Raw genomic sequence first — 125807 nt, 5'->3', positions numbered from 1 at the left:
ACTATACATTGTCCCTTCCTAGACCCTGTGTCCTGCACCACTGCAAGGGGGAACCACACCAAATAATCCTGATTAACTTTCATGACCAACACTGGGATCGAACCCAGGACCTCCAGGTTACTGAGCCAAAGTCATACTCACTGATCCACCACGGTTCGCCATTTATATTAGTTAAGACTTCATAAATTTAAGCAATCCCTCCTAGTTTTAAAAATTCCACATACAAATTTTGGCCTGTATTGTGTTCACAATGCTTTAAAAGTTGACCAGGAAGATAACTCCCTTATAAAATGGTTTTTTTTAAAATTTGCCCTATACCCTAATGATTCCAGGATATTTGTCCTCTTATCACAACCGCATGATTACATACATTTGAACGAAAATGGGAGATAACTCAGTACTTTTGGATTTTTCCTTACGATCCAATGAACAATCTCTGCAAATTTGAATAAAACAACTGTCAAAACTGTAGAGTGTTCATCAGAAAATGCTGACATAACAACAGACATCAGTGGGAATAATACAATAATGGGGAACAACTATGTAAATTACGTTATCTTTTTGTTTTATTAAAAAATCATTCTTAGTTTATTATTATTACAATAGTTATTATTACAGCAGTTACATGTTAACAAATCATGGGTTTAATATAATTACATTGTAATTGATAGTATAGTTAATTTAATTAAAGTTTTCAGCAGTTAGGGATCTATATATACAATGCACATTACCTAATATTACTTTACTTGTTTAGTCTGTGTTGCGCGTTTACACAGTCTTTTTAAGATACAAAATAATGAGACATAAGCCTAAACATATTTGCAAGTAAAATGGTAAAAAATACAGTACCCAGCTGGAAATTATACCAAGTTAAAATTTCTAAATGACATATATATAACACCCATACTAAGTCTTAATAGCCTTTTTATCTCTTAAATATAACACTCAAACGTTTTACAAATTTTATACTTTCCTACAGGTAATAAACATAGAGAGAGAGAGGAATGGGGTTTAATGTCCACTCGACACAAACTAGGTCATTTCGGGACTAACACATGGTTCAATTTTATTTCAATAATTCGCTTGCGCGTAGGTGTCTTTAGCTGTGGGAGGAAACCAGAGGACCCGGAGAAAACCCTCGACTCACGAGATTGGACAGGCTACCCTACTCCTTGTCACGTACAAATAGGGAATCAAAATCTCGAGGTAATAAATAATGAACAGTTGAAGAAAATGAAAAATGAAGCCATGTAGGATAAATCAATTGACAGATGTTATAAAGTAGATACAGCTGTGTCTCATGCCCAAGGAACCTAGTGAAACTGGGAACCAAGGAACCTAGTGAAACTGAACCAAGGAACCTAGTGAAACTGAACCAAGGAACCTAGTGAAACTGAACCAAGGAAGCTAGTGAAACTGGGAACCAAGGAAGCTAGTGAAACTGGGAACCAAGGCAAAATGATATACCTGTATGAAATAAAATTTCCTTACATTTAAAAAATAATACATTAACAGTTAACAATTTGTGCTAATAATAATAAATAATTGCCAAGTCACATAAGTATATTTACAATTTATCCATTAAATTAATATTTCACATGGTCAGGACCTGCACTAAATGACGTTGAATTTATTTAAAATTCCAACTAAAAAATTGTTCACTCAACACACAAAGACAGATGATAATGCTTAAAATGTTTTGTCAATTTTAATTTTTCTTAATTTAACCAACACCTAGCTGTGTAACAGGTCCTTGTTTTGGGACCACAAGTAGATGAATATCTCTCTAATAACAATATTGACATGCATGTATAAATTAAAATCATATCACAGTTGTTTTTTCTTAACTTAACAAATATTTCACTTCTAATAAAAACAATGGCATGTCATTTAGTTGAAATAATTTTGCTTTGATTGGAAATTATTGAAGTTCCGCAGAGCAGATTGTCAATCTCATATCTATTCAAAGCTCTTAAGAAATTTGGTTAATTGGATTCTTTACACAACAATAGGCTTTCCACTACCCACATTATTATATTCCGTTTTGTACATTTTTGGTGCTGTCATCGCTGAATTGCTTCCAGGATCTGGTAAAGTATATGGAGTATCAACTGGACAGTAAAAATTATTTTTCATTCTCACGTCTGATGGTCTCGAATACTGATCTTTATAAATTGTTTTTAAACCAGAATGTGGAACAGGAATCAATGCTTTCGGTTGCCGTGGTATTTTCGTTTTAGTTGGGAAAATCAAGGTATCTCTCATTGGTAGTCGGTCCCGTGGAACATTATCCTTAGGTAAAGGGTTTTGTTTCAAACCAAATCCCCAAGTTTTCGGATACTCTTCGCATTCCCAATATGTTGCCACATCTTTCTTTGGGTATTTCTTCAATTCCGCACTTTTGAAGGGACGATGTACCTGATGATTGGTGGAAAGATAAGGGTCTAGTAATGGCAAGACTCCGCAATCACCAACTTTAAATGGACGACCTTTCAATTTATCGTTTGTAGTACTACCTACACCGACCTTGGATGGCCCATCTTTGTGGTGATCTTGTAAAACGAAATTTTGTGGATAATAAACCTCTTCGAAAAAATATTTATCCCGTATTCCTGGCTCGGCACAAAATTTGTCCTGTGTTTCTGTTTTTTGGTTTCCCATCGTCAATGGACGTCTCCAGCCGCCATTGCCTAGTTTTTCTACGTGATCTTTGACATAATTTAGTTTCCAATGACCTGGAGATTTGTAATGAATAGGGTTACTATACGTATTTCCAGGATATTTTCTATCATAAGCTTTACCAGAAGTCGTATCATATCTTCTACACTCGATAACTTCGTCAGGTTTTGCTAAACCCGCCGGCAAAGGTTCGTTGATCAAACTCCGATACTGCGAGTCGGGAAAATAGTATCCCGGACGATATTGATGGCCAACGCCAGTACTAGTTTGGTTCCAATCCTGTCTCCCCTCTTTCCGGATCTCCTCGAAATTCGTCTCCATGTCTAATTATTCAATGTACTGACACAACAGTAAATGGAGAAAATAAACTTACATCGAGGAGAGAATGTTGTTAGTATTCTCGGTGCGTTACTAAGGTAAACATTTAATAACCGGATGTTGATAAAGAAACAAGGGCGGATAATTCCCTGTTATGTTAACATGGGTACAGACCACCATACAAGATAACGTTTTACGTAGAATTATTTCATTCAAACTTGATGAAATTGTTTGTTGGAGTATTAAGAGGAACCCTATGCCTATTTGTTTTTAGGACAAAGTTTAAGCGTAAGCTAAAATAATTACAACAGCTTAGCGCCCCATAGTCTGAAATTCTACTGGAACAGTATAATTCGAATCTAATCGAATTGACCTCATTTTATTATAGGCCAATTGCGTATAAATCTTAAATCACAAACTATTTAGACGACTTGGTCCATGTTAACACTTACCAAATCCATACGTGCATCCGTCGAAGTTAGAAATCATCTAAAAGTAATTCATTTTTCAGACAAAGACAAACATGTAATTTAAAGACAGAAACGTGAGTATATATTTCTCTATATTAATTTACAATAAATAGTATTTTAATGTAAATCATATTACCATTGACTGCTGTGTGTAGCGTATTTGCCAACACTAATGTTATTAGGAAATCGTAAATTAGTATATTACGTCATAGGTGTCATAAATGTTATGAAATGTACCCGGACAGACACATAAAAATATAATATAAAATAAGAAAGGCATTGTTTGACAGAATAAAACAATAGACACTATTCCAACAAAACAAAAATCTTGAAAGGCTGGTTGTAATAAATGAAATAATACAAAAGATACGTTGATAACTTTTGAAAATATTTGTGTAAAAAAAGAAACGATTTATTCGAGGTTTATCAAAAATATTGGTAATACGTTTTGGGTTACACTATTGTTGCTGCGGGGTCAAAGCGAAATGAAATGGAGTTTAACGTTTTGCGTTTCTGCTGCAGACGGACTAAGCAAGGCTGACACACACTATGTAATGTGTATGGACATTTTGCCCAGATAACCGCACTGCGACCTACTCTAATTTCGATTATTATACACATAACCTCGAGTTGTCGTGCCATCCGAACGACTAGACACTTTTACATGCCAGGTTCCCCACTGCAGAAAAAAACGTATCCATTTTTATCCAAATTCGTCCGCAAAGCCCAAGATGATTGCTAAAATTCCTAAAATCAGATCAAATCATCGTACTCAAATTGTCGTAGTTGTAAGGCTTATTTTCGTAATATATGCCAGATACGACATAAATATTTACTCTCCGCCATTGCATAATAGGTTCGGCGCTTTGAGCGGTTTCACGCTGTCAGTGACAACAGAAAACGACCCTAGAAGCCTGTGTAAATTCCTTTAAAAATGTGTAGGCCCAATTTCTCATTTAAATGACCTGTCAATTCTAAATGAGTTTCATATCAGGAAATAAAAACCAAAATAATCTTATAATCACCTGACCTACAAATTCGAAATAAGAGAAGATCGTGGTGCTGCTGTCCGGGCAAAAATTCCTTCTCAGCTCACGGCGTGGCGTATACTCACTTTCATTAGCTCGACTTGTGCAGGACAGTCTTTAGCTCAGACGTTAATGTTGCGTTAAATCCCTTGACTAGAGTTATCGGTAATGAATAACAACATTATTATTCCGTAGAACTGGATGACAAAATGAGCATACACTTTTACTGATGAAATGAATTTGGGTTTTACTTCTTGTCGACACGTTGGGGAGGGTGGCAGGGGGGGGGGGGGCACGGTGGCTCAATGAGTAAAACGTTCGTTCGCTAACCTGGAGAATCCGTGTTTGAGCCTGCATTGGCCGAGAGAGTTCAGTGGTGCAAAACGGACAAGGGACAAGGTATAGTCGTTCAGATGGGACGACAAACGGGGGTCCTGTGTACACATTGGTGTGCAAGTAAAAGACCCCTTGACAGTTGGTATTTCATGTAAGATTAGGCCATAGCGCCACTGTCCGGGCAAAAATTTCCCTCATAACCGTATGTCTGTACAGTCGGAACAGAACAGTAAGACGTTAACCCCCATTTTATTTCATTTCATTTCGACACATTTTAAGACTAACATCCAGTTAAATTTATTTACCTGTGTGGGTGGGGGTAATTGGGTCCGGGAAGCAACATTTCAGTCTGCTCTTTACCAAATAATAACTGTAAACCCTATTTTTTGTGATGTCGAACTGGTGGAATGGGTGTGTTTTATAGATTGTAGTGGAGACGGTCAATAGTTAACGAGAGAGAGAGAGAGAGAGAGAGAGGGAGAGGGAGATGGGGTTTAACGTCTATTCGACACAAACTAGGTAATTTCTGGACTAACATATATTTAGATTTAAATTCAATAGTTCGCTTGCGCTTAGGGTTCTTTAGCATTGGGGGGAAATTCGAAAGACCCGGAGAAACCCAACGAGGTTGGACAGGCGACCCTACTTAACACCTTGTTACGTACAAGCGGTGAATGGAAAATACGCCACTTAACTCAATGACAGACCTTAGGATGCAACGCGCACGCGTTAACCCCCCCCCCCCCACACACACACACACACACCGATATTTAACCAGTTTTGGCCGCTAAGCCTTGGACAAGAGAATGTATACTTCCCTCATCTTTCAAAATTAAATTTTGATAATTAATTGAATTTATGTTCAGTTTAAAAGGGTGACCCAACACAGTATGAGGTGATCCAGCGAGGGTCATTGTCCCGTTATGTATAGAAATCTACTCGCGATCGTCATAATGACTGACAGCCCGTCAATCAAAATAAGTAGGGCGCCACGTCGGTTGCATACTATCATGCTCAGTTTTATGTCTCTCAGAGTAACAATAAAACTACACGTGTCATCTTTGAAGTTTTCTCCACGCCCGACTTGGGTTATGTTTTGGGTTAAAAAATTCATATTTTGGCATGGATTACACCCACTGGCACATTGAAATAAATCAATTATACATGTAGACCCAACATTCCCGAAAACACCCATACGACCCAACATTCCAGTATAACTTCATGCATTCTAAAAATAATATTTTATCAAAATCACTTCGTTCCCACACAAATTCCGACTGATCAGTTCTGACTTTAAGATTGCCTTTTGAAGTTGGGATTGGTTTCTAGTGATTTTACCTCACCATCTTTTTATGTCTTGGACAAATAAAAGTAATGATAATTCACATATTCAATCGATATCGTAATGTAATTTTGCAATTGTATAGTGACTACGGGTCTGGTTTCACGTTGTCATCTATATGCGTCTGTATCCACTAACATCGACATCGGTAGATTATCTTATCTACAACTTTGGTTTTAATGCTCTAAATCAATATAAACTATATCCAAATGATGAGAATGGAGAGAAATTGGGTTTAACGTCCACTCGACACAAACTAGGTCATTTCGGGACTAACATATGGTTTATTTTTTATTTCAATAATTGGCTTGCGCGTAGGGATCTTTAGCAGTGGGAGGAAACCGGAAGACCCGGAGAAAACCCACGAGGTTGGACAGGCGACCCTACTCCTTGTCACGTACAACCGGGGATTCGAAACCACGCCAGTCGACTCAATGACAATCTTTATGATACAGAGCGCGCACGCTAACCATTCAGCCATCCAACCCCCCATGATGAGACTGTGTCGACCTTGTATTTTACACGTTTAAATAACAACATGGTATAAACCAGTCTGTTTCACAGAGTATTATTTCTAATATTTCTGTAAAAGATGACTGCCTTCAACACATGACGTCATATCACGCGGCGTCAATCATTGGCTCAATGGCGCGTGCATGTTTACATAAGACGTTACTGATTCGAGCAGAATGGCGCCTTTTACTCATTTTAATACCCACTTACACTAAAATTTATAAAATAATTTTTACCTACTAATACTTCAAACGTCTTTTTTTATTTTTGTTTCAGAATTAAATTTGTCGGAGGAAAAAAGGTAATATTTGTGGCTCATAAAGTCGCATCGATGTCATCCTTATCAGTGATTGTCGCGGCCTAGTGAATATTCACTGCTGACCAGTGTGAGTATAGACATGTAAGTAGAAAAATATTCGATGAAAATGTCAAATTGTAGGAACAGAAGCAACGCTTGTACTAAGCAGGGTGAATCTCCATTTGGTCTGAAATACATGCCCACCCTAATCTTATCTGAAAGAAAGGACAGAAAGGCCCCGTCAACATAATGCATCCGTAATTTGGATACTATCAAAGTTTATGTTTTTTTTATACAGTCGCGTGTGTAATGTCAAGGGGAACAACTTTCGTGTAGTAAGTAGAGGTGCCAAAAAGAAGCCGCGGGATAATATGATGTTGTCAATTGAAAATTCCGTGTTGTTTTTGGTACTATTTGAGAGAGGAAAAAGTGGCATATTATGTAGAACAGACATCATATGCAAAGTGCAGAGCACTCACGTACTAAAACAATGCATACCAATTAGAATCCAAATAAGAAGGGGGATTATGGTGTTTTGGGAACGAGATTGATTTGTAGCACAATGACAGTGCCTAGTCGTTAAAATAGCACGAAACACTACTGTGGTCCCGTGTACACGTTGGGGTGCACGTAAAAGAACCCTTGACATTTAGAATTCAATTCACTTGCTGCCCGGGCAAAATGTCCCTCATACGATTTTATTTATTGTGTTGTATACATTTTTGTGCCAAATAATTATATCTATATAAAGTAAATAAAGTACGGTAGATAAATACATAAATTTTTTTTTAAAAAATACGTCCAGGTAAAAAATAAGTCACTTTACTTCATTATGATATAGGGGGGGGGGGGTGTGGCTGAATGGTTAGCACGTGCGCGCTGTATCATAAAGTCTGTTATTGGGTCAACTAACGTTTTATCGATTTCCCGGTCGTACGTGACAAGGAGTAGGGTCGCCTGTCCAACCTCGTGGGTTTTCTATGGATCCTTCGGTTTCCTCCCACTGCTAAAGACCCCTACGCTCAAGCGAATTATGGAAATAAAATTGAACCATATGTTAGTCCCGAAATGACCTAGTCTGTGTCGACTGGACGTTAACCCCCATCTCTCTCTCTCTCTCTCTCTCTCGCATTATGATATACTAGTTGTCTGCCCTCTATAAGCGTCTTCAGATACAAACACATACAATGATCAAGATATGCCCCCTATTCTCTATTGGTACAAGGGTCCCAATGACATTTTCAGCCACTGGGGGTCACACGCAAGTTTATTCCGGTCCTGAATAGACAGCTGTACCGCCTGTACCGGACTAATTTGGTACGCTAGAATAAGGATTCTGAATTCATTAATTTTATTCTGACCTATCCTTAAATATCTAACATTAAGACAAGTTACGACATTTCTCATTTTCTGCTTTTTTTCGCTTTTTTGTGTCTAAAATGATGGGACAGTCTGTGTAGCCTGAAGCTATCCAACCGACCAGCTTATGATTTATATGTGCAAATATTAAACATGTAGATATCCTAATTATAGTTTAATTTGTGTGTTTGTCAGTAACATACATTTGTATGGTGGCTGAATGATATAAGCCGAGAACCCGACATCACGACATTTTAACCAATTTCACCCGACACCATGACATTAAAAAGGTCGTATTGTCGCCGTAAAAATGTTGTGCTCTGGCGACAGGAAGAATCCACGCTGCAAAATCCCAGGGACCAGTGCACGTAATATTGAGAGGAATATGGCCGATAACTCCACACCACGACAACCCGATATCTCGACACTACGAGAACCCGAAAGCTAGACAACACGACAACCCGACACCACGACATTTTAACCCGACAATACGACATTTTCAATCGACACCACGACATTAAAAATGTCACAATGTCGGGTAAAAATGTCGTATTGTCGCGTAAAAATTGTCGTATTGTCGGGTTAAGATGTCGTAATGTCATGATGTCATGATGTCGAGTTGTCGTGATGTCGGGTTAAAATGTCGTGTTGTCTGGTCATAGGGCGACAATATGAAATCACAACATGATACCAGTCAGCCACCATACATTTGTCACGAGATATAAAATAATAAAACTGGTCTCCAACACGCATTCGCAACCACAACACAATATTATAATATTAATGAAGGGGGCCACACTACCCGCAAACAAAAGCGAAAAGACAAACCTGCGGACCATGCACAAACTACACAGACATTGTAAGCAACAAACAACAAATCTCAAATATAGTGAATGGATCCGGGGACCAGTCGTAGTTGTCAACTGCGCCGTATTCATAAATTGAGTAACATGTACGGTACCTGTGCGGTACATATAAATTTGGAGTTCGTCATTCGTGTGGGTTATATACGGGTTTATCCAGACACAAAGAGGAGCCGTGGTGGCCCAGTGCGTGAAGCACTGGCTCACTAACCAGGAGATCCGGAGTTCGATCCTGGTTCTGGTCAAGAAAGTTCACAAGGAATTTCCAGCGTAATTTCGCCTTAAATTGTTCCAATGGCATATATGGTAATTGAACTGGAATATACAGGTCACAGTTATATGGAAACGCCGCTCATTAATAAGCAGTAATTGTATTCCATAGAATTGTGACCTGTATAATATAGTTTCCCCTTGTCAGTGGTGCAGGGTGGAGGGCCTAGTGTCTAGTCGTTTGGATGGTATGTAAAAACCGGGGCCCTAGTAGGCTGTAGCGCCGCTGTCTGGGCACAATTTCTCCCATAGCACACTGTATGGCGTATACCCGTCTTCATTAGCCCATAGTTCTATAATTAGCCCAATCGGTGTAGAAAAGCAGGACGTTAAACAGGGCTTCAGAAATGGTTCTGAAAGCCTTGAGATGGGTTCCTGTTGAACACGTGTCTTAAACCCGTCAATGTCTTTTAGAAGACTGTTATTTTGACACCCCCACACCTTGTACGTAGTAAACAGGACATGTAATCAATTTAAATAACATTTTAAAAAAAACTCTAATTTATGTAATGTCAAATAGTGTAAACAGTAAAAAAAAATAGTTAAAAAAACCCTGATTTAATTACTTTATGTCAAATAATGACATTTCCTTACGAGATTACAAACACCATAGCTGTCGAGAAATTTATTCTCGCCGAGAGAAATAATCCTGCACACGTGCGAGCAGGATATTCTGCATATCAAAAACTATTTGTCATCGCTCTGCGCATTCTGCACCCAAAGTACTATATACTTTGAGAAAAGAAATAGGGAATTACACTGGAAAATCCAAGGGAACTTTCTCGAACGAAACAGGGTTCACTTCACACACTGGGCCACCGCGGCAATTCCAACAGTCAAAGGTTCTTTTGTTTATCCACGCCCTGTGTCATACACACAAAGACTAAATAAACATTTCCAAGTCCATTAAATATGTAAATGGAAGTCGAAGACAATATAATTCTTCACATTTTCAAAGTATAACTTAGTGTTTTCCACTAAAATCGACTACATAGGAATTAAAATGTCGGTCAATGAGCTTCGTGTCTGTTCCCATGTTCAGCTAATTGTAGACAGACGGCGTAAGTTTCGTATTGTAATAGTATGGATGTTTTAAACTAACTTTATTTTGGAGGGAATTGTTCTATTGTTTTTTATCACCTAATAACACATTCTACAATAGACAGGCTGTCTTATACTATCTCATCACTATCATATTAACGGTTACAGTGAATCAGTTACAGTACAACTAGTGGGTGGGTCGTGGGGCGAAGAACTAAACAAATGTTATGTCAACTCTTACAAAACAGGCAGAAATGACAGATTATGTCCCATTTCTTATCTTCTCGTTCACGAGAATTTGCTCCCATTTGCCATGACAATGACTAAAATTTTCGGGCCCAGTCCAAAACAATTAGAAGTTTTTTTCGCGCCCTAGATTTGCCCCTCCATTCTCCGCTTCTAGATCCGCTACTGACAATAGATATGGCTTGTGTGATAACTTTCAGAATCTACTGAGCGATACCTCCTATCGTTTTATATGAAATAAATTCTATGCTAAAGAATTATATTTATTTATTTGTGTGTAAGAAAGGGTTGGGTGATACATAAAATCTCCTACTCGTTTTTTATATCAAAAAATATCAACACTCGTCGATAAATTAAAAAAAAACTCGACAAAACCACGTTCTTATTACATTATCGACCTGTGTTGATATTTTTTTATATTAAAAAATTCTCGAATGAGGTTCTCTCTTTCATAGCTAGCTTCATTATATAAATTTTAATGATATTGACTATTCAATATTTCATGACTAGCAGCATTTTATATTTTATGACTAGACTAAAAATAAAAGACGACAGCCCATTTGCGGCAATTCTCTAGAACAAGAGCCATATATGGAAAACTTGATGTTCTAAAATCGTAAGGGGATCACGTGGCTAAGTGGGTAAGACGCTGGCTCGCTAGCCTGGAGGTCGGGTGTTCGATCCCTGCATTGGCCGAGAAAGTTCATCCAGATTTTCCGGCGACCCCCCCCCCCCCCCCTTGTCAGTGATGCAGGACGGAGGGCCTGACAAGGACGACTGTCTAGTCCTTCGGATGAGACGAAAAACCGAGGTCCCGTGTATACATTGGATTGCACGTAAAAGACCCCTTGGCAGTTGGAATTCGATATAAGAGAAGGCGATAGTGCCGCTGCCCGGGCAAAAATTTCCCTCATAGCACACTGTATGGCGTATGCCCGTCTTCATTAGCCCAGTTTAGGAGCAGAACAGTAGGACGTTAAACCCATTTCATTTCTAAAATTGTAAAACAGCTCACCTAAAAAGAATCTAGGTAAATGAATATGGCTTATGTTTAAAGACAATACATATTAATCTTATTGTTGTGTTGACGTTGTTTTTAACCAAAACCCAATTCTAATGTAATTTATATATTTCTGTCTAAATTAGACATTAGTTATTGTGTTAACTGTAGGTGCTATTTTACATAGATCTGACAGGACAAATAAACAACAATTCCAAACTTAAGAGTTTTCTCTTGTTGAGTAAAGATAGATAGAAAACGTGTGACGTATTTTAATAGATCTCCCTTTGGCCATTATCTAGACGAACCTAAATGATGCAACCCAAATGATGTGACGTGGTGAGCACGCGACGTTAAATAGGAAATTACGTCAAGTAAACTTATGGACATGTCATCTAATGCCTAGGTCCCACTGGGCATTTTTTGCCTCGGGGATGTACTACCGATGGAAATTGATGAGCCTCGGGAGGCGTCGGGAACAGGATCCCCGGCATCCCAGAGAAGTTTCTGGGGTGTGGCGAGCCTAGTGAAACCTTCGGAGGCCCGTGAAAAAATTTCCCCGATGTGTTCCCGAAAACAACAGGTCGGGAAGGCATACCCGGAGTAGTCCAGGTCCACAGGGAAGCTCCGGCGATGCTTCCCCGGAACTTCCGCGAAATATTTTCCCCCGAAGCGTATTTAAATCGGGAAAGCCTTTCGGACAAAACTGTTTCGCGGAAGCTCCTAGAAGGCATTCCCAGAGTTCCCGTGTGGATCTGGAATGCTCCGGGGTGCCCCGGGAAAACATTTGGAAAATATTTCAATGCAAGCATTGAAATTTTTCGCAGTTCCTCCTAGGCCTCCCGCTGATTCTACATGGATCCACATGTTCCCGTTTAACACCACTGTCGGAGATACCTTACCGAAGCCAAAAATGTCGAAATCAAAATAGTCGACAGGCATAAAGAGGGCAAAGATGAGAAATGAATTGACGTGTCAAGAAATAATTCAGTTGTGATTTATGGTCACTGGTTTCACTAGTAGTTCGCTTGTACTTACAAAAATTTGTGACATTTTTTTTTCATATTCAGGCTAAGTTCAGTTTTTAAGTTATATAATTCTGGATATAGACCGTGGGTTGAGTGGATGAATCGTTCGGCGCGTGCAAGTTAGATCCCAACGTCTGTCATTGAGTCAAGAGGTGTGGTTTCGATTCCCCGCTTGTACGTGACAAGGAGCGGGGCCGCCTGTCCAACCTCGTGGGTTTTCCCCCGGTCCTTCAATTGAACCATACGTTAGTCCTGAAATGACCTAGTTTGTGTCGAGTGGACGTTACCCCCCCCCCCTACCTATATCACAAGCAGTATTATTATGCAGGATTGTCCGGGGTCGATACCGTGGGGGTAAGCGAGACAAGTTACTCGGGATATTCCAGTGTTGTTTCCCCTTGTTGGAATTCGACAAAGAGTAGACGGAAAGTTGCTGTCCGAGCAAACTTTCCCAAATTCCACACTGGATGGAGAATGACTGTCTTCATTATCACGTTTGGTGCAGAAAGATAGGACGTTAAACCCTTTTTCATTTTTTTGATACGACACATTAGAACACGAACATTTATTTCAATTTATTTATGTACATTTATAAGCTGGATGATTACTGTAATATGCGATAAAGTTAAAGTGGGGATAGCAAATCGTTGATCTTTTGTTTTGGATGGTAGGACTTTTGGCAAGGCAGTGCTAAAATTAGACTATCATTTCATTTATATACATTTATGAGCTGGATGATTAAATATGCGATAAGGTTGAAGTGGGGATAGCAAATCTGGACACGTCAGCCTATCGTTGATCTATTGTTATGGATGCTAGGCCTTTTGGCAAGGCAGCGCTAAAGTTAGACAATCGAAAATCTAGATTCGGTCGATGGAGCACAAATCGTTTGACGGCATTTTCCATGACTGACAACACAAAGACATCGATTAAAGACAATAAAGCGAAACGAAATAGTAATAATACACGTAAAGTGGCTCTCACACTCTGCCGTGTAGGCCTACCGTGTGCCACCGTGCGCGAAAATGTCTGCGGACGGTGGAGAACGCCGAGGGCACACGGTGGTTCGTTATCAAAGCGGGCAACACGTTAATAGGACGTTGGCGCTTATTTACACCCGGTGGGACCCGGCGAAAGTTTTGGGCATGTTCAAAACTTTGGCCGGCTGGCACCGGCCACAAGTAAGCGGCAAGAGGGCGGTGTTGAACGGTATGAATACGTTATGAAAACGGTCACACTGTATGAACACGTTCACAACACGCTCATAAACCGTTACAGGGTTGTAAGCGGGTTGTGAACGTGTCATGATCGTATTGATACCGGGGACTCGCTCACAGGACGCTCCGAGCGGTGAGGGGACGCTAAGTGACTGGTATGTGGCTGCTACAAACCCGGTGCACACGTTCGAGACCCGGTATGGGCCCGGTATGGAAACGGCCGAAATTTTCAACAAAAGTCAATCTGAGCGGTGAAGACGGAAGAAGCACGTTCAACACCCGGTATGCGCCCGGTGAGAACGGTCAGAAGATGGCAACGAAACGGTGAAAAGATTAATTTTTTTTGCGGCCGGGGACAAGTTCGCTCAAAACCCAACGTTCTGCCAACGTTCTGGGCTCTGTTTTTTTTAATAGCCCGGCAGGTGGACGGTAGGCCTACACGGCAGAGTGTGAGAGCGCCATTATAAGGACCGTATAAAGTCAATGCCTTGGTGTAATGGATGGGGTGGGGAGTGTTTTTACCGACTTGCCATGATGAACCCCAACTTAACTGTCCAGATTATCGATTTATAGTCGGAGCCGCGGTGGCTTAGTGCTGATCCGGGGTTTTCTTCGTGCCCCCCCCCCCCCCCATCCCCTTGTCAGTGGTGCTGGACGAAGGACCTGACAAAGGACAGCGTAAAGTCGTTCGGATGGGACGAAAAACCGAGGTCCCACGTATACATTGGAGTGCACGTAAAAGAACCTTTCGCAGTTAGAATTCGATAGAAGAGTATGCCTTAGCGCCTTGCATGGCGTTTGTTTGTCTTCCGTAGGCTATGTCCGTCTTCAGTAGCCTAGTCGGGGCAGAATAGTAAGGCGTTAAACCCCATTTATAGCCATATTGTCTGCAAAAACGGGCAACTGTAAAATCGTTCGGATCGAACGATAAGAGGGTCAATAATGTAACCACTGTATTTACAAAACAAAAACATCTGTTTCAGTATGTTAAATAAACTGAGGTCTTGGCGACACTTTATTTGAATATATAAAGTATGAATTATATAGTAGATAATGTGACAATAACATAGATATATGTGGAAGATAAACAAGAGACAACTATTTACAGTGTAAGTTAGAAAGTCCCATCGAGTAGAAAGACTTATAACGTTTCTTAATGAAAACATGCACGAAATTCCTCCTAAAACCAAGCAAGTCTCATCGAAGTAGAAAGACTTATAACGTTTCTTATCGAAAACATGCACGAGATTCTTTCTAAAGCGAAGTGAACAATATTTCGTTTGCCGATTAGCTGGTACGAAGAAAAGCGTAGCACGTCATTAATCAATAGAATATTACATTATTCAATGAAATATATAATAACAATAACCATAATAATAATGCTATATATATATATATATAATTACAAATAATCAATAATTGTTATTACAACTTTAAATAAATACTTTTTATTTTTTTTACAATTACAACTAAATGCATATCGTTTACAGTAACCCGCTTCCTCTATAAAGGCCAACGCACATTTTACGATCTTGGCAAATCAACATCATTCAAGAGAAAGGCAAAATAACATGTGCTGGCCTTAAGGCAATTTAAAACATTTTTTTTTATATTAATTAACTCTTAAACACCGGACATCCTATATCAGCTGACAGACATAAAAATGGGAAACTCGTTCACGATTTTAAAAGTTTTTGAGAGATTTGACTATCCCACTATACATCTGAAAATGGCGGCATCCTGTAATACGAACATGAAATAAACCATGTTTTAGTAAAAATAAACCCGTTTTAGATCTCTAAGATATTTGGAAGACATCAGATTAAAAATTCAGTAAGTTCTAAAATGGAAGAAACTAAGTAAGTTTTAAAATGAATGAAATTAAGTAAGAAACGAAATTAAGTACATTTCAAATGAAAGATTTAAGAAGAGAGAGGAATCGAAGTATATAATGATTTCAATTATACAGTTATATAATTATTCTTGTATTTTTTCTTTCTTTAAAAAATATCCACCTAACCCCCACCCCCACAAAATAGTATCTATATAGACATAATTATTATAACATTTTTACTCCATGCAACTCTCTAATTGTCAGTATGAATTTTGAAGACCTTATGAGAAATAGGATGGGTATTTTTTTTTATTACACTTTTGTGTCAAAATAAGTACACAGGAAAACAAGTACCCACAGGGTTAGGTTATCCGATTACCAAAGGGTCTTCAAAATCGTAGAGTTGGTCAGGTTATGTATTATATTTACTGGTATAATTATAGACATTATTATAAGGTCCATGGAATAATCTATTTACATATATTTACATATAAAACATTTAAAAACAGATATTTAGATTCTTTTGAATAATTATATGTTATTAAGTACCTGGAAATTCGCGTAAATGTATTAAATAATACTGAAGAGCAAGACAGGTAGTCAAAATAAATGCGACCCGAATTACGCTGTAAGATGTACATTTGAAGGCAATAGCCCTTAATCTGATTAAAGTACAGATCTATATTTCTTTTCGATTCTTTATACTTTCGATGGCCTCCACTACATGAAGATCTAACCAGTTGTAGTGGAAGGTTGCGTCAGGGGTCATACGAGTGGCTTTTGACTCGATGACGTTTACCCAATCAACGTTAATGTATCTAGTGGGATACCCACAGTTCCGTACATTTTACGCCACGACAAGTATAATGAACTTTAAAAAAACGAAACGAAATAGGATCTCCGTTTTACTCAGATTGTAATATCCCAAGCTTATAAATTCACACCTACTCAACTACAATTTAATAGCGATTTTAGTGATATTTGATAACAAACTAAATTTTAAACATCCTACCAAACACCATTAAATAATAAAGGTTAGACTGAAACTATAGTTTCTTAACGTAAACCAATTACATACAAATATTTACAAACAACTTATTTGCTGAGAATAAGATTATAAATTAGTAACGTAAGAGTCTTCGGCAGCTTCATCATCTGAGAAGTCACCAAGACCAGAAGATGGTAGGGGAATAATTTTATGTGTTTTGGCTACTGCCACGGCATCTGATAGTTCTACGAACACGTTTTCAAGACCAATCTTCTCGTAAACACCGGCATGTTTCATTGCATCTCGCATAGTAGCGGAACAACCAGCCAAAAACATAGTAATATTAACATGTCCATATTCAACGAACATATGAGAAAGGACGCTAGCGCCAGAAACATCTAAATAGTTAATAGCTGCACAGTCTATAATAACATGATGTGTCTTTCTCAAGGACCGAAGCTTGGCATCAGTAACAACTTCTCCACCATCATCAGGGTCCTCCTCGTCATCAAGAAAAGTGGAATCCATGCTGGAATGACGTCTTCCCATGCGAGACTGTGTGTTATTGTTGACCCCATTCTGTTTAAGAGTATAGCTGTTGGAAGACATTTCTTCGGGGATAGAAAATCCGGGATTATCCATGCTCGAAAATGTGCTCATACCTATTTCAGCATTATTTAATCTGTTCTGTATGCTATCATAAGCAGGACTCTTGACAGGGTCACCTCCTGGCGATGTGGCGATATCATTGTTCAGTTCCCTAGTGATGACGGAATCACGTCTGAATTCGTTATTGTATCCTCCATCTTTCTGCATCTTAGCAACCTTCTTTTCTTTCTTCTTCAAAAGTTTCAACAACTTTCGGGGATTAACAGTCTTTCCATAGACTTGGCTTCGGAAAATTTCAGCATTGGCGAAATACAAAGATGAGTTATATCTGAAAACTTTTACTCCAAGGGTTTCTTGTGAATCGTTGTACTTTTTATGCTCGACAAACACACCATCCTTTGATCGGCCAACTCTGTATCCAGACGCAAATTGGGTCTGGAAGACCACAGAGATGAGGGAGACTCCAACACCGATGCCCAAACCAACATCAATATCCAGAAACACGACAGCGAGGAAAGTGGATAACCAGATGACGAAATCGTACTTGCTGACCTTCCAGTATTTGTAACCAATGGAGATTTGTACGAAAAGTCCCTTAAGGGCGACAGCAATGATTGCGGCAAGAATGGCTTTTGGCAAGGCAGCGAAAAGTGGTGAAATAAATAAGATAATTAGAAGAATCAAAACAGAGGTGACTAACCCGTTGAGCATGGTTTTGGTGTTCATGGCAGATGAAACCATGGATCGTGGTGGAGCGACACTTGATGGGAAGCATTTAAAGAAGCAACTGAGGAAGTTACACATACCATAAGCGATCATCTCTTGGCTGTCATCCACTTCGTAATTGTGTTTCTTAGCGCAGATTTTGGCCATAGCGATGGTGTTTGCAAATATCAAGATGGCAAGAATGAAACAGTCCACCAAGAAATTCGGAGCCTCGTCTACAGGGGGGAGAACGGGAGCAGGAATCGTATTCGGAATAGATCCAACAATATCCACGCCGAAATTTTTGTTAAATTCTCCAAAATAGGCAGCTAATGTTCCGACGATAACGACGATGAGTTCAATTGGGATTGGGATGACGATCTTGTGCTTGAAGCGTTCGTTGATACAGTCTTTAACAATCAGAATCACCACCATCGTTATAACCGCACAGATCAATGCAGTAAAATTGACCTCCGTTATATGCTCGAAGATTCCTTTATAATTCTTGACGATTTTAAATATTCCGCTGTGTCGAGGAACGTTTAGGCCCAACATGGGAGTAACCTGACTAGTGAAGATGTGTACAGCAGCACCGGAGGTAAAGGCAGCGAAGAAAGATTCTGAAAGGTAAGCTGTGATAAATCCGAGCTTCAGAAAGCCCATAGCTATCATCATCAGACCACAGAATAACGTCACAGACATTGCAATGCTTTCCTTATAATCCAGATATTCCGCTACTTCATCAACAGGAATTAAAGTATCAGTTCCATTAAACGTCTGATTCAACACCTCCGGGTGAAGAGCTTGAAACATTTCACCTTGTCTGTCCACGACGGCTGCCGTAAGAATACAAATAACAGCACTCGTACCCATAGAAACATGAGGCGATGTTCCGAACATCATGTAAATGAGTACAGGCCACAGCGACGTGTACAGTCCATTTTCAATTTTGACAGAGGTCAGTTGACCAAATCCCAGGGCTTGTGGTATATGAAGAATACCCACAGTCAATCCTGCTAGAAAATCCACCATCAAATACTCCCGAAGTTTGTAGTAGCGAATGGTCTTGATGAACGGTACATAACTTGTTAGAATCTTCCATGATCGCTTTTTCGAACAGTAGATGTTATCTTTTAATTTACTGAGTCGACTCACTGAGGTTTGGTCGGTATTCAGATGAAGCTCATCGAAGGATGTTTGGGTAAACGGTTGTCGACGAACAGTAATGAGGTTCTCGGAGGCCATCGTCGGTGGACATGAAGACCTGCGGAACTTCTCCGACTTCTCGTCTGAACCGACCTTTCCATTCTGCTGATCTTTGTTACCCATGTCTACCGCCACTTGACAGACGTGTCTCACGCTAGCACTAGCGCAATCACCTGAAAAGATAAGGAAACGTTTATTTAGAACAAATACAAAATTATACATTATTTAAATCATAACGTAGATAATTGTTGGCGGGTGTGGGAGGGAGGGGGGGGGTGTATTTGAATTTTCTATGGTGGTTTGAATAGCGTATAAATATTATAGAGAAGTGCTCAAGATACCCCATCATAAACATGATAATATCCACAAGAATATTAATTTAAGCACTCACAGAAGCCAATGAGCTAAGTCTTGGAGGAACTAACACAAGTGCCTTAATATAATGTCAAATCCTTATATATATACCACCTTCACGCAGTTTGACCTGTTGGGTGCTAGTTGGGCTAACAGGGGGCCCATTGAAACTACTTTAAGGAGATGGATTGATGCTTAAGTAGAAATATGGAGACAGCGATAACAAATATATGATACTACACGGTAAAAGGTAGACTGTTCTAATTCATGTCCACCGTAAAGTAGCATCAACTGGGTCTGAACGGACATGTAGCAATCCGTTGAGATAGGAGATAAAAGATTGGAAGTTTTCTTAAAGAGAATTCAGTAGTTTGAATTCATTTAAAAGTAGACTAGATATGTAATAATATTATTCACAATCTCTCCTGGTCTATAGTGACAGGAGTTGAAAAGCCATTTACATTTCGTGATAGAACAGATTACTTTTTCCAGTGTATTTATAGAGAATAAATATATCCATTGTATTTTATAAATTATTGATTGCAAGATGACGTAAGATGACATCAAGTAGACAGAAGAGTTCTCCATAATACTACTTGATGCTAATATATATCATAATACGATAAGAGCAGTGCAGTATACTTCATAGTACATCTACGTACATCGACGTACATCGTTAATTAAAGTCCTATACTTATTTTACTCATTTTAAAGATGCCAGTCAGTGACATTCTTCTGTTTCCATATATAGTAATCGTTCATTTAGCAACTTTCGGGATATGTAAATCTTTAAATAGTTGTCAAAGTAACGATTGGTAAGAAATGGACAATAAAACATCATAAATCAGTTTTTCTAACGTCGCCATGTTGCCTACGTTCTGCTTACGTACCGAGTCTTAAAATGTGATTAAGCCTTATTTGTTCATGTTAATTTACGAATGCCCCCTGGTGTTATTTTACGTATCCATTAATACTTTAGTGTATAAAATAATGTTAATTTACTAGTTCGACATGCAGAGGACAAAACCTGTCACCGATGATACTATGATGAATGTCCTAATTAGGTTGGGTCACCATAAGATAAAAAAAAAGCTATTTCAAGAACCCGAGTTTTTTTCGTGGCAACGAAGCTCTTTGGGTACTTCACTTCATGTAACTTACACCGTCAGAAATGAAATGAAATGAAATGGGGTTTAACGTCCTACTGTTCTGCTCCTAACCTGGGCTAATGAAGAAGGGCATACGCCATACAGTGTGCTATGAGGGAAATTTTGCCCGGGCAGCGGCACTACGGCCTACTCTTATATCAAATTCCAACTGCCAAGGGATCTTTTACGTGCACGCCAATGATACACCGTCAGAATATGGACTAACGATTAAAGACAGTAACAACTAGGCTACCAGGGAAACCTGTGACCTTTGCCCATAAATCACAACTGAATTATTTCTTGACACACCAATTGTATCTCATCGTGGCCATCTTTAAGTAGGCGGGCCATTTTGATTTCAACATTTTTGTCTTCGGACATGCATCTCCGACAATGGTGTTAGATGACATGTTCATTATCTTGATCACATAACAATCATAAGTTAACTTGATGAAACTTATGTTTATGACGTAATTTGATGTAATGGCCGAAGGGAGATCTATTGAAATACGTCGCACGTTTTCTATCTATCTTTACTCAACAAGAGAAAACTCTTAAGATTGGAATTGTTGTTTATGTGTTCTGTCAGGTCTAAGTAAGATAGCATCTACAGTTTACACAATAACCAATGTGTATTTTAGATAGAAAGATATAAATTACATTAGAATTGGGTTTTGGTTAAAAGCAACGTCAACACAACAATAAAATTAATATGTATTGTCTTTAATAAACATGTCATATTCATTTACCTAGATTCTCTTTAAATGAGACGTTATTACAATTTTAAAACATCAACATTTCCATATATGGCTTTTTCTTTCTGGAGAATTACCGCATGAAATATAAAATGAACACATCTCCCGGGCGTTACGCTAGCCATGGAAAATAAAATAGTCAATATCATATTTTATTGAATGAATACATCTCATGTGTGTGACTCTAGCCATGAAATAGTCAATATCATTTATTGAGTGAATACATCTCATGGGTGTGACGCTAGCCATGGAATACAGAATAGTCAATATCACTCATTGCTCAGTGTATGAACATATCTAAATATAGAATAGTCAATATCATTTATAATATGAATACATCTCCCGGGTGTGACGCTATCCATGAAATATACAATAGTCAATTCAATATTACGTAATATTTTAATGGTGTTTTTTCATTATAGTTATTTAAAGCTTGATATCTGTTGGGGGTTTTTTTTTTTAAAAATTATCTGTGGTTTCTTCTATCAAGTTTTAGATATAACTGTACTTAAATAATGCCTTTTGTGCAGTTAAATTGTTTATTTTTATATAAAAATTAGTAAACTTCTATTGTTTAGCCTGTAGTGTAGGCTTGAAACTATACCCCAAAAGAGTACTAAAATCTAAATTTGGACAACTTATTTGGGACATAAAATCGCACATGTTTTTTTATGCGCTGATGTATATTACTCAAATAGATTTAGTAATAAAATAAAGGGCATGAGTTTATAAAGGTTTTTTTTTTATATGGTTCACTATTTGATAAACAGCTATTTTTTGGGGGCGAAACTTACATTCCTATATGTTTGAATATCAATCGATCTCTTTTCACTCCATATTTCTAATATTTGGTAACCATACCCAGTTCATACATCAGGCAATCAGTTTTATAATAGGATTTGCCATAAAATTAAATAGTCCTGTTCGAATTCTTTTTTTCTTTTTCAACTATTAGAGCGAAAATTGCTTCCTAATATTTTGGTGAAAAAAATACCCAGCTATTGCTGTTTACAAGAAATACATGACATACTAAAGTCGTACACAACTTTAATAGATGTGTGAATTATCGGCGAGTTGAAATTATAACCATGCCTTTAGAATTAGCATATATATTATTTGTAACCGAATAATAAAAGGGGACAAAATGATTTTCTTTTTTTTTTTTTTTTTTTTTTTTGTGTAGGCAATGTCAAATACACATATGCATGTTCAAAATAAATATGGTTTAGTATTTACACTACCATAATAAAGCTATTAAATGCATTTTGAAATAAATTAGCCATATGATTATGATCGAACTAAAATTGTGGAAGACTACTAGTGAAACCTGTGACCATAAATCACAAGTGAATTAAATCTTGACACGTCAATTTGTATCTCATATTAACACTCGTTAAGCAGATGGGCCATTTTGATTTCGACATTTTTGTCTTCGGGGATGTACCGCCGACATGTTCATAATCTTGATCACATAACAATCATAAGTTTACTTGATGAAACTTATGTTTGTGACGTAATCTGACGTAATTTCCTTTCAGCGTCGCGTGCGCATCACGTCACGATGCTGCAACAAATGGATTGCATCATTTAGATGCATCTAGATAATGGTCAAAGGGAGATCTATTGAAATACGTCACACGTTTTCTATCTATCTTTACTCAACAAGAGAAAACTCTTAAGTTTGGAATTGTTTATTTGTTCTGTCAGATTTAAGTAAGATGGCGCCTACAGTTTACACAATAACTAATGTCTAATTTATACAGAAAGATATAAATTACATTAGAATTGGGTTTTGGTTAAAAGCAACGTCAATAAGATTAATATGTATTGATTTTTTAAAAAAAAAAAAAACAAAACATGCCATATTCATTTAACTAGTTTCTTATTCAATTAACTAACTACAATTTTAAAACATCAAAATTTCCATATATGGCTTTTGTTTCTGGAGAATTACCTCAATTTGGCTGACTAATTGTCAAACGTAGTTCTTGTTTTAGCCTAGCCATGAAATATAAAATAGTCAATATCATTTATTGAATGGATACATCTCATGGGTGTGACGCTTGTCATGGAATACAGAAAAGTCAATATCACTTATTGCTTTGTGTATGAACATACAGAATAGTCAATATCATATATTGAATGAATACATCTCATGGGTGTGACGCTTATCGTGGAATATAGAATAGTCAATATAAAATATATTTAAAACTTGATATTTGTTGGGGGGTTTTTTAAACAATTATCTGTGGTTTCTTCTGTAAAATTAAGATATCATTGTACTTAAATAATGCCTTTCGTGCTATTTTAATGTTTATTTTTATATTAAAATAAATTACTAAACTTCTATTGTTTTGCTTGTAGTGTAGACATGAAATTATATTTGGACAATTAATTTGGGAGATTAAATTCGCACATGTCCTTCTGCGCTCATGTATAGTACTGAAATAGATTAAGTAACAAAACCGAGGGCATGCCATTAACAAATGTTGTGTTTTTTTATGTGGGTCACTATTAAATAAACAGCTATTTCGATTCATTTTTTATTTATATATTTTTGCGAAACTTACATCTCTATTTATTTTTCTTTTCGCAAATATCCACTACCCAAATGCAATATCAAAGTTTAGTTTTCAACTACCATAATAAATCTATTTAATCTATGCAATATCAAAAGAAAAAGACTTTCGTATTTAACTACCCTAATAAATCTATTTTTATGTGGGTCATTATTAAATAAACAGCTATTTCGATTCATTTTTTATTTATATATTTTTGCGAAACTTACATCTCTATTTATTTTTCTTTTCGCAAATATCCACTACCCAAATGCAATATCAAAGTTTAGTTTTCAACTACCATAATAAATCTATTTAATCTATGCAATATCAAAAGAAAAAGACTTTCGTATTTAACTACCCTAATAAATCTATTAAATCTATTTTGAAACAAAATAATGAAATGAAAAAGATGATGAGAAACTGAAAGTAAACTGGACAAGTTGAAAAAAAACCCAAGTACAGTCGGAAGTTTCATTCATTACAAGACCCCGCAATATCTCATCCATCATGGGGTGGGGTGGGGGTAACAGGTGCGCGTTGAAAATTTTCTTCAAATTACTTTATTCTGAGCGGCGTTATAACTGTTTGACATATATTGTATATAATCGCAGCAACGTTACTGGTTAATTAAGACCCAGCCTAGCTTCCCCATTTTTAAATTAAATCATTAAATAGCGATCGTATTTAAATCGGTTTACATCTGCGCCATCCGATACTCTAGAGAGTTGATTCTGGGCTTGCCATGTGGATAAATTATAATTTAATAATTTATATAACATTTGAAGCCTAAAAACAACTTTAATGGACAGATTTAGCTCTTACATAATGCATCTTTAAGTTTATTTACTATTTGATAAATGATGGGTCACAAACCAGGATCTCCGTTACCGCCTTAATAGACAAGTTTCTGTGATCCATGACATATCAAAGTCTTAGAACCGGTTATATAAATTTGTGTATCTTCTTGTATAAGGATGATGTTTTTAATAACGATTTCCTGTTATTTAAGAATTTAAAGAGAACAGAACACAGAAAATCACTTCAAAACTATATACATCCTGAACACAATATTTTAAAACAAACGACTTTCGCCTTTAAAAAAAAGCCCGAAGATTTTAAATCCATATAAAGCAAAGTCGAAGATTTTGTTATTAGAAACGCTTAAATCTTCCTTGCCAAGTCTTATTCATACAATATTCTTGGCATTACACTTCATTGATTTGTCTTCCTATCTAATTTGAATTCCTTTATCCGCATTTCTGCTTACATCGATGAAAAGACATTGATTGACTTACATGTTGTACCCACATTTTGTTCAATATATTTTCAGATAAAGTCACCGTAAATTGATTTTTATTCAACGACCATTGGAAATCTCCAAAGCGCGGTGTCCTTAAATAATGATAATCGAGGCTAGGCCTAAAATTCAATCGCTAATATCTCGGTTCAGAGTGGAGCAATTTGACTGAAATGTTCAGCATATTCCCTTTACATTATCCTATTATAATGAGAGCTGTCAACTCTTTACCTGATCTTCCATAATAACCCTTTAATAAAACTTTTTAAAGATTTGTAAAAACAGGTTTTACTTTAAGTATTAAACACTACTTGGACGCATTTGGTGCAAAGACTGTAAGGCGCCAACGAATTATAATTTAAAGTTGATCGAAAAACTGGATATTTTCAGCCACCACGTTTAAGACTTTAAGTTGAATAGTTTTAAGAGTTCGAAATTTTTGTCAAATACTAATACACTGGCCCTTAAGCTTACGATAATAAAAAAAATAGTTTTAAAAAAATATTTACCTGTAAATTACGTATAGAGATTCCGTGTCGTTGGAAAGATTATAATAATCCTGGGTGTTGTTCCCAGGTAAAGTAAACCTGGGGTGCGAAAGCAGAATGACACTGGATGTGTTTAACACGGTCTTTTATATGACTATTGTCTTTATTTTAATACCATCTCATTAATCAAAAACATAGTCGGTTACGTGAAACCATTTCTCGCATCACTGATCTTATCATAACTCCGCCCCTTTTCTTTATTTTTGCATACACGATCTTGTGTTACGCGTTTCTATTGATAATTCATATTTCATGTAAGCCAGCTGTCAATCAAACCATTCTTGTACTTTTACTCTAAGTAATGACAGGCGTCATGCATCAGTGGGTGTATGGTTATGTCATTTACATTTATTCCGAATTTCCACTGTATTAAGACTTTAATACACGTGGCTATATATTTACAAAATACTATTGACAAATTTAAACATTTTTGAATCCTCTGTGTTCCCTATCCCTGTCCCTTGTAACCTAATGCACTGCAAATAATAGAAGTAACAACGAGTGTCGTGTACATAACAGCGTATACTTAAACGCCGTATAATACATTTGATATTTTGTCATGGTTTCACATCTATGTACACTTGCTTATAGCTATGCCTATTTAATATTTAAATGAACTGAAAGGAAATGGGGTTTAACGTCCTATTGTTTTGCACCGACTGGGCTAATGAAGACGATCGATACATTATGAAAACTTCGGTATTCTAATACACGTTTACGCGTTTGGTTTTTAAAATGTCAACCCGGGATCGGTTGTAAAATTTACACGATTTCTTCACGTGTTCAAAGACTCATTTTGAATCCGCTATGGTCCCCAGTCATCATCTCTTTAATCTAACAGTAATAATATACAGTAAAAAAAATGTTTTGTGTTTTGTTATTAAATTGACAACACGGATCTGATTTCAAAACTAAACTATGTCTTTAAAGACTACTTGGGAATCCTCTATGTTCCCAATAACCCTCTCTTTAATATGATGTATTCACATTGATCTAGTCCACCACCCGTGTTTACGAGTATGTGTCATCTATTTGTAGCCCAAACTGGCGCTTCGTTTTTTTTTCATATTCAATTTTTTTTTGTTATCTTTTCTAAATATAATTTACACAACATAAAATGGACATTACTCATAACAATTAAAAAGGGTGAAATTATGTTAACAATCCCAAATCCTTCCCCATAAATACCATAAATAGATTTTCTGGCTCTGACATGTTAAATGTTACCAAATATATTGTATGAATGACTTAGATGTCGACTGATTTTAAAAGCTGTGATATTGGGTTGGGTGTACCCTAAATATGGCTTTTGCACAATACTTTGGTCATTTGAGACTAATATAAATTTATATGGTCTGGCTTGTGAAGTTTTTGTCGACCTAATTTTCTCTGAATTCTATCTGCTGTGGGGTCTTTTACATGCGTGCCAGTGTGTACTTTTGGATCTTCTTAGCAGTCAACACAAACTAGACTACATCGTTACTAACACATCTCAAAAGTTCGCTTGCGCAGAGCGGTCTTTAGCAGCGGTGCTGGGGTGGAAGGAGACCCGGAGAAAAAACATGTGGCTGGACGGGCAAGCCTACAATCATTCGCATGCGCGGAGGGGTCTTCGGCAGTGCAGGGGGTGGGGTAGAGGGGGAACAGAGGAACCAGAGAAAGGCCACGAGGCTGGACGGGCTATCCCACGCCTTGTCACGTACACTTGGGAGCGAAGCAACGTCACGTGACTCAATGACACACCTTAGGATCTAAACCGTACATGTTAGCCCCTCCCCCCCCGCCCGAACCCCTATTCCCAATGTGTCAAATCGAAAACTTCAAAGTCGAAAAAAACAAAATTGTCGCCTGATAGTAAAGACGCGAGTAGTTTATTTTGTTGATATCTTTATGTCAAAACAGATATGTAAATTTATCGAATGAAATACAATAAAACCACAAAGAAGCTTCAGTTTTATTTTTAGTGAATAAGATCAACTCTGAATGATTGATTGTTTTTTGACTGTCTGAACACTAGAAATATGTCACGGTAATATTGATGTTGTTAAAGCTATACATAATTTGTCGAGAAAGTTTTGAGGTCGCCGTTTGACAATTGATGTCTTTCTGTATCCGCGCAGTAGATCAAATTATTGGCCACATTGACTACTGTCATTTTTCCTGTCATAGTGTGCCGATCTATCATTAAATAGGACTAAAGGCGGTTTATTGACAAATTTCATAAGATATATGAACGTGTCTATGTTGTGTCAAGCTAACAATAGTACATTAATGATAATGTCATAAATGATAGGGGTCATATCGTTTAGTGTTCTATTTTAGGATTTGGAGGTCTGGTAGTATCGATCTCCGCGTCTACGTCAGTCTATATACAAATCCTACCACTTATCACCGCTTTAGTGCTATGAAAACTTAAGTTAATTTTAACCAGATCAACTCCGTCTCGAATATTCCCGTGGTTTCGTCCAGTTGCGGCTATGAACGGTTAGTTTCGGTCACAAACGAATTGTCCACAAGAGAGGGCGATTAGAAGAATGGATTTAATGAGCCGAGTCGTTTTCAGTCCGCAATCTAGTTGTTCACACCAACATCGTCTCCAAAATTGTAAGTAATTTCAGGTGATGTTTCTTTTTTAGTCATGTATAACTAGTCGCATTTACAAATTGCAAGTGTGTACTCAGTATCTAGACTGGAAAACATATTAGATATACACACCCGCTTCAGGTGGCAGGCGCGGATCCAGAGGGGTGGGGTGGGCCAAATGACGATAGAGACCATGTATTTCTCAAAAAATTTCAAGCCGAGGGGGGTAGGATACATTTTCTCAGAACCTAGCAAACCCCCTCCTGCAAAAATTCCTGGATCCGCTCCTGGGTGGGAAGGGAGTGGAGTGGTGACTCTACACAAATTTTTGTCTGTTCGAGGCTAACGTTAATTAGGGTATTACTTAATTTCAATAAGTCGTTAACGCAGTCATGGGTCTTTGGCCACTGTCAGAAATGAAATGACATTTGACTTCCTACTTTTCTACACCTTCCGGGTGAATGAAGACAGGCATACGCCATGAAGTATGACATGCGGGAAACTTCATTAGCCCTACCGGTCCCGAAAAGTAGGAGGTTCATTCCCCCGTTCATTGGTTAAAACTTCTGCAAATGATACTCTGTTGTCAGAAGAATCGACCTCAATAAGTTGACTTTCGAAATAATAGTAGGCTTCAGCGACGCTATCTGGGCAAAAGTTCCCTTATATCTATAATAGTACATTATAGCGTTAAACCTTAATCCCGATTTCATTTAATTAGCAATAACGCCCCAGTAGCTACACTATACGGTTCTTTGATAATATACATTATTTATATTATAATTATTAAACTCTTTATATAATTATAGTTTTAAACATTATATAATTATAGTTTTAAACATTATATAATTATAATTTTAAACATTATAAATTATAATTTTAAGCATTATATATAATTTTGTAACTAATTTCGTTGTGGAGATGAATATATAGAAGCTCTGACTTGTTTTTATATTTTGATAATACAGGTTTACTTGTAATTTATAAATTTGTAAGTAATATCCGTAATTATATGGTATCTTTATATTATGTATATATATAATGAATAGGTAGTGTAAAAACAAAAAGACGTAAACAAATTAATTACACTGTTGGCAAAATGTTTCGTCAGGTGTTTTTTTTTTCCAGTACAAAGTTTATTAAAACAATGTGGATATACGTCTTGCTATCCTTCTGTATTATGTTTATATATTCTGATGAAATGAAATAGAGTTTAACGTCCTACTGTTCTGCTCCTAACCTGGGCTAATGAATTTATTAGAAATAAATCTGATATCACTTAACTAAGAGTTCGCTAAGCTAAAACTGTGATAATTCAAATATATAGGGAGGGTCTGGCAAAGATAGCTGTCTTATATCGAATTCGAACTGTCAAGGGGTCTTTTACGTGCACGTAAATGTGTACACAGGACCTCTATTTTTCGTAACATTCGAACTACTAGGGCATCACGTGGTTAAGTGGGTAGGACGCTGGCTCGCTAGCCTGGAGGTCGGGTGTTCGATCCCTGCATTGGCCGAGAAAGTTCTACCCGATTTTCTGGCGTGTTTTCCCCTTGTCAGCGATACAAGATGGAGGGCCTGACAGGGACAGCTGTCTAGATGTTCGGATGGCACGAAAAGCCGAGGTCCCGTGTACACATTGGCGTGTACCTAAAAGATCCCTTGGCAGTTGGAATTCGATATAGGAGTAAGCCGTAGTGCCACTTTCCCGGCGAAATTTTCCTCATAGCACCTTGTATGACGGACGTATGCCCGTCTTGATTAGCCCAGTTCGGAGCAGAACAGTAGGACGTTAAATCGAATTCATTTCATTTAAAAAAATATATAGTTTTAGAAAAGGAATCATCTGTACCAGATTCATGTCATGGTAAAATTTTAATGTCGTAGTATTTGCGTTATGAAGACGAACTTAATCATATGAAATCTTTTCTTGACGGATGGCCTGACAAGGACGAGAGAGAGAGAAATGGGGTTTAACGTCCACTCGACACAAACTATGTCATTTCGGGACTAACATATGGTTTAATTTTATTTCAATAATTCGCTTGCGCGTAGGGGTCTTTAGCAGTGAGAGGAAACCGGAGGACCCGGAGAAAACTCACGAGGTTGGACAGGCGACCCTACTCCTTGTCACGTACAACCGGGGATCGAAACCACGCCAGTTGACTCAATGACAGGCTTTTTATGATACACCGCGCACGTGCTAACCATTCAGCCACCCAACCCCCTAATGGCGTACCAACCGCTGCAGAAAGATAGATCCCTGCTTTACGAAGAGTACTCTTTTTACATACACATACACACACTAGACCGTTCATACTTTTATAGAATGGTCCATTTCCTTCTAAACTTAAACGTATAATCAAAACTAAATAGGACACCCAGACGTGCAGCAGCGGTTAAGTAAGCATGTTGTCCGTTTTGACTACATTATGGTCGTTTTGACTACATTATGGTCGTTTTGACAACATTATGGTCGTTTTGACTTATATTTTGGCCGCTATGTCCAATATGTTGGTCGTCATGACAACATTATGGCCGCTATGACAATATTTTGGCCATGGTGAATTGTGGCCGATTTGACCAACGTTAATTGTCGTCGTCATGGTTTATGGCCATTATGACCACATCCCATGAGCTTTACAAAATTGTTGTCTCTAAAAACTGAATAAAATTTCATACCTTTTGTAGGACTTTTACAATCAACAACATATTGTATGACCATATTAGGAAAGTTTGACTCTCAACACCAACTGACTTGAATCTTGAATAACTATTCTTGTCTAGTGTTTATCGTGATCTGCAAATTTCAACTTGGTCTCAAGAAAACAGCCTGATTTTAGTAAAGTTTGACTCTTGAACTGACTTGAATCTTGAATGACTGTAGTGGTCTAGCGTTTTTCGCGATCTGCAATTGTCAACTTGGTCAGAACCAGTGTCTCTAAACAGCGATGAAAACAAACCGTTGTTAAATACTATGTTTCGGGATATTGTTTATGTTGTAGTTCATGCGTTACTTGTTTCGTTTAGGGTTTGTACATATTGCTTTCTAGTACGCAAAGTGCATTTTCTTGTCCAAAAATCCTGTTGGAAACAATAAACAAGAGATGTCTTCCTTCTGTAGTATGTCTATTGTTACATTCAACTCCGTCAGACGATAACTGGATATTTTGTATCGAGGGATGATATACCCAAACCTGTGACGATATGTTATTCAAACAAAGTCAACAACAACAACACGAAGAAACCCAGCACTATTCACGTGCAAAAACTATATCCTTGAATAATGAACTACAATGTTAAACAACCGTTTGTGTACGATTCACAACACTCTCTGTCAGTTTCAAAAATGAAGCAATAAATTCACATACACATATTTATATTTTATAGTAGGACTAGAAATTAGCGTATAATTAAATTGGTAAATGACGAACGCTTGGGTGTCTTGGTTAAAGGTGTGAATCCCTCGAAAATTTATGAAAGAACTATCACTCAAACAACCCGAAGCGTGGTTTTAGATAACAAAGTGAACAATTAATCAAGAAGTGATGACTAATTCTTAACGAACCTTCTTGTGTGAGATCACTTAACACAATTTGTATTTCAATTAAGACAGTTCGATTTATTTGATACTGGGCTTAGTTAGTGTCAGAATGGATTCATTTGCTGCGCTTTGGTCCAATTGTTTTTAGATGAAATTACAGAGTAATGTATTGTTACAGAAGTGTTTTAATGGCCGGGTTGATATAGCGCATAGTAATAACAATAATTCAACAATGGACAGGAATTTAAAGCATTTGCTCTCGCGGTTTCAATTGGTGCCCGGTTTTGCTAGGTATCTAATCCGTGCTTTGTTCCCTGATTTCTTTTGTATAATGGAACCTATTTTATAAAAGCCAAAACACGTTTTATTATGAACTTTCACTTTTCATCCATTGTCTATACGCAACAACAACACAACCGTTGACTATCAGTATAAATCTGTTGGGGGGGGGGGGGTATTGTCTATATCACCCTTAGTGGATGTGAACGTAAAACTCCAGGAAAGAACGAACGAATGAACGTACATATTTTTATTTTCATTTATAATGAGGTCTACTAATTAAAGTACAAAGAGCACTTTCCTTTCATTATGTGTTACTGCCATTTTCCCTGCGAAAATATTATGGCTAAGGCCGTATTTTTTGGCATCTAAGAAATGAGGTTTAAAGTCCTATCAATAAAATTAAGGTACCAAACCAAAGGGGCGCCGAGTCGAACCACAACTGCTATTATCGGTAAATATTCAATTAGCGAATTACATGTATGATATGACCTTAAGGATATCACACCTCCATTGTGGGTGACCAGATTACAGACCACATTACAGACCACATACAATCTGTGCCGATAAATTTAGGTATAGATTTTAGCGCTTCCTTGTGAAAATACGGCGTTGCGTAATAATAATTATTACGCAACGCCGTATTTTTACAAGGAAGCGCTAAAATTTACAATTATTGTAAACAACAGGTTTCACACTTGCAATCGTGGGAATGTTTGTACAACAGACAAAAAGTCGGAATACTTATGCCGCTATTGATCCAATCAAGGGCCATTATTTCATTTCTACCGCTCACAATTTTATAAATTAAATTCCAATTGAGGTAAATTATCGATATAGAGCACTGGACGCAGTGGCGTGAATAGGTCTAGTGATGCCCTTTGTTAAGCCTTTGTTTATCTTCCCACAATTTGTGCATAGAAACTGGTCGTTTTGAGAAAATAGAGTGTGCAAAAAGAATTTGTAAATTATGTAATTTGAAAAAAATAGAAGATGAATACCATCATATTATTATATATCCATATTTATATGATTATAGGAAAAAATATATAAAATCTTACTATTTTCTTAACCCGAATCTTTTTAAAATTTTTCATTTATTATCGGTACAAAATATCAAAGAACTGAATAATCTAGGCTTATATCTTTCTCTTACCGATAAAAAACGTAATGAATACATTTGGTTTCTTTCAAAATAGAATTATACCATAATATATAATTTGTTTAGATTTATAAGATTTATGTGGAGTCATTACACAGTTTTAAATAAAGTTCAATTTTATTTATATCTTTCACTTTCCGACCACAAACGAAATGTGTATTTTAGGTCTTTGTCAATAACAATACTAAACAATAACTGTATATATTTGTATATTATATTTATTTATTGTATTTTTTATTACATTGTATCTGATAAGTCGTATAAAGAATTGAATAAAGTGTAAAGTTTGTATGTCCCAACTCCTCAACTATAGGGCCTAATACTAAAACATATGTGGGGTTGGATGGCTGAATGGTTAGCAAGTGCGCGCTGTATCATAAAGTCTGTCATTGAGTCAACTGGCGTGGTTTCAAATCCACGGGTGTACGTGACAAGAAGTAGGGTCGCCTGTCCAACCTCGTGTGTTTTCTCCGGGTCGTCCGGTTTCCTCCCACTGCTAAAGACCCCTACGCGCAAGCGAATTATTGAAATAAAATTAAACCATATGTTAGTCCGAAATGACCTAGGTTGTGTCGAGTGGACGTTAAACCCCATTTCTCTCCCTCTCTCTCGCTAAAACATTTGAGAAAAGAAGATATTTTTCAAGTAGGCCTATGTAAAAACAGATTAAATAATCTCTGATTGACATTTAGCGATTGAGCAGTTAACAGTTTTAAATATTAAAAAAAAAAAAACATAGTCAATGTCAGTCGTTGATTAGATATCTCTACGATACGGATGCCCAGGGTATTTTTTTATCGAAAACAATCGCTGATTTATACCCATATAGCACGACTTGTCGACAAGTAGTGTTTTTCTTATCATTCAAGTTAACGGTGATAGTTTTAAATATTAAAAAAAACATAATTAATTTCACTCTTTGATTAAGTTCCCCCTGAATCGGATGCCCGGTGCGGATGCCCGGGGGTCGTCGTCCCTCTCTGCACGCCATTGATAATTGGACGGCTTGATGATGAAAAACTAATTGCTATGGGAAAAACACGTATATTACATAATGTTGTAACTGGTTATCAAATTTCTAGATGAAATCGGTTACCTGTAACGTGACATCGCCGATTCCTTCGCGATGTTCATCAATTGATTGTTAGATATATTGTAAAACATTATTTTTCGTAGAACATGATAGTGTATGGTGGTAGATATATATCGTAATTTTTTTTAGGTAATGATATTGCACAAACAAAGCAATATGTACGTTAAAAACAACTGCTGGTGTATATGTGTTTTTGTTTTAATTCTAGCCAGTTACTTAATGCCATAATTATGTTTGCCATAATAAGTATGTGTTTTTGTTTTAATTCTAACCAGTTACTAATTGCCACTTAAATATTATGATATTGTACGGTGGTAGATAAATTATAAACATTTTTTTTAGAACAAGATGTTTTAGAATATTGTAATATGGTAGACCATATTATATTGATCCCGTATAGTTAAGAGAGAGAGAGATATTGGGTTTAACGTCCACTCGACACAAACTAGGTCATTTCGAGACTAACACATGATTCAATTTTATTTCAATAATTCGCTTGCGCGTAGGGGTCTTTAGCAGTGGGAGGAAACCGGAGGACCCGGAGAAAACCCACGAGGTTGGACAGGCGACCCTACTTCTTGTCACTTACAACCGGGGATTCGAAACCCCACCAGTTGACTCAATGGCAGACCGTATGATACAGCGCAGCGCGCACGTGCTAACCATTCGCCCCCCCCCCCCCGCGTATAGTTAAGAGAATAAACCATAAACTAGTTTTTGTTTAAAACTGTTGGATACCTATTGGGGGTAGTTGACTCACCTTGATGCTGCGTATCTAAATTATTAGGAGTGGGTTATTCAGGGATGAATATGAATACCCAATCGCTTGAATGACACCTTATTGCTAATTGCTGAACATCCCTGCTTTTGCTTCATATTCGGCAGGTTGGGGGATGGGGTGTCAACGTATCATAATGGTCTGTCACGGGGTAGGGTCGCCTGTCCCATCTTCGTGGGTTTCCTCAGCGTCCCCCAGTCCCCCCCCCCCCATTGCTAAAGGCTCCTACGCATAAGCGAATCATTGAAATAAAATTGAAAAATATGTTAGTTCAGAAATGAACTGGGTCGTGTTGAGTGCACGTTAAATCCCATTTCTCTCTCTCTCTCTTTTCAAGATGTGGTTGCGTGAAGCTATAGACGGCTCATCTTTCATTTGTATTGGTGATTGGGTAACTGTATACATTCATGGTTTGGATTCATATATTTACCCATGGCCCGCTTTCATACGGGCTACGAATACCACGAAATGAAATGAAATGAAATGAATGGGTTTAACGTCCTACTGTTCTGCTCCTATACTGCGCTAATGAAGACGGGCATACGCCAAACCGTGTGCTATGAGGGAAATTTTGCCCGGGCAGCGTTACTATCGCCTACTCTTATATCGAATTTTAACTGCCAAGGGATCTTTTACGTGCATTCAAATGTATACACGGGAACTCGGTTTTTCGTCTCACCCGAAGGACTAGACAGCTGTCCTTGTCAGTCCCTTTCGTTCTACACCACTGACAAGGGGAAACCACTTCGGAAAATCCCGATGAACTTTCTCGGCCAATGCAGGAATCGAACACCCGACCTCCAGGCTAGCGAGCCAGCGTCTTACCCACCTAGCCACCGTGGCACCTGAATGCCACGAAGCGTAGATGGTTTCTTGAAGTTCGTAAGTGATTCTTATTTGATCTTATACACAATCGTATGGTTCGTAGCAGTCCGTAGTTCGACCACGATAGTATTTGACAAACAACTTTGTCAAAAACTTTCGTAACTCATTCGTATCTGACTCGCTAGTACAATTCCTAAATGTTACTTTCATTTCGTACCTTTATCGTAACTGACTCGCTAGTACAATTCCGGATTCTTTCAGTTCGTACCTTTATCGTAACCCTCTCTATACCTTGACATTCGGCATATTTTTCACCCCATTACCCACGAATCATCGTAACTCGTTCGTCACTATTCGTAACTGCTTCGTGGCTACCCCCGATTCTCTACGATCTTTTTGATTTCTTTGCCGAATCGCAACGAATTACGATTAATTTTGATTCGCCACTATTCGGGGAGATTCGTGGCAAGCAGTCGTAGCCCACGTGAAAGCGGGCCACAAGGGCAGACAATATTTTATGATTTAATTTAAATCAGAATAATGAAGTAAACGTATTTGTTTGTTTTTTTTAACTGGATGAATTTGTATACATTTATTATCTCCCGTAAACATAAAAGTAATTGTACTTTATCTACTTTAAGTTATTTTGTTATTGTTTACGAATCCGGGTAAAGGTGCAACATCATTAAACCGAGATGCTGTACAAACTAGTAGAACAAGAAAACTGACGAGGGATTCGTGGGCAAACAATGAAGTCGATTGCCGTGAACTTGTGTGGAATATACAATGGTGTGAATAACTGTAACGAAGAAAGCGAAATGATTAATTCCAGTACCCAAATTCTTTAAGAAACATCTCTTTCAATACAAATTGATGAAGAGATTCTTCTACAACTGGATTTTTTAATTAACAATTATCTCAGCAACGATCATGGAATCGATAACGGAACGCTACAGGGCTCGATAATTAGTCCCATCTTGTTCAATATTATAGTAAATGACATAAAAATGTACCCCCGAATGAGATTCTTTTTGGCGATTCAACTTCCACAATATTGGGTATTTGTAAAGGATCAAAAACCCGTCAGATAACAACGATAAGATACTTTAATAAAGCCGTTTAGATTCAATTATAAATTGGTACAGTGTTTGTAAAACTACTCCATTTTCAACCAGATTAAGATCGAGATAATCACTAAGTGATGTGTGAATATTGTTATAAGGCAATCTGCGGAATTCCTTTATCATATACCCCAAATAATTTCTCGAGAACAAAAGCTCCCAAACTTGGCGATGTCGATTTCGTCATTTTCAGACCTAAATCACTCACCGTTTACTTAAGAAATGACCGTTTATTATCGTAGGATCAATAAACTGGACACCGTACTTACGAATCCAATATAGATGATTTTCGATTCAAGAAAACGTGAATGCTTCATAGTTCTTTATATTTGACCCAAAATGAATAAAGATAATATGATAAGATCTAACAGTAGCGTAAGAATGATTGTCACCTGTCCACAATTTCAGGTGATGAATTAGGTTGTCAACGACAACAACACAATAGGGTATTCTTTTACTTAACATATTTTTTAAACCTGTTAGGTGTATACATATAGAAGATTGAGGATGGTTTGTACCGAAAGATGCAATTTTAAACTGATTTCTGCAGTGCAAGTGTGGACTGGATGCTAATCATATTAACTCACATTGAGACTCTCTATACCAATTCTCCTTTTTAAAACTTTAAGAAATCGGTTATAAAAAAATAAATTATATTCTGTTCCAATTTGCACAGAAACTGCCAAAATAAGCAGATAGATATTCATAAACAAACTTATAATATATTGCAATACAAAGTGTGACTTCAGGACGTGTTTTATAGCCCGATATACGATATATATGGTCTCTTTTATTTACCCAACACCATTTAACCCGTGATCGTCAATTCTTTACACATTACGATATAACACGCGATCGTCAACTCTTTAACCAACACGATATAACACGCGATCGTCAATTCTTTACCCAACACGATATAACATGCGATCTTCAAAACTTTACCAAGCATGATATAACACACGATCGTCAGTTACCCAACACGATATAACATGCAGTCGTATGTTTTTTACCCAATACGATATAACACCCGGTCGTCAACTCTTTACCCAACACGATATAACATGCGATCGTCAACTCCTTACTCAACACGATATAACACACGATCGTCAGTTCTTTACCCAACACGATATAACACGCAGTCGTCAGTTCTTTACCCAACACGATATACCACGCGATTGTCAATTCTTTACCCAACATGAACTAACACGCGATCGTCAACTCTTTACCCATCACGTGATCGTCAATTCTTTAATCCAACACGATCTATCAAAACAAAAACAATGGGAATTGGTCAAAGATTATGGATATTTATTAATTACTTAGTAAATAAAACTGAATTGTTAATGTGTACATCAACTGGACACGTGTGTCTGGTTATTTCTTTAAAGGGCTAACCTGGAGTGATGTTAACCTACAATCGTCAGACAACTGGACAGCTTCAAAACCAGCGATCTTGACAGATTCCTATTTGGTACCGTCGAATGGACGTTAAACCTCTCTCTCTCTCTCTCTCTCTCTCTCTCTCTCTTTCTCTCTCTCCTATTTGGTACCCACAATGGGAAGTTTAAGATGGGTTCAAGGACCAATAGTACCCACAAGTTACTGATAACCGAAGGGCCGCGTTAGTTGAACAGTAGGGGCTCTGTGTAGATGGACAAATTTCATAAAAGTCGGGTGAAATCAATCGGTTTTCTTGAATAAAAGCCTTTTATCATAGCAAGCCCCGAGTTTGTTTGAACTTAGATTTTTTTTTTTGAATCTCGACTAGAATTTGAAGTATGTTCACCCAATTGCCAATGTATCATAATGCAAACTAAGTAAAACCCGCTACATGTATAATTAATTATAATATCAATAAAGTTATATGTCACGTATTCTCCTGAGTACATCAATAAAGTTATATGTCACGTATTCTTCTGAGTACAAGGGTTTGTAATTTGTTGAGAGGCGAGTAGATGTGTATTTTTATTTTTCAAATAAAGAAGGTGAAGAAATAAGTTAATACAAAAAACTGATGTAAATTCCAGTATAGGGTATAATGTATATTTAGACAATAATAGTAGTATTAACTCACAGCTAAGCATTACTATTGTATTTGAATTAACAATTTGTGATCGGATACATTGCACAATGTTATTTAAAGATACATTATGAGAGATTAGATAAAGAGCCGACAGTTCTCACTATAATAATTAAAAACTAGATAATGTAAAGGGAATTTGCTGAAAATTTTAGTCAAATTGATCCACTCTGAACCGAGATTTTAGTGATTCAATTTTCGGCCTAGCCTCGATCATCATTACTAAAGTCGGTACGATAAAAAAAAACATGGTCTCAATTATCCATTTCGTCATTAAATCATGAATAGAAGTCGAACAGCAAATCGGAACATAATCCAATAAACATCGCAGACTAGCGATGACACTGAGAGTTGATTATGGTCTGTATCAATTAATTAATATCTAATTAATAATTAAGATAAAAATTTCAGGCCTAAAGAAAGACCCGCAATAGACAGATTTAGCTCTTGCATAATGTATGTTTAATATCTAATTTCTCTTTTTTTTAAATAGAATACAATCTGATTAAAACACAGATCCTATTTCGATTCGTATATTATAATTTAAAATTTCGTTTTACTTGTCTTCACTACCCTAGAATCTGGAAGAGTTGTTATATAAGCCGCGTTTTGGTTAATGTAAGGGTGCGATATCAATTCTGTTGAAGCAGACGTTAAAGCACCACCAATAATGTAAGGGATTAGCCAATAAAGCGGTCTGTTACGGCGACACCGAACTGTGGGTGTACCACTACAGTACAAACGTCAACGCTGGTTAATATTAATCTACGTCTGACGTCATAGGGTCAAAAGCCGTTCGCATGACTTCTGATGCGACCTATCACTAAAACCGGTCAGATCTTCATGTAGTGTAGGCTATCGAAAGTATAAAATAACGAAACGAAATATAGCTCAGGGGCCTGTTTCACGAAATTTTAACTAAAGATAAAATCCATATTTTAGTAGATACTTCAATTTTGATTGGCTAAGCACCAAAATCAATCTAATATTATCCAATCAAATTACAAAAATTTGGATTTTATCTTAGTTAAAATTTCGTGAAACAGGCCCCTGTATTTTAATCAGATTGAATAGAATATACATATTCCTCGAAACAGTCTCGGAGATGCCTCACAGTGGTAAAATTACAGAACGTGCTGATAACAACACAATGGGTGGAAGGCGATGATTATTTATGCCAACAGAAATACAAAACTAAATGGGTCGCGAACAGCATTTCAGAATTAAGAAATTAATAGACAAAGCAAGATCTTCATATATTTAAAGTCATGTCATTTTTAATTAGCAAGCAGTGAATTACATAAAATAAACTCCTCTAGTATAGCACAAATCAATTTGTGCAGAAAACGCCATACCAGTCTGTTGAAGACCGATTGTTGGACTGAAAGGGCGGCCGCCCAAAAATGAATTGCTTGATGTGGACTATACTCTTTTTTATTGGGGGGGGGGGCGAATGGTTAGCACGTGCGCGCTGTATCATACGGTCTGTGATTGAGTCAACTGGCGGGGTATCGATTCCCCGGTTGTACGTGACAAGAAGTAGGGTCGCCTGTCTAACCTCGTGGGTTTTCTCCGGGTCCTCCGGCTACCTCCCACTGCTAAAGACCCGTACGCTCAAGCGAATTATTCAAATAAAACTGAGCCGAAATGACCTAGTTTGTATCGAGTGGACGTTAAACCCCATCTCTCTCTCTCTCTCTCTCTCTCTCTCTACCCGTGTAATATTTATTGGTGTATTCCCATGAAGGCACAGTTACCGACCATGAACAAAATTAATCCTTCCCCTGAAGGCGCAGATGTCGACTTGTTGGCTTTTGTTTGAAGAGAGGCATGTTGTTTTTAGGACACAATTAACAGTGTTAAAGATTTTAATCGTTTTTTATCCCTAAAAACTGGATTCCCACTAATACGCAGAAAATTGACATGCGCCTTCCTGAGAATAAACCGTATGATTTACAGTAAATATATAACTGATTTAGAGATAATTGTGCATGCTCGGATTAAAGTACCTGTAATCACACCCACTAATCCTTTTATGTGTGAAATAGCTTTATTTAACGTCCACTTCCACCGAGGTGATATCGCAGACAAGAAATAAGCTAATGGCTTAGTTTTAATCCCTTAAATTTCAATTTTCAACTCAGCAACAAGAAATACGAGGTTTTATGAATTTTAGACCCATTCCGTCACTATCTACGACTTTATGCGAAGTAATCGGGCTTTAACCTAAAATGTCCAGGGTTCCATTCTCGATGAGGGTGTACACGTAAAAGATCCTTTGACAGCTGGAATTCGATATAAGAGTAGGCAAAATTTCCCTCATAGCACACTGTATATATAGCGTTTGCCCGCCTTCGTTAGCTTAGTGGGAGCAGAACAGTGGGAAGTTAAACCCCATTTCATTTCATTTCCAGACCAACTAAAAATATTTTCGGATTTGTCTACTGGTTACGCTGCAATTTGAATTGTGTACGTTTCGTTTCGCATAACAATTAACCCAGATACTTCATTTTATGTCCTCCAGGCTCAAAAACACTCTCACTGTAATAAAATGGAGTCAACCGAGTTGTTAAAGACATTATATTATAGGCGAGGAGTCGGCCATTACATGACATGTTAGCTAAAGTGACATTTGATAAAAAGAAGACATATTAATTACTATGGCGCTGAACCTGGCACAAAATTAATTGTAGGGATTAATATTTTTAATTTTAAAATGTTTTGAAATATTTTGCATTTTTTAAGGGTCTGTGACTGCGAGAATTGGGAGCGACGATGGCTCTGGAGATTCGGGGTTAGAGAAAAAGGTCCAGCGTGGCTGAAAATGAAATGAATGAAATGGGGTTTCACGTCCTACTTTTCTGCACCGATTGGGCTAATGAAGACAACCAGCGTGGTTAAGTATGTCGACTGTATATACTTTATTTCATTTCCTTGTTCTATTTTGAAACTGGATTGTGATATTCTTATTGGTTGAAATAATTTTTGTTAAACAACAAGCATCTGTTTATAAACTACATGTGTATTATAAGTCAAATTAACTCTACCCTCGTAATGACTTCATTAGATGTTTACAACATAATAAACGATAACGAAATATAATTATGTACAGTAAATTCTAATTTAATTTGATCTGGCTTATCATCATATTTTCTACAATGCGGGATGAGGAAAGGTGGGGGCGTTGGATTAAGGATTAATTATGTTATGCAGAATTAATTTGACAAGCTATGTTATTGTTGTAGATCACATACGATCGATATAATGATATATAATATTACACTTTGTATATTGCTCAGTGAGTGTAAGAAGGGAATGTTTAAAAAAATGATGGGTCTATTTTGGAACAAGAATGTTATTCTAATCTATTTTCAACAATTTTAGCAGTTGTGTTGTGATGAATTATACCTTCCATTATAAATGTCATTTAAGGATATAATCTTAGTAAATGATTTTGTTTCACATCCACAGGAAATTAAAGATACATTATGGAAGATTAGATAAAGAGCTGGTAGTACTCACTACAATAGTTAAAAACTAGATAATGCAAAGGGAATATGCTGAAAATTTCAGTCAAATTGCTTCACTCTAAGCCGGGAAAACATTTTAAAATCACTGTAGCCTCGATTGTCATTATTACCACTGTCACGATAATTATCCACTTTTGCGGTTAGTGATCAATGGACGTTGAACAGCAGATCGGATTCAAATCCAATGAAAATCGGACACATAAGATGGCATCGAGAGTTCATTGTGGTCTTTTGATGTTAATAAATGTCTAATTAATAGTTTATATAACATTTCGGGCATAGAGAAAGGCCTGCCATAGGTAAATTTACCTCATGCATAATGTATGTTTAATGTAAGGACTCTATATATATTTTTAGGGCTATGTAGTCGGTTGCAAACTACAATATAATTGCAAAGGTTGACTGTCTGAAAGAAATATCATTCCAAATATGGTTCAGTTCCATTGAGTATGTAAAAAGATGTGACGAATTCAAAATTCCACCGATCTATCTATGCTGTTCCATGTGTAACAAATCTTTATTTGTCTCCGTGAATCAAATTGAAGGGTCTGTTTTAAAGCCGACGGAATCCAACCCGGGATATTATCTTTAGCGTTGGTATTTTGATTCCGTTTTCTTAATATAAATAGTAGATTTGTGTACACATTGGCGTGGATTCAGCGGGAATAAATTTGATCTTTTCCGAAATAGTCAAATCACACATGGTTATTTTAACAACCGCGGTGCAGCTACACTAAACCACCAATCTGTGAACTTTTTGAGAATTTTCATTCCTACCATATCTTTGTAAATACTAAGATTCCAGTCATATTGTAGTTTGCAAAGGATTTAAAATCTCTCAAATATCTTCCAGCAGTTTTAGTTTATTTTAGATAAATAAACGAAAACCTATGTTATTTATACTCAGTGACTTTTCAAATTCGTAAGTATTTAATATAAGCAAGAGATAGTTTATGCCCAAGGAAGGTCGTTTTTTATTTCATCTCTGACAGTTGTTGATGAATTGAAGAACATAAATTGTATAAGCTACCGAGAACAAATTTCCTAAAGGAAACATTTTAACAATAAAAGATTAAACAAAACTAAAGAACAATGAAATATCCACTCTTTTCATTTTTATTGTCCGGTATTCTAGATTTGTTCGTTTCAGCACATTAAAGGAGCCCTCCGCTGTTCTACGTTTTGTACATTTCAGCACGTTAAAGGAGTTCCCCCACCCTCAATGTTCTTGGTATTTTGTTCACTTAAGCCTGTTAAAGGTGCCCTTCGCTATTCCAGGTTTAGTTAATTTCAACATGTTAAAGGAGACCCCACTGTTCTCGATTTTGTTCGTTCCAGCACGTTAAAGGAACCCTGGGCTGTCCTACTTTTTGTTCATTTCAGCACGTTTAAGGTGCCCCTCCCCTCACTCCATGCTGTAGGTTTTGTCATTTTGTGTGTCCTGTAAAATCTGGAACTGTGATTTTAAACACGAGGAGCGTTTTGATTCAGAACAAAATAAAATGTTGAAATTTACTTCATCAGATGTTATTTAATTCAGCTATGAATTCAGCACAGCATAAAGAATTAAGAGAGGGTATCAAACGAGGACCCAGTATTCAAAAATTAAGAAAGACCCTCCACCCAACACTCATCAATGTATAATCCATATTGCTTAATTTTTGTCAGTGTATTTTTATGTCAATCAAATAATATTTAAAACTTATTAAAAGGGGGGTGGCCAGGCCACTGAGGTTACGGCTACAGCGGTTAAGAAATGAAATGGGGTTTAACGTCCTACTGTTCTGCTCCGACTGGGATAATGAAGACGGCCATACGCCATACAGTGTGCTATGATGGAAATTTTGACCGGACAGCGGCGCTAAGGCCTATTCTTATTTCGAATTCCAACTATCATGGGATCTTTTACGTGTACGCCAAAATGGGACCTCGGTTTTTCGTCCCATGCGAATGATTACACGCTGCACCTCCCATTGCTATGCCAGTTTTGATACGATCTCAGTATAATGTTAACAAAAAAAGTTCATCTCAGACTTACCATTTATACATTTAGCTTTAGGGCATGATTTCATGAGAAAACGTCCTGTTTTTAAAGACAGGAGTGGCAGCCACCTATTTTGTTTTGACTATATTTAGTAGGTTTCATGTCGAGATGTCAGTTGCCTGTCGTGACAGGGTCAGTCCAGGTTAAGTTAGGGGAATATTATACGAGGTACATGGGTAAATTTATGTAGACAATATAGAATATTTAAATAAATTATAAGCGGTTGACAGGCGTGAGGCAAATGACTTAGTTTTTTCATTTCTTTTATTGCACAACTAAGCGTTTATTATGCACCTCAGAAGGAGTAATGGAGTCGTTTGCCGGCGTCGTAAAATTTATACCCTACCAATAAAATTGTTTAAAAATAGTTAACATTAAAATTTAGTACATTCAAACTTTACCAATTTATCTTCTAAGTATGGAGTAAGATCATCATGATTTCATGCATAATAAATTGTCTCAATGGCGTTTAGTAATTCAACTGGAATAAACAGATCACAATTCTATGAAATAAAATTACTCGACACAAACTAGGTCATTTCGGGACTAACATAATTATGGTTCAATTTCATTTCTAAATTCGCTTGGGTCTTTAGCAGTGGAAGGAAATCGGGGGATCCGGAGAAAAACCGCGAGGTTGGACAGGCGACCCTACTCCTTGTCACGTACAAGCGGGGAATTGAAACCACGCCACTTCACTCACTGACAGATCTTATGATGCAACGCGCACGCCTTAATCATTCGCCCACGCCCACACTCATTGGTTGATAAAGACTTGTGTAGTCTAGTCGATGCGTCGCGCAGTAATAAGCAGTAAATGTGTCCTATGATTCCCTGGATATTAATGTGGTAACAAACCAATACCAGACGATGAGATTTTTTTCTACTGCTTGGGTTTGTTTTGTGTTAATCCACTTATTCGTAGGAGGTGTGGCGCCGGGGTATGGGGTTGGGTGGGACTGCGGTGTGCTTTGTGGTTACAGATCAGATGATCTCTATTTCTTACCAACGATATCGATCTTCGATTCCTATTAAACATAATAGAAGTTGTGTCAAATGTCTTACACCCAAAGGTGGGACTGCGAGTGGTCTAAGTCGTGCGCTTTAGATCATAAGGTCAGTTATTGAATCAAGTGGCGTGGTTTCCATTCCCAGATTGTACATGAGAAGGCAACCTGATTAAAACACAGATCCTATTTCGTTTCGTTTTTTATAGTTCAAAATTTCGTTTTACATGTCTTCACTACACTAGGATCTGGAAGACTTGTTATATTACCGACGTTTTGGTTGAAGTGAGGGATTAGCCAATGAAACGGTCTGGTACATTGACCCCATTTCTCTTGATCTAAAAGATCCCTTGTCAGTTGGAATTCGATATAAGAGTAGGTACAGCGCCGCTGTCCGGGCAAAATTTCCCTTATAGCATACTATATGGCGTATGCCCATCTTCATTTGCCCAATTCGGAGCAGAATAGTAACACGTTAAACCCCATTCCATTTCATTTTATCTCTTACACCTGGAAGCTATAAATATCCTTGATCAAAGGGAGGTAACTACAATATCCAAACGTAAACAAAATGGTCTGAAATTGCTTTTCATTTAGACTTCCACGGCCTTGTAGAAATAATTTTTGTAATCAACCTTCGTCATTAACGTTTAGTTTTGTAGAAAAAAGAATTGACGGTCTATGGGTACCATAGCATAAGTGGTGGATATTCCAGCTTCATTTAGAACAGTGTTTTCCGAGGGGTCCGTGAAATATAGGCCCTAGATTCGAGTTATTTTTACGTGTTGATATTGCGGTTATTACCAGTACTACCTATCTTGGAGAACACTAGCAATGAAAAATAAATTCTACCTCTGTCAAAACATTTGCTGTCATTTAATAGATTTCCGAAGCACGAGACATTAGTTTATAGCAAGGTCAGGGAAATACAAGTTGGAACCCGTCTTCATTAGCCCAGTTCGGAGCAAAACAGTAGGACGTTAAACCCCATTTCATTTCATTTACAAGTTGGAAAATAGATGATGACCAGACGAAACGAGATTCGACTATTTTCAGAATTTCATAGTATTATATTTGTATTGTCGTACAAGGAGAAGGTCGGTATTTTCTTGAGTGACAAACTTTGGTGTCAATGTTATCAATAATAATTATTCATCGGGACTTTCCAGCGTGGTTCCTTCTTGTCGGTGTTACAGGACCGAGGGCCTGGCAATTGGCAACGTATAGTCTTTCGAATAGTCTATAGTCACGATACCGAATCGTGTACACATTGGCGTGCACGTTAAAGATCCCTTGGCAGTTGGAATTCGATATAAGAGTAGGCCGTAGCGCCGCTGTCCGGACAAAATTCCCGTTCAAAAGTAAAGTTAATGTTTTATCAGATTTCGAGCACTTTATCTTGCCCATTAGATTATATTGTGCCAAGCAGAGTGGCTGCAGACAAAATGTTTTAATCCATAGTCTATTCAGTACACATTTGCGGCATTCAATTAAAAGAAATGTAAAATTAGTGTTTTATTAGATTTCGAGCACTTTATATTGCCAACTAGATTATATTTTGCCAAGCAGCGTGGCTCCAAACAAAATGTTTTAATCCACAGTTAATTCAGTACACCTTCGCGATATTCAATAAACAGAAAAATAAAATTAGTATTTTATTAAACTTCGGACACTTTATTTTGCCTACTGGATTATATCATAATATTTTTCCCACTTAACCCGTCTGCCCGAAAAGTCAGTTTTCCAAATAGTTTTGAATAATAACATGCAGACAAAATTAAATATAGGGTTACGTTTTACATATGGTAACCATATAAGTAAATAAAATCTTGTGAATTGTGTAATTTAGCAGTTATAAAAATCGAAAGTAATTTTGTATTTGGGATTTTACACTCACGGGGTTTTAGCTCAGATGACTATACACACATTTTTGTTAGACTAACATAATCTGAACCGAGCTTGAAAACCACTGAAGTTACACACCGGGACTCGAACATGGCAATTCTAAAGGTTTTGTGGGGCTATGACGTAAATACATGGAATATTATGAGTTGGATGGTGACGGGGAGAGAGAGAGAGAGAGAGAGAGAGAGAGAGAGAGATGAGGTTTAACGTCCACTCGATACAAACTAGGTCATTTCTGGACTAACATATAATTAAATTTAAATTCAATAGTTCGCTTGCGCTTAGGGTTCTTTAGCATTGGGAGGAAATTAGAAAAACCCGGAGAAACCCAACGAGGTTGGACAGGCGACCCTACTTAACACCTTGTTACGTACAAGCGGTGAATGGAAACTACGCCGCTTGACTCAATGACATCTTCTGATTCAACGCGCACGTGTTAACCATTCGGCGACCACCCAAACCCACTAAATAATAATAGAACAAAATACAATGTTTATTATTAAACTGGCTGGAAGTAACAAAAAAAAAAAACAAAAAAAACCAATAAAAATCATTTTTGTTCTAAATATTACGTTTTGTAACAAATCATTATCAAACAATTTCCGGATTATTACTAAATTGAATGTTTATTACAAAACTGGTTTCTACAGTAGAAACCTTATATGAAGTAAATTTTCATTTTTTGTAAAGACAAGGCATTATTCTCAAAATAAACGTTTATGACAAAACGGTTTTAACACATCTTCATTGTGGATTTATTGTACTTTTTATCCCATACTTTTCATAAATTCTAGCGCAGAAATAAATACAAAAATAGACATTAATTAATGAGTAAAGATTTTCTAAAAGACATTTGTGGTAGACACGGTTGGCGTAATACATATTCAATGTCAGCTGGTCATTCCGCATTTGGAGTCATTTGTCAGGTATATTTTTTAAGGATAAATTATGGGAGATTAGATAAAGAGCGGGGAGTTCTCACTATAATAGTTAAAAACTACATAATGTAAAGGGAATTTGCTGAAAATTCCAGTCAAATTGATCCAGTCTGAACCGAGATTTTACCGATTGAATTTTCGGCCTATCCTCGATCAGCATTACTAAAGTCGGTACGATAAAATACATATTCCCGATTATCCATTTCATGATTAAATCCTGAATGAAAGTTGAGTAGCAAATCTGATCGTAATCCAGTAAATATCGCAGGCTAGCGATGACACCGAGAGTTGATTATGGTCTGGATAAGTTAAAATGAAATGAAATGAAATGGGGTTTAACGTCCTACTGTTCTGCTTCTAAACTGGGTTAATAAAGTCGGGCATACGCCATACAGTGTGCTATGAGGGAAATTTTGCCCGGGCAGCGGCGCTACGGCTTACTCTTATATCGAATTCCAACTGCCAAGGGTTCTTTTACGTGCACGCTAATATGTACACAGGACCTCGGTTTCCGTCCTATCCGAAAGACTAGACAGCTGTCCTTGTCAGGCCCTCCGCCTGCATCACTGACAAGGGGAAACCACGCCGGAAAATCTGGATGAACTTTCTCGGCCAATGCAGGGAGCGAACACCCGGCCTCCAGGCTAGCGAGCCAGCGTCTTACCCACTAAGCCACGTGATTCCCCATGGATAAGTTAATTAATGTCTAATTAATAATTTAGATAATATTTCATCCCTGAAGAAAGACCTGCAATAGGCAGATTTAGCTCTTCCATAATGTATGTTTAATAAGCCTGATGAATTCTGTGTGAAACACCCTTAAAACGACCACCCTTAGATTGTAGGACTCTTTCTATAACACCACTTAAACGTTCCCGTTAATTTCGAGACGTTACATAGTCAGCAGTTTTCGTTGAATATAAGTTTTTGCTTTTATGTTATAAATATTTTATCTATGGAATCCAAGAAAGTTACATTTCAAGCAAGCAACTACTGAATTCAATTTTGTAAAAAAATCCTTATCTGCGAATATTTTGGTAAGTAAACAACTAGTATTTATTGTATATGTGTATTACTATTGTAGTATCTATGAAATGTGAGAGAGGTACATTATAAACAAACAACAATAGATTGAAAATTTAAAAAATCAATTGAATAAAAACCTTACCTTCCAATATTTTGGTTTAATCTAAAATTGTCCAGGTATCCAAGGTGGTTTGAGTCCAGGTAAGATACTGTAGTATACTATTTTTATATACTTTACTCTTGTCATAATATAATTTTATTTTTATTTCCTTTCGTTTAATTGTTATGATTTTGAAACCACGTGCTTACTATGAATATTGTATATTATAATAAAGGTGTAGGAAGGCTATATACAACCTACACTGTTAAACATAAAGTTGTATCACAGAGAATAGAATTAAACGTAACAGAACATCCTCATTGTAAGGATTTCTTTTTGTTTTGAGTTGTTTTTGTTATTTTGTTTTTTGTTATTGAAATGAAATGGGGTTTAACGTCCTACTGCTCTGCACAAACTGGGCTGAAGACGGTTTTTATTTATTTATTTTTTTTTTTGTTTATTTATTTTGAGCTTCTTGTTCTCTTTTTTATTTATTTATTTTTGGTTTTGTAGGGTTTTATTTATGGACTTTGTTTTGTTGTTTGTTATTAGGGATATTAGTGTTTTGTTAAAGAAATCAAGCGGCTTTAAAGATGACGTTAGAGTAGGTGGTGAAGTTTCTAAAAAGGAGGAAATTCGGGTATTGTAGGGAATAATTACTTCATTCCCACAAAAACAATCATCGCAGATTGATTGAAAGTAATTATTGAGATGACGTAATTTGTTTTTTTTTTTTTTGTTTTTTTTTGGTGACAATCGTTCGGATGGGGCGAAAAACCAAAGCCCGGTGTACCCATTGGCGTGCAGGTAAAAGAACCCTTGACAGTCGAAATTCGAATAAGAGTAAGTCGTAACACCGCTGTCCGAGAAAACAATCTCTCATAGCACACTACTTGGCCACACTGACCGAGATTGTTCATAGGGATTTTACAGCGTTCACCCCCCCCCCCCACACACACACACCCCTTATCAGTGATGTAGGACGACGAGATTGGCAAGGGGCAACGTGTAGTCGTTCGGATGGGTCGAAAAACCGAGGTCCCGTGTACACATTGGCATGCACGTAAAAGAACCCTCACGGTTTGAATTCGGGGGAGAACAGTAGGACATTAAACCCCATTTCATTTCATTTTCATTTCATAGCACACTGCATGGAGTATGACTGTCTTCATTAGCCCGGTTGGAACAGAACAGTAGGACGTCAAACCCCTATTTCATTTCATTTGTTAAAATCAACAGTTTATCTTTAATACGTGTAACATGCCGAGTATTACATTGTATAACAATAACTATTATATATATACTGTAAGTGTATATAAGTAAAATACAAGTACTTTGTATTATGTTTTATACATACCGCTATAATATGCTATTTTTACATACAAAACATTGTGTCATATCACTTAGTGGATAGACAATGAGCATTCTTTTATACTACCTTTTATTCATCGTAAATGGAATTGTTTATCTTTTGACGTACATCACAAGGGGTCCTGGTCAACTGGGCTACTTGCTGCCAGTAATAAAAGAAACTGTCATTGCACCAGCTAACACGGCGAGAAGTTCCCACGCAAACACAAAATCAACGTTTTTAGCGTATAGTTGTGGTATTATGACCTACAAATGGGTTACTATATATGTATAAGTTATAATCACTTTATACTGACCAGTCGTTGAATGTTTATAATATGTATTGTTGAGGGTCACGGTGGCTAAATGGGTAAGACGCTGGCTCGCTAGCTTGACGGTCGGGTGTTCGATCCCTGCATTGGCCGAGAAAGTTTATCCAGATGCTGGACGGAAAGCTTGACAAGGACAGCTGTCTAGTCGTTCGGATGTGACGAAAAACCGAGGTCCTGTGTACACATTGGCGTGCACGAAAGAGTAGGCCGTAGAGCCGCTGTCCGGGCAAAATTTCGCTCATAGAACACAGTATGGTGTATGTCCGTCTTCATTAGCCCAGTTCGGAACAGAACAGCAGGACGTTAAACCCCATTTCATGTTATTTCATATACTGACCATTGCTGAATTTTCATATTATGTATATTTATGTGGACGTCAACCTAATCCTGTAGCATCTTGACCATCGCTGTCTTCTTCTTATTGAGCTTATAACGTACGCTTCCCCATAGGGAGATATCGCAAGAGATATAGGTCGTGTCAATCAATGATAATCAGTAATTGAACTAGAAGTGCACAGGACACAAAATTATGGAAGACAACTCCTGTTGATTACTGAGCGACTTTTAGACTTCTCTTTATCTTTAACAAAGTTTTGCTGAGTAATAAACGGTAATTATATTGAAAAGAAGTGTGACCAGGGTATAATATAGTATTGCATTCTGCGAATAAGGCTTCGAAAATCTTGGAGATAGAAACGATAAATTCCTCCAAACACCCTGCCATCCCCAAGGTGAAAAAGGAATGATGAATTTTTTATTTTTGTTTTAAGGTCCCACCTTTTTTCCGCTTCATGACATTTACTGATTTAATTAAAACGCCATTTGTTTTATTTTCTTTATGACTTTGATCGGATCGGATCGGAGACAAACAATTACAGATCAGGCGTGATCATGGTCAAAACACAAGGAGGCAGACCACCATTAAATAGTTCGTCTATTTATAGCAATTCTCTCTCTTCTCCCCTTTTGCATGCCCATTTGTGTTGATTTTTTGGTCTAGAATGGACGAAGAGGGTTTGAATTAACATTTTCTGCCAGGTTTTGGTAAATATTCATGATTTTGAGGCGGAAGGATAAGAGGGTTATCAGGTTAGCTACGGCGATATGTACGGCAACTAGTTACATGTTTTTAGTATGCTTCTTCAAGTTTGTGTATCTCAAAATTTTGGTGGTCAACCTCATACAAATTTTAGTGCAAAGACATGACCATTTGTTCCTCTGTCTGTAGTGAAAAGCATTCAGCCCAACGAAAATTTGGGGAAAAGTTGGAGGTGGGCAAAGAGGCCAGAATTAACATAGAAGTCAATGGGGAAATTAATGGTGGTCTGCCTCCACAACATTATTGTAGTTATCTCCCCTGCCAAAAAAAAATACATTGAATAGTGGGGGGAAAAGTAGAATATTATTTTCAATGAGACACATATTAAGGAGTCAGTTTATACCACCTTTATATATTTTTTCATATATCATATTATGTCCAAAATTATTAGCACAACCGTAAAGCTACACTACTTTGTTTCACAATAAACAATGAAAAGTAAAAGGTATTCCGACACAAACTGATTTTAAAATGCTTTTCGTCCGTCTTGGTCTTATTCATAAATAATCTCATTGCATAGAGATGGACACCATACTGTGGTTTGAATTGGCTATTGTTACCATTGTCTATGGTTATATATATATCGGTAACTAAGAGAAAACGTGTATACACGCGTGTAAATCTGTTGTATATTGGATACAATTTAGGAACAATGAGTTGAAAATTAATTAAATTAATGGCCCATTGTTACTTATTGACTATTATGTCGAGGGACGTATTTTTTAATTAATTGGTTTTCCATTATTATTTTTTTCGTCATGTCATCGACGTTCGTTTTATTAAAGGGAAAATTTGCGATATTGTACGTGTAAGTGTTATGCACATCTAAAAATGTGTCTATTTACAAAAATACCCATTTTAAATGTTATAATCCCGTCGATGGTTGCGTACTCTATCTCGTACTAATAAGTACATTGAGTGAGCCCTGTGGCCCAGTGTCTTAGACGCTGGCTCACTAACAAGAAAATTCCTCGCCGGAATTTTCCAGCGTGGTTTACTCTTGTCAGTGGTGCAGGACAGGGGATCTGGTAAGTAACATTGTATAGTTGTTCGGATGGTACGATGCTGGAATCTCGCTTCCTTGTAACTTTGTAAAATACTTAAAGCGAGGATTTCATATTTTCTAAGAAAGTCAAAACATAATTATTTCTATGTCTTTGCGCTCAATAGGTTATCAACTCACTATTATACGATCATGGGCATTATTTCTCACCCTTAAAAATCATTGAAACAGGAAATAATAACACAATTACCTCCCTTGTTTTCCTACTACCTTCATGGAATAGCTATGTTCAAACGTTTGAATTTGAAGCTGAAAATGATATTTTTGCCAATTTCTCAGCTGGCAATAGTGAATTATAGGATTAATAGGATTATTCTTTAACAAGGTAGGATTGTTTATGGATACCATCTATTTTAAGGCTTTATTTTAATAAATTTTGAAAATATAACTTAAAAATATGAAATTGTAGCTTTAACGGTACTGAACCATTTTCGACTGATATTCCTATTAAAAATTCAACTTTAACAATATTGTAGTTTGCGAGGGATACACAAATTGATCAAATAACTCTGGTGGACTTTAATCGACATATTTCATATTTTGTGAATTTTATTTAAAACCCTGACAATTTTCGTGCTAGGTATGTATGCTCAGAACACGCCATATATATATTTTAAACATACATTATGCAAGAGCTAAATCTGCCTACTACAGGTCTTTCTTTAAGCCTTAAATGTTATTTAAATTATTAATTAGGCATTAATTAACTTACCATTGTTATCCAGCGATATTTAGTGGGTTCGATACGTTTTGTGATGGATGATTTAACGTAAAATGGATAATCGAGATTTTGTTTATTATTGTACCAACGATAGTAATGACTATCGAGGTTAGCCTAAAATTGAATCGCTAATATCTCGGTTCAGAGTGAAGCAATCATACTGAAATTTTCAGCATATTCTGTTTTCATTATCTATTTTTTTAACTATTATAGAACTGTTAGCTCGCTATCTAATCTTACCTAATGTACCTTTAAATGAGTACAGAATCGTAGGACTTTAAATCCTACTTCGTTTCAGTACGACGTACCAGTTCGTAATAAAGTCTATATACAAGCCAGTACAATTTGTCTTCATAGATTAGCTTTTAATCAAACTAATTGTTGAACTCATTAACTTAATATCATCCACAGTCTTCGACACTGCAAACGAGATTTATTGGTCAATCTAAACCATTCATGTAGTTATCTTACCGGGAAAAGATGAGCTTCTGATATCCATTATTTAAGACAAATCGAAAAATTTAAAATTGGCACACGAATCGCGTGCCAGAATGCTTTCGTGCGCCATTTGTAATGATCCGACTCGAAGAACGAGGTTAAACATGCCCTAGAGGAGAATACTACCGGTGTAGGTATACTGGAATACTAGAAAAAACAGACGTCAAACACTGCCATTCAATTTGGACCCTTCGCGTATTTCGCCGAACATATTTGATTAGAAATTACAGGAAAAACAGAAATTCTAAAAACTTTAAGCTCTGGTACTTACAATCTTCTGGAATAATGTCCATTATTTATCCCTCTATGACGTTATTAATTTAGTAGGCAACAAATTTAAGAATTAGAGTTGTCAAACGTTGTACTTGAGATACCGAGATTCAATAAGTTTGTATGGTGTGGTTGGTTATTATAAATAACAATATTGCAGTTTGAAATGTTTTTTTCTTAATAAACAAACATTTTGGTATATAGTTGCATAATAAACAACATTTTTGGTTATATTGTTTCATAATAAACCAAATTTTAGCTAATGGTGTAGTTAATTGTTTTGTGTGACTTATTAAATTTGCTGTGTTTTTTAAGTAACGGTTTTTGTATACTGTACCCCTAAATTCTATTGTTTATCTCATGTTTATGAACGAATTTTGTTTATTTTTAACAGACACGGGTGTATAAATTAAGTCAAAATATAAATACTCTACATGCCAACTCATTCAAATAAATTTCTCTTTTGTTTATATTCCTTGTGTTTTTTTATAATTGGTGAGGGGTAGAGGATGTGGATATCTATTTCTACGTGCTACATCCTGTTTTTAAATGATTACAATTTTGAAGTGCTATTTATGTAATGGTTATATCCACGAGGAGAGTAAAATCTATTTGAGGAAACATGAGCAATAAAGATCCGGTTTATTGAGATTTGGTCATTTTTATATATTTATTGTGCATGTATGCATAATAAACTAGCATTGTATGGCCACTGTATACGGGATCGGGAGTTCAGTCGGTACATTGGGGCCCATGAAACCCCGACGGAGGTGGAGGGCAGGACGGAAATATCCGATGCTCTATTCTTTCTATGCAGGGGTAGGGTTGAAGGGTTAGAAACACTAATTTTGGCATAGTCCTTGGAAAGGTTTGGTAGGAAGAGGCCCAAAATGTGTCTTACTCCTGCATCTGCACCGACTGGGCTAATGAAGACGAGCATGCGCTATACACTGTGATATGAGAGAAAATTTGCACGGACAGCGGCATTACGGCATATTCTTATTACGAATTCCAGCTGTCAAGGATTACGTGCACGCCAATGTGTACACGGGACTTCGGTATTTAGTCCCATCTGAACGAGTATATGCCGCCTATAGATGATGCAAAATGAATATACATGTATTGGAAATTTCATTTAAACTACTTTATTCTGAGCGAAGTAAATTGGACAAGATGTGTGCATTGATTGTTTATTATCTTAACAACGGTACTGGTATATTCGAAACATACACTTGCTCCTCCATGTTTGAATTAAATCATTAAATAGCCGAACCGTTCTAATCTAATTAAAATCTCAAGCATCGAGAGTTGATTACGGTCTTGTCATGTTAATAAATGTCTAATTAATAATTTATATAACATTTAAGGCTTAAAGGAAGACCTACAATAGGCGTATGCCCGTCTTCATTAGCCCAGTTCGGAGCAGAACAGTAGGACGTTAAACCCCATTTCATTTCATTTTCTTGAATAACGTATCTTTAACAGCGGCTTTTTCTGTTTACTCTTCATTGAATTCCAACTACCGGGGGATCTTTCACGTGCACTCCAATATGCACACCAGACATCTGTTCCTAATTGCCAATTCGTCTGTCCTGTACCAACGATAACGGCACGCTGAAAACCCTGATTGAGACCTCCTGGTTAGTGAGCAGCGCCTTATTCATTGAGTCACCGCGGCTCCTCATACAAAAGGGAAAATATTTAACAGCCTTAAGCAGGGCCCGTGAGAGTCGAGGGGGGGGGGGAGGGCTGGTCTACATGCCCAGGGGCCCGGAGGTATGCAGAGTAATGTTTCAATGATTTAGATGAGTTGGTCGTTCTTGCTTTAATAGATCAAAAATAGATAATGCAAAATGAATACATGTATATTGAAAATTTCATTCAAATTACTTTATTCTGAGCAAAGTTATCACTGTTTGTAATTTTGATAAGTTGTGTGTCTTGATTGTGTTTTGACGTAACCATGGTATTGGTTTATTCGAGGCTAAGCCTCACCTTCCCATTTTCAAATCAAATTAATAAAAGGCCGAACCGTTCTAATCTAGTTAAAATCTTGAGTATCCGATGGCATCGAGAGTTTATTATGGTGTTGTCATGTTAATAAATGTCTTATTAATAATTTATATAACATTTAAGGCCCAAAGTAAAATACCTGCAATGGGCAGATTTAGCTCTTGAATAATGCATCTTTAATAAAAAAAAAAAAATACACTGTTACGCTAGTGACGTCAATGGCGACAATGTTTTGTTTGAAGCGAATCTACAATGACAACATTGACCCAAAAGTTAAATATCCGCTGCAACTGTTTGGCGACAAAATATATGCGTTCGATTTTCACTATGCTAGCATAGCTCTCAGAATTTATGCAAATATTCCAGTAACTGTTGCATCCGCTAAGCGATCCTTCAGCAAACTGGTTCACTTAAAGAGCTCCTAATTTTAGCATGTACGTGTAATGTATTTATTTGTTTGTGTTCTATAGAAGGGATATGTTATGAAAATATATATGTCAAATTCGTTTGGCCGTTTAATATGCTCTCAATATTAACTTTTTTTGTTGTTCTGCACATTTGAATTTTAAAACATTTTTTTTAAATTATTAAGAAAAAAGGTAAAGGTGTTGGAAGTAAATCTGAATAAAAAATATTTCCTATTGATGAATGGGTACATAAAATGGTACGCGGGGGTGTAACTAAAATGAGTAAAAGGCGCCAAATCTGCCCCGGTCAATTTGTATTACTAAGTTCGATGTAAACAACACTCGTATTATCAATGCCATATGATGTGACGTCATACGTAGAAATTTGCTGGCGTCTTGTACAGTGTTTAAATAAAGATTTCGCATTACCGCTATAAAACAGTTCGCTTATGGATATTACCGCTATAAAACAGTTCGGTTATGGATATTACCACTATAAAACAGTTCGGTTATGGATATAGGTGCATGTGACTAAAGCTCCATAGATCCAACATGTCTATTTGTCATGGATTCCATTAATACTTACTAGTTGAACATTACTTCAATAGCGGTGGCTCAGTGGGTAAGGCGCTCGTTTACCATACAAGAAATCCCGGGTATACCATACAAGAAATTCCGGGTTCCATCCCGGTGTATTGTCAGTGGCACAGACAGAGCACAACAATGGACAGCGTCTAGTCGTTCGAATACCAAGTATGAGATAAAAATGCGTGATCCGTTATCGAATTCGCTAAATTCCCTAAATAAAACAAAGAAGATATCAGTAAAACGGATCACTTATATAATTGTTTATATATCATTTATTGAAATATTTAACAATACTGTAGTTTTAATTAAATATTATATACGAATTATGACATTATTTTAACAAAAGCTACGCTATATATATAATAAATTGCGAAATAACATTTTATCATCGTATCATCATTGTGACATGTTCAGCATTGTGTCAACTGAAACATGTTTAGCATTGTATCAATTGCGATAAGTTTAGCATTGTATCAATTGTGGTAATATTTCAGACTTTTACAAATGTATATATATTTTTTAACGAAATACTGTTAATATTTGAACATTGATCTTATACACTTCTTATGCTATTGTACACTAATTTTAATATCTTAGCCAAATGTGTTCTGACCTCATGTATAACGAAATACTGTTAATATTTGAAAACAGATCTTATACACGATTCATGCTATTGTACTCTCATTTTAATATTTCTGCCAAATGTGTTCTGATCTCATGTATAATATTTTAAGATATGAAACACTGTTTTAATATTTTACATAGTTATATTTACATTATACACAATGTGGAGAAGTATTAGTTTATATCTAAATGGGTTATAAACAATCTAAAATCTGGAATCCTACAATATATATTGTATATATACATTATTTCGCAATTCGTTTTTTTTTTATATATATACTTTCGAAGTAAAACGAAATTTTGAACCATAACAACGAAATGAAATAGGATATGAATTTGTCAGTGAATTAATGAATTGAAGTTTTTGGTTTGACTAAAAGGGCAATAATAACGAAATTTTGAACCATAACAACGAAATGAAATAGGATATGAATTAGTCCGTGAATTAATGAATTGAAGTTTTTGGTTTGACTAAAAGGGCAATAATAAGAGACACTAGAAAATGATAAATTTAATGTATACATCCCAATTTATCAAAATTCCAAGCCTCGTCCCTCTTAAAGAATCATATTATAGTATACCGGGATGTATGTTGTGCAATTCGTTGAATTCAGATCCTAATCGTTGTATTCTTTCCTATACTGGCGCGTGTATATTTCGGTAGCGAATGTACCTTAATTCCAACACAGTGTCTAATACAAAATGCCAGATCTAACTGGCATTGGGGTTTTCAACGATCTCAGTTTGTCTTTTTGTGTTAAAATACACGAGCTACCCCCCTTTCTATAAATGTACATGTATTGGGTCGTGTGAATGGGAATGGGTAGCGAATTCAACAGCGTCAACAATATCATAGAAAATAAATTCTCTCTTGTAATTGACAAAGAAATCAGATCGTTCTAACGTTTCCAGTGTGTACTTGGGTACCCGAGCTAGCAATATGTCGACACTCACGTGACCAAACTCGGCGACTATCTGCTTCAAAATATTGATACCTGCTATGTCGATGTATGATATCCTGCTACAATCGATAATAAGGAAATGGATTGTCTCTGCTTGATCAACAGAAACAGAGGACGCTTCGTTGTTCTGAGATTCTAATCCACCATTAGCGTTCTTCAAATCTGGTTCGCTGACTGTAACAGAATCGACGAACATTTCTTTTTCAGCTCTGTGGGTCGCAGGATGGAAGACATTCTCGTACAACTGCTTTTTGAATCTTTCGGCATTGGCAAAGAATAATTGAGCATCGAAAGCAAATATTTTTACTCCAGGGACGTCATTGATCGTATTTCGGAATCTCTTGTCTAAATACAAACGTTCTCCGTAAGGTGATCCGACCAAGTATCCAGAACTTAGTTGGTTCTGGATAATCACTGTCAAAATGGATACTCCGATTCCGACAACGATTCCAATGTCCAGATCAACAAACACCGACACTAACAAAGTCAGCAACCAAATCACAAAATCTGGTTTGGAAACTCGCCAAATCTCGGGTAGGTGAGTTACCTGGAGCAAGAGTTCTTTCATGGCAACAACAATCATGGCAGCGAGGACAGCAACGGGTAGTGACACAAAGAGCGGACCAGCGGCTAATAGTACTATCAGAATGAATACCGCAGAAGTTATTCCATTCAACGTAGATTTTGTACCCAATGTGTGGAGAATCATCGTGCGGGGTGGAGCAACACAAGACGGGAAGCACAAGAAGAAGGAACTGACAAAGTTACACATCCCATAAGCTACAAGTTCTTGATTATCATCAACTTCATATTCATTTAGTCTGGCCATTAACTTAGCCATGGCTATGGTTAAAGCAAATGCCAAAATAGCGATCACAAAACTATCCATGCCAACTCGGGGTAGGACTTCAAAGTTGGGTAGTCTTGGTACAGGAATGCCTGTTGGTATACTTCCGACGATTGCTACTCCGAAACGTCCATTTAAATTAGCAAAGTGGGAAATAATTGTCCCAACAACAACAATCAGCAAATCGATAGGAACTGGGAATTTTAGTTTAGCTTTGAATCTTTGGTTGATGCAAATCTTTACTAAAAGCAGAACGATGACGCAAATTACAGCTATAACCAGATCAGCTATGTTTGTTTTGGTTATATTTGTAAATATTTCGATGTAAGTTTTAACGAGTTTCCCAGCTCCTGCATGAGGTAGCACCTTGATGTTCAGCATCTTGCTGACTTGGCTGGTAGCGATGTGTATGGCTGAAGCAGTTGTGAATCCACCGATAAACGAAACGGATAAGTAACTCGTTAGGAATCCCAGACGCATCAATCCCATTGCAAGTAGAATTATCCCCGCTAGAAAGGTTACCGCCATAGCGACTCCAACTTTATATTCGAGAATATCCTGCTCCGTAAGAATATTTACCATGCTACTATTACCTGTAGCACCAGTAGCAGCAAGCGCTCCCGCTTCCCTTTCTACAATCGAAGCAGTTAGAACAGCAAGAACAGCATTAGTCCCAAACGATACATGAGGAGATGTCCCAAAAATCACGTACAACAAAATGGGATAAAAGGTACTGTACAAACCATAAACAGGTTGTAGAGAAGCCAGTAACCCGAATCCAAGTCCTTGTGGAAGATGCATAAATCCTGCAGAAAGACCAGCCAGCACATCTACGAGGATTTTTGTCAACTTGTAATGCCTGAGAACTCCAATTATGGGAAAGTAGTTGAGAAAATGACGACAAATGGATTTTGGTGAACATGAACACGAGCCTTTGATTCTATCCTTGATTCCAATTTCTGGTTCATCTTTCCTGTAAACTCTGTCCAAATCTCTTTGATTATACACCCGCCTTTTAATTTGGACATTGCCACTTCCACTTGCTGACATCTCCATGGTTCCTTTTGCCCCGTAGTGCTGCGACGCTTCGTCGGAAACCTGAAATGGAAATCATTAACCAATCAAATGCAAAACTATTGTCATTTCTGGTGGAAGTATAACTATTGATTCTATGAAGTTATCGAAACTGTCGATTTATTTTTCAACTGTATTATATAATTGCATTTTGGAAAGGGATACCCCGTAGACATTTGAATCTAGTTTGCTTGGATTCGTTTAATTTACAGCTCGCGAACTAGAACCCGGTGTCAAATTGGAACACACGTGAGAGAAATATAGTATGTCAATGGTTTGCTTCTTCGATGTTATTTATTTTTCAGACAATCTTTCCGTTAATTTGAAACTTGGGACTTGGCATATCAGTTACATGACATGTCCAGGAAATTTCGTTTTTTCCTTTGGCCGTTTGGCAGCAGTTAGTGCAGGGGTGGTTCGAACGGTACTTCAAAGGCATTTCTTTGCTGACGAACATTTATAACTTTTATTTATACATTGCTATGAATTAAACTGTAATGTTAAATATTCTACTTTCTGAATACATAAGATCATAATCTCAATGAATTTTATTCAGATTATTCCCTTTATATTCACCGACCTTCGGTTTTAAATAGGTTTATATGAACATATTTAAATGAAAAAGATATCAGTTGTAACCTTCTTTAACAGATATTGTTAAAGGCGTTCAACAAAACTGATCTCAATGCTAATGAATTCACTTCATTTTGCATACGGCACAATGTGGGTTTCATACAGAATGAATGAGTTGGAGCGATCTGTCAAAATGGAACAAGAGAGTTCATAACCCTACCTATTATCATGTGTGATAGTATCTTGGCAAAAATCGAGTCGCAAGTGTTCGATTGAAAGGGTCTTTAATAAAATTGAAAATGCAACGCAACAGTATTCTAGAGCAAATATTATGGTTTCTCTGTTGAATAACTAGTTAATATCGATCGTTATATTTACGTAAAGTTTACGTCATTTTGGTTAGATTTGGGTTGGTGTCCAATAATGGTAAAATTTTATGGTTAAATTTACATTACTTTTATGTCAGAATGGTTACTTTCACGTAAATCAAACGTAAAATTTATGACGGGTTTCTAGTTAATTATTTCGCTTTGAATAGGTCTGGATTAAATCGACATACCAGTGAGTGCACATTCTAACAATTGATAAATATTCAGAATTCAGACATAATAATAACATGTATTATGGTTATAATTCTAACGTTAATCTAACGTAAATTTTACGTCAGGTTTCTAACCGTTAGTTTATGGTTATTAGTTTTCTAACATAAATCTGATATTAGTTTTCTAACGTAACCCCAATGCTAGTTGTGTAGAGTGAAACAAATGTCAGTTTAATGTCATACTAACAATTAAATTACTGTTATTTTTTATCGTTAGTTTTCTAACGTAATACAAATGTTAGATAAATATCAAGATAATAACAATTAAATTACTGTTATTTTTTTTTATCGTTAGTTTTCTAACCATGATCTAAAATTAGTTTTCAAACATACCAGGATTAATCCAATGAATTCATTCCAAAATTCTAAATTTTAGGCATTCTGGAAGGCAACTTGAACAAAATCTGTTAATAATTGCAATCTGTAGAATATTTACAGACAAAAGTGGGCGTGGCACTGCCCCTGTGGGTCAGGGCATACACCAAACTAAATAGTTGTTATCCTTATCGTGTAAGGAATAAATATGCCAAGTTCCAAGATGATCCACAGCCTGAGGACAAAAGACACAAAAACTGGGCGTGACACTGCCTCCGTGGCCAGTTGGACATTGACCAGTATAAATAGGTACAACTCCATGATGGATCATGCCGAAATGGAACAAAATCTGTTAATAATTTCAACCTGTAGAGTATTTACAGACAAAATATTAACAAAAAATGGGTGTGATACCACCCAAGGGGTTAGGATCATGCACCAAAATCAATAACTGCCGTCCTTAGGACACAGAAAAGAAATTGGGCGTGACTCTGGCCTTTGGGCATGCGCCAAAAATAATAGAGGTCATCCTTAGGGTATAGGTAATAAATATGAAAAGTTTTAAAGACGATCCAATAAAGGAGGCAAGCCTCTAACTCAATATCATCCACAGTCTTCGACATTGCAAACAAGACTTATGGATCAATTTAAATCAACATTGATCTTCTGATATCCAATATTTAACACAAAATGACCATTTTAAAATTGGCACACGCATTGTATGCCAGAATGCTTTCGGGTGCCATTTGTAATGAAGCTGATCGATGGCGAGGCTAAAAATATCCCACAGGAGAAAACTACCGGTGTAGACTTGAACAGCCAGATACCAAAGACTATCATTCAATTTGGACTCTTCGCTTAATTCGACAAACATAACTGATTAGAAATTTCAGTAAAAACAGAAAATGTAATTCAGTTTATTTACATTCATATTACATTATTGCATGCATCCGATTTGTGTCCATTTGTCGGTGCCAAAGAAAATATATATAGCTCCTTTAAGAATTGCGGTCTGTAGGCGACACACAGACACACACATAGAAAAAGAAATGAATGAATGACCTACTCTCATTTCGAATTCAAAAAGACTAGACAGTGTCCTTACCCGGCCATCTGTCATACACTAATAACAAGGGTGACTTAATTGACCAACACTGTACAAGAGCTCTTGTATTTGCCCATGAATTTATGAATTTAAACACGCTAATTCATAAGAACCAGGAACTGAAATAGCCTACTGGAATTAGGTAAATTAAATTTTGATTTTATATTTTTGTGTATGAATTCGGTGAATGGAAATGGATGGGTCATAAATGAAATGCCGCACAAAAAAACCCTCTGTGCAGTCCGCAAAAACATTCTCCTTACTATTCTAGACTGTGACTAGAGCAACTTGAAAGTCTTCCAATACATAGTCTTATTTATGTGGTTTTGCTACCGACATCCAATGTGAGAGTCAAAACAAATAATGAAGAAATGTGTCATCAAGAGTCTATATAACCACTGTTTATTACCGGTACACTGATTGTATATGTATTAAGCCTGGTGGACGCTATGCGACGACATGGGTGATTTTGGTCGCCAATGATGAAAAATAAGAAAAATCGCCTAATGTTCTCAAACGGTCTCTAGCTATTTCTCATTGTCAGCGCGCCTGTCCAACCTCGTGGGTTTTCTCCGGGTCCTCCGGTTTCCTCCCACTGCTAAAGACCCCTACGCGCAAGCGAATTATGTAAATAAAATTAAACCATATGTTAGTCCCGAAATGACCTAGTTTGTGTCGAGTGGACGTTAAACCCCATTTCTCTCTCTCTCTCTCATTGTCAGCGACAATTGCAGAGATATGTTTGCTTTAGTTGTCGATTCGTCAGCAACAAGTCGTGTAATGTGCTCACCTCGGTGACAAAATCACGCGACAACCAATGAAATAAAATCATCTATTAAACCAATCATGTTTTTGTTATTTTTATCATGTGAACTAACAACACACACGGTTTCGACGATTTTTTAATGTTAAATGTTGAATTTAAATCATCTGACTTACTGAAATTAAGGCCCTTCCTCCTACACCATTAACTCCGGGATCGGACCCGGACCTCATGGTTTGTTAGCCAGCGCCTTAGACACTGAGCCACTGTCAAAGGAGGTAAACTCCTGAACAGATAATTGTAACTGAATAGCAAAATAATTCCTGCTATTCCAAGTCGTGAGTACGGCAATTTGACCGGATCGGACCCGAAATCATGGTTAAGCCAGCGCTTTAGGTACTGAGCCACTGTCAAAGAGGTAGAGACTCCTGAACGGATGGTTGCAGAACACCGAATATCAAACTAATTCCTGCTATTCCAAGCCATGAGTACAGCAGTTTGAAAGTGGTCCAATATAGCCTCTGTGGATTTGAATCTGAAGTCCAGATATTGGAAGAGGGCAACAATGGAATGTTAAAAAATTCTCGCTTTGTGTCCACGGATCCGCAGTCTTCGGCCACTTTTATTACCGGTAAACTGATTTTAAATGTCTTAAATACTAATCCATGACGGCATGATACTCAGTTTAAAGAAATTACGACTCTGGAAAAACCAACGAAAAATATAATGATCGATTTTAATAAAAGTTTTAAATTTTATGCATCGGTCAATTTTGTGATTTGGATTCCCAGCTTGTCATCAGATCTGTGGATCCTCTGCATGGTTTCCTCCCGCTGCTAAAGATCCCTACGCTAACTGAATAAGAAAAATATGTAAGTCCCAGCCCAAGTTTGTGTCGAGTAGACATTAAACCCCATTTCTCTCTCTTTCAATTTCGATTCCAAACGATTGATGATAAAAATAAAGAATGGTGCAAGAAAGCTGTCACACAATGTTGTGGCTTTAGACATAAAATGTATCGGATTTCGGGCATTTTATTTCGTCAACTAAAGGGTAAAACAAGATTTAAAAATTCCCTCCCTCCAAAATATTATATAATGTTTCTTTATTGCTCATCCCGAAAAATCTTACAACCCATAGGTGATGAGCAGGGCATGTATATACCAACCATGAATTATGTAATGTCTTATAGTTTCTCTACTATAAAGTATTAGTCCGGTCGCCAAACCCAATATTTCGAGTGAACCTGGAAATTTTATACAAAGTTTTTTTTTATGATTGATTTTAGAAGCCTAGGACATGTGTGCACGTAAAATATCACTTGGCATTTGGAATTTAATATAAGAGTAGGCCGTAGGGCCGCTGTCCGGGCAAAACTTCCACTCATAGCAAACTGTATGGCGTAAGCTCATCTTCATTAGCCCAGTAGGGCGCTAAACCCAATTTCATTTTATTTCTTGATTTATCGACCAAGACATTTGACCGGTCAAATAATTCAGTCAATAAATCCAGTAGAATAATCTTTCGGTTATAAACATACATTGTCAGTTTCATCAAAATCGTATAAAAATTGTGACCACTAGAGTGTCCACAACCTTGGAATTATTATGCATATATTTATCAAGTTCAGCATCACAGGAGGCCACCATCGAATAAAGTCCTAGGAAAGTAGCCCGTCCCCCCCACCCCAAATCAAAAGTTTCTTCCGCGCCTGCCACGGAGGCCACAAGAGAATACTGAGCGACTGGTTTTATTGACTGGGATATTTTACTTTTTTCGACTGGATTATTTGACTGTCCACTGGTTATATCAACTGAATTATTTGACTGGATGATTTTTTTAGGTATAGATTTATCTCATATTTCTAGATTTATTTTGATAAAAGGACAAAGGCGAAACGTGAAATACCTTTCATAAAAGGCTTTTGGTTATTACAAAATTTAAACATTACGTCATGCTCCAAATGTATAAATGAATTTATTTATCGTTGATGCTATACACATTCACCCATCGTCTTCTTTATATTATATTATTATTGACGTTACTCAAATATCTATTTTATGTTTAAACATAGGAGCAAAAAACGGTCTGACAATGAATTTTATTTCCGCAAATCAGTTAGGTGTTACATAGTAATAGATGTTAATGCTAGGTTCCCACTATTACGATTCGCGCCAGGAAACTTGTCTGCGACCGTCAAATTTCCAAATTATCTTTAAGGGGGGGGGGGGTCCTACATGGTAATGACGTAGGCTAAATATAACATAAAAATGACGTAAAGTTTACGTTAGATTAACGTCATTTCCTGACGTAAAATTATCGTTAAATTTTTACGTAAATTCTACACCATGATGTTATGTGGGTATAGGGCAAGAGAACATACCTTCTGAAAAGATTTGGTTTCTAACTCTTTTTTTTTTAAAAAAAACCCCGGAAAATAGTTGCTTTTAGCTATGTAGGCTTGACAAACGATACCTCAATACATCTAATACTCATTATCGTCCAATTATTTACATTTTATCGAATAGATATTGTTACTGTGTACAGTATCCAGACGTAACATGATTTATTAACCATACCTAACAAAATGTTTTATTGGAAAGTAATTTGTACAGTCAATTCAATAACGTAGGTGAAAGCAAAAAACCCTGTATACCACCATAAACAAATTGAGTGTCACATTAATATTTATACATCTGGAATGACAGTCATAAGGGTCTATAAATAAATACCGGGGACCGGTACAAAATCAAGGAGATTGGTGCAGACGACCCGGTTGGATGGCTGAATGGTTAACGTGCGCGCGCTGTATCATAACGTCTGTCATTGAGTCGACTGGCGTGGTTTCGAATCCCCGGTTGTACGTGGCAAGGAGTAGGGTCGCCTGTCCAACCTCGTGGGTTTTCTCCGGGTCCTCCGGTTTCCTCCCACTGCTAAAGACCCCTACGCGCAAGCGAATTATTGAAATAAAATTGAATCATGTGTTAGTCCCGAAATGACCTAGTTTGTGTCGAGTGGACGTTAAACCCCATATCTCTCTCTCTCTCTCTCTCTCTCTCTCTCTCTCTCTCTCTCTCCTAATTCTTCTCACCAACATGCCTGGGATGGAAACCACGACAGTCCACTCAATGGCAGACTTTGTGATCTTAAGTGTTCGCGTTAGACCATTTGACCAACCCCCATAAATAAACAAAAAATAAAACAAAAAATACCACTAACTGATTAAATTTCCAAGTTTTCTGATAAATATTTAGAATTTCTTAAAATTATTAAACTTACCCGCTAAGTGTTGTTAATAGACTATTATATGACAATTTATTTAAGTTGTAACGCTAACGTCCTCGTAGCCGACCATTCATACTCCACTTCACTGTTGAATAACTAAAGGCGCAGATTTCTACAACCGATTGTGAATAACCCTCGCTTAATATTCAAGCAAATAATGGCTTGAAAATTAATTTTATAGATGTAAAACATGCTTTCGGCGCTTACCCTGGACTAGACAAATTGAAAATTCTTACAATAGTAAATCTACATATCTCAATGCTTATTTATTTATAAAATTCTGCTAAAACAATACAATGATTACTAATTTGACCTTCTACCTTACTATCAAACTTCTTATATTAATCTTCTTAACAATTAACTTACTACTCTCACGCCAAATAATTTAGTTAAAAGCAGTATACGCTTCAAAGGACCCAAACTCTGGGATTTGTTGCCACCCTTTTTAAAAGCCTTATATAACTTGAATCGTTTCAAGAAAAAACTTCTTTACCTTAAATCTACTTCAAATATCTTATCTTAAAGTATTTGTTGTTTTGGTTTTTTTTGTTTTTTTTTTCTTTTCAATGACATAACTCCTATATCTCTTATCATATGCATTCTGTGTATCTCCGTATTATAAGCATGTGCATGGTGTTACATATTGTATGCTTGGTAAACTCCTGAACAGATAATTGTAACTGAATAGCAAAATAATTCCTGCTATTCCAAGTCGTGAGTACGGCAATTTGACCGGATCGGACCCGAAATCATGGTTAAGCCAGCGCCTTAGGTACTGAGCCACTGTCAAAGAGGTAGAGACTCCTGAACGGATGGTTGCAGAACACCGAATATCAAACTAATTCCTGCTATTCCAAGCCATGAGTACAGCAGTTTGAAAGTGGTCCAATATAGCCTCTGTGGATTTGAAACTGGATCTGAAGTCCAATCTGAAGTCCAGATATTGGAAGAGGGCAACAATGGAATGTTGAAAAATTCTCGCTTAGTGTCCACGGATCCGCAGTCTTCGGCCACTGTTTTTACCGGTAAACTGATTTTAAATGTCTTAAATACTAATCCATGACGGCATGATACTCAGTTTAAAGAAATTACGACTCTGGAAAAACCAACGAAAAATATAATGATCGATTTTAAAAGTTTTAAATTTTATGCATCGGTCAATTTTGTGATTTGGATTCCCAGCTTGTCATCAGATCTGTGGATCCTCTGCATGGTTTCCTCCCGCTGCTAAAGATCCCTACGCTAACTGAATAAGAAAAATATGTAAGTCCCAGCCCAAGTTTGTGTCGAGTAGACATTAAACCCCATTTCTCTCTCTTTCAATTTCGATTCCAAACGATTGATGATAAAAATAAAGAATGGTGCAAGAAAGCTGTCACACAATGTTGTGGCTTTAGACATAAAATGTATCGGATTTCGGGCATTTTATTTCGTCAACTAAAGGGTAAAACAAGATTTACAAATTCCCTCCCTCCAAATATTATATAATGTTTCTTTATTGCTCAGCCCGAAAAATCTTACAACCCATAGGTGATGAGCAGGGCATGTATATGCCAACCATGAATTATGTAATGTCTTATAGTTTCTATACTATAAAGTATTAGTCCGGTCGCCAAACCCAATATTTCGAGTGAACCTGGAAATTTTATACAAAGTTTTTTTTTATGATTGATTTTAGAAACCTAGGACATGTGTGCACGTAAAATATCACTTGGCATTTGGCATTTAATATAAGAGTAGGCCGTAGGGCCGCTGTCCGGGCAAAACTTCCACTCATAGCAAACTGTATGGCGTAAGCTCATCTTCATTAGCCCAGTAGGGCGCTAAACCCAATTTCATTTTATTTCTTGATTTATCGACCAAGACATTTGACCGGTCAAATAATTCAGTCAATAAATCCAGTAGAATAATCTTTCGGTTATAAACATACATTGTCAGTTTCATCAAAATCGTATAAAAATTGTGACCACTAGAGTGTCCACAACCTTGGAATTATTATGCATATATTTATCAAGTTCAGCATCACATGAGGCCACCATCGAATAAAGTCCTAGGAAAGTAGCCCGTCCCCCCCCACCTCAAATCAAAAATTCCTTCCGCGTGTGACACGGAGGCCACAAGAGAATACTGAGCGACTGGTTTTATTGTCTGGGATATTTTACTTTTTTCGACTGGATTATTTGACTGTCCACTGGTTATATCAACTGAAGTATTTGACTGGATGATTTTTTTAGGTATAGATTTATCTCATATTTCTAGATTTATTTTGATAAAAGGACAAAGGCGAAACGTGAAATACCTTTCATAAAAGGCTTTTGGTTATTACAAAATTTAAACATTACGTCATGCTCCAAATGTATAAATGAATTTATTTATCGTTGATGCTATACACATTCACCCATCGGCGTCTTTATATTATATTATTATTGACGTTACTCAAACTCAAATATCTATTTTATGTTTAAACATAGGAGCAAAAAACGGTCTGACAATGAATTTTATTTCCGCAAATCAGTTAGGTGTTACATAGTAATAGATGTTAATGCTAGGTTCCCACTATTACGATTCTCGCCAGGAAATTATCTTTAAGGGGGGGGGGGGGGCCTACATGGTAAGCTCTGCTCTTTCGCCTCTCGCCGAAGACCGGCATCACCATCTGTAACATAACACATTTTTTTGTGGGGGGGGGGGGATGACGTAGGCTAAATATAACATAAAAATGACGTAAAGTTTACGTTAGATTAACGTCATTTCCTGACGTAAAATTATCGTTAAATTTTTACGTAAATTCTACACCATGATGTTATGTGGGTATAGGGCAAGAGAACATACCTTCTGAAAAGATTTGGTTTCTAACTCTTTTTTTTTTAAAAAAAAAAACTCGGAAAATAGTTGCTTTTAGCTATGTAGGCTTGACAAACGATACCTCAATACATCTAATACTCATTATCGTCCAATTATTTACATTTTATCGAATAGATATTGTTACTGTGTACAGTATCCAGACGTAACATGATTTATTAACCATACCTAACAAAATGTTTTATTGGAAAGTAATTCGTACAGTCAATTCAATAACGTAGGTGAAAGCAAAAAACCCTGTATACCACCATAAACAAATTGAGTATCACATTAATATTTATACATCTGGATTGACAGTCATGAGGGTCTATAAAGAAAATATTAAATATAAATATGTTCACCGATAATCCCTGCTGGTGGTTCAATATAATAGCACTCGAGACAGAAAAGAGTGAGCATGCTCCAAAGAGTAACCTACTTGTTTTCGCGGTTCCCATATTATATTATAAAATAAAGTCATATTTGCGAATAGATTGTGCTTGTGAATAAAGTATTAATACACTGTGCGTTATAATTAAACTTGCAATGACAGAAAACAGTAAACATATAAATTTTTATCACAATCTTTAAATCAATCAAATAATACAAACGATCCCTTATTTGTTTATGCCGTTCAATCCAAATTAAGAGAGAAAACAAGAGATAAAATCTACGGACTAATCATTTGGTTGGATTTGACAATTCTGAAAGTAGAGATGGAGCAAAACAAAATAGGACGTTAAACCCCATTTCATTTTATTTCAATAGTAGATTCGTATACTGTATATATTAAAAATACTTATATGGATACTACTTCTGAATTTATTAACATGCTACGTTTCAATACATTGCTTGATAACGATATCTGTATGTGTATCGAAACGTAGCATGTTAATAAATTCAGAAGTAGTATCCATATAAGTGTTTTTAATTTGTGAAATCTGCCTTTATATGTCTTATAAGGATTATTCGTATATATAATGATAAAGAATAGTGATAAGGGTGGGGATGGGGTGTTGATGTTGGTTTTGTCTTACAATAATCTTACAATACTGGTAATTGAAAATAAAAAATAAAATTAATTTACAAAATCCAAAATTAAAAATAGAAATTATTTTTCAAAATTAAAAATACAAATCGGAAATCAAAAAAAAAAAGAAATAGTTCGTTTTGAGCTTCCGTAGCTAAAAATATTTTTTCATGAAGAATGCTCGATCCTTATAAGATTGAAAAAAAAATATACAAAAAAGCTAACTTTCTCAATTTCTAAAATCTATATATATATATATGTCATGTTAGAAAAATTCATGATAATCTATATTTGAACTTATGTAAATAAAAAAATAAATAATTAATATCCACACGACAAAATCAGTCTATTTCGGTTCGGAACTACCATATGGTACAATTTTTATTTCAATATTTCACTGTCGCGAATGTGTCTTTGGCAGTTTGGGGAATCCGGGGACCGGTACAAAATCAAGGAGATTGGTGCAGACGACCCGGTTGGATGGCTGAATGGTTAACGTGCGCGCGCTGTATCATAACGTCTGTCATTGAGTCGACTGGCGTGGTTTCGAATCCCCGGTTGTACGTGGCAAGGAGTAGGGTCGCCTGTCCAACCTCGTGGGTTTTCTCCGGGTCCTCCGGTTTCCTCCCACTGCTAAAGACCCCTACGCGCAAGCGAATTATTGAAATAAAATTGAATCATGTGTTAGTCCCGAAATGACCTAGTTTGTGTCGAGTGGACGTTAAACCCCATCTCTCTCTCTCTCTCTCTCTCTCTCTCTCTCTCTCTCCTAATTCTTGTCACCAACATGCCTGGGATGGAAACCACGACAGTCCACTCAATGGCAGACTTTGTGATCTTAAGTGTTCGCGTTAGACCATTTGACCAACCCCCATAAATAAACAAAAAATAAAACAAAAAATACCACTAACTGATTAAATTTCCAAGTTTTCTGATAAATAATTTGAATTTTTTAAAATTATTAAACTTACCCGCTAAGTGTTGTTAATAGACTATTATATGACAATTTATTTAAGGTGTAACGCTAACGTCCTCGTAGCCGACCATTCATACTCCACTTCACTGTTGAATAACTAAAGGCGCAGATTTCTACAACCGATTGTGAATAACCCTCGCTTAATATTCAAGCAAATAATGGCTTGAAAATTAATTTTATAGATGTAAAACATGCTTTCGGCGCTTACCCTGGACTAGACAAATTGAAAATTCTTACAATAGTAAATCTACATATCTCAATGCTTATTTATTTATAAAATTCTGCTAAAACAATACAATGATTACTTATTTGACCTTTTACCTTACTATCAAACTTCTTATATTAATCTTCTTAACAATTAACTTACTACTCTCACGCCAAATAATTTAGTTAAAAGCAGTATACGCTTCAAAGGACCCAAACTCTGGGATTTGTTGCCACCCTTTTTAAAAGTCTTATATAACTTGAATCGTTTCAAGAAAAAACTTCTTTACCTTAAATCTACTTCAAATATCTTATCTTAAAGTATTTGTTGTTTTGTTTTTTTTTGTTTTTTTTTCTTTTCAATGACATAACTCCTATATCTCTTATCATATGCATTCTGTGTATCTCCGTATTATAAGCATGTGCATGGTGTTACATATTGTATGCTTGGTAAACTCCTGAACAGATAATTGTAATTGAATAGCAAAATAATTCCTGCTATTCCAAGTCGTGAGTACGGCAATTTGACCGGATCGGACCCGAAATCATGGTTAAGCCAGCGCCTTAGGTACTGAGCCACTGTCAAAGAGGTAGAGACTCCTGAACGGATGGTTGCAGAACACCGAATATCAAACTAATTCCTGCTATTCCAAGCCATGAGTACAGCAGTTTGAAAGTGGCCCAATATAGCCTCTGTGGATTTGAAACTGGATATTGGAAGAGGGCAACAATGGAATGTTGAAAAATTCTCGCTTAGTGTCCACGGATCCGCAGTCTTCGGCCACTGTTTTTACCGGTAAACTGATTTTAAATGTCTTAAATACTAATCCATGACGGCATGATACTCAGTTTAAAGAAATTACGACTCTGGAAAAACCAACGAAAAATATAATGATCGATTTTAAAAGTTTTAAATTTTATGCATCGGTCAATTTTGTGATTTGGATTCCCAGCTTGTCATCAGATCTGTGGATCCTCTGCATGGTTTCCTCCCGCTGCTAAAGATCCCTACGCTAACTGAATAAAAAAGATATGTAAGTCCCAGCCCAAGTTTGTGTCGAGTAGACATTAAACCCCATTTCTCTCTCTTTCAATTTCGATTCCAAACGATTGATGATAAAAATAAAGAATGGTGCAAGAAAGCTGTCACACAATGTTGTGGCTTTAGACATAAAATGTATCGGATTTCGGGCATTTTATTTCGTCAACTAAAGGGTAAAACAAGATTTAAAATTCCCTCCCTCCAAAATATTATATAATGTTTCTTTATTGCTCATCCCGAAAAATCTTACAACCCATAGGTGATGAGCAGGGCATGTATATGCCAACCATGAATTATGTAATGTCTTATAGTTTCTCTACTATAAAGTATTAGTCCGGTCGCCAAACCCAATATTTCGAGTGAACCTGGAAATTTTATACAAAGTTTTTTTTTATGATTGATTTTAGAAGCCTAGGACATGTGTACAGAGGCGTGCACGTAAAATATCACTTGGCATTTGGAATTTAATATAAGAGTAGGCCGTAGGGCCGCTGTCCGGGCAAAACTTCCACTCATAGCAAACTGTATGGCGTAAGCTCATCTTCATTAGCCCAGTAGGGCGTTAAACCCAATTTCATTTTATTTCTTGATTTATCGACCAAGACATTTGACCGGTCAAATAATTCAGTCAATAAATCCAGTAGAATAATCTTTCCGTTATAAACATACATTGTCAGTTTCATCAAAATCGTATAAAAATTGTGACCACTAGAGTGTCCACAACCTTGGAATTATTATGCATATATTTATCAAGTTCAGCATCACAGGAGGCCACCATCGAATAAAGTCCTGGGAAAGTAGCCCCCCCCCCACCCCAAATCAAAAATTCCTTCCGCGCCTGACACGGAGGCCACAAGAGAATACTGAGCGACTGGTTTTATTGACTGGGATATTTTACTTTTTTCGACTGGATTATTTGACTGTCCACTGGTTATATCAACTGAAGTATTTGACTGGATGATTTTTTTAGGTATAGATTTATCTCATATTTCTAGATTTATTTTGATAAAAGGACAAAGGCGAAACGTGAAATACCTTTCATAAAAGGCTTTTGGTTATTACAAAATTTAAACATTACGTCATGCTCCAAATGTATAAATGAATTTATTTATCGTTGATGCTATACACATTCACCCATCGTCTTCTTTATATTATATTATTATTGACGTTACTCAAATATCTATTTTATGTTTAAACATAGGGGCAAAAAACGGTCTGACAATGAATTTTATTTCCGCAAATCAGTTAGGTGTTACATAGTAATAGATGTTAATGCTAGGTTCCCACTATTACGATTCGCGCCAGGAAACTTGTCTGCGACCGTAAAATTTCCAAATTATCTTTAAGGGGGGGGGGGGTCCTACATGGTAAGCTCTGCTCCTTCGCCTCTCGCCGAAGACCGGCATCACCATCTTTAACATAACACATTTTTTTGTGGGGGGGGGGGGGGGAATGACGTAGGCTAAATATAACATAAAAATGACGTAAAGTTTACGTTAGATTAACGTCATTTCCTGACGTAAAATTATCGTTAAATTTTTACGTAAATTCTACACCATGATGTTATGTGGGTATAGGGCAAGAGAACATACCTTCTGAAAAGATTTGGTTTCTAACTCTTTTTTTTTAAAAAAAAAACCCGGAAAATAGTTGCTTTTAGCTATGTAGGCTTGACAAACGATACCTCAATACATCTAATTCTCATTATCGTCCAATTATTTACATTTTATCGAATAGATATTGTTACTGTGTACAGTATCCAGACGTAACATGATTTATTAACCATACCTAACAAAATGTTTTATTGGAAAGTAATTCGTACAGTCAATTCAATAACGTAGGTGAAAGCAAAAAAACCTGTATACCACCATAAACAAATTGAGTATCACATTAATATTTATACATCTGGAATGACAGTCATAAGGGTCTATAAAGAAAATATTAAATATAAATATGTTCACCGATAATCCCTGCTGGTGGTTCAATATAATAGCACTCGAGACAGAAAAGAGTGAGCATGCTCCAAAGAGTAACCTACTTGTTTTCGCGGTTCCAATATTATATTATAAAATAAAGTCATATTTGCGAATAGATTGTGCTTGTGAATAAAGTATTAATACACTGTGCGTTATAATTAAACTTGCAATAACAGAAAACAGTAAACATATAAATTTTTAACACAATCTTTAGATCAATCAAATAATACAAACGATCCCTTATTTGTCTATACCGTTCAATCCAAATTAAGAGAGAAAACAAGAGATAAAATCTAAGGACTAATCATTTGGTTGGATTAGACAATTTCTGAAAGTGGAGATGGAGCTAAACAAATATAGGACGTTAAACCCCATTTCATTTTATTTCAATAGTAGATTCGTATACTGTATATATTAAAAATACTTATATGGATACTACTTCTGAATTTATTAACATGCTACGTTTCAATACATTGCTTGATAACGATATCTGTATGTGTATCGAAACGTAGCATGTTAATAAATTCAGAAGTAGTATCCATATAAGTGTTTTTAATTTGTGAAATCTGCCTTTATATGTCTTATAAGGATTATTCGTATATATAATGATAAAGAATAGTGATAAGGGTGGGGATGGGGTGTTGATGTTGGTTTTGTCTTACAATAATCTTACAATACTGGTAATTGAAAATAAAAAATAAAAATTAATTTACAAAATCCAAAATTAAAAATAGAAATTATTTTTCAAAATTAAAAATACAAATCGGAAATCAAAAAAAAAAAAAAGAAATAGTTCGTTTTGAGCTTCCGTAGCTAAAAATATTTTTTTATGAAGAATGCTCGATCCTTGTAAGATTGAAAAAAAATATACAAAAAGCTAACTTTCTCAATTTCTAAAATCTATATATATATATGTCATGTTAGAAAAATTCATGATAATCTATATTTGAACTTATGTAAATAAAAAAATAAATAATTAATATCCACACGACAAAATCAGTCTATTTCGGTTCGGAACTACCATATGGTACAATTTTTATTTCAATATTTCACTGTCGCGAATGTGTCTTTAGCAGTTTGGGGAATCCGGGGACCGGTACAAAATCAAGGAGATTGGTGCAGACGACCCGGTTGGATGGCTGAATGGTTAACGTGCGCGCGCTGTATCATAACGTCTGTCATTGAGTCGACTGGCGTGGTTTCGAATCCCCGGTTGTACGTGGCAAGGAGTAGGGTCGCCTGTCCAACCTCGTGGGTTTTCTCCGGGTCCTCCGGTTTCCTCCCACTGCTAAAGACCCCTACGTGCAAGCGAATTATTGAAATAAAATTGAATCATGTGTTAGTCCCGAAATGACCTAGTTTGTGACGAGTGGACGTTAAACCCCATATCTCTCTCTCTCTCGCTCTCTCCTAATTCTTGTCACCAACATGCCTGGGATGGAAACCACGACAGTCCACTCAATGGCAGACTTTGTGATCTTAAGTGTTCGCGTTAGACCATTTGACCAACCCCCATAAATAAACAAAAAATAAACCAAAAAATACCACTAACTGATTAAATTTCCAAGTTTTCGGATAAATATTTAGAATTTCTTAAAATTATTAAACTTACCCGCTAAGTGTTGTTAATAGACTATTATATGACAATGTATTTAAGGTGTAACGCTAACGTCCTCGTAGCCGACCATTCATACTCCACTTCACTGTTGAATAACTAAAGGCGCAGATTTCTACAACCGATTGTGAATAACCCTCGCTTAATATTCAAGCAAATAATGGCTTGAAAATTAATTTTATAGATGTAAAACATGCTTTCGGCGCTTACCCTGGACTAGACAAATTGAAAATTCTTACAATAGTAAATCTACATATCTCAATGCTTATTTATTTATAAAATTCTGCTAAAACAATACAATGATTACTTATTTGACCTCTTACCTTACTATCAAACTTTTTATATTAATCTTCTTAACAATAAACTTACTACTCTCACGCCAAATAATTTAGTTAAAAGCAGTATACGCTTCAAAGGACCCAAACTCTGGGATTTGTTGCCACCCTTTTTAAAAGCCTTATATAACTTGAATCGTTTCAAGAAAAAACTTCTTTACCTTAAATCTACTTCAAATATCTTATCTTAAAGTATTTGTTGTTTTTTTTTTTGTTTTTTTTTTCTTTTCAATGACATAACTCCTATATCTCTTATCATATGCATTCTGTGTATCTCCGTATTATAAGTATGTGCATGGTGTTACATATTGTATGCTTGGTAATGCATAAATTCAAACTTTTTGTTTTATGACCCGCATATAAATCTTTTGTATATTCCCCCCCCCTCTCTATTGTAAATTACTGTGATGTATTATTTAATTTATCCCGCTGTATCTTTTGTATTATATTTTCTATGAAGGGCAGGGTGTTAGAAATGCTATTATTGCTTAGTTTCGGTCACCCGGAACCTCCTAGCCTTCAAAGTACGCAGGTTCTGGGAACGTTGTCAATATTTGAAGAAAAGTCCATTGCCCGTGCGTAACCGGGAGTTTGGTTTTTTAATGTGGTTGATTATCCAGTATCTTTGGCCAAGTCAAGTAAGAGTTGCGCCCCTTCCCACAATAAATCCCATAATTCTTGCATTAATATAAACAAACATGAATCGTGACGACGAAATAGGATTAATTTAAAACAACATTATATATGACCCATGAAGAGAGAAATTTTACAATAAAAAAATAAGAGTGTTGGATATTGAACTGGCAATATAATCAAATGGATTTTTTTTTTTGAAATGGTATTCTTAAAATAATTTCATGGGCGTCATCATCTCGTTTAAGGACTAGTTACCTCCCTTAGACTTTATCTATGATAATGTAAACGACCGGATAATCTAGCCGATGACCTATTATTCTCAAATGTTGACAATGCATCCAGACTAATATTCGTAGAATATTTTTCTGGATGATAGAGACTAATTATTCCTTTGTCTTTAAAATCCACGAGATTGGGACATAAAAGCCTACTCCTCCTCACACACAGTTCACTCAATGACAGACTTGGTGATCTTAAGTGTACGCGTTAGACCATTTGACCAACACCCATAAATAAACCAAAAATACCACTAACTGATTAAATTTCCAAGTTTTCTGATAAATGTTTAGAATTTCTTAAAATTATTAAACTTACCCGCTAAGGGTTGTTAATAAAATATTATATACACTTCAAAAAAAGTAGGGGATATTCAGAAACAATACAAAACTGCGGAAATGCACTGCTGTTTTTATTAGAGGTAACCAGTGTCACATGAACATAAACAGTTCATATGGGCGGCTTATCTGACGGCCCCATTTCACTCGGAAAGAGATACACCGTCCAAAGTGAAAATGGACGTTTTTGATTTTTGTCTTAATAATGAGTAATTGCTCCACCAATCCTCAGACATTCAGCAATTCGGCATGGCATGCTCCTAATCAATCGTCCAATTACGGTTTAGGGCAATCTGACCCACTCCCCTTGCAGTGCCACGGTCAATTCTTTCAGTGTTGTCGGTTGACGTTGACGTCGACGAACACGTCTCCCGATCAAATTAAACATAACACACTAAAGCAAAGATACGCTAAACAGTAAATCTTGTGCAAGAACCGATAGGAAAGTAAACATGGATAGATAAACCAGCATGCGGCAGTTTTCATCCACACTTCTTTGAAGTGTCAAATTTGACAATGAACCCTTCCCACATGTATGGCGCTATTGCGTGTCGCATGTGTAGGTCAGTTGTTCTGTTGGGGCGGTAAGTTATTCATGTCAAATGTCCATGACTATTTATCATATCGCAACCTGCATAGGTATTTGCATTTCAATATTCCCTACTTTTTTGGAAGAGTATGACAAAACATGAAATTACTTATTTTAGTTGTAACGCTTTCGTCCTCTTAACCGAGCACCCCTACTTCAGTTCGCTGTCGAATAACTAAAGACGCATAATTCTAAAAACGATTATGAATATAGCCTACGCTTAATATTCAAACCAAATCGCATATTTTAGCGTTAAATTTCACCCCGATTGGGTTTCTCCTACACTAAAATGATGTCAGGAATTTATATAGATGCAAACAATAAATATTAATGGCGTATCACTCACTATAAAGGAGAGCATTTAGTATTATGAAGGGACGTTAAATATGCAACGATGCCAGTCAGTTATATAGAGGGATAACACGTGTTTTCCTTTTGCGTTCGTCACTTCCGATTGCTCAAGCATTGATTACGCATCTATCGTAGCAATGATCTCTGTGATAAAATAATATTTGGAACGTGTTTAACCAGTTCTATCGCATATGTGATAATGACTGGCACCAATATTATCCTTTAAATAAATCATTCACAGATTTTACAAAGAAATTATAAAGAAAATTGAAAACAAATATATAGAGATCTTTAAAGGACAGTGTTGGCGTCTACTAACTTTACTTTTGTGGTACAATATGTTAAACATACATTATGCAAGAGTTAAATCTGCCTGTTGCAGGTCTTTCTTTAGGCCTGAAATGTTATCTAAATTATTAATTAGACATTAATTAACCCACCCAGACCATAATCAACTCTTGATGTCATCTAACCTGCGATATTTACTGGAATAGGACCCGATTTGCTGCTAAACTTTCATTCATGATTTAATCATAAAATGGATAATCGAGACTATGTTTCTTTTAATATAGTACCGACTTTAGTAATGATGATCGAGGCTAGGCCGAAATTTCAATCGCTAAATTCTCGGTTCTGAGTGGATCAATTTGACTGAAATTTTCAGCAAATTGCCTTTACATAATCTAGTTTTTAACCATTATAGTGAGAACTGCCAGCTCTTTATCTAATCTCCCATAATGTATCTTTAACATAGAATTCTTTGTTGTGATTGACCCGTGGCAATGATTTGGAGATCCCGGAAGTGACGTAAAAAGGAAAGAGTGGTAACAACTACACGGACGATTTTCAGCTCACTGATAATTCCTGCGAATGCGAAGAGTGATTGTTATATGAGTTTTCGAGAAGATATCAGTTAAAAACAAAACTATTCATAAGAAGAAACAATGATTGCCAGAAAAGCCAAAAAATTGAAAAGGCCGTCAGTGCATCACAAATTTGATCAATTTCGATATTGTAGACCTACAAATAAACGAAATTTATAATACTTTTTTTGTGAAAATAGTAACCATTGCCTCAGGCACATGGATTAGAAAAAGGGATCAGATCGAGAAACATTTTAGATACATTGTCGGGTTGGCAGTTTTCGAATGCAAATGAGATTTTGATTTCTAATTCTTATATTTTTTCAAATCGGGCCACAAGTACATTAGATCACAATTTCTTTGACTAATCCTCCGGGTACTCCGATTTCACCCATTTCTAAAGACCCCTACGCGCAAGCGAATTACTGAAATAAAATTGAACCATATGTTATAGTTAGTCCCGACATGACCTAGTTTGTTTCGAGTGGACTTACCCCCCCCCCCCCCCTCTCTCTCTCTCTCTCTCTCTCTCTCTCTCTCTCTCTCTCTGTGTACTTCTTATCAATAAATGGTTTCGAACTATTGGTCTCCAAAGCACTGAATACCGACGATGTATCTTCATACTCCTCGCAGTGTTTCGTTTAATTATAGCTATTCCCAATGAACACTGCGGTAGTGGAAGCAAATTTCTGTTCCAAATTATGACTGGTCAATAGTCCGATTAACAACCAATAGCTAAATGCGTATCAATATCATTACGGTTTAAACAGAGCTCCAAATTGGACCAAATATGTTTACATAACGTTACGTCATGACTCACGATTTTATTATGCCCAATTAAGCAGTGCATAGCAGAATATTGCAGAAAAAATAATTACGTGACAAACGAGGCTATCAATACGGATACAATGTAAACAATACTTTTTGGAGACGAACAATACTTTCACCGTTTTTAATACCTTCAATCAATGTCCAAAGTTTTAGAGAAGACCCAAGATTAAACGAAAGATTGACATGTTGCTGTACTTGGGATAGATTTGATTGAACGGGAAGAATAGACACACTCTCTCAAAAGCTCAAGTATCAGAAGCCAATCCAACAATGGCCAGAGAGGGATTTCTCGGGCCATTGCTTCACGAATATGGTGTATCTCTCTACTTCAATAACTTTTGCATTCCTGCTGGAATCTTTAAACGTCTCAGCCTTAGCAAAGATCTCTGTGCTAATATCATATTCAAAATGTGGATACTGATGTTTTCCTTCCCTATACACCTTTAGCTATTTTTTACGAAGAAAAGTGTCAGAAAAATAGTCAGATATATAGTCTACGATCTTATTCGAGTCATCTGTAATGTTAATTATTATTTTGAATATGTATTGTATATAGGGAGACACTGCGTTTGGTCCACAATCCCTTTAGCCAGTAATGTGGAACGGGGTGACTGGCTAGGAACAGCACCTGGTCGTTCAGAATTGACAAAACAAAACAGAGGCGACAAGCCGCGGCACGTCAAGCCGAAATAATTCGACAAAATCATGGACCTTATAATGACCATGACAAACTCAAGGCGACGATTGTCGGGTTATTTTGTCGGGTTGCGATTGATTTTGTCGACTTGTCGACTTCGCCTCCACAACCCAACAAGTCGAGAATATGGAATGACCACTAACACCCACCATACATAGTTGTCGTTTCTATCGATTCATGTATTTGTATTCGTTCAAAATAATATTAATATTTCTCATACAAACCAGATCAATCTTTTCCCAATTTCCCCTGTTAGACTGTACTAACAGTGTTTTAGGTAAAACAGTACATATAATTATAGTCTTTTAATCGTCTAGGCCCTGTTGATCAATATCTTAACTAAAGACAAAATCCAAATTTTAGTAGATACCTCAATTTTGATTGGCTAAGCACTAAAATCAATCTAATATTATCCAATCAAATTACTAAAATTTGGATTTTATCTTAGTTAAAATTTCGTGAAACAGGCCCCGGGTTTATTATTTCTGTAACGTGTAGGTATTATATTTATTTTGCTTACCCTAAATTATAAATTTCAGAAACCTTGCTAATTATTCCACGTTATAATTGGTCGTATGTACTTTTAGCTACCCCCTCCTTTGGCGTGCCCAGTGCATAAATGTAATGACACCAAGGATCATATTTCAAAAGACTACCAATGTTTTATTTGTAATTTTGCTGCGCATTTTAGGTAAAACAAACTGGTGTTTTCAATTCAAATATAAAATGCATGGGCACGTAGCACACACAATAACAAAGCAAACACAAATTAAAAACCTTAAAACACAGGACACCAACAAGTAAACACAAAAACACAAACAAATTATCACGAGAACTCCCCATTAAACCAATCCATGCCTTTGTTTGTGAAAATAGTAACCATTGCCTCAGGCACATGGATTAGAAAAAGGGATCAGATCGAGAAACATTTTAGATACATTGTCGGGTTGGCAGTTTTCGAATGCAAATGAGATTCCGATTTCTAATTCTTATATTTTTTCAAATCGGGCCACAAGTACATTAGATCACAATTTCTTTGACTAATCCTCCGGGTACTCCGATTTCACCCATTTCTAAAGACCCCTACGCGCAAGCGAATTAATGAAATAAAATTGAACCATATGTTATTGTTAGTCCCGAAATGACCTAGTTTGTTTCGAGTGGACTTAACCCCCCCCCCCTGCCCTCTCTCTCTCTCTCTCTCTCTCTCTCTCTGTACTTCTTATCAATAGATGGTTTCGAACTATTGGTCTCCAAAGCACTGAATACCGACGGTGTATTTCCATACTCCTCGCAGTGTTTCGTTTAATTATAGCTAATCCCAATGAACACTACGGTAGTGGAAGCAAATTTCTGTTCCAAATTATGACTGGTCAATAGTCCGATTAACAACCAATAGCTAAATGCGTATCAATATCATTACGGTTTAAACAGAGCTCCAAATTGCACCAAATATGTTTACATAACGTTACGTCATGACTCACGATATTTTATTATGCCCAATTAAGCAGTGCATAGCAGAATATTGCAGAAAAAATAATTACGTGACAAACGAGGCTATCAATACTGATACAATGTAAACAATACTTTTTGGAGACGAATAATACTTTCACCGTTTTTAATACCTTCAATCAATGTCCAAAGTTTTAGAGAAGACCCAAGATTAAACGAAAGACTGACATGTTGTTGTACTTGGGATAGATTTGATTGAACGGGAAGAATAGACACACTCTCTCAAAAGCTCAAGTATCAGAAGCCAATCCAACAATGGCCCGAGAGGGATTTCTCGGGCCATTGCTTCACGAATATGGTGTATCTCTCTACTTCAATAACTTTTGCATTCCTGCTGGAATCTTTAAACGTCTCAGCCTTAGCAAAGATCTCTGTGCTAATATCATATTCAAAATGTGGATACTGATGTTTTCCTTCCCTATACACCTTTAGGTATTTTTTACGAAGAAAAGTGTCAGAAAAATAGTCAAATATATAGTCTACGATCTTATTCGAGTCATCTGTAATGTTAATTATTATTTTGAATATGTATTGTATATAGGGAGGCACTGCGTATGGTCCACAATCCCTTTAGCCAGTAATGTGGAACGGGGTGACTGGCTAGGAACAGCACCTGGTCGTTCAGAATTGACAAAACAAAACAGAGGCGACAAGCCGCGGCACGACAAGCCGATATAAGTCGACAAAATCATGGACCTTATAATGACCATGACAAACTCAAGGCGACGATTGTCGGGTTATTTTGTCGGGTTGCGATTGATTCTGTCGACTTGTCGACTTCGCCTCCACAACCCAACAAGTCGAGAATATGGAATGACCACTAATACCCACCCTACATAGTTGTGGTTTCTATCGATTCATGTATTTGTATTCATTCAAAATAATATTAATATTTCTCATACAAACCAGATCAATCTTTTCCCAATTTCCCCTGTTAGACTGTACTAACAGTGTTTTAGGTAAAACAGTACATATAATTATAGTCTTTTAATCGTCTAGGCCCTGTTTATCAATATCTTAACTAAAGACAAAATCCAAATTTTAGTAGATACTTCAATTTTGATTGGCTAAGCACTAAAATCAATCTAATATTATCCAATCAAATTACTAAAATTTGGATTTTATCTTAGTTAAAATTTCGTGAAACAGGCCCAAGGTTTATTATTTCTGTAACGTTGTAGGTATTATATTTATTTTGCTTACCCTAAATTATAAATTTCAGAAACCTTGCTAATTATTCCACGTTATAATTGGTCGTATGTACTTTTAGCTACCCCCTCCTTTGGCGTGCCCAGTGCATAAATGTAATGACACCAAGGATCATATTTCAAAAGACTACCAATGTTTTATTTGTAATTTTGCTGCGCATTTTAGGTAAAACAAACTGGTGTTTTCAATTCAAATATAAAATGCATGGGCACGTAGCACACACAATAACAAAGCAAACACAAATTAAAAACCTTAAAACACAGGACACCAACAAGTAAACACAAAAACACAAACACACAAACAAATTATCACGAGAACTCCCCATTAAACCAACCCATGCCTTTGATACTCTGCAAATGGAAATGAACTGTGGTTTAATGTCCTACTGTTTTGCTCCTACTTGGTTAATGAAGACTGGCATACGCCATGCTGTGTGCTATGCTCTGGCCTACTTTTATTTCAAATTCCGACTGTCAAAGGTTCTTTTAGCTGAACGAAAATGTGTTCACGGGACCTCGGTTTTCCGTCCCATCCGAACGACTATGCGTTGTCCCTTACCAGGCCTTCAGTCCTACACCACTAACAATGAGGAACCACGCCGGAAAATCCCGATTAACTTTCTCGGCCAACGCAGGGATCGAACAAGAGACCTCCAGGTTAGCGAGCCAACGCCCTACCCACCGAGTCAAAATTGCAAAATCATATTGTTTTCATTAGTCGGGATGGAGTAGAGAAGTTGGACGTTAAAGGCCATTGCATTTCCAGTTTATTTTACGGACTTGTAAAATACAATATCGTTATAAGTATATTAAAACCCCAGTAAGATTTATTTCATTTTTAGCCATGTTTTGCCTGTTGATATTAAGGTCGTTAAGAGTAAAACGATACCCCTTTATTTATTAGAAAATGGAGTAAATTGATACAATGAACAAGTGTAGAAATATTTATATGACATAGAACATAGGTGAATAGAACTTTGCACTATTACACTATGCTCTTGTTTTAAACTATTTCTGTACTTTAAAGGAATTGAGACAGAAATGAAAGATGGCTATGTGAAATCAATAAAAAGTAACATGGAATTTAGTATACTAAACTTAGGCTGTCTGTTTACAGTTAGCTCCGCTAGAGAACAGACACTAAGCTAGTCGACCGACATTTTAGGTCCTAAATCGACGATTTTAGTCGAAAACTCTTACTTTTAAGAGGTTTTTATTCTGCTTGCATTTAATGGAATTAAAAGGTTTATTTAGACTTCGTGTGTTTGAAACATGTAAAACGAAATAGAACCACATTACAAAACAGTATACTAATTATTTGATATGGCGGCCATTCAGGACAGAGATCTATTCTTGAGCCTTAAGATATGGAGTAAAATGGGAATTTAGTTGACCAAAACTGAAGTTATTATTTTAATCGGATTAAATCAATTTTGAACCAATATGGGTTTTATAAAACAAATAATGGACATTACCAATACATGTTTTAGTTTTGTTAATCGAGAGACGAGGTGAATCCCAGTATAGGCGGTTTGGGTTCCTTGAAATTCATTTTGCGTACTAAATAAACAAGCCTTCGTAGATGTAGGTAGATAAAAAAGCTATCGTCTAAGACGATGCATTTAAGTTACAGATTGTACAACGCAGTACACCCTTATGGCTGACCCCCTGATCCATTCACTTAGTTTGATATATATGGTTGTTGTTTATTGTGTGTGTGGGGGGGGGGGGGGGGGGGCTCAGTGAGTAGAACGTTCGATCGGACGAAAAACCCGTGTACACAATGACAGGCACGTAAAAGAACCCTTGTCAGTTGGAATTCATAATAAGAGGAGACCATCGCGACGTATTATGTATGGCCATCCTCATTAGCCGAGTAGAACCAGAAGAGTAGGATGTTAAAACCCATTTCATTTTGTTGTTTATTGCTTGCAGTGTTGGGGGAATTGGATGGCCGAATGGTTAGCGCGTGCGCGCCGTATCATAAGGTCTGTCACTGAGTCAACTGGTGTGATTACGATTCCCCGGTTGTACATTACAAGGAGTAGCGTCGCCCGTCCAACCTAGTGGGATTTCCCCGGGTCTTCCGGTTTCCTCCCACTGCGAAAGACCCCTACGCGCATTATTGAAATAAAATTGAACCATATGTTAATCCCGAAATGGCCTAGTTTGTGTCGCGTAGACGTTAAGCTCTCTCTCTCTCTCTCTCTCTCTCTCGCTTGCAGTGTCTGTACGTCTTGTGCGCAGGTTTGTGTTATGAGTGTTGCCCGTGTGTAGTGCGTTTCTTCCGTAGTTACTTTTAAACGGTCTTATTTATTCAAATGGTAATCGTTTAAGTGTAAAGAAGTATAGAATGTAATATATATAAACACGGTTATCAGAATATCATTCTTTTTCTTATCATCAATGAAAGCATTGTTCAATAAATACCACTTAGAATACGAAGGAATAATTTCGCGCATGGGTGAATGCGTTGTAAGTCAAGCACACACACTTTCTTCCACTTTTCGGGCAAACTGTAGTACTTGGGTGGCATTTATATTAGCGATTGAGCACATTAAAACACTTGAAAACTATAAAACACCACTTTATATGAATGACAGAACAGTAGTTGTATTCCATATAAATGGTCGTTGTGTGTTTGCTTGTTCTTTACATTTAGATACTTACTACCTGTCACATGCAGGGGATGGAAGCTCTTTAAAGATGTATTATCTACGATTTATATAAAGAGCTAACCGTTCTTGCTATAATAGTTTTTAAAAAAAGATAACGAAAAATGGATATCGATCTATGGAAAATTTCAATCAAATTACTTTATTCCGAGCGAATTTATGAGTGCTTGAAGATGAGGCGTATACTGTTTATTATCGTAGCAATTGTCAACGTCGATGATCCAGTTTTTATATCTCCCAGGTGTTCTTATCCACGTAAAATGACGGCCGTCCAATGGTCTAGAGGCTTTATTATAGGTTTGTACTTAACAGTATTAAGACGAAGACACGACAAATTAAACTTGCGACATTATCACGTGATTATTGTCGTCAATATCGCTCTATTAGCTATAAGTACAGGGAAATAAAATGGGGTTCAACGTCCTACTGTTCTGCGCTGACTGGGCAAATGAAGACGGTTCGACCGTATATTTTATCTCTTGTTTTCTCTCTTCATTTAGACGGGATAAGTAGGACATAGTGTAAATAGGACTATGGTCAAATCGGGCCTCCATATCTAATAAATTGCAACGAATAAGCAGAAAATGGCCTGCCAAATACATGAAAACACTACAGGTACATGTTACAGCCCATTTACAACAGCAATAAAGAAATCCTTGACATGAATGGGTTCAGTTTAATATAGTTTAACAGGCAGTTAAACAAGGCGAGGGTCTTCACTTTCCGTTGTAAAAAAGGACTGATTGTAAATCAGAACATTATGCATATATGGATCACAACAAAACACTCAAATATTCTTTTTATAACTGCAAGGATAGTTATTTGGTTGGCCTATTTGTAATGCTGATCGTAATGACGTGTTTATGAAAACACTGGAATAAGCACACATATATTTCGGTTCACTTGCTTTTGAATTGCTTTTTCATTATTAAGAAATATTGAATTAAAATTTAAATAACATAAAGCCTAAACCTATCACATCTATTTGTTCAACTCTTCAAATGGTGGTGAATTTAGCGTCTTTAGTTGTTTCTTGTTCTATTGGTGTAAACTAGCACTTACACCCCTGTCAGACCGGGGTGGTGTCCTTACTGTGTTGCTACTGCGTTGCTACGGCGATGGAAATTGGTTTTAGAGCGCGTCAAGGTCGCCATAAGCGTGGTAGAAACGCCAGGTATCGTACTGTGGTCACCGATGATCGCCGAGTCACGGTGTTTGTATTGAGCATGTTCAAAACAAACGCTAAGGTTCTGCGTTAGTTCAACTAACACTTACATCCACAGATAATTATTTAATTATGTAATTTACGTAAAGAATCATAGAGGAAGAGTGTTCTGATAATTTCACTCCGTGGGCATCGAGGAGGAGGGGGGTGGGCAGCATGTAAATTATCACAGTGTGCGCTTAAACGACGACACTACGCGACGACATAGTCGATTTCGGTCGCTAACGACGAAAAATCAAAAACTCGCCCAGTGTGCGCTGCCGATCGCTAGCGACCGATGTCTGACATGTTGTCGCTTCGTCGGCAACGGCTCGTATAAAGTGCTCACCTTGGTGACAAGTTAATCGACAACCAAGGATATAAAATCACCTTTTAAACCAATCATTCTCATGTGACTACGGACAAACGAGGTTCACATAATATTTTCCTGTTGGATGTATAAGTGACTCGGGTAATTTGAATTAGGCTTAACTGACTAACTGAAATTAGGTTTGCAATTCTGGCAAGTGTGTTCACTCCACTTAAACTGCGGCGATATTTATCGCCAAACTAGTAGCTTATGCTGTCGCGTAGTGTGCACGTGCGGCTAGCTTTAATTGAAGTATTCGACGCGCTCACAACAGACATTCAATTAGAGGTGTTACATGACGAGGCACGTATTTTTTGTGATCGCCAAAGTCGTCGTGTAGTGTGCTTAAATTGGGGCGATATTAGTCTGCAAACTCGTCGCTTAAGTTGTCGCGCAGTGTGCGCCAGGCTTTAATGGTTGGATTAACGGTGTCACATGACGAAGTACGTGACAGTCGTCGTGTAGTGTGCTCACTTCACTTAAATTGCCGAAACATTATTGTCTCCAAAGTCGTCGCTCAAGTTGTCGCGTTATAGTGTGCGCCTGCAGGCTTTAATGACTGGAATGGGGATATATAATTACATTACATATACATTACACATGTTCGTTACAGGTAGGGCAAATCTCAATGTAATTTCATGAATATGAGACTTAATTGATGAATATATATATCATCATAATTTGTATTGAAATAAATCACAAATAATGAAGTATGAATCATTAAATTAATCACCGAAAGATTTCTCTTTGTGGTAATGGGTTTTACAGTTTCGAAGCAACATTGTTTATGCACACAACTGGTCATGGCGTTACCCATCTCGAGTAGACGTCGTATTTTTCAAAATAATACATTTATACGATAAGGTTTTACGTTTATTTCAATGTTGATTAGTTAATTATATGTTAAGCAGTGTGTGGTACATTTTTGGGTCAGATTAATTGAAAATAAGGGAGTCATATGCTTACAAAAACTGCATAAAGGAAATCCTTAGAACCATCCACTGCTGTGGCTGAGGCAAAGTTACCAGTAGTGGAACCATTTCTAGATAACACGCTTTGCCTAGATTGCCCATAGTGATCCCCTTTAAATATACTTACCAATAGAGTTTGGTGTTCGTCATTGTCCAGAGAAGATCGCATTCCTTCTAAATCTGCCATTTTGATGTACCGTAACTCAGTACTGTGAAAAGAAAATACATAAGTCATGAACACGACATGTTGTCACGGGCATCCCCCTGCCCCTTTGTCACGGGAGAGGGGGGGGGTTGGGACAGCAGTCTATGAAACATGTTTAAATAGGTAAATTGTCATCTTGTTTCTTTCAAAACACATTAAGCTAACATATAAAGTGAGTAAGACGTGCATTGGCCGAGAAAGTTCATCTGGATTTTCCGACATGGTTTCCCCTTGTCAGTGGTGCAGAACGGAGGGCCTGACAAGGACAGCTGTCTAGTCCATCGGATGAGACGAAAAACCGAGGTCCCGTGTATACATTGGAATGCACGTAAAAGATCCCTTGGCAGTTGGAATTCGATATAAGAGTAGGCGATAGTGCTTGGATCTCCTGTGTTCAATCTGTGCATTGATCAGTTGTGCAGGACGGAGAGCTTGGCAAGGGACAACGTATAGTCGTTCCCGTGTACACATTGACAGTTGGAATTCAATATCAGATATGCCGTAGAGTCGCTGTCCGGGCAAACTTTTCCTCATTGCACACTATATAGCGTATGTCCGTCTTAATTAGACCAGTTGAACACCATTTCATTTCATTTCATTTAAGCTAACATATAGCTTAGCAATAGACTTTTTTTCGGAAATTGTATCGCAGAAACATATTTACCTGTAGTTTCAACTGAGGCGAATATTGTAATACAATGTAGTGTGGTATCACTCCAATAGTAAAACCTAAATAGGGCCTATTCACCGTTTTTTCATGTATTAAAGATGCATTATGCAAGAGCTAAATCTTCCTATTGCAGGGCCTTCTTTTGGCCTCAAACGTTGTATAAATCATTAATAAGATATTTATTCACATAACAAGCCCATAATAAAATCTCTGGCCGATCGAGAGGTCGCGATTTTCAGTGGATTGAAAAACAATCGTCATTTAATGATTTAATTTAAAAATGTATAATCGATATTTTGTTTATTATCGTAACAATGTAACTTAGAAACGAGTAATTTGAATGAAATTTTCAATATATCCATTTTGCATTATCTATTTTAACCTATTATAGCAAGAACGACCAGCCCTTTATCTAAATCTAACATAATACGTCTTTAATTTGCCTCCAACCTCGTGGGTTTTCTCCGGGTCCTCCGGTTTCCTCCCACTGCTAAAGACCCCTACGCGCAAGCGAATTATGAAATTAAAATTGAACCATATGTTAGTCCCGAAATGACCTAGTTTGTGTTGAGTGGACGTTAAAACCCATTTCTCTCTCTCTCTTTAATTTGCCCCGGGGACTCTTAACTACCTAATGTCACGTGACTGTACTGTGACTTTGTTGTACTGTGGTGCAACAATTAGATACAGTCGGAATGAAATGGAATTAAATGCGTCCTACTTTTCTGCACCAGACTACACATCGTCGCAGTCCAATTGTAAGGGTTTACGAGTACGCAGACAGACCTCGTCGCCAGACCCCCAAAGCCTGTACCACAGACAAGGGGAAACAAAGTTGGAAAATTCCGAAGAGATTTGTCGGCCATCAAACCCGGTTTCTCCTGGTTAGTCTATTAAATGCAGTATTTGGCAAGAAGCCGGTCCGGTGATTGTATAACAGTTATCTGCGGAAGAACAAGGCACATTAAATGGAAATGGACAGTCAAGTCATATTAAAGTAGCTAAGTCTCTAACTCAGTATCATCCAAAGTCTTCGACATCGAAAACACGAATTATTTGTCAATTTAAATCAACATTGGTGATGTTATCGTATCTTGAAAAGATGGACATCTGATATCCAATATTTAAGACAAAATAAACATTTTACCATTGATACACGAATCGTGTACCATAATGCGTTTCAGTGCCATTTGTAATAGGGGACTCGAAGAACAAGGCTAGACATTTTATTCCACAAGTCATGTTAAACGGTGAAGCCATATTCTTATCTGGAGAGCATGCGCGATAAATACTATCGGTGTAGACTGGAATAACCAGACGCTTGAGATAGCCATTCGATTGACACTTCTGGCGTATGTCGCCGAACATATGATTTGAAATTAGTGTAAATACGGAAACGATTGAATATAAATCAGTTTATATACATTCATATTACATTATTAAATGCGTTGCGACCCATTTGTGTCAATTTTTAGGTCCCAAATATTAGCGATTTAGCTCCTTTAAATAGAACTGTACAGTCAAGCCCTGTTAAAAGGAACTGGACTGTCGATTTCACCAAATTTGGTGGATGTATGCCATATTGCCTAGTGAGTTAAGAGAGAGAGGGGGGGGGGGTGTCTAACGTCCACTCGATACAAACCAGGTTATTCGAGAACAACATATGGTGCAATTTTATTTCAAGGATTTGCCTGTGGGGTTGGTAAGCCCCCCCCCCCCCCCTTGTCGCATACAAGGCGAGATATCGAAACCAATCCTTCGGGATGCAATAAAAATTCATTTGCCATTTAAAACTCGAAGACGTGTAGACGTGTAGACAGAAATTCCACTACCTGTGCAAAATACCTCTTGTCACATATAAATAAAATAATACTATTACTACGTTATTCTTGAAAACACCCCCTTCGGCCTCACTGTGGCCGCTTTCACCTTTCACTTGTTAAAAATGACTTTTTAGTCGCAAAATATTCAAAATGGAGTTGACATCTTATAAGCGTGTTATACATTCCACGGTTATATTTTAAATAAAAAAAAATGTCAACACTACCTTTCTTTTTTATACGTCTCCTTTCGAATGAAACGTTCCTGGGCTCCACTTCTCACCAGTCAAAGCTATACTTCTGATAGAAAAAAAATATGTATAGGCCTAGCTGATTTACTGACTTTAAAACCAATACCTATAAGTCCACATGTACTCTAAGCCTAAATTTAGTACAAAAAAAAATTACACTACCCGCAAAACCAGTGATTCGTGAAATAAAGGTCCTGATGGAGATCTAACAAAGATTTAACATCTATTTTTATGGCTGTCCATACAGTGACAAAACTAATTACGTCCCCTTAAAAATATTTAGAACATGAAATGGAGTTAAACATCTCTTATTAATACAAAATGGTACTTTGCTTAATTATCGACTGACTTACATTAATTGAATTTCAGGCATATTTCCTGATTAGTAGAAAAAATAAAAGATGCTTAATTTCTTATCGACGTTCATCAGGAGTGGTTGCCTAGACACCGTTGCTATGGTTGCGAGGAGTCCCATAACACAAGACCGACTTAACGCATGTGCACGGTTGGCAGTTTCCCGGTGGGGCCCACGAGCATAGGGTCCCCATGCTAATCTATATATATATATATTGTGACTGTCAATAAATAAATAATAACCTATACTAAGCCATAAATAGTAAGTAGGGATCCCAGTGCATTGCTTTGCCCGGGGGCCTATAATGCTGTCAAGACAGCCCTGTCACAACAGTTCAAGCTGCAGGGTCCATAAATAGGTCCGTCTCTGTTTATATATCAATAATGCTTTTCAATACAATTTATTCGCGAACCAGTAAAGACACACGGGTCCTCTTTTTATACACGCCAGTTTGTATGGGTAATATTTACATTACAATATCTACGTTTACATATAACACAGTAGCTGTGATACCAGCAGTGTACAGGTAAAGGTGTTAAATCCTTATTCACACTTTATTCATATTATTCCCATGGATCAATATGTGTAAATAACTTATTATAACCCAGCTTTTTATTAAAACTATAACTTATTTTGTCAACGTGAAATTTGTTTATTTTTAACGTGTCTTTATTTATAATTGCAAATACTCACAGACTATGTTTACATTGTGCATTTATGATATCAATAAAAGTTAATATTTATTGTTTGTTGACATTCTGATTTTAGACCTATTTGCGTTTCAGGTCCGGGATAGCTGCATTAATCAAACAACTATCACTTTCAAAACAAATACGTTTTTTGGGGGGCAATGAACAGAGTTTTTAATAAAGCTTACCTCCATTCCCCCAACCCCACACCCAAAGAAAAACACATAAAGGGTCCTGCAAAGCCTGTGTTGAGGCATGTATAAGTATAAAACTAGGTGTTAGTCTCAACATGACCTGACAATACCCAACATTCTAAGACAATGATATATGAGTAACTTACCTAAAAATTAACTTTGGTCCTTTCAACACCATTCACCCTTTAAATAAAGGGGATTCATAACTCACTATAACTGCCATATATTCTATAAGTATATATATATATACCAGCTATGAAGATTCTCAAGCGTCTAAAATATACTGAATAATCATCTGTTTCCTGTGAGATTCTCCATAAACTATTATATACCACTGACTATTATGAAATTAGATGCACAATATCTAAAATGAATAAACATTGATAAGTAGACAGAGGGGTCACATGTCCATGTTCAATCGACTCTGTTTAATTCAGTACATGTACATGTATTAATACTGTTATCTTTAGAATAAAGTTATTTTAGCATGGTTAACACTTATTTTAACGGAACATATTGCTGACTGCCGGATGTGTAATAATATATGTTCAATGGCTTGTTTTCCGAATAGAAACAAGTTCAATGAATTTATTACGAATGGACTTTTATAAATGGTGAAAGGGCACGAGATGACATGAGATATAGAGTCTCGTGTATACTTTGAGACTATTACGGTAATTTCTATTGAGAATTTTGCCCGGACAGTGGCGATTCCGCTCACTCTTCTTCTTCGAATGCTAACTGCCAAGTTTATTACCATTTTGAGCCTAATCTGCCAATCTATTATGGAAGAATAACGTTGCCAATATTATTTCATTGTTCACGGTGCAAACTGCAAATGTCACTAGTTCACAATACGTATTTTAGTTTTACAGTTTACAATTTCCATTGCTCAACAATACCAATGTCACGGTGTTGAAATACAGAATACACTTTTCAATAATACAAAATACAATATAATAGTTATTTTGCACATTACACTTCTGCATTCTGCATTTTGCATAATAGACAAATGCATAATAGAACCTTGCATAGTAGAACATATACCTTATATGGGATGTACGAAGTACGTCATTTGCATACGGAAAAAAATCCGGACTATGACGGAAATTAATGATTTACGCGATAAAGCCATAAGGCTGAGGTCATTAGAAGGGGGCAGTACTCGATTTTGTTAGTCTTCAACGTCCAGGCTCTATAATGTAATCAGTTCGACGATTAGAGGATTCTGAAAGATAATAGTCTGGCTTAACGAGACTATTCTTATTTGTTCTCATCGGTAAAAAAAAACAGATATTTCAAGTGAATCAATTTCTTGTTAAAAATTAAATTGAATATTTTATTTAATTGACAGGTCTCTAAAACCCTTTTTTTGGGTAAGGTTAAAGAATCTTATAGTAACCGAGCGGAATCTCTCATCCGTATTCCAGCACTCGGATTCGAAATGAAGTTAGCACACATATTCCTAGCGCCAATAAAAACCTAGATATAATTATCACGAAAATAATTGTTACCTTTATATTAGAAAATAACATTTTAAGACATATTAATGCAAAGTATATAATAATATGTAATAGACACCCCCCCCTCCCCCCAAAGAAATTTGTGTGTGTACGCAGTGAGCCTACCCTAACTCGATTCCCCACATATTTAGTACGTTTACGGTAATATAATATATCTCCAAAAGCCAGCATAGAAGGCTTCTGGATTTTTGTATTCTCGTAGTTTATTCATCCCTTGACTCTGTGAAATACAAAACATGTTGCCACCAAAGCTGGTTCGGGTGCTTTTTGATGAAACGTGGGCGTACCCCTTGTTTATTGTACCCACGAACCCCGCCTCGAATCTGGTGCTGGGAACTTTTCGGTGGTATAACTCGATACCCGAACATAGAAAGTTAATGAAATTTGGCATGTTCACACCTTATGCATCTGTCGATTTGATGAAATAAAGATCTTGGAGCCACCAAAACTAGTTTAGAAGTTATTGCGTGCGCAGTGAGTCTACCCTAACACGATTCCCCCATATTTTTAGTATGTTTACGGTAATATATCTCAAAAAGCCAGAATAGGAGCCTTCTGGATTTTTATATTCTAGTAGTTTATTCAAGCCTTGACTCTGTGAAATACAAAACAGTTTGCCACCAAAGCTGGTTTGGGTGCTTTTTGATCCAGCGTGGACGTACCCGTTATTTATTGAACCCAGGAACCCCGTCTCGAATCCGGGTGCTAGGTACTTTGCGGTGGTATATCTCGATACGCCAACATAGAAAGTTAACGACATTTGGCATGTTCACACCTTATGCATCTGTCGATTTGGTGAAATAAAGATCTTGGAGCCACCAAAGCTAATTTAGAAGTTATTGTGTGCGCAGCGAGCCTACCCTATCCCGATTCACTCACATATTTAGTACGTTTACGGTAATATATCTCTAAAAGCCAGCATAGGAGGCTTCTGGATTTTTGTATTCTAGTAGTTATTCATCCCTGTGAAATACAAAACATTTTGCCACCAAAGTCAGTTTGGGGTGCTTTTTGGTGCAGTGTGGACGCACCCCTTGTTTATTGCACCCGCGAACCCCGCCTCGAATCCAGGTGCTGGGAACTTTGCGGTGGTATAACTCGATACGCCAACATAGAATGTAAATGAAAATTGCCCTGTTCATATCTTATCCATCTGTTGATTTGGTGAAATAAAGATCTTGGAGCCACCAAAGCTATTTTATAAGTTATTGCGTGCGCGATGAGCCTACACTAACTCGATTCCCCCTATGGTTTTAGTATTGTTTACGGAGATATTTCTCTAAAAGCCAGTTTAGGAAGCTTCTGAAAATTTGTGTTCTAGTAGTTTATTCATCCCTTGATTCCATGAAACAAAAAAACCTTTTGCCACCAAAGCTGGTTTCAGTGCGTTTTGATGCAGCGTGGACGCACCCCTTTTCTGCGTGCTCAGTTAGCCTAGTGTGCGATATTTTAGTATGTTTACGGTAATAGTATATATTTTTTTCATGGTGTGTGTGTGGGGGGGGGGGGGGTCTATTATACTTTGCATTAATATGTCGTTTTCTAATATAAAGGTAACAATTATTTTCGTGATAATTATATCTAGGTTTTTATTGGCGCTAGGAATATTTGTGCTAACTTCATTTCGTATCCAGGTGACCTTATGGCTTTATCGCGTGAATCATTAATTTCCGTCATAGTCCGGACTTTTTTCCGTATGCAAATGACGTACGTCGTACATCCCATATAAGGTATATGTTCTACTTTGCAAGGTTCTATTATGCATTTGTCTATTATGCAGAATGCAGAAGTGTAATGTGCAAAATAACTATTCAACTGTATTTTGTATTATTGAAAAGTGTATTCTGTATTTTAACACCGTGGCATTGGTATTGTTAAGCAATGGAACTTGCAAATTGTAAAACTAAAATAGGTATTTTGAACTAGTGACATTTGCAGTTTGCACCGTGAACAATGAAATAATATTGGCAACGTTATACTTCCATAATCTATCACTTACACAGGATTTAACTTTTAATCCATACACATCCATATTATGTGCTTCGATTTTTGATGGAGGTCACGGTGGCTAAGTGGGTAAGACGCTGGCTCGCGAGTCTGTAGGTCGGGTGTTTGATCCCTGCATTGGACGAGATGCAAGACGGAGGGCCTGACAAGGACAGCTGTCTAGTCGTTCTGATGGTACGAAAACGGAGGTCTCGTGTACACATTGGCGTGCACGTAAAAGATCCCTTGACAATTATAATTCGATATACGAGTAGGTCGTAGTGCCGCTGTCCGGGCACAATTTCCCTCATAGCACACTGTATGGCGTATGGTCGTCTTCATTAGCCCAATTCGGAGCAGAAGAGTAGGACGTTAAACCCCATTTCATTTCATTTCGATTTTTGACAATTGTGAAATTATTTTACTGGGACCCGCACAATAACACTGTCTTCAAAGAGAATATGTCATATAGTAATGTAGCACAACATACAAAAATGGAGAGTAATTGACACGTGATTTTAATCGGATTTAGAAGATAACAGCAGTGGTTGTCTGACACACGTGACCATAACACAATAATTAACCATATGTTAGTCCCGGAAAAAAAAGTAGTGATGTTTTGACCTGATGTTAAAATCTATTTCACTCCGGTTGTTTCCTCTTTACTCATGATGTTCACATGCCAAGTAATTAGATGAAAATGAGTTAGCAATTTCTAATTGATAACGACTATATACTATAGTACAATGAACATTATAAATCATTTAACGTCCACTCGACACAAACTAGGTCATTTCAGGACTAATATAATATGGTTCAATTTTATTTCATTAATTCGCTTGCGCGTAGGGGTCTTTAGCAGTGGCAGGAAACCAGAAGACCCCGAGAAAACCCAAAATGTTGGACAGGCGACCCTACTCATTGTCACGTACAAGCGTTGAATCGAAACCGCACCAGTTGACTCAATTCGGCCATCCAACCCCACTTATCAAATAGGAAGGTTTTTAAAATGCATTAATGAAAAGAGTAGAATTCCATTAAACCTTTAATCGTCGTTTGAAGAATTTTGAATACGCCACAAACTACAGTATTGTCAAAAGTTAAATTTCTAAAAGGGGTATCACTCCAAATTTGGTTCATTTCCGTCTCGTATTTATATAGACGGGAACAATTTCGCAGCATTCATTATCCTCTTCAGGTGATATAAACAAACCAGCGCCACGTATGCGTGTCTGCAATATCAATACGGTGCAAGCTGTCGTTGAATTACCAACTAGTTAGTAAGGCCTATAAGCCTTCAGTATGGGTCTTTTTATATTCGAATGAATCCAAGCTGGGAGTTATCTACCGTTGATATTATTTTTTATGTTAAATAATCAATTTGAGTATGATTTCTTGGGGATCAAACAGTGAAAAAACAGATATAAACCGAAAAATGCAAACGAAGATATATCATTTACCATATCATTTACATGGAATCTGTAAAGATAACTCTAAATTTCAATTAAAAATTGATTGCACATTTATTAAGAACATCGCCTGTGTGCACTAGGCTTAAGAGAAAAGGGTCAAGACTTTATCGAGTATTACAATAATGTTTACATAGTATAAACCTGCCATATCATTTACATGGAGGCTGTTAAAGATAACTCTAAACTTTGCAATTAAGAAAATCGCCTCTAGACTTTATGGAGTATTGTTTATATATGTATAATGTTTAATTAAAATACAGACGAATGTGAAATTTTATTTATGAGTTAATATCATTTAGCAAGCCTCTACTATTCTACTATATATATTGAATAAAAATACGGAATAAGATAGGTTAGATGTCACGCTGGCATTATGGAGGAAAATGAATCATCGTTCCGCCATATGGTATACGATATACTACATATATTTATGCGACTCATTCTTTCATTTCTGACAGCATATTGGTTTTAACATGGTCGGTGAGAGGGGGTGAGTGGGAGAGGGACAGTGGGAGGGGGGGGGGGGGTGTCGACAAGAAGCAAGCTAGGCTTAACATTAGCTAAGTTCGACCAGGCATACATTACCGGTGAAAGATGTTAGCTGAATTCTTCCTAACCGAGTCTTAAAATATCCAATATGGCAGACAATAAACTATAGATTCGATAATAGACCATACATGTTGCTATTAAAGACGATATTAAAGGGAGTGATGTCAACTCAAATGGAGTAAAATTTCAGAATGTTGGTTTAATTGATTATATCTTTCGACTACATGTATTTTGAATAGTGGCCAAGTGATTTAAGGCGTAGACTCACTAACCATGGGGTCCTAGGTTCGATCCCGGTTTCCCCTTATCAGTGGTGCAGGACTTGTCATGGTAAAAAAAAAACAGTGTCCAGTCGTTCGGATGGGACGAAAACCGTAAAAGAACCCTTCATAGTAATTGTAAATAGAGGAAGAGTAGGCAGAAACATAGCTGCCCGGACAAAATTTCTCTTATAGCACACTGCATGTATGCCTTTAAGTAGGTGCAGAAATCCCCAGTTCATTCGGAGTACAGTGTTTTACACCGAATGCACCTTAAATTGTCTCAATGGCATTTAGTAATTGAACTAGAGTATACAGATCACAATTCTATGGAATACAATTACTGCTTATTATTAAGTGACGTTTCGATCAGATAAAGACTAGAGAAGCCTTGTTGAAACGTCGCTCAATAATAAGCAGTAATTGTATTTCACAGAATTCATTGTGACATGGTGGGAATACACCTTTAAGATAATACGAGATAAGATAATTGCTGATAAACAAGTGTAGTGAGATTATTTATAAACTCGGAAAACTGAAATATCGATCGGTTCATTAAAACTAAAAGCATGAGTTCGTCACTACTTAACAAAACATTTCCTACATAAAAACCTTCACACTGAGATCGGTTTTCCGCCAGGATGATGGCTGATTAACCGACTTTTATACAGATCAACAAACATATCTAAATAACAAAACTGACCTCAATAGTTCTGTTGTCTTTGAGAAAGCCTGCATATGAATGGCGGATGTGGAGATTAATGTTGACTGGGTGCAAGGCCGGATTAACCGTCTGTGGGGGCTCCATCACATTTCATATTAACAAATGTTATCCGTCCCTTGCCAATGAATGAAAAAAAAAACATGGAGGGGTTTGTTAAGAAATGCTTATGAAGGGACTAGTGCCGGACTGGTGTGTCGAAGGCCCACCTGTCAGGTTATTGACCAAGGCTCACACAAGTACGCGCCGAAGGCGCGCGAGCGTCCGAGGGTGTGTGTGTGTGTGGGGGGGGGGGGTACTACCCCGTGAAAATTTTGAAAATTGACAATCGCAAACCCATTTTCCAAACATTTCATACCAAAGCAAAAGAAGGCAAATTTTTGATTTCCTGATACAATTAGATAACAGAATGACCTAAGAGCACTATCATTTGATGAATTTGAGAAATCTCTTCAGTGTCAAAACAGGTTAAAAGATGCATTACACGTTCTCAGTATAATGAGGTCAAACTCATAAAGTTCTTTCCTTGTAGTACACTTCTTTTTTTGTGTTGTTTGTCAGTCATTTTTTTCCTATCTTTTCTTTCTCTTGTCCTGTGTCCTGTCCTCTCCTTCCTTCTTTCTTTTCTTTCACCCCCCCCCCTCTCCTTTCTTTCTCTTTTTTTCTTTTTCTTTCTTTCTCTTTTTTTCTTTTTTCGTTTTTCGTTTTTCTTTATAGGCTTAGGCCCACTTTTTTTAATGAGCTTAGACCCACCTGTCAAGGACAGGTGGACATGTGGGCCCAGTCCGGCACTTGAGGGACAGCAGCCTGGACGACACCCGATCTCATCAAACCAACATTCACTGCATATTACGCTACTGACTTGGGAGCCCCCGATGGGGGCTGGTCATTACTTTCGGCGGTGTTTTCAGTAGTAGAAGGAAGCCGAAACACTAGTGAATTATTCACCAGGTTATGTATAGGCCATGACTACATATTCAAAATCGATAAAAGTTTTACAACTAGCTAAATATAACTAATTTGAAATGTTGTTACTTCCCTTTAATTGTCCATTCCTAGAATCAGAAAGGATACTTGATATGGAACTTTCAGTCCGTCAAGAACTAATAACTTATCTGAAATTGTGTCGCCCCCTTTTAGTCATACATTTCTATAGACGAAGAACAGCCAATAGATAAAGGAATGGTCCCGTTCCTTGCAGGGGCATAATTTGCATTTTAGTATTCTTACAAGTCGTAGAATTTACGATACTTGCTGCCATTGCATAAAATAGGTCAAGGATACTTTGAGGTTGGACAAATATTTAAACTAGAACTTCCAGATATATTTCAGTGAACACAACTGGTTAATGCTACATTTAGTCACATACTACTAGCTGGATCTATGTCATACTTTCACAAATACATAAACGATTATCAATTTGTCCGATGGAACTTAAGGCGCGCTTCAGTTCACTATAGCAATCACCTTGACATGGATAAACCTGTCTATAACTCGGGACTCGTGTGGGATAACAACTTCCTTCGGGTAATATAATATTTCAGGTTTTTACTTGCAAAAGTTTACAGACTGTATAAAATAACCTCGTTTATAAGAATACTCAAAGAAAACTGAGAGATAAAAAGACTATTTCTGAACATTGTGACATTTGAGTTGCTCATTGTTTTTTCATCCGACATTCAGTTTGAAGGAGCTAAATCGCTAATATTTGGGACCTAGAAATTGACACAAATGCGTCGTAACGCATATAATAATATAATATGAATGTATAATATAAAGTGATTTATAACAATCGTTGTCGTTTCACTCTAATTTCAAATCAGTTATGTTCGGCGAAATACGTCAGAAGTCTCAATCGAATGGTAATCTCTAGCGTCTGGTTATTCCAGTCTACACCGATAATATTTATTGTGCATGCTCTCCAGAATATGAGGTCACCGTTTGACATGACTTGTGGAATATGTCTAGCCTCGTTCTTCGAGTCCCTTGTTACAAATGGCACTGAAACGCATTATGGTACACGATGCGTGTGCCAATGGTAAAATGTTTATTTTGTCTTAAATATTGGATATCAGAAGCCCATCTTTTCTCAGTAAGATCACAACGTTAATTTTGATTTAAATTGACAAATAATTCGTGTTTTCAATGCCGAAGACTTTCAATGATATTGAGTTAGAGACTTAGCTACTTTAAACTGGAACTTCACCTTCAGTCTAAATGACAATAGAATAATGGACCGAAATACAATCTTTAATGACCGATTGTTTAAATACAGATTATTAATATTTACCAATTCCGCCATTGAATTGTGCATTTTGAGAGCTGAAGACTTCGTCTATTAAATGCAAAATTTAGGAAGGCTATTTGACATGTATTAATATTTTTATTTCTTTTGTCATTATACATTTTACGTAATTTATATGCAGCTCATCATACACAAAACACACAAAACAAAAATTTGTTAAGTACACAAGGGACTGTATTAATATGCCTCTCTTTCCTATCAAATCAGCTGACCAGGATACGTTTGAATGACCCACAAGCCTTAACTCTGTATACATTATTATCTGCTGACTAGGATAGGATTTAGAATCGACCATTGAAGAAGTTAATTACAACAAGAAACATAATGAGCGGTTAAAAAAACATTCCTTTCTAGTTTGAGCATACTATTATAATATTACAATACACTGTGAAATATATCCATTATTTTACAACAGACGGACATAAGTACATTGACGTTTCTGGCCCATCATTAAGTTTGTCTCAACAACAATAGTTCCGAGGAGAATTAATAAAGGGCAAAGTCATGTACATACGATAGATCATATGAATTGTAATCTACGTATTCTTGTGGGAATATAACCTGGATACACTTCCATACGCTTCCGATAAGTTCTACTGTGTGTAATCAATGTGTTCCAATGAGAACATTTCCACGATACTTCATAATGTGAAGTATCGTGGAAATATAACTGTGCGAATCTTACCAGTAACTCTGGGTATTCCAGTAGATTCTAAATGCACAGTTTGCACACCAACTTTTATCGAAGTTATTTTTATTATACGTTTCTATTTTTAGATTTTACCCTTAAGACTTTATTAGATTAGTACCTCTATTGTAAAATAAACAGATATTATTGGTCACAGTGTAGATCTTTCTAACATAAGACATATATATATACACGCACACACAATTTATATTGGTTTAAATAATACTTATTTCATAATATTAATTAAATATAATTAGGATATAAACTATATAATGGCACATTTAATTTGATAAATAAATTATGGAAGTTAAGCAATAATAAAATATAAAATACCTAGATGAAAGACAAAGATTTAATATACATTTAACAATGGATTTTAAAATTTGGACATCAGAAGTTTTTTCATGCATAGACCGTGTTCATGGTTAATGCAAGCACCAACTACAGTTCAAAGTACATCATCAATAAGAGTAATTTTTCAATTTTATTGTATCTATTAACTACAGTTTTTACGAAAATAGTAAAATTCTAATATTCTAGATTAATAAATATTGAAACACAATAAAATAACACACATATTATTTTTCGATGTCATTGTATCTATTAACTATAGTGTTTACAAAAATAGTACAATTCTAATATTTTAGATTAATAAATATTGAAACACAATAAAATAACACATATATTATTTTTCTCTGTAACCATGAAAGTTTCGGGGTTCCCAGTTCATCTGGATAAACTGGAATATCGAGTTATTGTGGAACGTTTCCATTTTAAATATTGTGCTTTTTTATAGTATTCATTGCATAACGCATTGAATTTGTTCCAGTGATATTAACAAGCACAAAATATATATAACTTATAAGAAGTTTGTATATGTACGTAACAGCGATACAAAATAATTACATAAGGTTATACAGATACTATGCTACGAAAGAACAGAGTGATTATTATCACAAAAGAATATACATCAATTCGTATACGATATAACAGTTGGATCTTAGTATGGTATAAATTTCGTTTCGTTTTATTTTATTAAGTCAAAAATCAGAAAACATTAATGAAACGAAACTGTAATCTTGATTCTACTGTTTTAAAGACCCGAGTCTATAAATATCCAAAATATAAATTCATTCAAATGAAACTATTCTCATTTCAAATCTAATATATTTTTTTTTCACAACAATATTTAAACCACGAAAGACCTCTGTTGTAAACAATGTTATGGACAGTAATGCGATTAAACATAAATATTAATATGATCAATATTAATTTATTATTCTAGATATAATTCGAAATACATCAATTGAAGAAAGTGACTATATTCCCCAAATTTGTGACTTGTTACGGAAATACGTTTCTTCACTTAACCTAAAATTAATTTGTTTCTCAAACAGATTGGACTTTTCTTGCCTTGAGATATCTTCAAACCAAATATAATCGTAACCAAATATAATCGTGACTCACATTTACAGAACTATTCGTTGCGAAACCATCTTCATTTTTTGTACAATCCCGTCCTAATTAGTTTTACATTTATCCCATTAAATCGGCGGTGTAAAGAACAAAGATTATGAAGAAAATGATGGCACTCAGACGGTCAATCACCAATGACAACGCGCGCCATTCCTCGCGTGCTCCAACGTCACGATCTCTTTGGCGTCCATTGTCAGACGAGACAAGTGATTGGACGAGCCGGATGAGATGTTCCACCTGTCGTTCAAGACGGGAGGCATTTTCCGTAGCTAATTCGTCACCTGGAATAACTTTGACATCCAGGGTTTCTGGGAGTTGAGAAGTCCAGGGAGATCTTACCAATACCAGATAGTTCAAACCACTCAAGAAAATCTGAAACAAAAAGTAGCATATTGAAATATAATACGAGAGAGAGAGAGAGAGAGAGAGAGTGACAGACAGACAGACAGACAGACAGAGAAAGATGTTTTAACGTCCATTCGACATAAACTAGGTCATTTCGGGACTAACATGTGATTCAAATTTATTTCAATAATTCGCTTGCGCGTAGGGGGACGTTGGGAGACCCGGAGAAAACCCACGCGGTTGGACAAGCGACCCTACTCCTTGTCACGTACAACCGGGAAATCGAAACCACGCCAGTTGACTCCATGACAGATTTTATGATATATCGCGCCCGTGCTAACCAATCGGTCATCCAACCCCCGACCGATTGCCAAGAGAATTGAAGTTCAAAATAACCTTGAATACAAATAAAATGAAATGAAATGAAATGGCCATGTAATATGCCACACAAAGTGCTACGAGGGGAAATTTGTCCAGAAAGCACCGTGTTCGCATAATCTTCATCGAATTCGATCTGCACACAAGTTACGCTAGTCCAATTCGTCCTGTACCACTTGGCTATCCTGTCACTTCACGTCCATGCCTGAATTTGTCATATGTTAACGTTAGATTAATAAAGAAAGGAGGTCTAGATTCTTTTCGAAATCTGAACAGAAAGCAAGGGGCTCAATGGTCTGCCCCCCCCCCCCCTTCAATCAAACACATCTTAACCTTAGATATCCTGACAATTCCAAGCAATTATAAACTGATTGATTCCTTTGCTTTCATTGTTAATTCTCACACATTTTGTTAAGGATTTATTTCAAACTTCATGTAAAGTGGGGATAACCGTGCTTGCCTACTTACCTTCTTTACAATAGCTGGTATTTTGCTTCTCTTTCTATCAGTACTACAGAGTTGTATGTTGAACAACGACACTATGACAGATATCACTATAAGAACCAAGGTAGAGTTGTAGTAAGTCTCTGTAGTGTAAAAATAAGCAAAACATGACATAGATACAGTTCTAAGGGGAGGTAATCATCTAAAGGGGGGGTAACCGTGCTTGGGGTGACTATAAAGCGGATTCGTGGTGAAACTATAGGATCTTATTGAGCCAAAAAGACCGAACATGTGTAGCAATAGAGTCGTGGCGACATTGTTTTTAAATTTATAGACAAAGAATAGAGAAATAAGATGACTTTTTATTTCATTAATTAATATATTTGGCAAATTAATAGTTTCACACATATTCACATATATATTATATATAGTGTGTACTAAATCAGATTAGGGTATAAATGACATATTGTTATATAAAAAAGAGTTATTTAGCCAAAACATGTGTCTATAAAATACCACAGAGAGCACGTGTGCAAGGAAAAGTACTATTGCGTCATTGGGTTTAATTTAACCAATCATGTTGTTAATTACACAAGTTCGGGGCTTGAACACGCTCTGTTATGCGTGATATACGTGAGTGCTATATAAGATATCTATTTGAAACTTTCAAGCAGACTTCATTAGATTCCAGAGAGGTTCCATCTGAGTTCCTAGACAGTCGCGAGGCTGGCTAAGGTGGAGAAATGGTTTTAGCTAGTATTGTTATCTATTATGCTTGTATCCATGTAAGCAGCTATATATAAAAAATGTAGAAGTGAACTGTTGTATTGTTATTTCTAGTAAGACAAACGTCTTAAGAAACCAGTAAGAAGTAAATACACAACGTGAAGCAGAAGTAAAAACAGCTAGAGACAAATTCTAGACGATCACAAGGCTACAGAAATATGTAGTAAGAAAAGATGCATGGGTCGTATGTAGGATGTGGCGACCGGTTTCTGATCCCCGCTTTCCACGTCGGACAGAAGGCCCACTGTGCTACACATGATCTTGGACCAAATTGTTTCTGTCATGCCGAACATGACCTTTAACCAAATTGCTTCTTTCATACTGAGTCTGGCCTTTACTTTAACCAAATAGTTTATGTGCCACCGATATTTCCACTTGCTTATGACACTGGCAATAGGGATACGGGGACTACAGTTTCTGCCCACATAACCCTTATATTTTTTAGCTTTAAAGCCAACATATACTTTGTAATTTTACGACATCGTCATAAACGTTGCTGAAGTTCTTTGTTTCTTCTGTCTATATAGATTCGTCTTGATTTCTGCCCTGCTACAACATATGATTCAGTCGGATAGAGGTATACTTTGGAATAACTATGAGATGCATATATAGTGATATAACGAGGGGATTGGACTAACAAATTGTATACTCTATCTATAACAAAAACAGACTAAAACTTGCAAAACAAGACAATGTACAGAACAAAAAAGCAGCCGAAACATCATTTAAAAGTAAAATGCTTCTACAATTGATTGAAATTATACATCCTCATTAACATTGCTGGGTGTTTTAAAGATATAAGTTGCACAACGTAGCCTTCTATGAGATAGAAACCCAGTTTAAGCAACATTTTACTGAATAAATTCACTCGCCAGTTGAACAGTAGACAAAAGGCAGAATATATAAGTTCTCTCCACATATTAAATAGATAAATAAAAATTGTGTATTTACTATAAGCAGTTGTGGGCATATAAATAGACAATGAATTTGAAAGATTGTATTGTCTACGATATCACCTTAGGTAGAAGTGGACGTTAAACGACCAGAAAGGAACGAACGAACGAAAGATTATAATGCATTTTCACGTCTAATCGTAAATAAATAATTTGTGGATTTTTGTGCTATTTGGAATATGTTACAAATTACAATTCATATTACTTAGAAGGTCGGGTTTGCAATATATTACTGAAGCAAAGGTCCGATAAATCCTCTAACCAAACGAAACACTGCAAGGAGTATGGGTTTGTTATGTAAAATCAAATGCAGACTTCCTTCAAACCGATTTACCAAAATGTTACTACCATTATGACATTTTAAATACAGAGAATTGGGTCTGTATATGTTCATTGATCTTTTTTTATATTAAATGCATTATTAATGGTATTGAAATACTTACTAATATCAGTTTGCCAGACTCGTTGAGCGATGGCCATACTCTGTTGAAGACTCAGATGAACCAAAATACCAGCAACAAACAATAAACCAGCTGAAACACACAAAAGAAATTTCGCAGAACTTAAAATGCCCGTAAGTACATAAAACGAAATTCTTTGACCATTGTCAGACACAAATTTCATGCGGATTACAATTTTATCTGCATATCTTATTTCAAAGGTTCCGTCATCAGGAATATGTTAATACAGAAATTGAGAATAGACTTAAACAGGTTACAAAGCTACAGAGACTGTCGATTTCGAATTGTATATCTGAAGAGATGCATTTTTAGAAAAGTAAATTATTACTAGCAGGGCCCTGTTTCTCGAAATCTTAACTTAAAGATAAAATTTTAGTAGATACTTTAATTTTAATTGGCTAAGCACTAAAATCAATCTAATAATATCCAATCAAATTACTAAAATTAGAATTTAATCTTAGTTAAAAGTTCGTGAAACAGGCCCTAGATGTATAATTTAAGGTGTTACAGGGGCATCTGTAACGATATTCCCCAAAACACTCGGAAACTAGAACCAGTATTGTGACTTAGTATATTTTAAAGGTATATCTGTACTTACTGAATGTGGCTCTTTCTCGGGTGGCTACTGGAATAAGGAATTGGATTGGAACCAAAATGGCGACAAGGACGATGGGTAGAACGTCCAAATCTATCAAACAATCACTGCATTCTCGCCTCCTCAATGTCACGGTGAAGGTCAAATCTGGATACGGTTCACTACAACACTGGTAAAACTTTTCGTTACGTCTAATGGTCGTATTGACTATATTCCAGTCAGTGCTGTCCGTATAATCGTCTAGACTGACCACCCCCTTACCATAGTAGTCTCTTATGTCAAGACTATATCCATCATAGGCCCATGATCCCATTTTAAAATGGCAGACCATAAAGGAACCCCACTGATCTACAGTACAAGGGCTTTCAACAATAAGTTTAGGAGAGTAAGACACCATACCATTAGAGAAAATGGTTAATCGTAAATTGTCTAGCTCCATGTTGCCTCCACTGAAAAAAATAATATCCCATTAATGATTAACTGACATGGATTTATTAACCAAGGAAACGACCAAGGAGGTGCAAGAGAGAAGATGGATATGGGCATTTTCCAGATAAGCGACGTTTTCACTAGTCTTCCCGGAATTTCAACTGCCCGGGTGTCTTTAAAATTCACTAGATAACAATGTTCCTGGCCGACTAGATGAATATCCTTTCATGTCACAGTGGGATCTCAAAGAGATTATCTGTTGTACCCGGGAATCTCCGTTTGCTTCGGAAAATCTAAGGCACCGAGGTGATATAGTATGGGAACTCTTTCGCGTTTGATCAACAAATTTTGCCTAGACGCGAGTAAAGATAGTCTCGACTAACCAGGTAATACGAAGTTTTTAAACTTTTGAGTTGTATAAACACATTTTGTCCACAAGAAGCTAGTATATTATATAGTTCCGACCAACCAAGCAATATGTATTTTAAAATCGGATTGGCGGAATCAATGAAAAGGCAACGCTAAATTAGCCTAATTCATTAGCAGATGACTTTTGAAACATGTAATATATCAAAACCATATCTATGGAGATGTATTTATTGGGCAAATTTCCACTTGTCCTTTCTGGACATATTAAAGGTCCAAGAAGTTCTCCATATTATCATCAGTAAAATTCATATTTCCGTTAATGTTGGGTCGAGGGGGGTATTGGTAATAGAGTCATATTCGAGAATACAAGAATAGATCCAGTAATAATAATAGCCGTGGTGAAAACGGACAAGAGTAATTTACCTGTTGTAAAGAGTAATATCAGGCTGCCAGAGACTCTCGGCAGGAAGTCTCAGGGATCTGGTACCATTGTATTGAGTGGAATCCCACATCAATCTCGAATCATGCCAGTTCATCAACAGACGACCGTCTAGTCTCAGCGTTTGACTTTTCTCGTTCTGTAAATAAAAATTGAACATTTTCACAATATGAAACGAAAACGCCCAATGTGCCTGTGCTTAATATTTAGTAATTTCACAAACTTAACCAGTAAAGTGTGTGTTTGTGCTTTACTTTTAAAGGCTTAAATTTTCAAAATATACATATCGGTACAAAACTTTATCGTCATATAAAGTTCACGTTACTTTCCAAGAACATCGATAGCAAAAAGGTATATATCATGTTTCTTTTTTTCTTTGAGGAGATATCTAAAAATACTTCCAGGTCTTATTTTTGTTAAATTTAAACACACAAATGTTGTACTGGTCGAAGTCTTTCTTTAAATTCCGTTTAACAGTTTCAACCTTCTACACACACCCACCCACCCCCAGGTGCAATTTGTTATGTGAATTGATGATGTTATTTAGTTCAATGCATTTTGCAGTAGTTTTAAATGTCAGTTGAAATGTTAAAGAATAGTAGTAGAATTATTGGGTCTTTTACTTTTACTTTGATGTATAGTATTAAATATGTGTTGTGTTATTATTGTAAACACGGTAAGGTTTGTTTAACTATACAACAATAGCAACATATGGCCTGCAGTGTAAAACGTTACTATGATATATGTGATACCGATGTCTTCAAATCACATAAACCTGTCTGTTTCCTATATGCAAAGTAGTATTGAAAATTGTACAAAACGAGTATAGGCAGTATATTCTCGCCATTTAAAGTATGGTGGAATATTGGGGAGGGGGTGAACCCCACTGACAGTTTAAGGTACTTAATGGGGATTATAGGGGAGCCCCTCTAAAGGTTTATGGGAAAGTATCCTCTCACAGTCTAATGCTTTTTAAAGTATAATTTTAAGGGAGTATAGGGGAGAATCCTCTCACAGCTTAAAGAATTTAAAGGGATTAATGGGGAGTAGCCCCTCACAGTTTAAAGTAATTCAAGGGGAGTATAGGGGAGCACTCTCTCTAAGTTCAAAGTACTTCAAGAGACCTTGCCAGGAACACTATCTAGTCGTTCGTAACGGACGAAAATCCGGGGCCCCGTGTACACGTTGGCGTGCATGTAAACGAACCCTTTGCATGAAAAGTAGGTGCAGAAAAGTAGGACTCTAAAGCCCATTTTATTCATTTCGTTTGATATTTGATTAATTATCTTATATAATATATTTGTTTGGCTTTCTTTAAAAGCACAGATTGAAATGTCAACGATTTGTACAGTCAATATGCGCCAAAGACGTAGCGGTGTCTATCATACAGGGCCGTAACTGGAGGGGGGGCGCAGGGGGAGGGGTCGACCCCCCCCCCCCAATGAAAAAATTGTCGACCAAAGATAAACATTGTCCGTCAATTTGACAGCAACCCTGAGAACACTTCCCGCCCCCTCGTTGCTCTGAGCTAGTTACGGCCTGCCATCATACCTCCAAAACAGCATTACTTTGATTAAGTCAGTATAAGAAGTGAGACGATCTAAAGTGTTGGGATATGGAAGGCAGGGAATTCCACAATTGGTGGTCATATAGTTACATTTGCTCCCAACTTTCACCTTCGATTAAAATGTCGACTAGGTAGTTAGAAGATCAATTTTCACAGATCTCTACAGATAAGACTAGAAATAATAGGATAAGAATGATAAATATTCTCTTGACAATGTAAATATACAAATATACATTCTACTACAAATAATTCACTTAAAGGTCAAGAAAGACACAATCTTCTGCCAAAAAACAAAAAGCCTAACTTTGCAATTATTCTGAATAATATCAAGCTTTTCAACCAAAATATTGTAGCTCCAATATTTACCCGCTTTCTTGTGCCAATGTTTCGATTCTAACATTTCGAATATTGTCAAATCTTCAAATTTCAAAATTTTAACTTTCTGAATGTCAATTTTGAAAGCAATCATCTTTAAGGCTTTCAGATGGTCCAGAAATCTGTATATATTTTTAAATAATGTTGACATTTAGGCCCAGCATTTTTAGGCATTCGCTTTGGCCTGGAAAAGTCTGTGATAAATAATGGTATCCAAGACGGCATCATATGTCACAATCATTTTTATAAGACTTATATAATTGGTTTATGTTTCGGATATGTAAATGCACTCACCACATGAAGAAGCTGTGTAACTGTTAGACCGACTTTAATTATAACGGGTCCATCAGCATTGTGTGGTCTCACTTCTTTAATATAGCCATTTAATATATTAGCTGCTGTCCTTTCTAATACACTTGCATATGATACTGAAACATAATATAGATATAATACACTGTTCTGTCTGATACACATGATACTGAAAGATAATGTATAGATATAATACACTACATACTGTTCTTTCTGATAGACATGATGATGAAACATAATATACATGTAATACATTATACAACGTTCTTTCTGATACACATGATACTGAAAGATAACGGATACAATACACTATACACTGTTCTTTCTGATATACATTATACTGAAAGATAATACAGACAAATACATTACACACTGTTCTTTCTAATACAATTGCGTATGATAATGAAACATAATATATGTAGATATAATATATTATATATACACGGCTCTTTCTGATACACATGATACTGAAACATGATACAGGCATAATATATTATACACTGTCATTTCTGATACACATACACATGATACTCAAGCATAATATAGATAAAATAATAAACCGGAAAGATAATGCAGATACGTGTATGATATCGAAAGAATAATATTGATTATACGCTGAGGCTGGGGCGCTACCAGTGTGGACACACCTCTTAGTGAAATAAAATGAGTTGATGTTGGTGCGATGAAAGAATCACAATGGCATATAGGGAAGATCTTGCAATACAATGTTATGTTTCAAAATAAAGATAATTTTCAAGCTACACATTTGATTGTTACTGTTGGCTTATGTGTATATGGTTTGTACCCAATTGAGTTGCACATCCTGGACTCACCTTTAATATTGGCTGTTAATTGGGAACGTGTTTTGTTTATGTTATAAATTGAAGTGCTGTTAGGGGTACAGCTGTGGAGAGCTCGTGTGTGGGTGGAGGGGGGGGGGGCAATATATCGTCGAAGTGCCTTAAGGTGAAAGTCACCAGAACAAAAGAGGTTTTCCTCCATTAAGTTTAATTTTACACAATACTATAACGTTACTGATACCTTGGTGTCAGATTAGGCAAGTGACATGGTTGTTGTGACAACTTCCCGTTTAGCATATCCTTATTATTTTCGGACGTTTTCTATTTTAATATATTCCTAAAGAAGCACCGGAAAGTGCAGGCAAAACTCTTTAAAATCTACTACTAATTATAAAAGAGGCCAAATGTGCAAAAAAGATGTCGGGGTATAATCTGAATGTTGTCATGATGACAACAATGGCTCAGTGGGTAAGGCGCTGGCTCAGTAACCTGGAGATCTGGGATTCGATCCTGGCGTTGGTCGAGATATATCTCAGAGATTATCAAGCGTTCTTTCCCCTTATCTAGTAGTTCGGATGGAACGTAAAACCGAGGCCCCATGTACACGTTGGTGTACACGTAAACGGATTCTTTCCAGATGGAATTCGAAATAAGAGTAGGCTGCATGTGTCCGTCTTTATTAGCCCAGTCGGTGAGGAAATGTACGACTTTAAACTCCATTTCATTTTATTGAAAATGGAAAGCATGGATTCTCTGCGCACGAACCCTGTCAAGGCTCTCTTTAAATATGTAATTAATGCTAGTCTCAGTCATCAATCATCTATAAATAGATTGACAGCCGGTAGAATCAACCTGGGTATTAGAGCTGTGAAATGTGATATTTCCTCCCACCACCTTTGATATACAGCCAATAGTCGTTAAAATATATTACTATTTATATCTACATGTCTATACCTAATGATTCAGTTTGAATATACCTACACACTCATATATAATATTAGCCATGCCTTTCAGCATTTTCGTTATATGGCTTTTAAGACAAAAACCCTCGCATGAAGTGGGCGGCAAATATTCATCTAAATTGTATCACAAGGTACGTAATCGGAAAACTCTTCCAGTCAAATTTGAATGATCAGCCGCCAACACACGAGAGAGCTGTCTGGAAAGACTTGTGTCCATGTTCCCTGCAGGGAATGACAGCACTGGATTCAAGACTGGATAATCTAAATGAATTTTATTTCCACCAATGATACTCACCGGTTAGTGCTAAATGATAAGGCCAGCTACAATCTCGTCAACAATCACGTGCCCTAACCTTATTTATATCTCAGCGACCGTGACAAAAATTTAGCTGGCCTTAACAAATAGATTTAATCATACCCACCTATGATACCCGATATGACATGCATGCGTTAACATGGAGTGGTGGAATATATCCAATTTTGTATTTAGAAATATTTGAACCAATATTTGTTCTTTGATGTACGATAACGTGTTAGATATATAATTTTGTTTGACAAATGAAATGAAATAAATGAAATGTGGTTTAACGTCCTACTGTTCTGCTTTCTAAACTGGGCTAATGAAGACGGGCATACGCCACAAAGTGTGCTATGAGGGAAATTTTGCCCGGGCAGCGTCGCTACGGCCTACTCTTATACCGAATTCCAACTGCCAAGGGATCTTTTATGTGCACGCCAATATGTACACGATATACCTCGGTTTTTCGTCCCATCCGAACGACTGGACAGCCGTCCTTGTCAGGCCCTCCGTCCTGCATCACTGACAAGGGGGAAACCACGCCGGAAAATCTGGATAAACTTTCTCGGCCAATGCAGGGATTGAACACCCGACCTCCAGGCTAGCGAGCCAGCGTCTTACACTTAGTTATTCCTGATGGGTGAAACTATTTCACCTGAGAGACATGTTTTGACGTCTGTGTGCATCTATAGTCCTATTTCACGAGGCCGAATTTGTCGCTCGAAACACGGCGCATGTAACATGGAAAAACTCTTTCAAATTTTTGTCCTCCTGGAAATCAGTTCCGTTTTACTCTCGCGTATTTTCGCTCGAACAAAAAATTTCGCTTCGTGGAAATTAGACGTTACGGGTGTCGGTGTTCATCATGGTGTTATAATAGAGACGAACCTTTATGTATTATTCTTTAATTATCGGTGCTAGTTAATCCTTTTTGTGCCAATCAGTAATAGTCCAAATTAAATGGCATGGGATTCAGCGTCCTACTTATATGTACCGACTTATGTAATGAGAACGGATTTACGCCATATAGTGTACTATGACGGAAAGTTTGCCCTAAAATGCCCCTGTAACATATTGTATGACGTGTGCGTCTTCCAAGAGAACAATTTTATCTAATGACCAGTGCCGGACTGGGCCCACCTGTCCACCTGTCCGTGACAGGTGGGCCTAAGCGCATTAAAAAAAAAGTGGGCCTAAGCCTATAAAGAAAAAAGAAAAAAAGAAAGAAAGGGGAGGGGAGGAAAGAAAAGAAGAAGGAAGGAGAGGACAGGACAGGAGAAAGAAAAGATAGGACAAAACTGACAAACAACACAAAAAAAGAAGTGTACTAGAATTCTCAAATTCATCTAATGATAGTGCTCTTAGGTCATTCTGTTATCTAATTGTATCAGGAAATCAAACATTTGCCTTCTTCTGCTTTGGTCTGAAATGCTTGGAAAATGGGTTTGCGGTTGTCAATTTTCAAAATTTCCCTGGGGGGAGAGCCCCAAAGACCCCCCTTCCCCCGCGGACCGCACTCGTGACACGCCTTCGGCGGGTACTTGTGCGGGCCTTGGTCAATGACCAGACAGGTGGGCCTTCGGCCCACCAGTCCGGCACTGCTAATGACATATTTAGAATTCTAACTGTGAAGGGTTCTTTTACGTGCACTCGTCCAATTTAACAGAATGGACATAGGTCTCCTATTATGTTATGGACTGTTGGTTGATGTATTTTAAAATAAAGGACATATGTCGCCTAGTATTAATGGACTGTTGGTTGGTGTATTTTATAAGAATGGACATAGGTCATCTAGTATGTAATGGACTGTTGGTTGGTGTATTTTAAAAGAATGGACATAGGTCGCCTTTATAGTATGTAATGGACTGTTGGTTTGTGTATTTTAGAAGGAGTAGAAGATTATCAGATGTACGTTCACGCTTTACTTTATCTCGCTGACATTCATTACATATAGCCTCGTATTCCATACTGCTGCATAGCTTACATAATATCTATAACTTAACGCTGTGCCAAGATGGCTCACGTTTGTTTTATAGAATTATTCATGGCGTGGATGGCAATAAAATGAACAAATTGCGTGCCTGAAATTGGGGTATATTTTCAACATTCAAGTGGAACGAAAATCCTGGGTCTTTTGCCCAATTTAAAAGTATAATGAATATTTGTCGTTCATTCAAATTGGGTGTTTTCCTGTTGGCAATTGCCTTCTGATCGGGCATCGCAGTACCAGTATTAAATTTAAAGCAGGAGTAATTTGTTTTCTAGTATGCACGGCTTTTTATGGACAGTAGGGTGGTCGTATTTAATATGAAGGACAATCTATCTATTTTAGACAGTTTGATTTTTGTTTTGGGCCGAAATCTTTAAACAAATAGAATGATTGAAGTGATAGTCGCTCGGGTTAAACGGAAAACAGGGGTCTATATGTCTATACATTAACAGAATTCCAATAAAAGTATACGATACAGCCGGAAAAAATCATCCTGCCCCGCACAGCACCAAATAAGAATAATCATGTTTAGTGTTAAATAATGTCCTAGATAAATTGCCAACACCCCATTCCTTTCTAGTTTAATACCAACCCAAGTAAAACTTTGTTGGCCTATAAACATGTGAAGTTATGTTGCTGTGTAATATGATTAAATGTTAGATGTATAGAGACTGGTGAGGAATGTTATTGTTGGGAGAATGTCGACTTTATATCCAATATAGTTAATAGATCAGGTGGGACATGGGTTGGTGTATAAATAGCTTATACAAATATTCTATAAGTTGGTATCATTTATATCTAACCCATACATTACTGAGGGACGATTAGATTTTGGATTTTTTAAGAAAATAAAACATAGATACTAATGATATTTATTAAAGTATAAACGTGGATACTAATGATATTTATTAAAGTATAAACGCAGATACTAAGGATAACTCTTAAACTAAAACGCAGATACTAATGATAGCTCTTAAACTAAAACATAGATGCTAATGATATTTATTAAAGTATAAACGTAGATACTAATGATATTTATTAAAGTATAAACGTAGATACTAATGATAACTTTTAAACTAAAACGCAGATACTAATGATAGCTCTTAAACTAAAACATAGATACTAATGATATTTATTGAATTATGAACATAGATACCAATGATACTTATTGAATTAAGAACACAGATAACAATGATACTTATTGAATTAAGAACACAGATACTAATAATAATTATTAAACTAAAACACGCATCCTCTAATGGTAATTATTAAATAATTCCAATTGCTAAATATGTATTATCGCTTTCGTGCATATATTATTTGTCTCAGATTTCGCATACAATCTTACTTCAACATGACCGATGTAACTGTGTAGTCCATTCACATTCAAGTGAAAATTAGTTTGCTATTATTCGGTGAAAAGCGCAATAATGTCACTAGAAACTCCCAATATTCCAGGCCATAAACAACATAAATAGTCGTTCTACTCAAAAGCATTTCACTGAACGGTAATTTATGTCCATGCACATCGATGCCAAGATTGCGTCTAACCTCAGTTTTTTTGTGTTATCTAAATTAGCCTACTATTTAAAGAACACCGTTCAGCACACGCTTTGTTAAATTTAAATAACGAAATGTTTATTAGCAGAAAAACTGGGATATTTTGGTTTCGTATTTTGAAATTAACTTAGGATATATAATCAAGAATATATGCAGCTGAAAGTTTCTATTTCATGAAGGAGATCACTTAACCATTTGGTATTAGTAAACTACTCGACAGGAGTTTGACATAATTTAGCTGACGGTAGCGAGTTTATAAATATTGGCACCATGCCTGCAGGTAGCTGTTATATGCTTACTGATGGTATAATAATTATCTCGAATACAGGAATAACTTATCGTGAAAGTATGAACATCTTTCGTATAATAATACACGACACTATATACATATCCAGTATCATATTTTTTAACTTACTGCAGATATAAACTATATTATATATACTATTCATATTGTTATTATTTGTGTATGTAGACTATACGAGAAACCTGCATAACAATAAAGCACAAAGATCAAAACTAATACTCAAGGTCAATGTCCCACCAGGGGAAGAGACCCGGGATTTTTGCAGATGAACCCAGTGGCAAGTAGCATCGGTGTTCTGGTAAGAGTAAGCATTTACGTCACACAACTTGTAGTTATGGGGCCAAATCTAGCCAGAGTTTATGAATACAGCATATCCTTCCGAATGTCAAATATAAGGTGACAGAATACTCAATCACTATAGCTTTATAATAATGAATCTGACCAGAATGAGAGTCCATAAACGTGTATTTACATATGCTATTAAATCATAAGCACCGTGTGTCATTGACCTTCATCACTAAATTGAGCTGTGAAATGGAAATATTATAAACACTTTAGAAATATGGGATTCCCACCCCAGTAGCATATTGTATGAATCTCGAACGTGACTTATTGTAAGAACCTGCCCTATGACATATCGTATGAATAGACTTTGTAAAATTTATATGAGGCCCCGTGTCTCCCCTGTGACATACTGTATATGAGTCTCCTCTGTGACACATCGTATGAGTCCCATCTGTGATATATTGTATGAGTCCCCTAGTCTCTTATGAGTCCCCACTGTGACATACTATAATAATGAGATTCCTCTGAGACATATATTGTATTAGCCGCCCCCCCCCCTCCATTTTCCCCATCTGTGATAATATTGTATGATCTTTCACTTCACACATACTGGTTGCATACTAAACGAACAAGTTTATCTAATGGCATATTGTACACAGTCCCATTTACCGAAATCACATGGCGAGGTTCTCTTGTGACATTTATATATATATTGGTAAAGTTTCTTAAGGGAGTCTTTTTTTGTGAATAAAGTATACGACCTCCTTAATCGTTCTTCTGCCTTGGTATTATGCCTTATGTTTCAGTAGTACATATTATACTAGTATATTATGTCAACTCGACATTAATAAATGACGTAATAAAGATTAACATGATTTAGATTGATGTTTATATAAACAATAATAAACAACTAATATAATTATTTATTAAACGCAGATGATAGTCTTTGCAGATTTTTTATGAGAAACACAAAATATCTTAAACTACTATATTGTTAGACTATTGTGTCAAGCGGTTGGCTACGTCAACCCTCTCGCTAGGGTAAGCCCCAGTGACAAGTGGCATTGGGCATTCTGAAAAGGATAAGCATAATTCTACAGCGTGCAATACATCAACCACGGTTGTAGCTATCATCCAAATCGGGCCTGAACGACTGACATGCCCAGACGTTATTTAGTCAAATTCTGGTGGTCCAGCCACAGGAATTAACCGTAAACAGCCGTGTGCTTGTTTGGTAATCCTAGCAATATTATTTTGGACCAGCTAGCACCTTCAGCCGCGTAAACAAACACTATTATAGTTCAATGTTTTCACTTGTACCATTTGCGAACCGGACCAAACAGAATCTGGCAAAACAAGTAGGCTATGCGTAGCCGTTCGGTGGGACAAAAATCAGCGGTCCACATTAGTGTACACTTAATAGAACCAATGAATCCGAAGACGAGTAGACAGAATCACCGTTGTCCAGACAATAATTATTCTAAACACGTTTTCAAAGTTGGCAGTTTGTCGGAAATAATCCAGGTGCATTTTCATCGCCAAAGTTTCTATTCAGTCGCTGATGAGTTACGTGAACTTTAGTTTGTTTTTACGTCATCAGATATGTAATCATAGCACCACACCCAATCCAAGTCATGATTTTAACATATTAGTGTTCTGCAAAAACCTGCTAAGTTTGCAGTGGGTGTATACATGGCATCATCACATGGTTCCAAACTTTAAAACACAGACCATTGTTTAGAAAGGCTGCGGTTCTGAATGATAAATTAGATAGATTTATTACAGGGTCTTTACCTTCTAATGTCAAATTAAATGTTCAATTTGATAAGAACTTTTTTTAAACATAACATTTCGAGGTTCTTTTTTCCTCTGTGGAATTTTAAAACAATTCTTAAATGTTTAAAAAAAATTGATAAACTTGCTATAATATAAAAGATAAAATGGATATGCGGATGAAAATGCTGTAACTTCTTTGCTGCATTTGGGCGGTTTTGAACTTACTGTGCTAAGGGTCATTGGTAATGTTTTCTGGCTGTTCAAGAATATTCGCCATTAGCATACATCACACATGGGTGTACTTGACTTCAGTCAAACTAGTAGTTTATGAGTAAACTGGTAAAGCTATCAAGAGATGTTTCCGCTAAATGGAAAACGTTCATGCATTTATACTAATATAGTAAATTGCAGGGATGGGCTGAAAGGCTCGGAGGCCCCTAATAAAAGTTCTCACGTTGTTTGGGGGACATTATTGATGTAGAATTTAAGTCGTTTTTGATGAATTGGTCAGATTGCCATTTGTTATATCAGATATGGGTTGCAGTCTCTGAGGGTTTCATTCTCAGGATATACTCTAGAAAGCCCCACTTATAGTCATTTTTTTTTTCAAAGTTTCTTGCACATAAACACCACCCCGCCACAGCACAACCTTCCCACTAAAGTCGAGGCTCCCGTCCATTGCCAGTCCGTCCCGCTGGATTTCATGCGTCGTCAATATACATAGTTCAGCATGAGAGAAGTGATACGTTCGATCCAAGTTGTATAAACGCTGATTACGACCTTTTTACGTGAAAACAGCCTCACAAAATCATGTTAGAGTTTACAAGAATGGAATAGCATGGGGGTTTAAAGTCTAATCAATATAATAATTCCGTCCATTTTAGACTAACCTATGGTAATATTCTGCAGTTCTATGATTAAGAATTTTGCCCAGACAGTGGATCCCAACTGCCAGGGGCTCTTTTGCGTCCGTACCATCCGAAGGACTGTAAACACTTTCCTTGTCAACCCCACATGCGCCACCCTTGTCTGATTTGAGACCATCTAAACGAGAGGCCAGTGCCCTACCACTCGACTACAAGATGAAACTGTGATTTGATCTATATTTCCAGGTCTAAAGGGTAGTTCTATTTATTGTTTCACGAATTTCAGCTGTCGTGTTATATTTTGAGTTACCTACGCTGTGAAACATTAGAACTGTTAGCTATGCAAGTGAAGTGGAGCAGCATCGGGTTTTCTAGGAAGAGTAAGCATATCATGTCTCACGACCGATCCCGCTCTCTATCAGAAAGTTTCATCGCATAACACCAAATAGCTCATAACTTTCAAAAGGAAAATAAACATGTTTGAAGTTTTTATTAATTTTCTGATTTTTAATCAGTAAAACACAAGGCATAATGTCATTATAATTACTCCTAACAAAAATCAAAAATATTCAGTTAGAATTATCTGAAAAAAAGTATACTATGTGAAGACTGACACCACTGGGCGTTAACTGTTTTTCTCTTGCTGTTTTTTTCTCTTTAGAAATACATATGCTTTGCATTATCTATCAATGCAACAATTTTTCTTATTTATTTAAACCGAGTTTCAAAACAAGGTCGCAATAGACTTTGTTGTAACAACAATTAGGACAATTAATTTGAGATAAAAAAATAAATAGATGAATTCTACAATCAGACCTTCAATGGTTTCAGCAATGCCATATTTATATACCATAAAACTGATTTCGAAATTCCTAAATCTTATGAAATAGAAACTGTAAACATAATCAGAACTTTTTGCAAAATTGCCAAAAACGGAACCGGTTAGTTTTTTTGAAAGATAAATGAGATAACAAGCAAAATATCAATTTTCTCAATAACAAAGTTTTTAAAAATATAATTTGAATTTTTTATGAATAAGAGAAAACCTACCTTTACAAGTTGCTAGTCCTAAAATAAATAAATATAAAATGGGTCCCATTTTCACAGATATTTATACAGAAAATTATATATACACCTAAAACACTACAGCTAGCATCGACAGTTTGCCATATTCCTCAACTGAACAAGTAACTCAACGACCGGCATGTAACTTAATCTTCGGTAATCTCCGTCGAATACCTGGCACGTGCTGTATGACGGAGATTACCGAGCTGGTTAACTTTGTCCTGTTATGACTTATACGAACCAAGCTTACCTCTTGACTATCAGGAATCACGCCTGTTTTGTTAGAAGTTTGCTATTTGTGTTAAAGCGATGCCAACAAACTTTCAATTCATGTGTTAAATATTTGATTCCAGTCACAGATGCTAACAAACTTTCAATTCATGTGTTAAATATTTGAATCCAGTCACAAGTGTATAGTCTAAATTGTAGATTGATCTGGAGTAACTCATGTTAAATCAATCGAAATAATTCTTATCAATTGTTTTTATCCTTTTCTTTTATAAACGTAAAACACAGAAACTAAGATGAAATGGGGTTTCAAGTCCCACTGTTCTGCTCCGACTAGGCTTGTAAAACAGCATACGCCATACAGTGTGCTGTAGTGCGAAATTTTGCCCGGACAGCGGTGCAACGGCTTCTTCTCATATCGAATTCCAGCTGCCAGGGGATCTTTTACGTACAGGCCAATGTGTACACAGGACCACGGTTTTCGTCTCATCCGAACAACTATATACGTCCGTTGCCAATCGTGACCACAATTCTTCGATCATTTTAAGAGTAACATAATATTGTAATTTGTACTGTTACAAATTTGTACTGTTACTGGAATACAAAGTCTCGTCAACACAATAATTCGGTCATTTTAAAGTTAACATTTATTTTTTTTTATTTATTTTTTTTAACGTCCAATGGTCGCTTGTATAGTACAAAGCATTTCCATCAAAATCTAACTATTTAGTTTGGTGTGCAAGTCAATGTGCATACGTGGGTGGATCTCTAATTTTCGGCCCATCCGAACGTCTAGTCATCACTTTCTTTTTTCAGCTGAGTCGGAGTCATACTGACGAAAGGGAACCGGGTTAGAGAGTCTTAAGATTCTTCCCGCTGAAATTTTCTATTTAAAGGAACAACATTCCAGACTAAATGACAAATTAGACTTTCAGTCCATACACAGAGGTCTTCCCAAAAAGCATATCTAAATCGAGTAATCCTAACGTGAGTTAACGCAGCCTAAATTTCCCATTACTTCATTTTGATTTCGTGACGCCATCTTTAGAACGACCCTCAGAGTGAAGAATAACCCGTTTCTATCGCTGAATATCAATTTCAATATGGCAACGTCTAACTTTTAAATTAATCGTTTAGATTACTATCTAAATAACACCTAGATCGGTTAAACAAGGAATATGACTGTTAACCCTCTAACACAGTGGTGCTTTAAGACTTTCTCAAATTTGTAACTCATGGCATGCCTAAAATACAATGGCCTGGACCAATTTTTAGACAGGGTAGGCGTAACACGTCAACACGAAAATATTCATTTGATCTTCAGCCGTTAGTTTTGAGCATATTCAATAATTAGCGATTGAAATTTGAGTAAAAATTGAGTATGAATTGTGTCGAGACATAACACTCTTCGGGTCCGTAGTCTCGAATTCATTTTCCTTGGGATAACTGACTATGTTGAAATATATCTTAGTGTTTATCTTGTATGTTTTCAGCTATTAGTTTTATTACCTGCTGTGAAGGGATATAAATAGTATTTATGTAGTCTTAGCTGTATCTCAATGAAACATCATCCGCTGTATTGGACTGATGGATCGAAAACTGGCTTGTTCTGTGAGCGCAATTTACCCAACGCTTAAAGGCAAAAGGCAAGCCTCGAAAATGAAATGGTTACATCGTGTCGCGATAGATTTAAGTAAGACCCAGTCCTCTGTTTTTCAAAAGGTATTTCTTGTTTTGTCGTGAAATTTATCATCGCGAATCAAGTACAAAGACATTTTTGCGATAATTTCTCGGAATCAAAAGTCGTCTCACACTTGTCAAAATATAATCGAAAAATGATGATTAATGTGCGCTGTGTTTAATGTGTTCCATCGAGAATAATCCGGTCATCTATCCCATATTTAGTTGATATTTCTAATGATAGTTTATATAAATTACATCTAGAATAATATTAAATTTTAAATGATATTGACATTAAAATTTAAATAATATTGCAATTTG

The 125807-nt window shown here is 36.6% G+C and overlaps 4 protein-coding genes across 7 annotated transcripts; all 4 read right to left on the bottom strand.

Annotated features, from left to right (window-relative positions):
* Nucleotides 1-1962: 1962 nt before the first annotated feature.
* LOC126825212 (uncharacterized) lies at nucleotides 1963-3106 on the bottom strand. The gene has a single exon (XM_050554775.1). The coding sequence runs from the start codon at nucleotides 2998-3000 to the stop codon at nucleotides 1999-2001; it is 1002 nt and encodes a 333-aa protein (XP_050410732.1). The 5' UTR covers nucleotides 3001-3106; the 3' UTR covers nucleotides 1963-1998.
* An 11885-nt stretch (nucleotides 3107-14991) lies between these two features.
* LOC126825203 (sulfate transporter) lies at nucleotides 14992-55535 on the bottom strand. Of its 4 annotated transcripts, none has more exons than XM_050554759.2 (2): nucleotides 55363-55535; nucleotides 14992-19523 (listed from the first exon to the last, which is right to left on the bottom strand). In XM_050554759.2, exons 1-2 carry the CDS (start codon nucleotides 55382-55384, stop codon nucleotides 16957-16959), a joined length of 2589 nt encoding a protein of 862 aa, XP_050410716.1. In that variant the 5' UTR covers nucleotides 55385-55535; the 3' UTR covers nucleotides 14992-16956. The 4 variants fall into 4 exon arrangements, with proteins under 4 accessions (XP_050410716.1, XP_050410717.1, XP_050410715.1 ...); XM_050554760.2 differs by lacking the exon at nucleotides 55363-55535 and adding an exon at nucleotides 50071-50157; XM_050554758.2 differs by lacking the exon at nucleotides 55363-55535 and adding an exon at nucleotides 31279-31953.
* A 3157-nt stretch (nucleotides 55536-58692) lies between these two features.
* Nucleotides 58693-95551, bottom strand: LOC126825205 (sulfate transporter). The gene is made up of 4 exons (XM_050554762.2): nucleotides 95389-95551; nucleotides 93981-94053; nucleotides 91186-91267; nucleotides 58693-61900 (listed from the first exon to the last, which is right to left on the bottom strand). Exons 3-4 carry the CDS (start codon nucleotides 91243-91245, stop codon nucleotides 59777-59779), a joined length of 2184 nt encoding a protein of 727 aa, XP_050410719.1. The 5' UTR covers nucleotides 91246-91267; nucleotides 93981-94053; nucleotides 95389-95551; the 3' UTR covers nucleotides 58693-59776.
* Nucleotides 95552-104116: 8565 nt separating this feature from the next.
* On the bottom strand, nucleotides 104117-123736 carry LOC126823996 (neuronal acetylcholine receptor subunit alpha-7). Its single transcript, XM_050553070.2, has 7 exons — nucleotides 123564-123736; nucleotides 113658-113791; nucleotides 111406-111560; nucleotides 110188-110633; nucleotides 109572-109661; nucleotides 107414-107532; nucleotides 104117-106594 (listed from the first exon to the last, which is right to left on the bottom strand). Exons 1-7 carry the CDS (start codon nucleotides 123610-123612, stop codon nucleotides 106283-106285), a joined length of 1305 nt encoding a protein of 434 aa, XP_050409027.1. The 5' UTR covers nucleotides 123613-123736; the 3' UTR covers nucleotides 104117-106282.
* Nucleotides 123737-125807: the final 2071 nt, after the last annotated feature.

The sequence above is a fragment of the Patella vulgata genome, chromosome 6, assembly GCF_932274485.2.
Source record: "Patella vulgata chromosome 6, xgPatVulg1.2, whole genome shotgun sequence".
NCBI classification, from domain to species: Eukaryota; Metazoa; Mollusca; class Gastropoda; family Patellidae; genus Patella; species Patella vulgata.
This window is presented reverse-complemented; position numbering and strand designations above follow the sequence as displayed.

Bases quoted from the DNA above. Each gene is read 5' to 3' on its own strand.
- LOC126825212 (XM_050554775.1), bottom strand. From the start codon at position 3,000: ATGGAGACGAATTTCGAGGAGATCCGGAAAGAGGGGAGACAGGATTGG.
- LOC126823996 (XM_050553070.2), bottom strand. From the start codon at position 123,612: ATGGGACCCATTTTATATTTATTTATTTTAGGACTAGCAACTTGTAAA. The intron at 113,792-123,563 runs GTAGGTTTTCTC...ATTATGTTTCAG, and splicing joins AGGACTAGCAACTTGTAAAG to TATCATATGCAAGTGTATTA. The intron at 111,561-113,657 runs GTGAGTGCATTT...TTTTATTTACAG, and splicing joins TTACACAGCTTCTTCATGTG to AACGAGAAAAGTCAAACGCT.
- LOC126825203 (XM_050554758.2), bottom strand. From the start codon at position 31,321: ATGGTCATACAATATGTTGTTGATTGTAAAAGTCCTACAAAAG. The intron at 19,524-31,278 runs GTATGAAATTTT...TTATCTTTTCAG, and splicing joins TTGTAAAAGTCCTACAAAAG to GTGATTGCGCTAGTGCTAGC.
- LOC126825205 (XM_050554762.2), bottom strand. From the start codon at position 91,245: ATGGCAGATTTAGAAGGAATGCGATCTTCTCTGGACAATGACGAACAC. The intron at 61,901-91,185 runs GTAAGTATATTT...TTTCCATTTCAG, and splicing joins ACGAACACCAAACTCTATTG to GTTTCCGACGAAGCGTCGCA.